The sequence below is a fragment of the Hoplias malabaricus genome, chromosome 3 (genome assembly GCF_029633855.1).
Source record: "Hoplias malabaricus isolate fHopMal1 chromosome 3, fHopMal1.hap1, whole genome shotgun sequence".
Lineage (NCBI taxonomy): Eukaryota > Metazoa > Chordata > Actinopteri > Characiformes > Erythrinidae > Hoplias > Hoplias malabaricus.
In genome coordinates, this window is record NC_089802.1 from 3,184,522 (window position 1) to 3,328,700 (window position 144,179).

Sequence of the window (144,179 nt, forward strand, 5' to 3'; positions counted from 1 at the left end):
GGATATATTCATTTCAAAAAGTTGATGCTGTAATTTGTGCAGCATGTGCAAGCTTTTATCCTTTATACAGTTAGAATTTGCCCTTGTGTCATGTGGAGTGTTTGATGGAATCTCACACAGTAATTAGCAAACTTACATGAGGTACTGTTGAAAATTATTCATGACCCTCCTGAATTCAGCGCCATAAAATGCATATAATGAGCAATGTAGGAAATATTAAGTGGAAAGGTGCCATTTCCAGCACAGCTTGAGTTTTTCATGTATTCTGAGCATTTTCCTTTTATTCACTACCTTTCACTGATGGCAGGGTGTGATTGTGTTGTGTGAAAGTCTTAGATTCTCACAATGGAAACATTAAGAATTAATTACAGGACAACATTTTACATAATGTTAAATGCTTTGAAATTTGAACAATAACAATGCTTAGGACTATTATCGCTAATGATTAAATGGAATATCTACAATTTGGAGAAACGCTGTTCACTTTGGTTTGTTACATTCAGATGTGAATTTTAAGGTGTAATGATATCTTTGAAGGGAAAAAATGATTGTTGTTTGTACGCTCCAGGTTGCATTTCTCTGCCTTGAAGAGAAAGTTAAGCCTAGCATACACCAAGACACTGTTTTGACCCATTTACAGATACTGGGGCTTCATAAAAAAAATTAGATTGGTTTCCAGCAGAAACCAACTGGAACAGCAAGTATGAGGAATGGTAATATGTAATAGGCCCTAGTATCAGTAAACAAGTAAAAAATAAAAAATAAAGGTTCAGTCAGCTCATATTATGCAGAGATCATCAACTTTCTGCAGTCAATCTCTACAGACTTCCCCTGCAAACAATCTCTACTAATTTCATGTGGCCGCCATTGGACTCTAGAGCAGTGGACATCTGTTCTTTGGAGTGACGAGTCACGCTTGTAAAGTTTGGTGGATGGGGTTGTTTTCAGGAGTGGAACTTGGCCCCAGTTAGTTCCAGTGAAAGGAACTCTTAATACTTCAGCATACCAAGAGATTTTGTACAATTTAATCCCAACTTTGTGGGAACAATTTGGAGAATGCCCCTTCCTGTTCCAACATGACTGTGCACCAGTGCACAAAGCAAGGTCCATGTAGACATGGATGAGTGAGTTTTGTGTGGAAGAACTAGACAGGCCTGAATGGGAACGAATTAGAGCCTGTGAGCCAGGCCTTGTCCAACATCAGTGTCTGACCTCACATATGCGCTTCTGGAGAATGGTCTGATTTCCCATAAACACACACCTAAACCATGTGGAAAGCGAGTTGAAGCTGTTATAGCTGTACATCGGGGGCAGCCTTGGCCTAATGGTTAGAGGACAGGGCTGGGTACGAGAGGTTGCTGGTTCGATCTGTTTCAAATTATTTAGGTTGAAACTGACTCCAAAATCCTGAAAGCGCTAACTTCATGAAAGTAAACAGAGAGCAACAGTGCTACAAAACTAAATAGTTTCAAATTAGTTTCTGTGGTAATTTAAACAATGAATGAAAACTTACAGACAAGTTGCACTTCTGAATACAAACAACAACCGTTATTTTACTCAAACACTCCGTTCCATCTTAAAACCACAGTGCTCTGGAATTTGAACGCGTTAAACAACAATCACAAATGTAGTGAGAGTTGTATGTAGTTGCTGAAACAACTGCAAATGTCAGTATATTTCTGAGTATTGTTTTACAAGCCTTTTTGAGCCATTGTTGTATTAGTAGCAATATTATCCTACACTCCTACACTGTGTGTGTGTGTGTGTGTGTGTGTGTGTGTACATACTGAGAGCAAGACCAAGAAGACAAAAGTCATGTAGGGCAAAATAAAGCATATAAACCTTTGTTATATTTCTGTTTTATTGTTTTTCATTATGTATATAATCTCCAGCAGATCCTACACAGACAAAAATGGTTATTGTCATCATATGCTTTCTTTTCATCTCAATGAACTGAAAACAAAGCTGTATCTTGTATAATACATATGTTTACATCCAGATATTAGTATTTTAAAACAGAACAATAAGTCAGGTGTTATCTTTTAATCATGTTTTAATGAGAATCACTCATTTAAAAAAAACAAAAAACCTTATGTACAAAATAAGGATCATCCATTGCTCACTTGATCATGTTTTAGGCCAAAAGTAATTCAGTGGTTAGTCCATGTTCATCTGAGGAGCCTGGAGAGAGACAAACATACAGTGGAACCTCTACTTACGAACTAGATCCGTTCCGTGACCCGGTTCGTAAGTGGAAATATATGTTTACAACACTCTCAAATTAGTAAAAAAAATACATGTATCGTTACTAAAAATAAAAAAGAAATACAGTGGTAACAGTAATAAAAAAGAAATAAAGTTGTAAGTGGTTACACATCGCTACCTTGAAGACGTGACGACTGGCTGGAGGAGTAACACAGGCACTGGCTGTATGACGGGAGGTGGGGGGTGGGGTGGAATAACGGAGAGTAGGCGGTGAATGTGGGGAGACGAAGCGTAGATACGGCTTAACTTAGCACGAATTTCAAGGTCTGCTATTTACACTAATGCTAAATTGCTAAAGCTACAATCTTAAAAGCTCACTCCAGTCTGGGCGCTGGGAGACTCGCCAATTGGTGTCAGTGGCCTTTTCCAGCCGCCGGAGGCTCGGGTTCGTTTCTAGAGTCATGGTTCGTTGGTGGAGGCAAAAAATATTCAAATGCCCGGTTCGTATCTTGGAAAGTTCGTTAGTATAGGCGTTCGCTAGTAGAGGTTCCACTGTATATCCCTCATTATCTCTCAGTCATTCTGAAACTGCACACATGCTCCAAAGCCTGGCGTACCTCACTGTTTCTGAAACCATAAGCCAGAGGGTTAACACACGGTGGGATCAAGAAGAGTACAACCATAAACATCTGGTAGTCCTCCTCTTTAAAGAAGATGAAGGTGACAAACTTAAAAACACCTGGAGTCATCTGCACAAAGAAGATGGCAATGTAGAAAGCCACAGTGCGCTGAGCTCGAACGTTGTCCTGCTGGAAGGGCTGCACAGCACGCCGGGCTTCACAGTACATACAGCAGTATGAGAAGGAGAAAACCAGAAGAGCAAACAACAGCATGGTTATTATTGTCACTTTTCTCACCGTCTCAAAATGTGTTGGAAATTCTATCCCCAGCTGTATGACCGCAGGCTCACATATCAATCCAGGCAGAGAGAGACCAAACCTGGGTCTTCCAGACATCACGAGAATAAGAAATGTGGTGGCCAGTGCCGCTGCAATCAGCCAGATGAATGACAGACAAACGCGTACACGCACACGGGTCATAACGGCCAGGTAATGAATGCTGTGGCATATGTAAACGTACCGCTCCAGAACCATGAAGAATAAGGTCAGAAGTGAAGTGATGACGGCCAAAGTGGCAGTGAAGTACTGGACTAAACACCAGCCTCCAAAGCTCAGAGTCTCTCGGTAGAAGAGACAATACAACACAGTGGGAGCCAAAAAAAGAGACTGAAGTAAATCACTCAACATTAGATTCTTCAAAAGTATGTAGCGTGGCTGCCAGGAGAGAGCTTCTGAGTGCTGCAGTCCCACCAGCAGAACAGTGTTGACCACCAGGGAGAACAAGAAGAAAATCAAAATCAGAACCTCAGAGATGTGCAGCACTACCTCATTATGGACAATACTCCAAAACTGACAGGATGACACATCTGGAAACCATGGCAACAGCAGCTGTGTCCCATTGAAAGAAGGTAGTGAGAAGTTAGCGCAGTCAGCTCGATCTCTTCGTGTAGTGTTCATGTTGCTTCTTGAGAGAACTGAAGAGCTGCGGCAACAAGTCTGAGAAGAAAAGCAGAGCAGTGCCTGTGCAATCAAGGTAAAACACTAGTGAGGCAGGGAGGCTGACTGATGTAATGATGTATACTACCGTCATTGCCTAGCAGTTTAGAGGTTCTTTGACAAACCCTGGCAATGTGATGTCAGTAACATATGTTAATATCTTCCTTGAATTTGTGCATGTTTCTGTTGAATTTTTACATAAAATCATTAAACAATAATAACTAATAATTACAGGCAGAGAACAAGTTTAGTTTTTATCATTTATACATTTTAAGGAGCAATCTGTAACACTGAACACAACTGTTTAAGATGGGAACTACAATACAGTAGATGGAGCCTTGATGAACACATATTTTCCATCCGGGAACTATGTTGTCCTCACATTTTTCGACACATTCACTACAGCATTCGTGGCAGACAGCCTCATATAAACTCGGTGCCCGATTAGTTTGGTCAGTTTCAAGCTGTTAGAAAATACCATACCATCCAAAGACTTCAAATGTCAAGCTACAAGAGTTTGAGCTACAATTAAAGAGGTTAAAGTGTGATGAGAACCTGTGAACGCTTATTAATGAGAAAATGTAATTACACAACACACTGATATGGATAATTTACTTTACTATTAATAATCACACGAAACATAGGTTTAGATACATTCACACACTCACTGTAATAGTGTTTGAGGTGGGGGGGGGGGGGGGGGGGGCTAATGAATGAGGAGTAGGGACTGAGGTAAGTGCAGGAGATCATATTATGCAGAGAGAACCACAGTGAGACGAACAGAGAGTAAACGGGAACTAAAACAGAGCTACAATGCTAAACACTGTGCTAAGGGCTAAACACACAGAGATAGGTTAATTATACATAGACCTTGAAAAACCACAGGACCACCAATAACAGACAAAACATGAAGATGTGAGTAACAATGGTGGACAACCAGGAAACACAGGAACAGGTATTATATAGACAGCTAATTAGATTAGATTAGATTCAACTTTATTGTCATTACACATGTACAAGTACAAGGCAACGGAATATAGTTATCATCTAACCAGAGTGCAGTAAGTGCAGAACGTACAAATATAGAAGATATAGGCATAAATCTGGACAAATATACATGTGAATGTATTATATACTATAAAATGAAAAAAATATATAGTTTGGCGAGAAAGACAGGATGTGCAGATGGAGTAGAAAAATGCTATAAACATGACATACAGATAACTAATTTACAGGTTGGGTTACCAAAGGAGGGTTGGATATGTTTACATTAATTGAATGTGCAGAATATGTGTAACCCAACATAATATACAATTATGTACAGTGCAAAAATAGTTTACAGAGAATGTAGTGCAATGATCAGATTACGGATGAGTATGTGTTATCGGTGGACGGAGTTCAGTAAGGAGAGGACGTTGAGGTCCCTGTAATTTATGTAGTGACTTATGGTCAGCAACAGTGCAGTTCCCAAACCAGACTGTGATACAGCTGGACAGGATATTCTCAATCACACAGTGATAGAAGTTCACCAGAATGGTTGGAGACAGATGTTGTTTCTTTAGCATCCTCAGAAAAAAGAGGCGCTGGTGAGCCTTCTTGACCAGGCTGGAAGTGTTGGAGGTCCAGGGCAGATCCTCGGATATGTGTGTTCCCAAGAACTTGAAGCTGGTGACACGTTCGACTGCCATCCCGCTGATATAGATGGAGTCGTGCATGCCACCTTTCTCCCTCCTGAAGTCTATGATAAGTTCCTTTGTTTTGTTGGTGTTAAGGAGCAGGTTATTGTCAGTACACCATGTTCTACATCCTCTCTGTAGGCTGTCTCATCATTGTTGCTGATGGGGCCAATCACTGTGGTGTCATCAGCAAACTAATACAAGACACCTGGGAGAAATCAAGACACACGACACAGGGTCACTGAAGGGTGATCACATCATGGGAGACAAGACCTGGGGAAACACAAGCAGGAACTAGGCACATGTCGCACTCACCCAGTCACTCACAATTGTAGACAATCTCACACACTCACACCTTTAGACAATTTCACAAACTCACGCCTGTGGACAGTTTACACACTCACCCAGTGGAAATTTTTCTTTTGTTTATTGTGAAACACTTTGGTTTTAAATGTGCTCTATAAATAAAATTTTACTTACTTACTTGCTCACACCTGTGGATATTATTACAGTCACCCCTTCACACCTGTGGACAATTTCACACACACACACTAGCACATGTGGACAGTTTCAGACACTTATCCACTCATACCTGTGGACAGTTTCACACACTCACCTAGTCACTCACACACTCACCCAGTCATTCACACCTGTGGACAGATTCACACACTCAATCTCACCTGTCGATAATATTACACGCTCACCCCCTCATATCTTTGGACAGTGTCACACACTCACCCAGTCAAACAAACACACACACCCACACATTATGATCAATCAAAGAATGCCATTGTGATTAACTGGATTACATTTATAAATCGATCAATGCCACTAATAACTAAAATAAACACAAAAACATAACCACAGTAAAAGGATAGTTTTCCTAAAAGTAGTATGAGTTGTGAGCGAGTGAAGAACACATTTTTTCCAGATGTATTCTTTGATTGTATGGATTTTTAAAATCAACAGCACAGTTGATTTAACATAATATAAGTATTTATTAGGGATTGGAGGATAACCTCAAAAAAAAAACAAAACAAACAAAAAAAAAAACTGAGGAGAAACATGGAAAGTATTAAACCAACCCAATATTTATATTGTTATTTTAATAGGGATTTTTCTTAGTTTTTGAACAACCCAACTCTTATTGCTCATTATAAATAATTAAATAAATAATAAATATTTTATTATAAATAAAAAATAGCTATTTAAGCCTTTTTCTTTTTTTACAGTTCCTCATATACATAATTCGGAATAAGATACGATCCATGTTTAAGCCACTGTCCACTTGTTTGTAAGTGTAGACAATTTTTTCGTAAGCATAAAGTTATTCCACCAATTGTTTACCTCAGTGTTTTCATGTGATTAACATAATTCCTGTTTCAAACCTTCTTGCTAGCGAAGGGTTTATCGCTAGTTTTTTTTTCCTGAGCAGTGAGCAGCAATTCCAGTCACAACCTACCACTGAGTGTATGAATAGTACAACCAAGAGTTCTCATTGGAGCACTATTCTTTACTCTAAATTTCATCCAATCATGATTGAGCATTCAGTTGTCCCGCCTCCACTTCTGGCGCAGCCTAATTGGGCATCGTTTTTTTTCCCTCTTTCTAGTTCTTTCTCCGTCCTGAGGAGAAGCAGTTGGAGCTTTGGGGGCGAAATGCTGCGTAATTCGAAAAATAACTTTCTAAACGTAATAAAAGTTAGTCATTTCCGCGTGAGGAGGGCAGAGACACGTCAAAACACGAGTAATTCATCTGAAACAAGCAAAGAACTAGCAGTTAGACGACGATAAACGGTGAGTGAGCCGATCCTTTGGTTAAGTATACTTAATCAGGCCAACGCGTGTTCATATACATTTCTGAAGTTATAATGCTTAAACCGAGCTAATTGTTCTGTAAATACTTAAGATAAATGAACGTATGTATACTTAATTTTGACACAGTCCATTTTATATATGCTTTAAGCCATAATGAGGTGTTAAGAGAGATAGTTGAATATGTTTTTCATTCTTTCCTCTTATCCATTATTATCAGGGTTCAGACAGGCGAGGTTCCAGTTCATTCCAGAGGTACATCTTCCTTTGTTCTAATGAAATTTACACTAGATGACATCTGAATATTTATCATATTACTATACTGAAATATTAATTACTGAATAATTAAAAGTATATAGTAAATGTTTCACGTGTTGATTAAATGGTCTGATTGAATTTTCATAATAGTTTTATAATATTAATATAGTTTTATAAAATTAATAATATTATAATAATTTATTAGTTCTTAAAAATATCAATAATAAGTAAACAAACCAAACAAAACAATTGGGCAAATAACAGCTTAAAAATCTGAAGCAGTGTACTTATGTACGCAAACAGTACTGCCACCAGAGTGTCCAAATCCCAAGAAATATATTAAAATACTTGCTTGTGCACTCCAAAAGAAGGTGAAGCGTATACAACTGGTGAGGAACTTTGTTTACCACTTGTCCAAGAGATGACAAGGCCACGGCCAAATACAAAATGGACACTGACTCAGAGCTGCATTTAAATTCTATTAATTTAGTAATTTAAACTGAACAGCTAGACTCTCCACTTAAATTTCAGATTTTTGAGACACTTCGAAAATAAAGAGATAATATCCGCGGAAGGAAGCTAAAAGTGTAGTTTTTCCATGGTATGAAAGTTGTGTTCGTATTTCGCCATCTAGCAGCGACAGAATGCAACTAGTGCACCATTTAAGGTGAAAAAGAAAATCCAAATGAATCGATTGCTCATCCTTGGTATCCTGGATGAGTACTCTGATTTTTTTTTGTAACTCGTTTTTTGCTATCTGAATTTCCTCTACCGAATTTGAGCAACTTCCAAATGTATTGTTTGAATTTTTTTGAGCTTGATTTTTTAAAATCTGAATTTACTAACCTTGAATAACAGTGAAAACATGTTCTTGAAAATTCACGAGTTCTCTTCAAGAGCAATTATATTCAGATGCGTAATTTCAGTGCAAAAAAATTCAGTGCTACAAATTCTTAAGTGGTAATATTTCAAAGTCTGATGAGACAGATTTGCTTCCATACGATTGTGTTGTGTGAAAGACTAAGGGTCCCACAATGGAAACCTTTAGAGTTAACTACAGGACAAGATTTTAAATCTTGTTAAATGCTTTGAAATTTGGACTGTAGCAATGCTTAGGACTAGTATCCCTAATGATTAAAGGGAATGTCTACAATCTGGGGAAGTGCTGTTCACTTTTGTTTGTTTACATTCAGAAGCTCCATGTATTATAAAGTGTAATGATATATTTGAGGGAAAAAATGACTGTTGTTTGTACGCTCCAGATTGCATTTCTCTGCTTTGAGCAGGGAGAGTGAAACCCTAGCATACCGGACCAAGACACGTTTTTTTACCCATGTAAAGACATTGGGGCTTCATAAACAAATTAGACTCGTTTCCAGCAGAAACCAACTGGAGCAGCAAATGATGAGGAATGGTAACTGTGCACCAGTGCACAAAGCAAGGTCCATGTAGACATTGATGAGTGAGTTTTGTGTGGAAGAATTAGACAGGCCCGCACACTTCTGACCTCAACTTAATAAAATATCTTGGGAATGAATTAGAGCCTGTGAGCCAGGCCTTGTCCAACATCAGGGTCTGACCTCACAAATGCGCCTCTGGAGAATTTTCTGATTTCCCATAAACACACATCTAAACCATGTGGAAAGCGAGTTGAAGCTGTTATAGCTGTACATTGGGGACAGGGCTGGGTACCAGGAGGTTGCTGTTTCAATCCCCAGGACTGGCAGGAACATCCATATGGCTGAAGTGCCCTTGAGCAATGCACCGAATCTCAAATTCTCCCGAGGTGCCGGGGAGAGCTGCCCACCACTCTGGGTGTGTGTGTTCATTTGCCACAGATGGGTTAAATGCAGAAGACACATTTTGTTGTAAATTGTACAATGACAAATAATTTCACATTACATTACATTATATGGGAGTAACTCAAGTATATACAGGTGCTGGTCATAAAACTAAAAATTGATTCATTTCAGTAATTCTTTTAATTTAATTATTATAACTGACAACTAATGAAAACCCCAAATTCAGTATCTCAGAAAATAAGAATATTGTGAAAAGGTTCAATATTGAAGACACCTGATGCCACACTCTAATCAGCTAATTAACCCCAAAACACCTACAAATGCCTTTAAATGGTCTCTCAGTCTAGTTCTGTAGGCTACACAATCATGGGGAAGAATGCTGACTTAACAGTTGTCCAAAAGACGACCATTGACACCTTACACAAGCAGAGCAAAAGGTCATTGCTAAAGAGGCTGGCTGTTCACAGAGCTCTGTGTCCAAGCTCATTAATAGAGAGGCGAAGGGAAGGAAAATATATGGTATAAGTGTAAAAGCAATAGGGATAACCACACCCTGGAGAGGATTCTGAAACAAAACCCATTCAAAAATGTGAGGGAGATTCACAAAGACTGGGCTGCAGCTGGAGTCAGTGCTTCAAGAACCACCACGAAGACGTATGCAAGACATAGGTTTCAGCTGTCGCGTTCCTTGTGTCAAGCCACTCTTGAACAAGAGAGTGTCAGAAGCGTCTCGCTTCCAAAAAGGACTGGACGGCTGCTGAGTGGTCCACAGTTATGTTCTCTGATGAAAGTAAATTTTGCATTTCCTTTAGAAATCAAGGTCCCAGAGTCTGGAGGAAGAGAGGAAAAGCACAGAATCCATGTTGCTTGAGGTCCAGTGTAAAGTTTCCACAGTCAGTGATGGTTTGGGGTGCCATGTCATCTGCTGGTGTTGGTCCACTGTGTTTTCTGACCTCCAAGGTCAACGCAACCGTCTACCAGGACGTTTTAGAGCACTTCATGCTTCTTGCTGCTGTCCAGCTTTATGGAGATGCAGATTTCAAATTTCAAAAGGACCAGTAAATCTACCAGTATCTGGTTTAAGGACCATGGTATCCCTGTTCTTAATTGGTCAGCGAACTCGCCTGACCTTAATCCCATAGAAAATCTATGGGGTATTGTGAAGAGGAAGATGCAATACACCAAACCCAACAATGCAGAAGAGCTGAAGGCCACTATCAGAGCAACCTGGGCTCTCATAACACCTGAGCAGTGCTACAGACAGTTCGACTCCATGCCATGCCGCATTACTGCAGTAATTCAGGCAAAAGGAGCCCCCTCAAAAGTATTGAGTGCTGTACATGATCATACTTTTCAGTTGACCAGCATTTCTAAAAATTCTTTTTTTGTAATGGTCTTAAGTAATAATCTAATTTTCTGAGATACTGAATCTGGGGTTTTCATTAGTTGTCAGTTGTAATAAACAAATTAAAAGAAATTGTCACGCACTTGTCCTGTTTGTTTTCCCCGCCATGTGCTCACGTATTTAAGTCCTCGTGTCACTTCCTGGTTGTCGGTCATTTGTTTAGTTTCGTTTCCTTGGTCCTCCATTCGTGTTCCACTGTCGTTGTGTTGTTTTCTTTGTCATCGTTTCCTTTGTTTTGTTTTCGACTCATGAACTGAGTGACTGCTCCTACGTGAGTCGAAGGAGCCGGCGGAAGAAATGTGCTGGTGTCTCCCCCTAGTTGGAAGAATACCCCCTCAGGTCCGGGGAAATTTTTTTTTGGGGGGGGGGGGGGGTGTTTAAGGGTCCCTCTGGACAAGGGAGGTGAGGCTAACGGGCGCACCTCTGGGGGATCCATGGTTGAAGAAATCCCTCAAGAGTGAACCAATCAGTCCCCCTAAACCCTCATCAGCTCCAGCACGTGCCCTGCGAGCAGCACAAGCCCCTGCCTCTGAGGACGATGTTACAGGACTGCTAACTGCTGCTGCTTCAGCGTCCGCAGAGCCTACAGCCGCTTCAGTTCCTGTGATAGCGGTGAACCTAGAGCAGAGCCTACAGCCGCTCCTGTCCCCGAAAAGGCGGCTTCCTCGGCCGCTCCTGTCCCTGTGAAGGCGGCTTCCTCGGCCGCTCCTGTCCACAAGAAGGCAGCTTCCACGGCCGCTCCTGTCCCTGTGTTGGTGGCAACCGCCGCTCTTGTCCCTGTGATGGCGGGTTCCTCAGCTGCTTCTGTTTCCGTGCCGGCGGTGTCCGCCACTGCTTCTGTTCCTGTGCAGGCGGCTTCCTCAGCCGCTCCTGTCCCTGAGAAGGCGGCTTCGACAGCTGCTCCTGTCCCTGTGTTGGCGGCAACCGCCGCTCCTGTCCTTGTGATGGTGGCTTCCTCAGCCGCATCTGTGACTGTGGCCCCGGCCACTTCAGTTCGTGTCCGTAGGTTGGCCCCAAGGACTTCGGGGCCGATCCCTAAAGCTGTGCCCAGGCTGGCTTCCTGGACAGTACCTCAGACTTTTGCCAGTCCTGGGCACCTCCCAGTGGTTTTGATTCCTCTGTCCCTCCCTGTCCTGGTTCCTGTCTCTGTCCACATCCCTGTGTCTTTATCTGCTTTTGTCTCTGTCCCAGTCCCTGTCACTGTGTTTGTGTTTGTCCCCATACATGTCCTAGTCCCAGTCCCCTTGCCAATCCTGTCCTGTCCCTGTCCCAATCTTGTCTCCCATTCCTAAACCTGTTCCGTCCCCAGTCTTGTCTCAAATTCTGTCCAATGTGCCACCTCAATGGCACAATCCTGTCAAGTCCTGTGTCACCACTCCCATCCGGTCTATTCCTCTCCAGTCCCTAGTCCTGTCTCCTGTTCCCTTTTATCAGTCACTTGTTCAGTCCCGTCTGCTCTCCTGTCACTCCCCTTTGTCAGTGTCCTGTCCTGTCCCGAATGCAGTCTCTTGTATCCAATCCTGTCGTGTCCCCAGCTCCTGTGTCTGTTCCTGTCTTGTCCTGAGTCCTGTCTCCTGTAGGTTAATTGTCTTGTCCTGTCTTGTGCCCTCTCCTGCGCCAGCTCTTGGAGGCTCTAGGTGTATGCGCCCCGGTAGTTGCGCGTTTAGGAGGGGGGATCTGTCACGCACTTGTCCTGTTGTCTGTTTTCCCCGCCATGTGCTCACGTAGCACATGGCTCTGTTTGTTATTGTTCGTGTCTCCGCCCTTGTCCTCATCAGTCTCATTTGTAATATGTCCCCCCTCGTTATCTCTTCCAGGTGTCCGTTGTCTGTGTTAGGTATTTAAGTCCTCATGTGTCACTTCCTGGTTGTCAGTCATTTGTTTAGTTTCGTTTCCAGTTGTTGTTTCCTTGGTCCTCCATTCGTGTTCCACTGTCATCGTGTTGTTTTCTTTGTCGTTTCCTTTGTTTTGTAACCCTAGTCAGTCTTTATTTTGCTATCTTTGTTATAAATAAAGTTTACTGTGTTTTAGCATGTGCGTCCGCCTCCATTAGTCTGCACCCTTGAGCCTGACAGAAATAAACACTTGAAATATACCAGTCTGTGTGTAATGCATGAGTATAATATACAAGTTTCACTTTTTGAATGGAATTACTGAAATAAATCAACTTTTTCATGATATTCTAATTTTATGACAAGCACCTATATATTTGCAAAGGCACATAAATAATTTTTGCAATATATTGTACATATTCTGTACATCATTCTGTACAAACAAGAGGCTTCCTGGTACATAAGTGTTTTGATGGAGTTTGAGTGTAGAGTGAGCGCAGAGAGAGGGCTCAAAATTAATAGACCCACAGACACTGGTGTCATTTTAGTTTTTCTCCAAAAGGCAGAGATGGAAAAAAAACAAAAAAACACATGAGCCATAGCATTTTGACCAAATGGTAATTGTTCCTACAATCCTACACTGTGTGTGTGTGTGTGTATGTATACATACTGAAAGCAAGACCAAGAGGACATGTTATGTAGGGCAAAATATAACATATAAATCTTTATTATATATTTTTTTAATGTTCCATTATGAATATAATCTCCAATAAACAGATAGACTGTTGAAAATAAAAAATCTGTTACATTTATGGTAAAAAATCTGGCAGCTGTTGCCAGAATTTCACCGTAAAACATACTGTCACATTTTTTTTGCAATCATGAATTTTACATTTAAGAACTGTTTTGTTTATAGTCGTTTTCTGTTAAAAAAACAAATGCACACTGTAAAAAAGCCACAGTATTTACATAAAAATAACAAAGAACCATGTTTTGACATAAAATTAACATGTAAATTGGAGACTGAGATATAACTATATTTAGATATAGAAAAACAGCATCCTATATTCAGCCCTTAAAAGGTGATATTGCTGAAAGGACCAAGAAATGTGCGGGATCTAGGTGTCATATGCCAGCATTTAGAACACAGGCTAATGGTGAACTTTCCAGACCAACACACATCTCGTCATAACATGCACAGAAACACAAGGACAGAAAAAAACAAACTCTGAAAGTCACAGAAATTAGAGAAGCAAGGCATGCTGGGAGCTCCATAATGAGTCTCAGCTCCTCCCAGTGCTTGGACACTTGACCACCCCCTAATGGTTTGTGTGTTTAACAGTGAAATAATGTATTTTTTACAGTAAAGGGATTTGTAAGTTTTGTATTTGTATTTATGGTATTTTACTGTTACAGAAACTGTTTTCAAGCTTTTTAGAGTTTACAGTCATTTACTGTCATGGTTTTACAGTTTTCCACCGTAAAATTCACAGACATTTTTTACAGTGTCCTACACATGTTTTTTGTCTCTCAATGAACTGAAAACACAGCTGTATCTTATTCAATACACATGTTTATATCCAAATATAAGTATTTTAAAACAAAACAATAATGTTCATCTGAGGCACCTGGAGAGAAACAAACATTTTCCCTCATCTCTCAGTCATTCTGAAACTGCAGACCTGCTCCAAAGCCTGGCGTACCTCTCTGTTTTTGTAACCATAAGCCAGAGGGTTAACACACGGTGGGATCAAGAAGAGTACAACCATAAGCATTTGGTAGTCCTCCTCTTTGAAGAAGGTGAAGGTGGCAAACTTAAAAACACTTGGTATCATCTGCACAAAGAAGATGGCAAGGTAGAAAGCCACAGTGCGCTGAGCTCGAATGTTGTCCTGCTGGAAGGGCTGCACAGCCTGCTGCGCTTCACAGTACATACAGCAGTATGAGAAAGAGAACAACACAAGGGCGAGGAACAGCATGGTTATCATTGTCACTTTTCTCACCGTCTCAAAATGCGTTGGAAATTCTATCCCCAGTTGTATGACCGCAGGCTCACATATCAATCCAGGCAGAGTCAGTCCGAACCTGGGTCTTCCAGACATCACGAGAATAAGAAATGTGGTAGCCAGTGCCACTGCAATCAGCCAGATGAATGACAGACAAAGGCGTACACGCACACAGGTCATAACGGCCAGGTAACGAATGCTGTGGCATATGTAAACGTACCGCTCCAGAACCATGAAGAACAAGGTCAGAAGTGAAGTGATGATGGCTAAAGTGGCAGTGAAGTACTGGACTAAACACCAGCCTCCAAAGCTCAGAGTCTCTCGGTAGAAGAGACAATACAACACAGTGGGAGCCAAAAAAAGAGACTGAAGTAAATCACTCAAAATTAGATTCTTCAAAAGTATGTAGCGTGGCTGCCAGGAGAGTGCTTCTGAGTGCTGCAGTCCCACCAGCAGATATGTGTTGACCACCAGGGAGAACAAGAAGAAAATCAAAATCAGAACCTCAGAGATGTGCAGCACTACCTCATTATGGACAATACTCCAAAACTGACAGGATGCCACATCTGGAAACCATGGCAACAGCAGCTGTGTCCCATTGAAAGAAGGTATTGAGAAGTTAGCGCAGTCAGCTCGGTCTCTTCGTGTAGTGTTCATGTTGCTCCTTGAGAGAACTGAAGAGCTGCGGCAACAAGTCTGAGAAGAAAAGCAGAGCAGGATTAGTGCACTCAAGGTAAAATCCTTACGTAGTGAGGCAGGGAGGCTCAGAGATTGGTCTATTGAAAATGATGGATACTACATTAATAGACTAGCAATTTTGTAGTTCTTCGACAGCCCCTAGCAACCTGATGTCAGAGACATAAGACACCATCTTGCTTGAATTTGTGCATATTTCTGATGCATGCTTAAAATGGGAACTCCAATACAGTAGATCCTTGGATCAACAAGCTTTTCCACCCAGGAACTGTGTGTCACCTTTTTTTGACACATATACTACATAATTTATGTCAGCGAGCCTCACACAAACTCAGTTCCAGATTAGTTTGGTCAGATTCACAATCTGTTAGAAAATATACCTACGAAGACAAATTCAATTTAGTGCAATTAGTAGAATTACAACCTGTAGAAAAAGTTGTATTATTTTAGGTTTTTAAAAGTAAATGTGTCCAAACATGTAAATACTGTTAATGTTATGAGCATAAAGGGAAAAATGTATTAGCATTATATGTATATATTATTTATTATACATTTATTACCAAAATAAAATGCTTATTAAAAGTGAAGCGAGAAATGCTAGAGTCACCTGGACTTGTGAAATGTTTACAGTACCTGTTTTGTCTAAACTGGTCAGGTTTTATTTTTTGAGGAATCAGAATCTGGAGATTCCAAGATTTGCGGATATTCTAAGTTGATGGGAGTCAGCCATGATTTGAACTGTTACTTTGAAATTCACCTTCACTATGCACTGGTGGAGTAGTAGAACTTAAAGAAACAAGATGGGTACATCTAAGGTGCATAGCGCTGCTCTTGGGTACACTTGTTAAAAAAAGATTTGGGACCCTATAGCGTTGCACACAGGTGGGCAAGGGCTACGGGCTTGAGTTTGGAAGTTATTATTGGGACACTAAACACTGATTTATAACGCAGTCCAGGAGTTAGACTTGTTATTGCTGAGAAGAGGTAGAAAATGCTTCATTACAGCCGTTTCACTGAGAAACTCCTCCACTGCCAGGACGGCTTAAGAGATGAGTGACATAACATTGTTATAAAATTTTTCACCCATTGTTGCTCTCCAGTCTGTTTGCCCTGGATATGCTTTCTGTCTCTCTGCTCTCGGCAGAAATATGTCAAAGAGAAATCCACATTATGAAAACGGATGAGGATATTGCTTAGTTCCTGCTCCCTAAGAGGGTAATATTTAGCGCTTTTCTACCACCATGAACCCGGAACAGTTGCAGTTCACAAACTAAATTTGGAACTTTTTGGCCCGTTTCCAACAACATAAACTAAAATTTAGTTCCCGGCTGGAACCAAAGAAGCGTTGGATCTTCAGCGTGAACCGGGGAAAGAGCTCAGAGCATCAAATACAGCGTTATAGCCCAGTGGAGCTTGACTGGTCGTTTACAATTTATATAAATAAATATTAGGAAATAAAACAGTAACATGCTATGCTATGTTTGTGTGTTTCTGGGGCTGGGTTTGGCTCAACACTATGCGTGTTGGTCAGAGCAGCGGCTCTGCGCAGGTTGACTAGGTTTCTTCGCTGTTCACAAGCTCAGCAGGATGCCTCTGAACTCTGCAACATTTACACAGTGTTATATATCACTCTGATCTGACTCCACAGTAAACACAGAATAAACAATGACCCTGCCATGATTCTGAGAGTTTATCTGTGGCTGGTGACGTATCCTCGATTCCCCTCTAAACTTGTAGAAACACGGGTCAGTTCACTGGAAGAACCAAGGTTCCAGGAATCAGAAACGGAACCGGTTTAAGAGCCAGAGTTCGTTTGGTGGAATTCACCTATTTTTATTGTTTTGGGTTGTTTAGGTAGGAACCCACTTTTTGTTCGGCAGAACATTAACCGTGTAAAAATAAACACAGTAAAAGCACTACAAAACTAAACAGCTCAAGTGACAAATTAGTTTCTGTGGGAATTTAAACAGTGAATAAACACTTACAGATGAGTTACACTTTAACCATCAACAAGCTACAGTCACTAACTTAAACACATCGTTCCACTTTAAAAGACGAGGAGCTTCTGAACGTAAACAAACCAGAGAACTGCCGTTTCCCATAATCATAGACATTGCTTTTAACTATATTTAACTTTTCTTAAAACCACAGTGCTCTGGAATTTGAACACGTTAAACAACAATCACAAATGTATTGAGAGTTGTATGTAGTTGCTGAAACAACTTCAAATGTCAGTATATTTCTGAGTATTGTTTTACAAGCCTTTTTGAGCCTTTATTGTGTTAATAGCATTATTAATTGTCAGCAAGGAGACAGGAACATACGAAACATGATCTGAGATCTGCTGCAGATGAAAGCAGAAGTGATATTAATACAAATAAATCTATTTTTCTGTTTATGAATTAGGGAGAATATAACCCTTTTAATTTACTCATACAGGCACCACACAAATTCCCAAGAACCTTGAAACCTGTTCATGATTCAGGTGGAGTGAATTTTTTTTATTTTTTATTTTATTTTTTTTTAAAATGGAGGCTAATAAAACATTCATAGTCCTGAATTGATAAAAGAGATCATCTGATAGCTTTTAGGTGAACATCCACAAACAAGAGGCTTCCTGGTACATGAGTGTTTTGATGGAGTTTGAGTGTAGAGTGAGTGCAGAGATAGGGCTCAAAATAAATAGACCCACAAAAATAAATAAATAAATAAAAAAATAAACAGATGTGCCATAGCATTTTGACAAAATGGTAATTGTTCCTACACTGTGTGTGTGTGTGTATGTGTGTGTGTGTGTATATATACATACTGAGAGCAAGAGGACAAAAGTCATGTAGGGCAAAATAAAGCATTTCAATCTTTATTATCGTAGACATCGCTTTTAACTATTTGTGCTCTTATTACCAAAAGGTTGTGGACACCTGCTTGAGTTGGTCCCACTTTCTCCCAGTGAGAGCCTCTGGAAAGTCTTCACACAATATGCAGAGACATTTCTGTGAGGGTTTTATGGCATTTAGCCACAAAAAATAATATTGACTGATTGGTTTTGTGTCACAAACTCCACTCAAAACTTATTCCAAAGATACTCCATCTCTTAGAGGAACACAAACTCATTTCTAGCTGCTCTAGATTCTTATTTAATTTTAGACCTCTTATGGAGAATATACAAGATGTGTGTGAAGCTGGGCACAGGTGCAAATTGAGGGCTTCACCAAGGATCCACATAGTTTATTAGTATACTTTCGGGCCATGTAATATGTTTAGCCCCAAATGATCTCAAGTTGCAAAACTTTAAAAAGATTTTTAATGATTTATTTCAAGTGGACTCCAGTGTAATATGTTAAAGCATATCACTGATAAAAATGTGAAGTGACCAGATGTGACTGTCGTTGACCAGCTGTGGTGGATAAAGTCATTGATGTTAGTGAACAGATGCCTGGATGTCAGTCAACATTCTTCATTTTGTCTCTACACAAGCATATCAACAAAAACAAAACACTCACTGATTTTATAATTGTGTAATGAAGGTGTCATTTTTGGATTGCAACATTTATTTTAATGAAGTAATTTGTTTAACATCTAATTAAAAATTTCCAATGTCAAGCAAAGCTATTCATTAACTAAAACGGACCTTTATTCGGTTTTTAATTTGTTTAATAAGAACATAAATATATAGTTACAGTGAATACACTGAAGTGGACATCTATGATTGTGATGAAGAGCCAATTTCTGCATCTTTTAAGGTGGAAGAGTGTGTTTGAGGGTAAAAATAAAACAACTGTTCTATGCGGCTGAAGTTTAACGTGTAAGTGTTTATTCACTGTTTGAATTCCCACAGAAACTCATGCGTAACTTGAGTTGTTTAGTTTTGTAGCACTTTCTATATTGCAGTTAACCAACTCCCGAGTTTGGAGACATGTCCACCTTAAGTGATCTGAAACATCAGAAATAATCAGTGTTAAACCACTGTTGCTGAGTGTTGGTTGAAAACTGATTAAAAATGGGACGTTCCAATGCAGTGATGGTTTATTTAAATCCACAGTGTGGAGTGCCATAGAAAAACCCAAATCTAATCAAGTAATAATCTTTGAACGGAAAGAAAGAACGAAAGAAAAAAGACAAGAAAAGCCTGAAATGGCTGATTTCTCTATAAATATATTTAGGTTATTGGCCTTTCCCAAATAGAAGTAATTTTGAAAGTTGTACATTCTAACCATAAACTTTCATTGTAATACAATTAAAATTAATTATTATATAAAACTAGTTATTATCTAATCAATGTATAATTAAATATATAAACCCTTAACATTAAAACACTATGAATTTTTATAAATAAAATGTCTTTTTGATTACAATCGAGAAATGTGGATTTTAGGCACCACAGAAAGGCTTTGAGTAAGAGCTGCAGAGTATTTTTAGAGTGTGCAGCTTTTATTAGGAGTTGTGAAAGCCTGTTTATGTCTCAGCTGGGTTACGGACCCTATAGGATTTGTGGCTAAAATAACGTTCATGTTCCTTAATGTGTGATTTGTTAGAGATAATCCAAAAGCTTTTGGATTTTTGGAGTGAGGTTTTTGAGCAGAGACAGTGTTCAATCTGAACTTATCAAATCCAGCAACAGAGGTAGATAAGATTAAATGTCTCTTTTAAAAAGCAGAGGACTTTTGGCCAAATGTAAGTGTAACCTGGAGCCTGAGCAGCCCACAGACCGACAGGCACTCAGTGAGTGTGAAGGACTGGAGAAAGTTTCATTTATGAAACACCACTGACACCTGGGACACCTCTGTTGATATAAAGGGCTTTGAATCCTGTATCCCTCACTCAGCAAAGACAGAATACTCACAAACCAACAGATTTTGACTTCACTTTAATGGTTTTTCTTTTGATTTTAGGAACACAGTGAAAAACAGTAAAACAATTCACAGGTTAAACACTTAGCTGATCATTTTCTGTGCTGTGTTTAGTGCACAAATTATATTTATCTCAGTTTGACATACAGGGCAATATATAACACATGCAAAATGAGCCACATTTTTATATTTAGTTGTTGTCCATTATGTTGTTTGCCAAATAAACAGTAAATGTGCACTAAATTACACAGAAGTGTATTCTCTGCAGAGGATGTGCACTAATATTCACTCAAATCCACAGATGCTGTACAGATGTTTAAATGTCATTAATATGTAAATGATAATGTATTATATTAATAATTTATACCAATATTAATATACAAGCGATTACAACAAACAAGTTATTTTATGTTTCCATCTTCACTGTGAACAGTCTTCTCCTTTTCCTCTTCTTCTCCTTGTAATTTTACAATGGCAGTAGTTATGTATTGAAGTCCTTCCCATCCCTCATAATCTCTCAGTCATTCTGAAACTGCAAACATTCTCGATGGCCTTGCGCACTTCCTCGTTTCTGAAACCGTACGCCAGGGGGTTGACACACGGTGGGATCAAGAAGAGAACAACAATAAGCAAGTGGTAGTCCTCCTCATTGTGGAACATTGTGACAAACATAAAAGCAGATGGAGTCATCTGCACAAAGAAGATGGCAAGGTAGAAAGCCACAGTGCGCTGAGCTCGAACGTTGTCCTGCTGGAAGGGCTGCACAGCCTGCTGCGCTTCACAGTACATACAGCAGTATGAGAAGGAGAACAACACAAGGGCGAGGAACAGCATGATCAACATGATCACTTTTTTCATCATTTCAAAATGTGTTGGAAATTCCATTCCCAGCTGTATGACTGCAGGCTCACATAACAATCCAGGCAGAGTCATACCTAACCTGGGTTTTCCTGACATCACGACAATAAGAAATGTGGTGGCCAGTGCCACTGCAATCAGCCAGATGAATGACAGACAAATGTGTACACGCACACGGGTCATAACGGCCAGGTAATGAATGCTGTGGCATATGTAAACGTACCGCTCCAGAACCATGAAGAACAGGGTCAGAAGTGAAGAGGCGATGGCCACAATGGCAGTGAAATACTGGACTAAACACCAACCTCCAAAGCTCAGAGTCTGTCGGTAGAAGAGACAATACAACACAGTGGGAGCCATAATAAGAGACTGAAGTAAATCACTCAACATTAGATTCTTCAAAAGTATGTAGCGTGGCTGCCAGGAGAGAGCTTCTGAGTGCTGCAGTCCCACCAGCAGAACAGTGTTGACCACCAGGGAGAACAAGAAGAAAATCAAAATCAGAACCTCAGAGATGTGCAGCACTACCTCATTATGGACAATACTCCAAAACTGACAGGATGCCACATCTGGAAACCATGGCAACAGCTGCAGTGTCCCATTGAAAGAAGGTAGTGAGAAGTTAGCGCAGTCAGCTCGGTCTCTTCGTGTAGTGTTCATGTTGCTTCTCGAGAGCACAGAAGAGCTGTGGCAACAAGTCTGAGAAGAAACCACACAAATGCCAGTGCGTTCAAGGTAAAACACTTGTGCAGCCAGGTAGGGAGGTTCAGAGATTGGTCTATTGAAGATGATGCATACCGGTTTCATTGCCTAGCATTTCAATATCCAGCAGCTCTTGGCAAAAATGATGGAATAACGACACAGGTATTCTTAAAGCTTTTTACTTCATAGAAAATAAATAAAGAAAAAGAAATCACAGGAAATCAAACAATTTTTAATATTCTGACAATCTAGATTTAATGAAACAAACCTCATACCCAGTGGGGACATTTTACATCTTGCAGGAATTGATGGTGTTTTTAATTGATGGTGTTTATTTAACAGGAAAAGCACAAAACATTCAAACAAACTTGGTTAGTTGTGAGCTCAGTCATCTTTCCTTTTAATGACACTGTTTACACACCTGTATCTGCAGAATAACATGCATTATTAGACAAGTGCTGTATTAGTTGTAGAAATGCGATTTGATAATTGTTTCCTTACACCCCCAGAATATATATCGAAATAAGTTTGTTTTTACTCCTAAAAGGAGGTCATAGTCCAGGGCCAGGCTTAATCTTTGTCTGGGAAACCACTCCGATGTTGTGTTTTTTGTCATATCTGAGATTTGTTTATTTGCTACCAAACCTGTGTGAACATCCTCTAAGAGCCCGGTGAGCCCATCATTCTTACCAGGAATTGTACTTCTGAGTTGAAGTGCAGAAATTAAATTTCGAATCTTACCTTACTTCGAAATTAAATTACGAAAAGGATGTTTTATTTGGATCCTGCATGGTTAACGTAATGGCATGTTGGCTCTTTTAAACATTTGAGCACATCAATTATCATGAAGGAAAGGCTTTCAGAACAGAACGGTGTTCTGAGAGTCCGCAATTGCATACAGAAGAGCACTGCTGTTCAGTAATTGCTCAAATTTATGCAACCGTGTGACTAACCCTTCTGTAGTTAACACAAAGAAGGGCACTTTTTCTTGCTACTGTATTTAACACTGGGTGAGTTACATTCATATTATTATAGCTTTTATACCATATATGGAAATGTATACACTTTGAATCTACATGTATCTGTTTGTGTTTGTGAAACTGAGACTGTTTATCTGGAGCCCACCAACCCACACGCTGTGAAACAATACCTGAGTCAGTTTTCTGTGCGCTGCCTAAGTCAGAAAACACGAGCAGTTCTGATTCAGTTCCACTTCTGACGTCAAGTGCAGAGACTTTAGAATGGCCCCACCCCCTCGTCTGAGTCTGTCCAATCACAGCACTGGACCGGCATTTATGTGAGGGCACAAAGACGAGGTTAAATGCAGCAAAACGCACAATGAACACAGAAAGAAGAGCACTGACTAAAAACTGAGAAAATGAGAACGGGATGAAAGAGAACCGAGCAAAAACTGCTAAATACCAAAGGTTCCCTTTTCACCGTCTTGGCGAGAAATGGGTTTTTTGTTGAAGATTTGTTGATGTGTATAACTTCCTCTTTAGTCGGTGCTTTGAGAATGGGAGTGTGCTGCTAAGGGGCTGCACAAAGAAACATCGAGCAACTATGGATAGGGATCAGAAAATAGGATTATGACAGTTTTATGAGATCTTCCAGATTTACAGCATGAACTGAGAACAACCCAGAAATTCCATTGTTCTGTGCGGCATTAGGTTGTTTAATTTGCTCTAATGTGGTACTTGTGTGTGTGTAGCTTGGTTTATGGCAATTGCATGGGCAGAACAGTATTTACAGTGAGGGACGTTTGAAACAGTGGATTAGAGCTCCACCGTGAGTCCAGTCATACACCAAGTCCAGACACTCTTTTAAACACCTGTTCTTGTTCACTGCTCATTTACACACTCTCTGTGAAGTCATAGTATTACTTTAGGCAGTTCCCTGCCAGTTCCAGGAGAGGACAGCATTAGATCAGAAGTTTAAAGCAGTCCCTGAGTGTGGAAGCGAGAGCAGGGGTAAAATACACCAATATTAACATTTGTATATATTATTTCATTATTTTTTTTTTTTAAAGCTTTATTACAGCTATGATTTCATTAGATGTATTTTACATCCTAATTTTTCCACAGTTAATTTGCCTTCTCTATTTTGGTGGTGTGTGTATGGTTATTTCTTTCATGTCCTTGACTCTTTGTTGATCACTACATGATAAAACCCATGTATCGCTCATAATACACACTGGACCGTGTTATAACAACCTAAAAACTCTCAAAAACCTGATTCTAACACTTTGTTGTCAACAAAACTAGGGTTACACCGAAACAAAGTGTAACTTTCGATTTTATCCACACAGTAACAGGAGAAAAGCACTTATTACCAGAATCAACTTCTAAAGTGAGCTAATCCGGCTAAAGTTAGCAGCCGCAAACCCTTTTTCACTGCTCAGCGACTCTAGGAACATGATTATAACACTTTTGTAAACAAAACTTAAACAAACTATCAATGCAAAACATGGCATTTTAAGTTACAAGTTACTTACTACTCCAGCTTGTGTCCTCATGACTGTTTCAGCTCACTGTAATGTGTGAATTCACTCCAGTATTAACTCATGTACAGGCCACCAGCAGAGGACCCAGCGTAGCAGCCACAGAGGCTCTATATCCCTGCCACAGCTCTGTAGAATATCACAGTATATAGAATAGAGCCTCTGTAGCTTCTGCGCTGGGCCCCGTATGTGAGTTAATATCCATACCTTTATGTGGGTATTTTGTGCTTTGATTCCTTGGAGGCACGAATGGTTTAGTACAGAAGTACCCTGACACTCCTTAAAGGGAACGTCTATGATTGTGGGGAAACGCAGGCTCTTTAAAAGTGGAATGGTGTGTTTGAGGAAATTAACACTCGTATGTATGTGTCTGAAGTGTAATTTGTCTGTAAGTGTTTATTCACTGTTTGAATTACCACAGAAACTCGTTTGTAACTTGAGCTGTTTACAGTTAGCAATCTCTAGAGTTTGGAGACATTTCCACCTTAAGTGATCTGAAACAGCAAAAACTATTGTTCAATATTTACCCACCTACGGAGCAGGAATAGAGCAACATCCTCATTTGGCTCCATGCAAAGCTTGGGGTTTCTCTGTTGTCTAAAAACCTCCAGATAGCATTTCTCTGCTGTGAGTAGAGAGAGAGAGAAAGCCCAGCATACCGGACCCAGACACTTTGTTTTTTTACTCTGGGGCTTTGTAAACACTGGTTTAGACTGGTTTCAAGCACCAATCGACTGGAGAGCAGTGAATAGTGAGGAAACAACATCTGAGTTTTTTAATAAAAAAGCCACTTTTTATAATCATGAATTATGCCTTAAAACTCTGGAGAAAAGTTGTGCAATTAATTGAATGTTGTGTGGTACATACAGAAGGTTGTGATGAAGTCTGATCTACTGCGGTGCAACAAAGTCTCAGCTCCAGTCCTGGTCTTTCAGATGAATTATTCGATATGGTGTTAAAAGTTTATAAAATGGAGAAACAGGAATAGATAAGGCATGGCACCCTAAAAGACATACTCTTGACATTCTGTTGAACATATACTGGATGTTTCAGACACATGTTGATGAAATGTGACTGCCAGCAACTTAGATTCTCACACACTCTGGGGCGGTCAGTGTGCACTCTCTCTCTCTCTCTCTCTCTCTCTCTCTCTCTCTCTCTCTCTCTATATATATATATATATATATATATATATATATATATATATATATATGAGAGAGAGAGAGAGCAATACCATTTTAAAGAAATTTTCCAAAAACTATTAACACGTTATAATTTACTGTCATTTACCATATAACATAATAGTCAGGGTTTATATCTACACCAAATAAGTAATTTTCTTACATAACTGATATTTTCTGTTGCTGAATGTGCTGTTAAACAACCTGGGAGGATCAGATGGCCTCACAGAGAATTAGAATTACTTTTTTGACCACTGTGCTTGTACACAGAGAAATTTGTTGTCCGCATGTAACCCAAACTGTGCACACATTTACACACACACACTAGTGTACATTAGGGGAGTGTAGCATGACCGGCCGACTCCGGGGATCGAACCGACAACCTTCTGGTTACACGCCCAGTTCCCTCACCACCAACACACAAAGAAATATAAAATTCTGTACAGGTACTTTTTGTTCACCAAGAAACAAAACCCAATGTAAATATTTTCTCAAATGTACAACAGTTTACTGATGGCAAACAAGGAACACGCAATGTCCAGTAAATGAATTTAATTTAGAGCGGGTGGCATGGTGACACAGCAGGTAGTCCAGAGACCTGGAGGTTGTGGGTTTGAGTGTCTGCGTGAGTGACTGTCTCTGGGTGACTGTCTGCGAGGAGTTTAGTGCTCCCGATTTCCTCCCACCTCCCACACGTTGATAGGTGGATTGGCAACTCACAATTGTCTGTAGGGGTGAGTGTGTGTCGCCCTGTGAAGAACTGGCGCCCCCTCCAGGGAGTGTTCCTGCCTTGCGCCCAGTGATTCCATGTAGGCTTAGAAAGAAACAGGCTCTTTTATGCCCCATCTACACATATCCATATATATATATATGCACACACAGAGAGGGTGTTTTGCATTGTTAAATACAAAAAGAAATATATAAAAAAAAAAAAAAAAATCCACACCAACAATTCATGAGAAAGTGAAACGACTTTTATTTTTATTGTTATTTCTTTTCTATTCTCTCTCTTGTTCTAACTGTCTTTATCTATGTATATATATATATCCTGTTCATCCTGTGTCTGCAATTTGTCCTTTATTAAACCTTCATTAGAACACTTAGGACCAGCTGCATACTGTAATGGTCTCTCTCGCTCTCACTCACACACTCTCACTCTCTCTCTCTCTCTCTCTCTCTCTCAATTTCTCACACACACACACACAGGCACACATTCATAGTCCTGAGGTAGAATGACAAGAGATCATGAACATACTCTTCTAATAACAATAGACAGAACTGTGCTACTCACAGTGACATCATCATTGTTAAAAGCTCTTTTGCCATAAACACCTTACCACTGACAACAGAATAATTTAAAAAATCCTACACTTTCAGTTACATTTCATGCTTTTTTTCATTTGGGTTGGAGGGCAATAAGCAGATGCAAAAATGGATTTAAAAATATCTAGATGGGGCCTGAATCACATTTGCATGGTGCCAAAATAACGAATGGATATGTGCTTTATCTCCACAACGAATGATTCTCAGCTGGCACAAATGATCCATAATGTTGATCTCGAACATGGGATGCAGGCACTCTCACTATCACAAAGCCATTTACAACAAGAACCACAGCAAAAACAATAGTGGTCCATGTAAAAACCAAACTTGATCCTCACAAAAAGTTAAAGACAAACTACAATTTAAACAATGTCCTTCAAACCTTTATTTCCAAATTAATGAATGCCCAAATCTAGACACATCATCGCTGGACTTTCCAACCAGTGGAAGCATGGGTCCATTCTTTAAAGATTCATTCATTCATTGGTGTCCCCACTTCTGAAATCTCAGTTTAACCCTAGACTGTACATCATAAAATCACCACTAGCTGCCTCTAAAGTCTGTAAAACAAGTACCTAAGCTTTCTTAATCCCCAAAAGACGTTTCAACGCCTGTCGTACCTCTATGTTTCTGATGCCATAAGCCAGTGGGTTGACACATGGTGGAACCAGTATTAACACCGACAGCATCAAGTGGGTGTCCACGTCTTTTCCAAACATGGCAATGAATTTAATCATATTCGGAAACAACTGCAAGAAAAATATACCAAGGTAGAACGCCACAGTGCCCCGAGCTCGAATGCTGTCCTGCTGGAAGGGCTCCTGCGCCTGCCTGGCCTGCTGATACATACGGCCGTAAGAAAACAAGAATACGAGCAGGCAGAAGAACAGCAAAGACCCAATGAGTGCTTTGTTAAAGCTTTCAAAATGCTGCGGCTGCTCTATTTGTGCTTGTATAACTTCTGGCTCGCACACAAACCCCGAGATGGCACGACCAAATTCGGTTTTTCCCTCTAGCACCAGAAGAATGGATATTCCTGGTCCTGTCAAAGCCAGTACCCAGATAAAAGTCAGAAAAATGTACATTCGTGTAAATGTCATAACAGTTAAATAATGTATTCCATAACATATGTACACAAAACGCTCTAAAGCCATAGAAGCTACGGTCAGAAGTGAAGAGATGATGGCCAGAGCGGCAGTGAAGTACTGGACTAAACACCAGCCTCCAAAGCTCAGAGTCTGTCGGTAGAAGAGACAGTACAACACAGTGGGAGCTATAGTAAGAGTCTGCAATAGATCACTCAGAATAAGATTCTTCAAAAGTATGTAGCGTGGCTGCCAGGAGAGAGCTTCGGAGTGCTCCAGTCCCACCAGCAGATATGTGTTGACCACCAGGGAGAACAAGAAGAAAATCAAAATCAGAACCTCAGAGACATGCAGCGCTACCTCATTATGGACAATACTCCAAAACTGACAGGATGCCACATCTGGAAACCATGGCAACAGCAGCTGTGTCCCATTGAAAGAAGGTAGTGAGAAGTTAGCGCAGTCAGCTTGGTTCCTTGGTAGTGCAGTGCTCATATTCAATTTCTTCGGGAGGCAAAAGACAAACTGGCAAATTCACCCAAACCAGAGGGCGTTGGAGCTGGAGAAGTGCTGATGAACTGCTGAGGTGTTAAAGAGCTGGAGGTCAACAGAAAACCTCAGATGTCCTGAGGAGCTGAGAAACTGGAGATGTGTTGAAGAACTCGAAATGAAGAAATGAGCCGATTTCTGCTGCAGAACAGGATTTTCTGAAGACGTCCTGACAAATAAGAGATGTGGCAAAAAGCTCCAGGTGTGCTGTAGAGCTGGAGATGGACTGAAGTTTCTGAGATGTGCTGATGAACTGGAGAAGTGCTGTAGAGCTAGGTGTTTTGTCTGGAGTGCTCGAGATCTGGAGATGAGCTGAAGAGCTTGGGAGTGCTGGAGATGAGCTTGTGCTTGAGCGAGTTCCACGTGGGCTTGAGAGCTGCAAATGTGCTACAAATGATGTTAACACCGAGTGCAAGACCCAGTTCTTTTTATTTCTTAACGGTCATCTCCTAGCAACTATGCCCCTGTAGACACCCACACCCCCTCCCCTCACCCGACCCCCTCAGATGGTAAAAGTAATTTTATTGAGTGGATTGTGAGGTTGACATGGTGAGCTCCTTTTCTGTGAAACCATGAAATCGAGATTATTAACCATCTGTGTTCTTCTGCACATCTCTGGAGTATGTCTCGGCTTCTCTTCCTCAGCTCTGACTCACTTCCTCAGGAGGTTAGAAGCATGTATCTTTAAGTACATGCATTTTCAATGGATTAGGTTTGTTACACTTTTTTTTTTTCCCCACAAAGGGATTAGTGTCTGATCCACTCTACACCAGCACAACACACACTAACACACCACCACCACGTCAGTGTCACTGCAGCGCTGAGAATGATCCACCACCACATCACACCTGCTCTGTGGGGGTCCTGAGCGCTGAAGAACAGGGGGAAAGGGGGTAATAAAGTACACTGAGCTTAATTGTTAATAATGGTAGAACTATGGCGTGATCGGTGTGGACAGTGAAGCCGAGGGGGTGGATAGTGAGCTGAGAAAGAAGCAGCTGGCTTTTATGTTACAATTGTATTGATTACCTGTGATCAGACGGTAGAGAATACGCCTAGGATTGGAAATGACTGCTCTCTAATTGTGTTCTCCTACCAGGTCGCAGTACGGAAGGTAAAACCGCTCAATATAATCGTGGTCTTGTTCCGGTCTGATCATTAGGAACCATTAGTCATGAAAAAATGTTCTGAGAAAAAGAAAGCACTGCTTATTGTAGTCATTGATCTCATTTCAGCTTGTTGTGTGGCTTGTGACAAATAATAACATCAGAGGGAAGTTACAGTTAATCACAGGGTTCAAAAACTGGAGGGGGGTCCATTGTGAGAGAGAATGGGAGATGGTGGAATTTGTGAATAAGAATAAACATGGAGTATGAACATAAAAGTCTGCACTCACTGTGGGTACTTTTAACATACCTGAGTTCAACCTCGGTCTGAAACATGCTCAGTATCATCACTGTTCACTCAGCGCCTTCCCACCTCTACATGAGCTCTCACTTACTGTTTTTCTCCCTTACCCTCCTTCCTCCTCGTACACATTTCAGCTGATTTATTTTTGATATGTCGCATACACCACAGTCTTTTTGCCTTAGAATAAATATAAAATTAAATATCGGTACACAGCTGTGTGAGTGTGGGGCTGGTATAAAGTTATAAATAATCACAGTAAACACAAACTAATAATAATATAAAACAAATAATAAATATAAGATAATGTTTCTCTATAAAGCAGTAGGTGAGAGTGAGTTTGAAGAAGTGTTTTGTTCAGATTCTCCTTGATTTGCATGAATTTGTTAAATCCATAGCACACATTATTTAAAATCATTATTTATTCACCACTAAAACTAGGGACTGGATGATCACCTCAAATAATACAGACTCCATGAATGAAGTTAAACACATTCACACACAGGATCACTCTGGAATAATGTTAATACTGTTCAAAATAATTAAATAAATTAATCAAAATTCTGTTTAAACAAAAAAAAATTGTCCTACGCTTATTTTAACTTTGAATTCATTCATTCATTATCTGTAACCCTTATCCAGTTCAGGGTCGCGGTGGGTCCAGAGCCTACCTGGAATCATTGGGCGCAAGGCGGGAATACACCCTGGAGGGGGCGCCAGTCCTTCACAGGGCAACATAGACACACACACACATTCACTCACACACTCACACCTACGGACACTTTTGAGTCGCCAATCCACCTACCAACGTGTGTTTTTGGACTGTGGGACGAAACCGGAGCACCCGGAGGAAACCCACGCAGACACAGGGAGAACACACCACACTCCTCACAGACAGTCACCCGGAGAAAACCCACGCAGACACAGAGAGAACACACCACACTCCTCACAGACAGTCACCCGGAGGAAACCCACGCAGACACAGAGAGAACACACCACACTCCTCACAGACAGTCACCCGGAGGAAACCCACGCAGACACGGAGAGAACACACCACACTCTTCACAGACAGTCACCCGGAGGAAACCCACGCAGACACAGGGAGAACACACCACACTCCTCACAGACAGTCACCCGGAGGAAACCCACGCAGACACAGGGAGAACACACCACACTCCTCACAGACAGTCACCCTGAGTGGGAATCGAACCCACAACCTCCAGGCCCCTGGAGCTGTGTGACTGCGATACCACCTGCTGCGCCACTGTGCCGCCCACTTTGAATTTATTGTCATATCTTTTAAAATTCACTCTCAAGATTTGAACTTTTTTTTTTTTTTTTAAATGAACAAAACTTGTGTCCCTAAATTAGCTCCACACACTAAAACCCTTGCTGAGAAAAATCAGAACAAGGCACTGGTCTGAACTGGACCTGTGTGAACCTCTGTGGCTCTGCAGAGAGAGATTATTTCTGCAACAGGTTTTGAAGGCGGCATGACTGTCCCCTCTTTGTATTTGCCCTATCAGTGGGTGTCCCTTTGACAGTCACGTGATGGGGCAGGTGAGTATTAAATGCCCGTGGCTCATGGGCTGGGGGCAGCTAGATTCGCGAGGGGGACGCACTCATTGCCCTGATTCTCTGACATGGAGCCGCACTACAACAACAGCTGGGTGCAGGAGGGCTACATGCTGCAGGATGAGTACATGACGCAGGAGGATGAGTGGGACCGAGACCTGCTGCTGGACCCAGCCTGGGAGAAACAGCAGAGGAAGGTGAGAGGAGGACGATACACACAGGAAATCAATGACTTTTAGATAATCCTCTCTGTGAACTGGGGAGTTTGGAGTTGTGGTATTTTATTTCTAGTTTATGACACACAGTGGTCAGGGTTTCAGCTGGAACTGGAACAAAATTTGTTATATTTTCACTGGTTAATGGGTAAAAAAATGGGTAATGGATCCGGTACGCTAGGCATTCTCTCTCTTTCTCTGTTCACGGCAGAGAAACACAATCTGGAGGTTTTAGACGACAAACTCCAAATGCTGAACAGCATGAACTGAGATGAGGATGTTGCTCTATTCCTGCTCCATAAGGGGGTAACACTAGGTGGTTTTCCATGGACAAAATAAAAAACACCCAAATACTGCAAATAAAAGACCCACTCAGATCTCTCCCTTGTTTTGATGCCATCCCCAATCACGGAGCCTACGTCATCTGAAGTTTATTTGCAAAAGTGCATTGGATGGAAACATGACTCATTTTTTTCTGCTGATATTTCTTTATTGCGCAAAATATATGCAAAAGTTTAAGATGAAAACCCACCTACTGTCTTACTTTCGCTGTTTCTGATCACTTATGGTGGAAATGTCTCCAAATTCAGGAGACGGCTAACTGCTTTAGCAAAGGTGCTACAAAACTAAACAACTGGAGTTACACATGAGTTTTTGTGGGTACTTCTGAAGATAAACCAGGGAGAGAGCAGTGATTCCCCTTTAAGAGTGTCATCATTGTTTACTTTAGAAATAAAGTACACACAAGCACACAAACCAGGCAACGTCCTGAACTGATAACCAGTTTAAAGCAAATTGTTCACAATGGATTAAGAGTATTCTCTTAATATGTGTTCATTTTTATTTCAGTTTTTAAAAAAATCAGTGTCTAAGCTTGTTTTTCTGCATAAAAATTGGACTTTTTTATTGTGGTGAACATTTCCTGCGAAGAGTCTCTGTGTTCCGAGTTTTGAGGTCAATCAGGAACTGAAATATGAAAAATGCTACATTCATGCTACAGAGAAGTTCATTTTGAAGTGAAAACCTACAACATATTAATTATAATAATGTAATACCGTACCTGACTATTCTGTGCATCACTAAGGTATTGATAAGGGCTGATATCTGATGCATCCTGTTGGTGACTGGTGATGGAATAAAAACCCTCAGCTAAGTGTTGTGCTGCTAACAATAGCGCAGTGGCAATGACAGACACCGTTCTCACTGTGTCATTCCTGCATTGGGCGGAGAATGATGAGGGAGAGCAGATGCATGTTCTATGGCACACTAGAAAGCAGAAAGGACTCTAGGACTAATATTAACCCTGGACCTCATAAAGCACGGGGCTCCACTAATCCACTGTCCTTGGTGGGGAACACATTCGTGGCACACACCTTTATCACCAGAGGTTTACACGGTTAAAGGGCAAATACTGTGTTTAAATTAGACCAGCGGTGTTAGTGTTTGTCGTATAGCAGGGGTCTTGTTCACCACAGTGTGATCAAATTAGGGGGACCCACGCAGAAACCAAATTAATGTGGATCAAACAGTGTCTCGCGTCTCAAAACTCATTTCTAAAGACGTGCTTTTAAAGTTTGGGTTAATGTTTTTAATGTTTGAGTGATAGCAAAGCTCACTTCTGCTGTTTAATGTATGACTTAGCTTTATTTATTTTATTTATTGAATTTATTTTTCTAACTTTTTCACTTTTATTACCTGTTCACTTTTGTTTCCTCTGATTATATATTATGTAAAGACATTTTGAATATCCTGAAAAATGCTAAATAATTAAAATATATGGTTATTATTATAATTATTATTATTAATAATAATATTATTATTAATTCTCCATATGTATAGGGTCCACATGGGCCCATAGTGTGTTGTCATTTTTAGAGAGATGTTGTGTTTTCATAAGAGCTCTCTATGTCTAGCTCGTGCTGGACCCATTTCTGACCCTGGAGGGGTTATTGCCCACATGCAGAAGTGACTGGGTGAAGTTGTGAGTGACTGGGTGAGTGTTTAAAATTGTCCATAGGTGTGAGTGACTGTGTGAGTGTGTGAGTAACTGGGTGAATGTGTGAGTGACTGGGTGAGTGTGGGAGTAACTGGGTGAATGTGTGAGTGACTAGGTGAGTGTGTGAGTGACTGGGTGAGTGTGTGAGTAACTGGGTGAGTGTGTGAGTAACTGGGTGAGTGTGTGAGTAACTGTGTGAATGTGTGAGTGACTGGGTGAGTGTGTGAGTAACTGGGTGAATGTGTGAGTGACTGAGTGAGTGTGTAAAATTGTCCATAGGTGTGAGTAACTGGGTGAGTGTGTGAGTGACTGGGTGTGTGTGAAAAGTTGTTCATAAGTGTGAGTGACTGGGTGTGTGTGTAAAGTTGTTCATAGGTGTGAGTGACTGGGTGAGTGTCTGAGTAACTGGGTGAGTGTGTGAGTGACTGGGTGAGTGTGTGAGTGACTGGGTGAGTGTGTGAGTGACTGGGTGAATGTGTGAGTGACTGGGTGAGTGTGTGAGTGACTGGGTGAATGTGTGAGTGACTGAGTGAGTGTGTAAAATTGTCCATAGGTGTGAGTAACTGGGTGAGTGTGTGAGTGACTAGGTGAATGTGTGAGTGACTGACTGAGTGTGTAAAATTGTCCATAGGTGTGAGTAACTGGGTGAGTGTGTGAGTGACTGGGTGAATGTGTGAGTGACTGAGTGAGTGTGTAAAATTGTCCATAGGTGTGAGTGACTGGGTGAGTGTGTGAGTAACTGGGTGAGTGTGTGGGTGACTGGGTGAATGTGTGAGTGACTGGGTGAGTGTGTGAGTAACTGGCTTAATGTGAGTGACTGGGTGAGTGTGTGAGTGACTGGGTGAATGTGTGAGTGACTGATTGAGTGTGTAAAATTGTCCATAGGTGTAAGTAACTGGGTGAGTGTGTGAGTGACTGGGTGAATGTGTGAGTGACTGGGTGAGTGTGTGAGTTACTGGGTGAGTGTGTGAGTGACTGGGTGAGTGTGTGAGTAACTGGCTTAATGTGAGTGACTGGGTGAGTGACTGGGTGAATGTGTGAGTGACTGATTGAGTGTGTAAAATTGTCCATAGGTGTAAGTAACTGGGTGAGTGTGTGAGTGACTGGGTGAATGTGTGAGTGACTGGGTGAGTGTGTGAGTGACTGGGTGAGTGTGTGAGTGACTGGGTGAGTGTGTGAGTTACTGGGTGAGTGTGTGAGTAACTGGGTGAGTGTGTGAGTAACTGGGTGAGTGTGTGAGTGACTGGGTGAGTGTGTGAGTAACTGGGTGAATGTGTGAGTGACTGGGTGAGTGTGTAAAGTTGTTCATAGGTGTGAGTGACTGGGTGAGTGTGTGAGTTACTGGGTGAGTGTGTGAGTAACTGGGTGAGTGTGTGAGTTACTGGGTGAGTGTGTAAGTAACTGGGTGAGTGTGTGAGTGACTGGTTGAGTGTGTAAAATTGTCCATAGGTGTGAGTGACTGGGTGAGTGTGTGGTGCTCTATGCAGGGTGTGTTCCTGCTTTGTTCCCAATGATTCCAGACCTGCCACGACCCTGACCAGGACTAGCCGCTTACAGAAGATGAATGAATGAATAAAACCAGTAGTAATCTGATATGTTCCATTCTCATCTGTGTGTGTGTGTGTGTGTGTCACTCACAGAGACACTGTGTCCATTTTTATTAATAAACCAAAGAGTAGCATTCCCTCAGTCGAACATATCCTCATGATCACAGCGGAGAAGTATGTTAAACAGGTCACTTTCAAGGCCGTGAGGGTGTTAACAGGGCAGCGCTGATGAAATGTAACACCTGGATGTTATTGTTGTGCCTGGTGTTGGCACTCTGTGACTCAGAGGGACCCTCCACATCACCACTATCTGTGTTTAAAAAAGGGTCAAACAGCTGCACAGCCACAGGAGCTTCAGCAAAGCCCATTGTTTCTCTTTGCAGTCTGTGGTGACCAGTGTCTGAACTTTAAACACAGAAGCACACCTCTCATTATCACTGATGTCTTATTGAAATAATAATCTACCATGGTTTTACTTTCTAAATGATTCTATGAAATGGTTAAAAGATCTGCACCCTGTCATAAAAAAAATAAAAATATGGTGGTATTTTTGTTTGATCACGTTTGTTTTTATCCGACTCACGACGGCAGCTCGTAAAATGACGCCGTGGTCTTTTGAAGAGGTTCAAACGCTCCTTGGATCGGTGGCCGACGAAAGAATCCAGCGAGAGATGGAGGCTGCAACAAGGAAGGAACAAACTCTACTGATCTGTCTGAACTGATGACGGAGCTGTGTTCAGTCACGAGTGAAGATTAGAGAAGTTGGCTTGGGACTGGAATGTTGCCACGTGGTCTCCTCCTTTGACATCCATGGCTAAACTATCCTTGAGCAAGGCACTGAACCCACAACTGCCCCCCCCCACCCACCACAAACTCTGCGTGTGCATTCACAGCCCCTAGTGCTAGAGAGTGTGTGTGTGTTCACTGCCACAGATGGGTAAAATGCAGTAGACACAATTCGTTGTACGTTGTACAATGACAAATAAATAAAGATTACACATTTCAATTAAAGATCTGAAGCAGTGCTTATCCACAATAAAGAAAACCATCACCAGAGATTCCAAATTCCAGGGAACATTTTATAATGCTCCAAAAGCAGGTGAGCTGCACAAAACTGGAGAAGATCTTTGTTTACCACTTGCCCAAGAGTTGACAAGACCACGGCTAAATACTGTAACCAAATGGATGCTGACCCCGGTCCGTGTTTAAAGCCCCTCCACTGCACGAATAGACTCAGCACTTTCACTAAAATGGTGAGCGGTAAATGCATAAGTATGTGTACTGTGTTCTGTGTGTGTGTGTGATTGGGGGGGGGGGGGTGATGAGCTCTTGCCCCCCTATTTCTTTTTTAATTCATCCGAGAACTTACATTTACGTTTACTCGAGATGAGGAGCTTTGCTTGACGTAAACAAGGACTACTGACGTGCAGACTGACCAATTAAATGTTTACAGAGAAGGTTATCGACCAATAACGGTAGCTCTACAGTCAGACCGTCCAATCAGAAAATTTTAGGCTACTTCACCACGCCCCCTTCTCACTCAAGTGAACCAATCAGAGTAGGGGAGGGCGGGACTAGTTTGTGAATGAAGCGCTTCTCGAAGTTCTATGTCAGCTCTAGAAAAACAACATCCCGGACGTTTGTGAAATTCCGCCCGGACATTTTTTTTAATCTAAAAAAGAGGATATGTCCCGGTAAAAGAGGACGTCTGGTCACTCTACAAGTGGTACATAGAGGCTTTGGTGTGATGATGAGTGGTACTTGGTCTAAACTTTTCGAGGCACTTTACCTTTCATAAGTTTTAGTTACGTGTTTAAATTTTTTATTCTAGCTCACTTTCTACACCTATGATTTCTAAATGTTCTCCTAGGCTTTATCAACTCCTTGGAGAATAAACTACTAGATAGCGCCGATATCCTAAGGATTGATTAACAGTTTAGAGGTTGGTTTTACTTTGAGGGAAGTTATTCAGTGACGTTCATGTGAAAGCAGTAACCTTTGGTGCTTCTCCTCACTCAAGGTGCAGGAACAGTCTCAGTAATCTGAGCAAAATCTTTCTTCTAGTTATAAATGTAATCTTTTTCATTGTAACTATCCAAGCGTGAGGTGCTCTTTTTATAATAGCATTAATAAAATGTACAAACCCTCGTTGTTCTTATTGCACGCTACGTGTTTTTAACTCTTTATCTCCTAATTGCCTTTAATGTTCCTTTTGCCTCTGTAAAGCATTTGAATTGCCATTATGAATAAAAGGTGCTCTAAAAATAAACTTGCGTTGCCTTGCCTTGCTTTTTACATCATGATCTTCAGGTCTCAAACCCCATGACCTCTCAGGAACTCATGAAAATGCATCAGAGAGGAAGATTAAGCATGGCATTATTCCAACATTATTATCGAGAACATGGCGTGAGGAAAACTGCGAATTTATTCAAGTAGCCAATTTATTCACAGCCATCCAGCTGTCACTGAGGAAACAGGTGTTCTTTAATCTGTGTGTGACTCTGATGACGAATCCACAGATTGAATATGTCACAGATGGAGGATACACTTCACACTCTTCAGCCTTTTAAAGTAACAGTAGGTTGTATTTTAACCTTAACCTTACCGCTCCAAAAACTTTGTGATGCTCCACTGAGCTGTAATCGGGAGAACTAAGCCTTGGTCAGCACTGTAGAAAGTGCAATATGTAACTTTAGGAGGCGATTAGGAAACTACTCACTCCTTCCCAATTTTGTAGAGGTCAGTTACATACTGCAACTGTAGCGGACACCGAGTAGCAAAACGTAATCCCAGAGTTGAGGGCTGTCCAGTAGGAATACCTCCCACCTGTTTTTATATTGGACACATTCAGCATGAGGCTATATGGTTTAAAAAAGTTGGATAACAACGTGTAGCATAGATCTTCACAAATAAACTCTTAGGGAAGTGTACAGTTTAAGGAGAGTGTCACTGCACTTTTGGCAAAATGTAGTTGTTGGATTTACTTTTGAAGCATTTTAAATCACCCAGGGCTCAGCAGCCCAAGAGTGATGTGGAACATTTACATTGTTTCCTAATGTTTGCAAATTGATTTCTCACAGGCTACAATAAGACTTTTATGTGAAGGAACATGTGTTACAAGGCTTTATAAAGACCTCACAGCCATTGAACCTTTATCTGTAAATTCACTATCTGTAACCCTGTTCAGGGTGGTGGTGGGTCCGGAGCCTACCTGGAATCACAGGGTGCAAGGCAGGAACACACTCTGGAGGGGGCGCCAGTCCTTCACAGGGCGACACACATTCACTCACACACACACACCTACAGAAACCTTTGAGTCGCCAATCCACCTACCAACGTGTGTTTTTGGAGCGTGGGAGGAAAGTGGAGCACCCAGAGGAAACCCACGCAGACACAGAGAGAACACACCACACTCCTCACAGACAGTCACCCGGAGGAAACCCACGCAGACACAGGGAGAACACACCACACTCCTCACAGACAGTCACCCGGAGGAAACCCACGCAGACACAGAGAGAACACACCACACTCCTCACAGACAGTCACCTGGAGGAAACCCACGCAGACACAGAGAGAACACACCACACTCCTCACAGACAGTCACCCGGAGGAAACCCACGCAGACACAGAGAGAACACACCACACTCCTCACAGACAGTCACCTGGAGGAAACCCACGCAGGCACAGAGAGAACACACCACACTCCTCACAGACAGTCACCTGGAGGAAACCCACGCAGACACAGAGAGAACACACCACACTCCTCACAGACAGTCACCCGGAGGAAACCCACGCAGACAGAGAGAGAACACAGCACACTCCTCACAGACAGTCACCCGGAGGAAACCCACGCAGACACAGAGAGAACACACCACACTCCTCACAGACAGTCACCCGGAGGAAACCCACGCAGACAGAGAGAGAACACAGCACACTCCTCACAGACAGTCACCCGGAGGAAACCCACGCAGACACAGAGAGAACACACCACACTCCTCACAGACAGTCACCCGGAGGAAACCCACGCAGACACAGGGAGAACACACCACACTCCTCACAGACAGTCACCTGGAGGAAACCCACACAGACACAGAGAGAACGCACCACACTCCTCACAGACAGTCACCTGGAGGAAACCCACGCAGACAAAGAGAGAACACACCACACTCCTCACAGACAGTCACACTTGGGCACCTACCTTCACGGGCTGATGGATATATGTTTACTTTAACATTGTGTAACAAGGTATTCTTTATGAACTGGTGCAGATTAAAATTAAAGGACAATGCCTCTCTCCGTCTCTCCCAGACGTTCACTGCGTGGTGTAACTCTCACCTGCGTAAAGCTGGGACTCAGATTGACAACATCGAGGAGGATTTTCGAAATGGACTGAAGCTCATGCTCCTCCTGGAAGTCATCTCTGGTATTCACCAACCATCTTAACTTTGTTAAAATTTCAAATTTATTTTCCCATGTCATTATCTATAACCCTTATCCAGTTCAGGGTCCAGAGCCTACCTGGAATCATTGGGCGTAAGGCGGGAATACACCCTGGAGGGGGCGCCAGTCCTTCACAGTATATTTCCATGTATCTTTACAAATATACTATGAACAGAGAACATTTAAGCCACTTCCTTGTTTCTACACTCACTGTCCCCTCTCTCAGCTCCACAGTCCACTGTGGTCACTCTGTACCTCTACACTTACTCACTGTAGTCCATAAGTTGCTCTGCATACCGCTTCCCCCCTGTTCCTCAGCGCTCAGGACCCCCACAGAGCAGGTGTGATGTGGTGGTGGATCATTCTCAGCGCTGCAGTGACACTGACGTGGTGGTGGTGTGTTAGTGTGTGTTGTGCTGGTGTAGAGTGGATCAGACACAGCAGTGCTGCTGGAGTTTTTAAATCCCTCAGTGTCACTGCTGGACTGAGAGTAGTCCACCAACATCCAGCCGACAGCGTCCTTTGGGCAGTGCCTTGTGTGCACTGTTTACGTTATAATAATCTGTTCATGGGTTGCAGTGATGTAATGTTTTTGGTGTGGATTTGTTAAATGTTTTTAATGATAAATTTGTAACAAGAACGATGTGTTTCCAGGTGAAAGACTCCCCAAACCAGATCGAGGAAAGATGAGGTTTCACAAAATAGCCAACGTGAATAAAGCCCTGGAGTACATCACCAGCAAAGGGGTCAAGCTTGTGTCCATTGGAGCTGAAGGTAACGAAGACCCACTGTTTGCTTTGCAGCTTGTCTATTAGGAGAGCACCAAGCACAATCTAACACAAGCTGTCCTTCATAAAGAGTTTAAAATTTAACAAGCAACCAGCGTCTTTTACCGTGAGCTGGTTTGATGTGACAAAAAGTTAAAGGCTTCAGGGATCACGAGAGGAAAGCAATGAGGTAGGTGTCGCAGTCACACAGCTCCAGGGTCCTGGAGGTTGTGGGTTTGATTCCCGCTCCGGGTGACTGTCTGTGAGGAGTGTGGTGTGTTCTCCCTCTGTCCGCGTGGGTTTCCTCCGGGTGACTGTTTGTGAGGAGTGTGGTGTGTTCTCTCTGTGTCTGCGTGGGTTTCCTCCGGGTGACTGTCTGTGAGGAGTGTGGTGTGTTCTCCCTGTGTCTGCGTGGGTTTCCTCCGGGTGACTGTCTGTGAGGAGTGTGGTGTGTTCTCCCTGTGTCTGTGTGGGTTTCCTCCGGGTGACTGTCTGTGAGGGGTGTGGTGTGTTCTTCCTGTGTCTGTGTGGGTTTCCTCCGGGTGACTGTCTGTGAGGGGTGTGGTGTGTTCTCCCTGTGTCTGCGTGGGTTTCCTCCGGGTGACTGTCTGTGAGGGGTGTGCTGTGTTCTCCCTGTGTCTGCGTGGGTTTCCTCCGCGTGACTGTCTGTGAGGGGTGTGCTGTGTTCTCCCTGTGTCTGTGTGGGTTTCCTCCGGGTGACTGTCTGTGAGGGGTGTGGTGTGTTCTCCCTGTGTCTGCGTGGGTTTCCTCCGGGTGACTGTCTGTGAGGGGTGTGCTGTGTTCTCCCTGTGTCTGCGTGGGTTTCCTCCGGGTGACTTGTCTGTGAGGAGTGTGGTGTGTTCTCTCTGTGTCTGCGTGGGTTTCCTCCGGGTGACTGTCTGTGAGGAGTGTGGTGTGTTCTCCCTGTGTCTGCGTGGGTTTCCTCCGGGTGACTGTCTGTGAGGAGTGTGGTGTGTTCTCCCTGTGTCTGTGTGGGTTTCCTCCGGGTGACTGTCTGTGAGGGGTTTGGTGTGTTCTCCCTGTGTCTGCGTGGGTTTCCTCCGGGTGACTGTCTGTGAGGGGTGTAGTGTGTTCTCCCTGTGTCTGTGTGGGTTTCCTCCAGGTGACTGTCTGTGAGGGGTGTGGTGTGTTCTCCCTGTGTCTGCGTGGGTTTCCTCCAGGTGACTGTCTGTGAGGGGTGTGGTGTGTTCTCCCTGTGTCTGCGTGGGTTTCCTCCGGGTGACTGCCTGTGAGGGGTGTGGTGTGTTCTCCCTGTGTCTGTGTGGGTTTCCTCCGGGTGACTGTCTGTGAGGAGTGTGGTGTGTTCTCCCTGTGTCTGTGTGGGTTTCCTCCGGGTGACTGTCTGTGAGGAGTGTGGTGTGTTCTCTCCGTGTCCGCGTGGGTTTCAAAAACAAAACACTGCGTGTCTAAAACAAAACAACAAAATGGGACACTAACCCTGAGGCATCCAAAATATTCACAGACGAATGTACAGTGTACTCCACAATACATTTTCTCCTCTTCAGTAAATACAAGCTGAAGAGTAGTTCAAGACAACAGTATCATAATTTAGCACCAGATATTCAGGGGTTGGGGGGGGGCACTGTTTACCTTCAGTGAAGTGTATTTTGTGCTTGGTTTTGATTTTTAGAGATTGTTGATGGGAATGTAAAGATGACTCTGGGAATGATTTGGACCATCATCCTCCGCTTCGCCATCCAGGACATCTCAGTGGAAGGTGAGAAGGGAAAGTCAGAGGTCCCTGCAGTGTTCTCACACACACACACACACACACACACACAGAGTGGTGTGTCTGTGGACATCCTCTGGGTCTTTAGGCCTTACCTCTCTGGGGTCTGAGGGATGTTCCGGTTGCTGCAGATCTTTTTAAATTCTCCAGTTTCTCCACCTGGTCTCCGTCTGTTTCTCTCCCACTGCTCAGAACACTCTCAGCTCTCTTTGAACTGAGCTGAGGTCATTGGCTGAAAAGCTGAAGCTTTTTCAAACGCCTCATCTCTCTGTGAACCACACAGTTGCTCCTGAGTGACCATCGCTCAGTTTCACACAGAACGGAGAGGGGCTCATTGCTCCACGGGTCTCACACAGTGAGAGACACATCTCAAATACATGCCTCAACCCCTCTTTACAGTCTCATGACTCCGGGTGTGAGGAGTGTAGGATCCTCCGCACCAGAATCCGAGTTCGGCTGGTCAGAATCATAAATCAACTGCGCCTCTGGACTAATGAGAGATGGAGATGGAAGTCCTCGGTGCAGCCATGAGATCCGTGTTTAAACATTAATGCAGGACTGAAGTGAATGAACATGCCACAGGACTTTTGTTTTATTCTTTAACTTAATGGATGAAGTGGTGTTCAGCTCATGTCTGCGCATTTGAACCATAATTACACATGGGTCTATGACACATTGTGGCTCTGTAGAGAGATCACTCACATTACTCAGCTTTAATAAACACACCCTCACTTAATGTGACTGAGGACACACTAATGCAGGTGTTAACACACACGTTATTAAAATACTAGTTATCGTCTCTGACGTTTTCCCAGAAACCTCGGCTAAAGAGGGTCTGCTGCTTTGGTGCCAGAGGAAGACTGCACCTTACAGGAACGTCAACGTCCAGAACTTCCGCTGCAGGTGAGCGCTAGCAGTAGGGAACTTGAAAAAAGTTTGAAATGGGACATATGATCAAAACTCTCTAGTTCAGTGTATGTACGCATTAATGTGTGTGTCAGGAGTCCACCAACGCACACACTGTGAAACAAGACCCTAAGTCAATTTTCTGTGTACTGCATAAGTCAGAGAACCCAGGATAAAACGAGGAGTTCTGATTCTGCTCCACTTCTGACATCAAGTGCAGAGACTTTAGAATGGCCCCGCCCACTCGTCTGAGTCTGTCCAATCACATCGCTGGACCCACGTTTATGTGAGAGCGCAAAGACGAGGTTAAACTCTGCAAAACAGACACGACGAGCGCGGAGAAATAAGAGCACTGAGTAAAAACGTAGAAGAAAGAGAACAGAGTGAAAACGGCTAAAAACCAGAGCTTCTGCTCCTCGCTCCTCACTGCTGTGCGCTCGGGGTCGGGGTGAACAGCGAGCGGCTCATTATCATTTAAAGGAACAGGTGCTGAAAGCGGGCGTTCTGAACAGGGGCTGTTTACACAGGGGGAGAACACTGCTGTGGGGCTCGTGGGGTTTGGACCAAAGCAGGTCACAGACGTTTCACTAAGAAACAGAACTGTGTTCCTCTGTGGAGAAGAGGGGGGATATAGCACAATTAAGAAACAGGTTCTAAACTTGAATGGACGTTAACGATTTACTCCCCAGCAGTAGCCCATTTCCATTAGTGCATTCTTCATTAAATGTGTACCAGGCAGTTTTCATGCAGCTTCACTAATGTGTCAGCGGTGGAGTATTTGATGGTGAGTAAACACTGTCAGATCTGTTATAGCGAGTGTGTGTTGTGTGTGTGCTGGTGTCTGTTGTTTTACTGTCGAGGCTGTTGTTACAGAGGATAACTCTCTCTCCTGCTCTTGTCCTGTTGGTCCTGGTGAAGCTGGAAGGATGGCCTGGCCTTCTGCGCTCTCATTCACAGACACAGACCAGACCTGATCGACTACTCCAAACTGAACAAGGTCTCAGCCGCCCTCTCACACACACAGCATTTACAGGGACACAGTTTTCCTCCGGGTGACTGTCTGTGAGGAGTGTGGTGTGTTCTCCCTGTGTCTGCGTGGGTTTCCTCCGGGTGACTGTCTGTGAGGAGTGTGGTGTGTTCTCCCTGTGTCTGTGTGGGTTTCCTCCAGGTGACTGTCTGTGAGGAGTGTGGTGTGTTCTCCCTGTGTCTGTGTGGGTTTCCTCCAGGTGACTGTCTGTGAGGAGTGTGGTGTTTTCTCCCTGTGTCTGCGTGGGTTTCCTCCGGGTGACTGTCTGTGAGGAGTGTGGTGTGTTCTCCCTGTGTCTGTGTGGGTTTCCTCCGGGTGACTGTCTGTGAGGAGTGTGGTGTGTTCTCCCTGTGTCTGCGTGGGTTTCCTCCGGGTGTCTGTCTGTGAGGAGTGTGGTGTGTTCTCCCTGTGTCTGCGTGGGTTTCCTCCGGGTGTCTGTCTGTGAGGAGTGTGCGACCCTGAACTGGATAAGGGTTACAGACAATGGATGGATGGATGGATGAATGTGAAATGAAGAACAAATGAACACCTAAGAATTTATTCTTGTTTTTTATGTTCTTTCTTAAAAAAATATGAAGAGAAAGTTTAAATCTCCTCACAATTTGCCAAAATTATCCTCATTAACTCTGAAGTTCTCATGGGGTTCACTGAAAATGTGAGAGAATTGCAGTATAATTACAGACCACCTGCAGAATTAATTGCACAATTACCAGACCTTAATTAAATGATTCAGAAACAACTCAAACAATACTGATCTACAACAAAAAAAAACCTTCATTCGCCACTGCTCCAGGAAACTGAGCATGGGTTTACATTGGTATATGCTTCATAGAACCATACTTTTGAACTCCATGGGACCACTCTGAGACCCTTGGGGGATCTTGCTCCACACCCTCTATGTCCCTGCACTCTCAGAAAAACTGTCTCTGTGGTGGTACCATCTAGAAACCATAGTCTGTACCTTTAATTAGGAACAGAACTGTACCTTACTCTGTATTAACTGTGGATGTTAAAAAGTTGTGTTGATGTCATTCGCCCCGTTTCATCTCCAGGACTTTTATTGTGTTCTTTTATTCTCCACAGTTGTATAATGAAAGATTACAGAGATCCCCCTCTCCTTCTGGAGAAGAGAATGTAATGAACCTTTAGGGAACACAACTGGGCTCTAACACCACTGTCTGTACCTTTAAAGATACACTCCACTGTTTGTACCTTTAAAGATACACTCCACTGTTTGTACCTTTAAAGATACACTACGCTGTTTGTACCTTTAAAGATACACTCCACTGTCTGTACCTTTAAAGATACACTACGCTGTTTGTACCTTTAAAGATACACTACGCTGTTTGTACCTTTAAAGATACACTCCACTGTTTGTACCTTTAAAGATACACTCCACTGTCTGTACCTTTAAAGATACACTCCACTGTTTGTACCTTTAAAGATACACTCCACTGTTTGTACCTTTAAAGATACACTCCGCTGTCTGTACCTTTAAAGATACACTCCACTGTTTGTACCTTTAAAGATACACTACGCTGTTTGTACCTTTAAAGATACACTACGCTGTTTGTACCTTTAAAGATACACTACGCTGTTTGTACCTTTAAAGATACACTCCACTGTCTGTACCTTTAAAGATACACTACGCTGTTTGTACCTTTAAAGATACACTCCACTGTCTGTACCTTTAAAGATACACTCCACTGTCTGTACCGTTAAAGATACATTCCACTGTCTGTACCTTTAAAGATACACTCCACTGTCTGTACCGTTAAAGATACACTCCACTGTTTGTACCTTTAAAGATACACTCCACTGTCTGTACCTTTAAAGATACATTCCACTGTTTGTACCTTTAAAGATACACTACACTGTCTGTACCTTTAAAGATACACTCCACTGTTTGTTACTTTAAAGATACACTCCACTGTCTGTACCTTTAAAGATACACTCCACTGTTTGTACCGTTAAAGATACACTCCACTGTCTGTACCTTTAAAGATACACTCCACTGTCTGTACCGTTAAAGATACACTCCACTGTCTGTACCTTTAAAGATACACTCCACTGTCTGTACCGTTAAAGATACACTCCACTGTCTGTACCTTTAAAGATACACTCCACTGTCTGTACCTTTAAAGATACACTCCACTGTTTGTACCTTTAAAGATACACTCCACTGTTTGTACCTTTAAAGATACACTCCACTGTTTGTACCTTTAAAGATACACTCCACTGTTTGTACCTTTAAAGATACACTCCACTGTCTGTACCGTTAAAGATACACTCCACTGTCTGTACCGTTAAAGATACACTCCACTGTCTGTACCGTTAAAGATACACTCCACTGTCTGTACCGTTAAAGATACACTCCACTGTTTGTACCTTTAAAGATACACTCCACTGTCTGTACCGTTAAAGATACACTCCACTGTTTGTACCTTTAAAGATACACTCCACTGTCTGTACCTTTAAAGATACACTCCACTGTTTGTACCTTTAAAGATACATTCCACTGTCTGTACCTTTAAAGATACACTCCACTGTTTGTACCTTTAAAGATACACTCCACTGTTTGTACCTTTAAAGATACACTCCACTGTCTGTACCTTTAAAGATACATTCCACTGTTTGTACCTTTAAAGATACACTACACTGTCTGTACCTTTAAAGATACACTCCACTGTTTGTACCTTTAAAGATACACTCCACTGTTTGTACCTTTAAAGATACACTCCACTGTTTGTACCTTTAAAGATACACTCCACTGTCTGTACCGTTAAAGATACACTCCACTGTCTGTACCGTTAAAGATACACTCCACTGTCTGTACCGTTAAAGATACACTCCACTGTCTGTACCGTTAAAGATACACTCCACTGTTTGTACCTTTAAAGATACACTCCACTGTCTGTACCGTTAAAGATACACTCCACTGTTTGTACCTTTAAAGATACACTCCACTGTCTGTACCTTTAAAGATACACTCCACTGTTTGTACCTTTAAAGATACATTCCACTGTCTGTATCTTTAAAGATACACTCCACTGTCTGTACCTTTAAAGATACACTCCACTGTTTGTACCTTTAAAGATACACTCCACTGTTTGTACCTTTAAAGATACACTCCACTGTCTGTACCTTTAAAGATACATTCCACTGTTTGTTACTTTAAAGATACACTCCACTGTCTGTACCTTTAAAGATACACTCCACTGTTTGTAATTTTAAAGATACACTCCACTGTCTGTACCGTTAAAGATACACTCCACTGTCTGTACCGTTAAAGATACACTCCACTGTCTGTACCGTTAAAGATACACTCCACTGTCTGTACCTTTAAAGATACACTCCACTGTTTGTACCTTTAAAGATACACTCCACTGTTTGTACCTTTAAAGATACACTCCACTGTCTGTACCTTTAAAGATACACTCCACTGTTTGTACCTTTAAAGATACACTCCACTGTTTGTACCTTTAAAGATACACTCCACTGTCTGTACCTTTAAAGATACACTCCACTGTTTGTACCTTTAAAGATACACTCCACTGTTTGTACCTTTAAAGATACACTCCACTGTTTGTACCTTTAAAGATACACTCCACTGTTTGTACCTTTAAAGATACACTCCACTGTTTGTACCTTTAAAGATACACTCCACTGTCTGTACCGTTAAAGATACACTCCACTGTCTGTACCGTTAAAGATACACTCCACTGTCTGTACCTTTAAAGATACACTCCACTGTTTGTACCTTTAAAGATACACTCCACTGTCTGTACCGTTAAAGATACACTCCACTGTTTGTACCTTTAAAGATACACTCCACTGTCTGTACCTTTAAAGATACACTCCACTGTTTGTACCTTTAAAGATACATTCCACTGTCTGTACCTTTAAAGATACACTCCACTGTCTGTACCTTTAAAGATACACTCCACTGTTTGTACCTTTAAAGATACACTCCACTGTTTGTACCTTTAAAGATACACTCCACTGTCTGTACCGTTAAAGATACACTCCACTGTCTGTACCTTTAAAGATACACTCCACTGTCTGTACCTTTAAAGATACACTCCACTGTTTGTACCTTTAAAGATACACTCCACTGTTTGTACCTTTAAAGATACACTCCACTGTCTGTACCTTTAAAGATACACTCCACTGTCTGTACCGTTAAAGATACACTCCACTGTCTGTACCTTTAAAGATACACTCCACTGTCTGTACCTTTAAAGATACATTCCACTGTTTGTACCTTTAAAGATACACTACACTGTCTGTACCTTTAAAGATACACTCCACTGTTTGTAACTTTAAAGATACACTCCACTGTCTGTACCTTTAAAGATACACTCCACTGTCTGTACCTTTAAAGATACACTCCACTGTCTGTACCTTTAAAGATACACTCCACTGTCTGTACCTTTAAAGATACACTCCACTGTCTGTACCTTTAAAGATACACTCCACTGTCTGTACCGTTAAAGATACACTCCGCTGTCTGTACCGTTAAAGATACACTCCGCTGTCTGTACCGTTAAAGATACACTCCGCTGTCTGTACCGTTAAAGATACACTCCGCTGTTTGTACCTTTAAAGATACACTACGCTGTTTGTACCTTTAAAGATACACTACGCTGTTTGTAACTTTAAAGATACACTACGCTGTTTGGAGTTTTACTGACAGTAATGTATGTGTACAGGGCCTTTTTTCTGAGAGTGTGCAAAAGAGTAAACATTAAATACATACAAATATTTAAATTAATATTTATATGAATGCAAACAAACAGGTATTGAGTCTCGTTCTCTTATCATTATGTTCTGCAGGATGATCCCGTCGGGAACCTGAGCCTGGCTCTGGAAGTTGCAGAGAAACACCTGGATATCCCTAAAATGCTGGACCCTGAAGGTGCTCTACACAGCACACTGCACAGAATCCACACATTGTCCTGAAAGGTCACACTTCCAATTATTCCAAAGACTCAAGAACAGCAGCCCAATGTATCACACAAAGTCATGCTGTTGTTTGTGCCGGGGGCCTCTTCTCATTATTATCATTCTCATTATTGCAATGAGAGCTGAGAGCTTTATTAGAACTGGAGTTCTGCAGGCTGAGTGTACTGAGGTCTTTATCCGTACCCCCTACATCCTTCAAATGAGCGCTACCTTTCTCCCTGTCGTCATCGGAGCCAGGCAGAGCTTAGAATAGACTCTAATACATGGCTGTGGAGCAGCTGGTGATGGAAAGTTGAAGCTCATTTGCGTTGTGAGTGAAAAGTGTGTGTAAGAAATGTTGAATCCATAGCAAAAGAATAAAGATAATAAATTTCCCTGGTCTTACACCCAGAGCACTTCAGTAACATCTTTGAATAATTGAATAGACATTGATCAGTCAACACGACTCCTCAGAAAGAGCGCGGGGATATGGGCCACTTCTGGCAGAGGTGCTCTGCTGCTGGGCCACTGTCGGTGCTGACAAACTGCATGAGAACCAAAAGTGGGCCACATAGAGAGGTGCTCGAAAATTGGAGAACACTTTAGAATTCTTATATTTCTAAATAAGATGGTACTGAATCAGATTTTCACACAAATCCTAAAGGTAGATAAAGAGAAATGAACCCAATCAAACAAATCAGACACACACACACACACACACATATATATGACTCACTTATTTATTAAGGAAAATGATCCAAAAATACACAAACATGCAAAAGTATGCGAACCTTTACTTTCAGTAACTGGTGTGACTCCATTATGGTTCACAGTTTCCTTTTTAGAAAATGTGTCCCAGTGTGGAGTTTTAGGTTAAATTCATGCAGAAATAAAGACGATTCTAAAGGGTTCACAAACGTTCATTCACCACTGATTTTAAAGCAACACAAGGTAGGATTTTTACTTTCAAATTACTGCTTCAAAATCATTGTGATGCTCCACTGAGGTGTAACATGGAGAATAGAGTCTCTGTCGTTGCTACTCTGGACTCAGCACTAAAGAAACATCACTATGTAATTTTGGAGGAGGGTAGGAAACCACCCCTCGACACCCCACTTTTCATCCCACACGTGATTTCAGGACTCTGCTGTGATAATGACTTACACTGTACTGTAGGGGGAGCCCAGGGGCAAAAAATATACCAGATCTTTCCTATTCCTTAAAAATTTCTGAGTTTCAGGGCTCAGAAAACTGCAGTCTCCCTTACTTTCCTGTCATTCTTAATTTAAATATTACGCTTTTTGAGCCCTGAGTTTCTTATGATTTCTAATGTTTTTTCCACTTGTTTCCTTTCCTCTGCCTCTCTCCCAGACATAGTGAACACGCCCAAGCCCGACGAGAGAGCGATAATGACCTACGTGTCCTGCTTCTACCACGCTTTCGCTGGAGCTGAACAGGTAGGTTTCTAGTATTGTTTTGACTTTCACAGACTGAGCTTATAATGGCCATGATATTGTTCTCAAGGTGGACATAACCCCCTCTTCCCCACAGAGGAACACAGTTCTGTTTCTTATTGAAACATCTGTGACCTGCTTTGCCCCACAGCAGTGTTCTCCCCCTGTGTAAACAGCCCCTGTTCAGAACGCCCGCTTTCAGCACCTGTTCCTTTAAATGATAATGAGCCGCTCGCTGTTCACCCCGACCCCGAGCGCACAGCAGTGAGGAGCGAGGAGCAGAAGCTGGTTTTTAGCCGTTTTCACTCTGTTCTCTTTCTTCTCTGTTTTTACTCAGTGCTATTATTTCTCTGCGCTCGTTGTGTCTGTTTTACTGAGTTTAACCTCGTCTTTGTGCTCTCGGCGCATTCCAGCGCTGTGATTGGACAGACTCAGACGAGGGGGCGGGGCCATTCTAAAGTCTCTGCACTTGACGTCAGAAGCGGAGCAGAATCAGAACAACTCGTTTTATCCTGTGTTTCTGACTCAGACAGTGCACAGAGAACTGACTGGGGTCTTGTTTCACAGTGTGTGGGTTGGTGGGCTCCAGGTCCATGCATTAATGTGAACATTAAATTCAGCGCTGCAGTGACACTGACGTGGTGGTGGTGTGTTAGTGTGTGTTGTGCTGGTGTAGAGTGGATCAGACACAGCAGTGCTGCTGAAGTTTTTAAACCCCTCAGTGTCACTGCTGCACTGAGAACAGTCCACCGACCAAAAACATCCAGCCGACAGCGTCCTGACCATTGAAGAACTGGGTGAAATGAGTTAACCAAGTATGCAGAGCAACATGTGGACGACAGTCTGTACCTGTAGAACTACAGAGTGCTCCTGTGTGGTCAGTGGAGCTGAGAGAATGGACAGAGAGTGTTGAAACAAGGAGGTGTCTTTAATGATTTGGCTGATGTATGTGAATGTATTTGGGCTCAGAGTCTGACTCTTCTCCTCTGTCTCTGAAGGCGGAAACAGCTGCAAACAGGATCTGTAAAGTCCTGGGGGTCAACCAGGAGAATGAGAAGCTCATGGAAGAGTACGAGAAACTGGTCAGTGAGGTAAGACCCACACACCTGAACGTTAAAGAGGATTCACAGCAGCTCCCTGGACTCTTCCACATTGTGGATTCCCCTGAGCGTCCGGGGAGAGCTCAGGACACAGAGGACCCCACAGAGAGGGTCTGCAGGGTCTCCAGAGTTTCTAAAAAGAGAGAGAAAGAGAGAGAAGGGTGAGAGAGAATGATACAGACAGATAAATGGTGCAGTGGAAGAGATGGTGAAGGTGAAAGAAAAAGAAGGGAAACAGAGAGAGAGATAGAGAAAGATAAAGAGAAAAAAGAGTGGATGATAAAAGAAAGATACAGACAGATGAAAAAGAGTTTAGAGGAAGAGAGGTAAATAGGTGAACATGAAAGAGAAAAGTAAGAGAGATGTATGGGTGAGAGAAAGAAAGAAAGAGTGAGGGAGCAGTGCAGAGGGAGGGAGAGAGAAATAGAGGAAGAAACTCAGATGTGTGTGTGTGTGTGAGTGGAGAAATAGAGATGAGGAAGTGACTGATAATTAATGTTTTATTGTTTTTTCATCACTGCATTTAAACTAATGTGAATGGGGGGTCTCCTTGTGAAGTGTCCAGGTACAGCTGTAGTTCTAGGGCTTTTAAAGTCTCCCTCTGTTCTCCTGACCCCTCCTCTTTCTCCTGCAGCTGCTGGAATGGATCCGGCGCACCACCCCGTGGCTGGAGAACCGCACTCCAGAGAACACCATGGCGGCTATGAGGAAGAAGCTGGAGGATTTCCGTGACTACCGCCGCATACACAAGCCCCACAAAGTGCAGGAGAAGTGTCAGCTAGAGACCAGCTTCAACACCCTTCAGACCAAACTGCGCATCAGCCACCGGCCTGCGTTCATGCCCTCGGAGGGCAAGATGGTGTCGGTGAGATTCGTGCCGTTACAGAGTGTTGTTATAGATCACTCCCTCTCTAATCACACAAATCTCACCATCAGTGACACTGTCACATTATACAATAATATGACTCTACTTTTGAAAACCATCGGCTCAGGAGCTGTTGAATGCTTTTCTCTTATTGGCTCATAGCTGTAATAAGGCAACACTAATTAGGATCATCTATTTTTTAGAAGCTCAACAGACCGCCAATGACCTGTCAGTCCACAGTCATGACATGGTCCAAAAAACATGGGATTTATTACGTTTGTGGAGAGTTAAGTTATATTTATCTACTGATAGTTGGTAGAAGTCACAACAACATTATACCACAGTTAGTTCCGACTTCGCAGTGTGATTGGCTGAGTGAGGTTCCAGGAGCCCCCAGCATTGCACAATATTGTCACTCAGGCCAAAGCTCTTCAGGTATCACTCCGCAGAATGTTCCCAAAATGTCCGTTCCCAGCTTGAGCCAAAGAATAGTAGATAATATTACTTCAGTGTAAACACAGGGGTCCCACAGCTCTGCTTGTGCTTCCACAGATCCGTCTCCACACACCCTGAGGAACTCTGAAACTCTGAAAGAGGGGCGGGACCACTGGTGAGAAACTGTAACCTGGACAGGGAGGCTTTGTCCTCCTCAAGACACAATGATCAACCTGTAAAAGGTGGGATATGAACTAAGTTTGCTGTGTTTATAGAGCATTGCTCTACGATGCTTTTGTATCCCACCTGGTGCACAGCAAATTCACCAGTGCTAAATCAACACTGAGTGTAAAAATATAACACTCGTTAACTGCTCTGCATCTTCTCGGTTAATGTCAAGGCCTTCCTGTTTTCCAGGATGAAGTTCCTCTCTATAGGAACGTCCCACTTCTAGAGTTCCTCAGGGTCTGGGGCTGAATCTGTGGTTGCACAAGTGCCCAGTGTTTCCTCTGTAAGAATTCTTTGGGGAAATTGATTCTTTAGGAGTGTTCTTTCAAAAACACATAGTTTAAGAGTGAATGATTAGCATGCAGCTGTTTTTCTGATAACTAAGCTTCTGGAGCAATGTTTCTTCTCTTTTTCTTTGTGGATACTGATGCAGGACATTGCGAGTGCTTGGCAGGGTCTGGAGCAGGCAGAGAAAGGCTATGAGGAGTGGCTCCTGACGGAGATCCGCAGACTGGAGCGCCTCCAACACCTGGCTGAGAAGTTTCAGCAGAGAGCCTCCAGCCATGAGGCCTGGGCTAAAGGTGAGAGTCTACAGCAGGTTCTTCCATACAGTGAATTCGTGTGTTTTTGGAGCGTGGAAACCCACGCAGACACAGAGAGAACACGCCACACTCCTCACAGACAGTCACCCGGAGTAAACCCACGCAGACACAGGATGAACACACCACCCTCCTCACAGACAGTCACCCTGAGTAAACCCACGCAGACACAGAGAGAACACACCACACTCCTCACAGACAGCCACCCGGAGGAAACCCACGCAGACACAGGGAGAACACACCACCCTCCTCACAGACAGTCACCTGGAGGAAACCCACGCAGACACAGAGAGAACACACCACACTCCTCACAGACAGTCACCCGGAGTAAACTCACGCACACACAGGATGAACACACCACCCTCCTCACAGACAGTCACCTGGAGGAAACCCACGCAGACACAGAGAGAACACACCACACTCCTCACAGACAGCCACCCGGAGGAAACCCACGCAGACACAGAGAGAACACACCACACTCCTCACAGACAGCCACCCGTAGGAAACCCACGCAGACACAGGGAGAACACACCACACTCCTTACAGACAGTCACCCGGAGGAAACCCACACAGACACAGGGAGAACACACCACACTCCTCACAGTCACCCGGAGTAAACCCACGCAAACACAGGGAGAACACACCACACTCCTCACAGACAGTCACCCGGAGTAAACCCACGCAGACACAGGGAGAACACACCACACTCCTCACAGACAGTCACCCGGAATAAACCCACGCAGACACAGGGAGAACACACCACACTCCTCACAGACAGTCACCCGGAGTAAACCCACGCAGACACAGGATGAACACACCACACTCCTCACAGACAGTCACCCGGAGGAAACCCACACAGACACAGAGAGAACACACCACACTCCTCACAGACAGTCACCCGGAGGAAACCCACGCAGACACAGGGAGAACACACCACACTCCTCACAGACAGTCACCCGGAGTAAACCCACGCAGACACAGGGAGAACACACCACCCTCCTCACAGACAGTCACTCGGAGGAAACCCACAAAGACACAGAGAGAACACACCACACTCCTCACAGACAGTCACCCTGAGTAAACCCACGCAGACACAGAGAGAACACACCACACTCCTCACAGACAGCCACCCGGAGGAAACCCACGCAGACACAGGGAGAACACACCACCCTCCTCACAGACAGTGACCTGGAGGAAACCCACGCAGACACAGAGAGAACACACCACACTCCTCACAGACAGTCACCCGGAGTAAACCCACGCACACACAGGATGAACACACCACCCTCCTCACAGACAGCCACCCGGAGGAAACCCACGCAGACACAGGGAGAACACACCACACTCTTTACAGACAGTCACCCGGAGGAAACCCACACAGACACAGGGAGAACACACCACACTCCTCACAGTCACCCGGAGTAAACCCACGCAAACACAGGGAGAACACACCACACTCCTCACAGACAGTCACCTGGAGTAAACCCACGCAGACACAGGGAGAACACACATTACACTCCTCACAGACAGTCACCTGGAGTAAACCCACGCAGACACAGGGAGAACACACCACACTCCTCACAGACAGTCACCCGGAATAAACCCACGCAGACACAGGGAGAACACACCACACTCCTCACAGACAGTCACCCGGAGTAAATCCACGCAGACACAGGATGAACACACCACACTCCTCACAGACAGTCACCCGGAGGAAACCCACACAGACACAGAGAGAACACACCACACTCCTCACAGACAGTCACCCGGAGGAAACCCACGCAGACACAGGGAGAACACATCACACTCCTCACAGACAGTCACCCGGAGGAAACCCACGCAGACACAGGGAGAACACACCACACTCCTCACAGACAGTCACCCGGAGTAAACCCACGCAGACACAGGGAGAACACACCACACTCCTCACAGACAGTCACCCGGAATAAACCCACGCAGACACAGGGAGAACACACCACACTCCTCACAGACAGTCACCCGGAGTAAACCCACGCAGACACAGGATGAACACACCACACTCCTCACAGACAGTCACCCGGAGGAAACCCACACAGACACAGAGAGAACACACCACACTCCTCACAGACAGTCACCCGGAGGAAACCCACGCAGACACAGGGAGAACACACCACACTCCTCACAGACAGTCACCCGGAGGAAACCCACGCAGACACAGGGAGAACACACCACACTCCTCACAGACAGTCACCCGGAGTAAACCCACGCAGACACAGGGAGAACACACCACACTCCTCACAGACAGTCAATTTGCTTATTAATGATGTTAATATATATATATATTAATGATTATTATTTTTAATGAAGGTTTAGGTTTAAAAAGATGTGAGATGTGTTTGTGTTTTACAGGTAAAGATGAGCTCCTGCTGCTGAAGGACTATGAGACTGCCTCTCTGACAGAGGTGCGAGCGTTGCTACGGAGACACGAGGCGTTTGAGAGTGACCTGGCAGCGCATCAGGACCGAGTGGAGCAAATAGTCGCCATTGCTCAGGAGCTCAAGTACGACTCCATTTCCTTTCACTTATCAAATCAAACTTCTATTCACACAGCAGCTTACAAACTGTAAGTTTATCCATGTGTTTACACTGATACGATCAACACAGAGGTTAGACAAGTCTCCAGAACAGAGTGTGCAAAAACGATATTTAAAAAATTAAAGGTGAAGTTCACCATTATAATCAAAAACACTTTTTATTAAATTCAGATGATGTCTCCTCTCCATGTGCTGCTCTGCAGTCGGTTTGCGCTGGAAACCGCTCTAATGTGTTTACGAAGCCCCAGTGTCTGTAAATGGGTAAAAAAACAAAGTGTCTGGGTCCGGTGCTAGGCTTTCTCTCTCTCTGCTCACGGCAGAGAAACGCCATCTGGAGGTTTTTAGACAACGGAGAGACTCCAAACGCTGAAAAGCACCAACCGAGATGAGGATGTTGCTCTATTCCTGCTCCATAGGGGGGTAACACTGACTTATTTTTGCTGTTTCTGATCACTTAAGGTGGAGATGTCTCCAAACTCAGTCCTCCAACTTCAGCTACAAATAAGTTTCTGTGGGAATTCAAACTAAATTAAAACACACTGTTCCACATAAAAATGCGGAACATTCCCCACAATCATAGATGGTCATTTTAAGAGCGATGGTCATTTAACAGTACTGTCCTCCTCCTCCATCCACAGCTGAGGGGCCCTTGTCTGACCGCCACTCTGGGTGTGTGTTCACAGCCCCTAGTGCACTAGTGTGTGTGTGTGTGTGTACTGCCACAATTGGGTTAGATGTGGAAGACACATTTCTCTGTATGTTGTATTATGACAAATAATTGCACATTTACATTTTTACGTCTAGAAGAAATGTTTTGCTTACTGAGTGAATGACTGACTGAGTGACTGTCTGACTGACTGACTTAGTGACTGACTGTGACTGTCTGACTGACTTAGTGACTTATTGACTGTCTGTCTGACTGAGTGACTGACTGACTGAGTGACTTAGTGACTGACTGACTGACTGATTGTCTGACTTAGTGACTGAGTGACTGTCTGACTGACTGACTGAGTGACTTAGTGACTGACTGACTGTATTAGTGACTGACTGTCTGACTGACTGATTGTCTGACTTAGTGACTGAGTGACTGTCTGACTGACTGACTGAGTGACTTAGTGACTGACTGACTGAGTGACTGACTGACTGTATTAGTGACTGACTGTCTGACTGAGTGACTTAGTGACTGACTGTCTGACTGACTGATTGTCTGACTTAGTGACTGAGTGACTGTCTGACTGACTTATTGACTGTCTGTCTGACTGAGTGACTGGCTGAGTGACTGACTGACTGAGTGACTGACTGACTGTATTAGTGACTGACTGTCTGACTGAGTGACTTAGTGACTGACTGTCTGACTGACTGATTGTCTGACTTAGTGACTGAGTGACTGTCTGACTGACTGATTGTCTGACTGAGTGACTGTCTGACTGACTGACTGAGTGACTTAGTGACTGATTGTCTGACTGATTGACTGAGTGTGTGATTGACTGACTGACTGAGTGACTTAGTGACTGTCTGACTGACTGAGTGACTTACTGACTGTCTTAGTGACTGACTGTCTGACTGACTGACTGAGTGTGTGATTGACTGACTGACTGTCTGATTGACTGACTGACTGACTGACTGAGTGAGTTAGTGACTGACTGTCTGACTCAGTGACTTAGTGACTGACTGTCTGACTGACTGACTTAGTGACTGACTGACTGTCTTGGTGACTGACTGTTTGACTGAGTGACTTAGTGACTGACTGTCTGACTGACTGATTGTCTGACTTAGTGACTGACTGAGGGTATGACTGACTGAGTGACTGTCTGACTGAGTGACTGACTGACTGACTGAGTGACTTAGTGACTGACTGACTGACTGTCTGATTGACTGACTGATTGTGTGACTGATTGTCTGATTGATGTCTGACTGACTGACTGACTGTCTGACTGAGTGACTGACTGACTGACTGTGTGACTGATTGTCTGACTGACTGACTGACTGACTGAGTGTGTGACTGTCTTAGTGACTGACTGAGTGTGTGACTGAGTCCTAATGTTGAAAGGCGCAACATTAGTTCAGCCGTATTTCACAGAGAGAACCTAAGGTGGCGCTATTTCACGTCTGTTGTTAGTTCAGCCTCAGCTTGGCATTGGTTAGTTCACAAGCTCACCAGGAACGCTCTGAACTCAGCAACTTTTATACAGTATCTGAAATATTGTGAAGGGAAGTGGTGGGGAGAAATTTTGTGGCGGTAGTGTGTTTATAAAACTTCATAGAGCTGGGCACAGCCTCCTTAAACTTCACATGCTTTAACCTGTTTACACTGAATTAATAAGTTATTGTAATTCTTAAAATCAACAAATGTCGGTGGTCTTTGTTCTTTGGTGGTAGATCATCTAATATTTATTTTTAAATTAAATGAACAAGAGAAACACTGATGCCAGTGTTGTTTATTATCAACAAATTTTTGTGCTTCTTTTTTCATTTCTGCATTTAATACCTGCCCCAAATGACGCAAATGCTGCAGAAACACAACAGAACCAATTAAATCAAGAAGTTAAATTTCCCTCATGAGTCAAACCTTGGTGCTCAGTTTTCCCAACGCCGGAGTGTGCAGAGATACATGCCCACATTTAATAATAGATATATTTACAATGGAGGAATTGAAACCTGCTTTTCCCTTGATCACATTGTTTTAAATAGTGAATGAACGCAGTCAGTGCATGTAGCGACTGAGGCCCACACTGAGAACAGTTCTGAACGCAGCTGCAGGCGGCTGCTACGTTAACAGAACAGTTAAAGTTGTAGGATTATTAACTCAACATGAAACACGCTGCAGTCATTTACAGACCCCAGGACATTAATTTAAACCCTTCTATACCATCTCCCTCTGCATCGCCCTGACAATGGGTCTTTTACCATCCGCAAATGGACGTTTCCTCTCTGAGCAAATGGACACGGCCCTGTGTTGAGCCTGAAAGAGCGCAGCCTGAAGCTCCTGCCGTCTGACGTCAAACCCAGAGCAGTCCTGAGCCAGACTCAGAGGGAGACACCACACAGTGCAGCTCCAGTGTGAACTGTCGGGATACTGCCACATTAGGGGAGAGTTTAGAAGAGGTTTGACTCCACACCTGTGGGCAGTTTCACACACACACACACACGCACACACACACACGCAGAGGAAGCAGATATTCTCACGTGTATATATTCTATTCGTGGCTGTGCTCTACGTCACATTTGTGTTTCACTGTGTTTCTCTGAACGCTGTGTTAATCTCTAGCTCTGAGCACAGTTTACTGTGAAGTCATTGCTGCAGCAGGTCACTGTCTGTGAGGAGTGTGCTGTGTTCACTCTGTCCACAGGTGTGTGTGTGTGTGTGTGTGTGTGTGTCTCAGAGTGACTGGGTAAGTGTGTGAAACTGTCCACTGGTGTGTGTGTGTGTGTGTGTGTGTGTGTGTGTGTGTGTATGTATGTGTATGTTTGTGTGTGTGTGAAATTGCCCACACTTTTGTGTGTGTGTGTGTGAGAGAGAGAAACTGCCCACACACGTGTGTGTGTATGTGTATGCGTTTGTATGTGTGTGTGTGTGTGTGTGTGTGTGTGTGTGTGTGTGTGAGAGAAACTGCCCACACACGTGTGAGTGTATGTGTATGCGTTTGTATGTGTGTTTGTGTGTGTGTGTGCGCGTTTGTGTGTGTGTTTTTGTGTGTGTGTATGTGTGTGTGTGTGTGTGAGTGGAAGTTGAAGAATAAGAAAGTTTCTGAACGCACTGAAGGCTATATTTTGAAAGTTTAGCACTGAATAAAAAGGTCCAGTGTTTTTCCTCCTCTGAGGTAATTGTCCTGAATGAATCCATCAGCTGCGCTCTGTAATGTTCCACCTTTGTTCCGGTCCGTACCGGACTGCAGGCGCTGTGTGGAGTCACGCTGTGGTAAGCGGCTGTCAGATTAGAATCCTCTCAGACTCAGGGCTTGAAATACATTAATCGGTCTTTGACAAATGATGTAAAACCACAGGGAGCTTTGTTTTCACTGTAATTTTAGACGTTCTCTGTGACCAGCGCTGTTCTATAGTTGGTCACTCACAGGGGCTTCTTCGCTGGGTGAATGGGTCCATGACGGAAAAGTTACAAAACCTTAATCACACTTAAATCACTTTTGCTGCATTCTGCTTCGTCCTCAGGGCCGTGAACATATTGTCGCTGTTCTAAAGCGTCTCCATTTTGTCAATTTTTAGTTGCATCTTTGAACACAGCAGCTGTCCTTCACTCTGTGTGTAAATTTAATGGTGAACGACCAATAGAAACGCTCCAAAATCACTCTAAATACAGTCTTTTTACATTGACTTCCATTGAAAGTTAAGAAGGTTAGTTTTGGAGATGTGTTTTTCATTGGAAAGTGATGATACACAATAATAAGATATTTTTGAAGAGTGTTTCTGGCTCAGGACAAAGAGGTGAGGCCCTGAGGAGTTACTGACTGCCACAGTCCTTCAGGCCAAATGTGAACAAACCCTGCCCCAGCCACTGGTGAGTGTTGTGGGCTTCAGGGGGTTTCTAGTTTGGGAACAGCTCACAGTTAAACACTCACACCATAAACAGGGCAGTGGGTAACATCCAGGTATGAGGCTGGAGGCAGAAATCCAGGGACAGGTCCTGTATCATTATTGTTAAAAAACGACGTTTATCCCAGTAACAGTCGCTGCTGTCCTCAATAAACAACGACCTAGGAACACTAAACACTATGAGAATGATCCACCACCACATCACACCTGCTCTGTGGGGTCCTGAGCGCTGAGGAACAGGGGGAAATGGGGCTAATGAAGTATGCAGAGCAATGGACTACAGTTTTTAAGTGTAAAGCTGAGAGAGTGGGCAGTGAGTGTAGAGACAAGGAGGTGGTTTTAATGTTAATTAAATAACTTAATTAACTAACTTCAGGAGTTCAAAGACTAACTAAATACATCAGGTGAAAATCTTCAATGGTCTTCATTCTTTCTCCACAACTCCGACCAGACACTGCCCTCTGGTGGAGCCTCAGTGTAGCACAGGCCGCGTCAGTTTCAGAATAATACATCGTTAAAAAGGTAATGAACACAAACAGAGGGGAGAGCAAGTTTCTGTGAACTTCGGGACGTTGATGGTACAACTCCCTAATCCACGACATCAGCAACTGTCTGAAGGTTTTGAGTGATTTCATTGTGTTTGAAAGTGACTCTGTGTGTGTGTGTGTGTGTGTGCGTGTGTGTGTGTGTGTGTGTGTGTGTGTGTGTGTGTGTGTGTGTGTAAAACTCTCCACCGGTGAGTGTGTGTGAGTGACTCTGTGAGGGTGCGAGTGACTGTGTGATTGTGTGTGAAGGGTTGAGTGTGTGTATTAAGGGGTGAGTGTGTGACTGGGTGCGTGTGTGTATTAAGGGGTGAGTGTGTGACTGGGTGAGTGTGTGTATTGAGGGGTGAGTGTGTGGCTGGGTGAGTGTGTTTATTAAAGGGTGAGTGTGTGACTGGGTGAGTGTGTGTATTAAGGGATGAGTGTGTGTATTAAAGGGTGAGTGTGTGACTGGGTGAGTGTGTATTAAGGGGTGAGTGTGTGACTGGGTGAGTGTGTGTATTAAGGGGTGAGTGTGTGACTGGCTGAGTGTATGTATTAAGGGGTGAGTGTGTGTATTAAGGGATGAGTGTGTGACTGGGTGAGTGTGTTTATTAAGGGGTGAGTGTGTGACTGGGTGAGTGTATGTATTAAGGGGTGAGTGTGTGTATTAAGGGATGAGTGTGTGACTGGGTGAGTGTGTTTATTAAGGGGTGAGTGTGTGACTGGGTGAGTGTATGTATTAAGGGGTGACTGTGTGTGACTGGGTGAGTGTTTGTATTAAGGGTTGAGTGTGTGTATTAAGGGATGAGTGTGTGACTGGGTGAGTGTGTGTATTAAGGGGTGAGTGTGTAACTGGGTGAGTGTGTGTATTAAGGGGTGAGTGTGTGACTGGGTGAGTGTGTGTATTAAGGGGTGAGTGTGTGTATTAAAGGGTGAGTGTGTGACTGGGTGAGTGTGTATTAAGGGGTGAGTGTGTGACTGGGTGTTTGTATTAAGGGTTGAGTGTGACTGGGTGAGTGTATGTATTAAGGGGTGAGTGTGTGACTGTGTGAATGTGTGTATTAAGGGGTGAGTGTGTGTCTGGGTGAGTATGTGTATTAAGGGGTGAGTGTGTGACTGGGTGAGTGTGTGGCTGGGTGAGTGTGTGTATTAAGGGGTGAGTGTTTGTATTAAGGGGTGAGTGTGTGACTGGGTGAGTGTTTGTATTAAGGGGTGTGTGTATTAAGGGGTGAGTGTGTATTAAGGGGTGTGTGTGTGACTGGGTGAGTGTGTGTATTAAGGGGTGAGTGTGTGACTGGGTGAGTGTGTGTATTAAGGGGTGAGTGTGTGACTGTGTGAATGTGTGTATTAAGGGGTGAGTGTGTGTCTGGGTGAGTGTGTGTATTAAGGGGTGAGTGTGTGACTGGGTGAGTGTGTGTATTAAGGGGTGAGTGTTTGTATTAAGGGGTGAGTGTGTGACTGAGTGAGTGTTTGTATTAAGGGGTGTGTGTATTAAGGGGTGATTGTGTGACTGGGTGAGTGTGTATTAAGGGGTGAGTGTGTGACTGGGTGAGTGTGTGTATTAAGGGGTGAGTGTGTGACTGAGTGAGTGTGTGGCTGGGTGAGTGTGTGTATTAAGAGGTGAGTGTTTGTATTAAGGGGTGTGTGTGTGACTGGGTGAGTGTTTGTATTAAGGGGTGAGTGTGTGACTGGGTGAGTGTGTATTAAGGGGTGAGTGTGTGACTGGGTGAGTTTGTGTATTAAGGGGTGAGTGTGTGACTGGGTGAAAAGATGGAGCAGTGTGAGTTACTGTAGTGCCTCCGTTGTAGCCACAAATGACTCACAGTAAGCCAGGTGCCCTTGAGATGTCCACACTGTGTCTGTGTGTGTATGTCTATGTGTGTGTGTGTGTGTGTGTGTGTGTGTGTGTGTGTGTGTGTGTGTGTGTGTGTGCGTGTGATCCTGGTCACCGTGCCCAGGGAGGGATGTGTTTGACAGAGACACATCTCTGGAGTTCAGGGGCAGTTTACTTTGTCGGGAAGATCCTGCACTAAATCAGTTACTGTTTTAAAGTGGAACACATTGTCAGTGCCTTGTTTAGAAAAAACTTTCCCACTTGTTTAAGACTGAAATAGAGTTGAAAATGCACTAAATCACATAGTGGAGATACTGTGAGAATACTGAAATCTCTTCAATTTTTACCAGCTGCTTTCACACCTCACAACAGAAGCCAACACTAACAATATGTTATTTTGGAACTATTAATGTGCACTAAATCACTACTAATAAGTATTTTAAATGATACACATTTATGCTTTATAAATACTGAGTGAACTAGGTGTGTTATTTTACCATTCTAATACAATGTAAATATGTTTATATTGTTAGTAGAATAAGTAATAGACAAATACTTCCAGTGTACATGTATACTGTCATTGTATTAGTGACTATTTTGACACGGTTTGCTCACTTGTATTATTCATTCATTCATTCAACCCTTATCCAGTTCAGGGCAGCGGTGGGTCCGGAGCCTACCCGGAATCACTGGGCGCAAGGCAGGAACACACCCTGGAGGGTCACAGGGCGACACACACTCACACCTACGGACACTTTTGAGTTTCCAATCCATCTACCAACGTGGTTTTTGGAGCGTGGGAGGAAACCGTCACCCGGGTTTCCTCCAGTCACTCGGAGGAAACCCACGCAGACACAGGGAGAACACACCACACTCCTCACAGACAGTCACTCGGAGGAAACCCACGCAGACACAGAGAGAACACACCACACTCCTCGCAGACAGTCACCCAGAGGAAACCCACGCAGACACAGAGAGAACACACCACACTCCTCACAGACAGTCACTCGGAGGGAACCCACGCAGACACAGGGAGAACACACCACACTCCTCACAGACAGTCACTCGGAGGAAACCCACGCAGACACAGGGAGAACACACCACACTCCTCACAGACAGTCACTCGGAGGAAACCCACGCAGACACAGGGAGAACACACCACACTCCTCACAGACAGTCACTCGGAGGGAACCCACGCAGACACAGGGAGAACACACCACACTCCTCACAGACAGTCACTCGGAGGAAACCCACGCAGACACAGGGAGAACACACCACACTCCTCACAGACAGTCACCCGGAGGAAACCCACGCAGACACAGGGAGAACACACCACACTCCTCACAGACAGTCATCCGGAGGAAACCCACGCAGACACAGGAAGAACACACCACACTCCTCACAGACAGTCACCCGGAGGAAACCCACGCAGACACAGGGAGAACACACCACACTCCTCACAGACAGTCACCCGGAGCGGGAATTGAACCCACAACTTCCAGGTCCCTGGGGCTGTGACAGAGACACTACCTACTGCTCCACCGTGCCGCATTTCATTTGTATTAGTGAAATTTCTTTTTATTTCATATTGTATAAGTATACTCTATAATTATATTGTGTTGGAGTTCAGTGCGACAGCTCAGAGAAATATAATTTAACTGTAGAAAAAGAGTGAGTGGTGAAAAATAATATGACCACTGCACTTAGTGTAACTTAATATCATTTAAATTACATGTTAGTAGTGATTTAGTACAAATCAGTGGTTGCTGAACAACATACACCAAGTACACTTTTAAGTGCACTTTTTCCCATAAGATACTTATTTTATTTAATATTTAAAACACAAAAGCAGTTTCTGACTGTAGAATGTAGAGTGGTGTATACGGTCTCCCTCAGTCTCCCTCCACACTTCCCCACTTTCTCTGTGCATCTCTCTCTCTTCCCCTCGCTCTGTGTGTGCTGAGATATCAGGGCTATCAGCGGTGTGTGTGAGAGTGTGAAGGTGAAGGGGTCATCGCTGAGCTGTTGGCAGCTGGACTTTGGCCATGAGGTGACCAGTGTATCAGGGGGTGTGTGATTTATAGTCTTTAGTTTATCTCAAACAGACACTCACACACACACACACACCAGGCTTAATTAGTGTGTGTGTGTGTGTGTGTGTGTGTGTGTGTGTGTGTGTGTGTGTGTGTGTGTGTGTGTGTGTGTGTGTGTGTGTGTGTGTGTGTGTGTGTGTGTGTGTGTGACAGCATGCCTGGTTGTTTTACAAGACAGTTTTATAGTAGAGCTGCAGATATAGTTTAGTATTTTGCTATTTGCCTTTGCAAAGCTAACCCCAGGACAGACTTCATTCGTTATCCCTTATATAAAGGATATAGGGTGCATTTTTACACTAATATGTGAATCTAGAGTCCACCAACCCACACACTGTGAAACAAGACCCCGGTCAGTGTTCTGTGCTCCGCCTGAGTTAGAAAACACAGGTTAAAATGAGTCGTTCTGATTCTGCTCCGCTTCTGACGTCAAGTGCAGAGACTTTAGAATGGCCCCGCCCCCTCGTCTGAGTCTGTCCAATCACAGCGCTGGACCCACGTTTATGTGAGAGCACAAAGACGAGGTTAAACTCAGCAAAACAGACACAACGAGTGCGGAGAAATAAGAGCACTGAGTAAAAACGGAGAAGAAAGAGAACAGAGCGAAAACGGCTAAAAACCAGAGCTTCTGCTCCTCGCTCCTCACTGCTGTGCGCTCGGGGTCGGGGTGAACAGCGAGTGGCTCATTATCATTTAAAGGAACAGGTGCTGAAAGCGGGCGTTCTGAACAGGGCTGTTTAGACAGACCCTGCATATCCACTGAAGCTCAGCAAGGCTGGGTCAGGACTCAGATGTGAGACCTCGTCATCCTGGGAAAGCTTGGGTGGTACTGGAGGTGGAGGTCCTGAGGTCAGTATAAAACCCGGGGAAGATCCTGGAACAGTGTCGGACTTGATGTTTGATAGATAGATATATAGATAGTTACTTTATTGATCCCAGAGGGATATGTCCTACATCTGTCCCTGTGATTACTCTCTGTCCTCCCGACTTCGATAAACCGTCTCTGTCCCACCCTCTTGTCTCCAGCTGGTGTGTGCTGAGGGGACCGGATCATCGTCCAGGAGGAGGCTGCACGTTGGTGGAGGTGTTTAAGGCGACCCTCTCATGTCCCGGAGATTATAAAATGCATTTAGTGTGTAGAAACGTGCTGTAGAACTGGAACAAACTTTCATTCTTCCTTCAGCGTAGGTGCGTTCAGTGGTAGACACGGGTCGGCACGGGCGCACTGACCGGTCTGAGGCTCCGCAGTAAGTCGTGAGCCAACATCAACATGTTTAGCAGTTGTTCTGGATTAAGTAGGACTTGCACCATTAATGTAGTCGGGTCTTTGCTACCATTCACACTTTATTTTATACATTTATTTGACCTTTATCTGTTTCCATTATCTTTATTAATGTGTACTTTTTATCTAGTTTCTTTGAAAAACTGAAAGGGAACCTCTTGATTTAGGCTTTGTGTATGTTCTTGGAAACCTGTGTGTGTGTGTGTGTGTGTGTGTGTGTGTGTGTGTTGTCCACAGTGAGCTGGATTATCACGCTTCAGCAGCCATTAACCAGCACTGTCAGAGGATCTGTGATCAGTGGGACCAGCTGGGAACTTTGACTCAGAAACGCAGGGAAGCACTGGAGGTAACACACACACTCACACACACAGGGCATGTTTCCATGCTTTTGAAGGACATTACCACTGCATAGACTCCCATTCATTTCTTGGAAACCTACCCTGAGAGCTACTCCTCTAACACTAACCTTAACACATCTTCACCTTAAAATTAAAGGATTTACAACATGATCGCAACATGATTTTTGTCCCCACCATGTGATGAATATCTCGACGACACACACACACACACACATATACAGTACACGAAAACAGATTGCTGTCACGGCTGTAGCCTTCATTAAAGCAATAATAAGTGATTCTGACTGTCTCTGTTTTGTTGATTGGGGGTGAATCTGAAAAAGCATCAGGCTGATTGCTCCTACCACTCCACACTGTGTCTGAGCCTGGAATCATTCATTCATTAACTCATTCGCTATTCATTACACAGCGTTCGCTCCGTCGTGATCTGACTGGAGAACAAGTGTGAAGCGGCCGACGCTGCATTAAACATGCACCAGATCTCTTTCTGTCACAGAAACTAGTGTAGTGTACAACCCCAGTGCCAATGATGTTGGGACATTGTGTAAAACATAAATAAAAACAGAATACGATGATGGAAACCCACACAGACACAGGGAGAACACACCACACTCCTCACAGACAGTCACCCGGAGGAAACCCACGCAGACACAGAGAGAACACACCACACTCCTCACAGACAGTCACCCGGAGGAAACCCACGCAGACACAGGGAGAACACACCACACTCCTCACAGACAGTCACCCGGAGGAAACCCACGCAGACACAGGGAGAACACACCACACTCCTCACAGACAGTCACCCGGAGGAAACCCACACAGACACAGGGAGAACACACCACACTCCTCACAGACAGTCACCCAGAGGAAACCCACACAGACACAGAGAGAACACACCACACTCCTCACGGACAGTCACCCGGAGGAAACCCACGCAGACACAGGGAGAACACACCACACTCCTCACAGACAGTCACCCGGAGCGGGAATCAAACCCACAACCTCCAGGCCCCTGGAGCTGTGTGACTGCAACACTACCTGCTGCACCACACAACGTCCCAGCTTCACTGGAATTGGGGTTATACGTTCTATGTACACTACAGTTTGCAGTGCATTGTGGGGTTTATTGTACCATATTCAATGAGTTAAATATTTCATATGTCCTTCTGAAATATCTATAAAAATAGAAGATACACTTTACTGCTGGTGTCCTGTTGTTATGATAAAGCTGTTCTGAACACAGCTGTTATGTTACTAAATAGTGCCCCCTTATGGAGCAGTCTCTAAATATGTGTGAGTGAGTATGTGACTGAGTGAGTTACAAACCAGTTCCATGAGGTGATTCCCACCTAAAACGTATGTGCTAAACAAGAAACATCCAGGAGACCTTAAAGAACGTACAGTGTGTGTGTGTGTGTGTTTTATAAGAGGACAGAGAAGCTGCTGGAGACCATTGATCAGCTGTTCCTGGAGTTTGCTAAAAGATCTGCTCCCTTTAACAACTGGATGGAGGGAGCCATGGAGGACCTGCAGGACATGTTCATAGTGCACAGTGTGGAGGAGATACAGGTACACACACACACACACACACACAAACACACACACATGATGCAGAGTTAGAGATTTCTATTTGCCCTGAGTATAGGTTGAAACCAAAAACTACCGTCAAAGACACTGGTGTGACCCTGGATGCTTCTTTAATATTATCTTTATCATTTGCGCCCCTTATAAGTAACAATGGGACAGATTTAAAACAAGGTTTTACTCTTGAAAAAACATTGGCAGAGTTCTACATAGAGCAGGGGTATTTCATTTCAATGTATAACCTGCATATGATCAGTGCCCTACTCTGTACATTACAGCCTTGTTGTTATAGCAACACTTTATGTTGTTCACAACTGAATTTCAAATCAAATTGCACTTTCAATTACATTTAAACAAGATTTATAAATATTATACATTAATAATAATCTTAATAAAATTTCAGATAACATTTACAAATAAAACAATGATTTTGGAACACAATGCTTATTTAAATAAACTACCTAATGATTGTAGTTGCAGTTGACTTTGCTGCTTTTCCATAAGCAGTGATCTGATTGGCTCTTACTGCAGGAGGGTGGGACTTTATCCGTAAACAGAATCCATGTTCAACCCGTTAATCATTCCCTTCGTATTAAAGGTTCTGGTTGTAACTCACACCACACCGTCGTCCTGAAAGTGTCCCAAAAGTGCTTTTATCTCATCCCTCGGGCTGTTTTTACTGGCCCCAGGACAGCGGCGTCTGGACCCTGCCCTGTGTGTGTCACTCAGTGGATTCACAGCGCTCATCATAAAGCACAGATCTGATTGGCTGAGGAGCCTCACGTGTGATATGCAGAAACACATGTGATTGGTCTGTGAGTTTCCTGGAGCGCTAAACCTGCATCATAACAACTAGAAGAGTCACACCGCTTCAAACACACACTCTGTTCAAAATTAAACATCTCCTAATAGTCACAGGTCCCCGTCCGGATCGGACATTGTCTGGATCTGGACTGGGACCGTGGGCCGCCTATTAGTGACCCCTGACATAGAGGATCTCTCAGACACATAATCCCATGTACACGATGCATGAATAAGTGGATCATGTGCCTCCAGACACTCGCAGGGCACAGACTGACCCACACTGTAGTCTCTTTTAAAAGCTCTTTTTATCTCCACTGATGTCTAATTTTCCTTCTCTGATTTTGTGAGCTCAAGCTGGAGTGCTTCATTTTCATCCCTGGACTATTTTCCTACCTGTGCATGTGCGCAGAATCTGATTTCAGCTCATGAGCAGTTCAAAGCCACGCTGCCAGAGGCAGATAATGAGAGACAGGCCATTATGAGCATCCATAACGAGGTGCAGAAAATCACCCAGAGCTACAGCATCGCACCCAACCTCACCAACCTCTACTGCACCATCACCCCCGCAGAGCTCAGCCTCAAGTGGGAAAAGGTATGTGTGTGTGTGTATGTACGTGCACCTGTAGCATCACCCTGTCAGCTTTAGTTGATTAAACTCTGTATATTAGGGTCTGATTTATACCCTGTTCGTATCTGGATTCACGTTGCCCGGATTCTGTTTACGCTTGTCATTAAACTGTGCCCCAGTCTGAGCAGATGAGTCTGAGTTACTTTTTCATCATTCATTCATTGTCTGTAACCCTTATCCAGCTCAGGGTCGCGGTGGTCTACCTGGAATCATTGGGCGCAAGGCAGGAACACAGCCTGGAGGGGGCGCCAGACCTTCACAGGGCAACACACACTCACACATTCACTCACACACTCACACCTACGGAGATATTTGAGTCACCAATCCACCTACCAACATGTGTTTTTGGAGCATGGGAGGAAACCGGAGCACCCGGAGGAAACCCACGCAGACACAGAGAGAACACACCACACTCCTCACAGTCACCTGGAGGAAACCCATGCAGACACAGGGAGAACACACCACACTCCTCACAGACAATCACCCGGAGGAAACCCAAGCAGACACAGAGAGAACACACCACACTCCTCACAGACAGTCACCCGGAGGAAACCCACGCAGACACAGAGAGAACACACCACACTCCTCACAGACAGTCACCCGGAGGAAACCCACGCAGACACAGGGAGAACATACCACACTCCTCACAGACAGTCACCCATTCCTCATTTCAGATTTCATTCCTTTAACTGACTGTAAACAGTCTCTCACCTGCTCCCAGTGTGTTACACAGTCTCAAACCTCAGGAATCAAGGAAGAGGCTGCGTCCTGCGGTCACTGGGATTTCTGCAGCGGTCAGAGACACAATGGAGAAGTTGTGACCGGTGAAAGAACCATGTCTGGTTTTACAGACACAGAATTCCTTACGTTCCTCTGTGACAGGATGACGACAAACATCCAAGTGAATCTGTGAAAAAGTCTGGCCAGTGGCCTCCAGAAAGACCGTTGCACCATCCCTCTTCTCAGCTGACGCATTTCTGCTTGTGTAACTTTATCTGGACATGGACAACACATTCAGTTCACATTTGTGTTAAATGTGGGTGACATCCATCTCTGAGCACCGCTGAATATAGCGTGAGTGATCCGATCCTTATCCGATCACAGTGTGTCGTGGGGGTGTTCACATCTGGCTTTCCATAAGGGACCGGTGGAATACAAACTCAATCTGACCACCTAATCCACATCTTAATGCAGGCCTTTAAAGTCATTATAGTCCTTCAAAACTTCCAGCAAACCGTGGTCTAATGAAGGACGACCAGCGAAACGTCAACAGAGCGTCCAAGACTCACAGGTACACCTTCTGACCCCTTTCTAACAAGTCCCTTTCTAATCAACAAGCCTCGGGGGTCCATGACCTGTCGCCGGTCACCAGTTTTCCTTTGTTGGACGGCATTCGGAAGGTACTGACCACTGCGCACCGGTAATACCCCACAAGGCACCGCCGTTCTGGGGACGCTTTCACCAAATTATAATCATCACTCTTTGAACCTTCTCAGATCGCCTCAGATCCTGGTCTTGCACCAGGTGAAGTTTGTAAGTGTGTGTGTGTGTGTGTGCAGGTGAGGAAGCTGGTGCCACAGAGGGACAGTCTCCTGCAGGAGAATTTGTCCAGACAGCAGACAAACGAGCGGCTCAGGAGGCAGTTTGCAGCCCAGGCCAACCTCATCGGACCCTGGATACAGACACGCATGGAGGTGTGACATCACACACACATCCTTATTTAGGTCTGAAATTTACAATATACGTTTAAAGGCATAGTTCACGAGTGTAATAAAAAGACACTTTTTATAAAATTTAGAAGATGTTTCTGCAGCCCTTTTTCCTGATGTAGTTCGTAACCAATAAAAAATAGTCATTTTTAATGCTACACAACAGCTACTGTAAGAGAAATGTGTAATAGACAGAAACAACATGCACCTTCAGTTCACAGTTATGTGCACAGACAGAGAGTGTGGGGCATTTGAGCACGGGCTCTGGTCCTGACATATATAGGTGTCTGGGCTAGAATTATAGTTCATTCATTCATTCATTCATTATCTGTAACCCTTATTCAGTTCAGGGTCGCGGTGGGTCCAGAGCCTACCTGGAATCATTGGGTGCAAGGCGAGAATACACCCTGGAGGGGGCGCCAGTCCTTCACAGGGCAACACAGACACACACACACACATTCACTCACACACTCACACCTATGGACACTTTTGAGTCGCTTATCCACCTACCAACATGTGTTTTTGGTGTTTCCTCCTGTGGGAGGAAACCGGAGCACCCGGAGGAAACCCACGCAGACACGGGGAGAACACATCACACTCCTCACAGACAGTCACCCGGAGGAAACCCACGCAGACACGGGGAGAACACACCACACTCCTCACAGACAGTCACCTGGAGGAAACCCACGCAGACACAGGGAGAACACACCACACTCCTCACAGACAGTCGCCCGGAGGAAACCCACGCAGACACAGGGAGAACACACCACACTCCTCACAGACAGTCGCCCGGAGGAAACCCATGCAGACACAGGGAGAACACACCACACTCCTCACAGACAGTCGCCCGGAGGAAACCCACGCAGACACAGGGAGAACACACCACACTCCTCACAGACAGTCACCCGGAGGAAACCCACGCAGACACAGAGAGAACACACCACACCCCTCACAGACAGTCACCCGGAGGAAACCCACGCAGACACAGAGAGAACACACCACACCCCTCACAGACAGTCACCCGGAGGAAACCCACGCAGACACAGAGAGAACACACCACACCCCTCACAGACAGTCAGCCAGAGCGGGAATCGAACCCACAACCTCCAGGACCCTGGAGCTGTGTGACTGCGACACCTACCTGCTGCTCCACCATATTCTTTTATTTATTTATTTATTATTGTAAACTCTTCTTAATCATTTTACTCTTTCTGTTTCTTTAAACACTTGAGGTGGTAGAGCCCTAAGAATGTTTTCATAACGCAAGACATGTGATAACATTTTTGGCCTCATCGCCCAGGTCCTACAAAGATAGAAATATAAAATCCAGGAACATTTTGGACAGGACAGGACTTTTCAGTAAGCGCAGCACTAGTGTTTGTTTACCTGTTGTCAGTGTGTGCGCAGTAGTTAACGGTGTCCTGCTCCGTGTGTGTGAGCTGTAGTTCTGGGTTGTGTTTGTAGGAAGTTGCGCGCAGCTCAGTGGATGCATGCAGTGCTCTGGAGGATCAGATGAATCAGCTGAAACAGTACGAGAGCACGATCGTCAACTACAAACCCAACATCGACAAGCTAGAGGGAGACCACCAGCTCATCCAGGAGTCGCTCATATTCGACAACAAACACACCAGCTACACCATGGAGGTACACACACACACACACACACACACACACACACACACACACACACACACTTCTCCAGGAAAGTGGGAATGTCAGTGTTGTGTTCTGCTCAGACATGAGGCCTGTCACCCCATCACCTCCATCACCCTCATCCTCACAGCGTCCGTAGTAACCTGTGTGTGTTGTCTCCATGGTAACGGCAGCATATCCGGGTGGGCTGGGAGCTCCTCCTGACCACCGTCGCTCGCACCATCAACGACATCGAGACTCAGATCCTCACCCGAGACGCCAAGGGCATCAGTCAGAAGCAGCTCAACGAGTTTCGCTCTTCTTTCAGCCACTTTGACAGGGTAACATACACACACACACACACACACATGAACACACACACAAACACACACACACACACATGAACACACACACACACTATCTGTTCATCTGTTCATCTTTCCTCATCCTCTCTCTCTGTCTCCATCCTACAGAAGAAGAAAGGAGGGATGGAGACGGATGATTTCCGAGCGTGCCTCATCTCCATGGGTTATGATCTGGTAAAGACAGCTATTAAAAGTGTTCTAACACAGTTTTGTCTCAGACTGCTTTGTTCACAGTGGTGTTGAATTTACATTTACATTTACATTTATGCATTTGGCAGATGCTTTTATCCAAAGCGAATTACAAACCAGACGTCTGTAGATTCTGAAGCTCTCGAAGCTCCTCGTGGATTGTTGTTACACGAAGAGCTTGTGAATACACCACCTGAGACCGTGTGCCACAGTAGATCTGAGACATGCAGGGGATGAGTGAATGAATGAGTCTGACCCTTGTAAAGGTGATTTTGTACATTGTTTCTTATGTGTGTGTGTGTGTGTGTGTGTAGGGTGAGGCTGAGTTTGCTCGGATCATGTTGTTGGTCGATCCTAACGGTACAGGCCTGGTGACCTTCCAGTCCTTCGTGGACTTTATGACCCGCGAGACGACCGAGACGGACACGGCTGAGCAGGTCACCGCCTCCTTCAGGATCCTCGCAGGGGATAAGGTGTGTTCGTGTGTGTGTGTGTGTGTGTGTTCGTTCATGTGTGTTTGTGTGTGTGTGTGTGTGTGTTCATGTGTGTGTGTGTGTGTGTTCGTGTGTGTGTGTGTTCATGTCTGTGTTTGTGTGTGTGTGTGTGTGTGTTCATGTGTGTGTGTGTGTGTTCGTGTGTGTGTGTGTGTTCATGTGTGTGTGAGGTTTACTCAGACACTTGGATCTGGAAACACCTTTTTACCTCTGAATATTTATCCAACAACAGCAAGTTCATCACATAAATCACCATTAATTTTTTTAATTGTTAAAATCCGTATGTATTTGTTTGTTGTATATATTTATCACAGGTTTTCTCCTTTAACTAATGCCTGTTTCCTGTGTTGTTGTTGTTGTTGTTGTTGTTGTGTGCGATGTCCTCAGCCGTATATCCTGAAAGAGGAGCTGATGCGTGAGCTGCCCCCCGAGCAGGCGGAGTACTGTATCTCCAGGATGCCCCTGTACTCCGGGTCTGACAGAGTCCCTGGAGCTCTGGATTACTCCGCCTTCTCCACCGCTCTGTACGGAGAGAGCGACCTCTAACGCCACACACAGCTCACGCCTGCAGAACCGCATCACACAGGACCTCTCGTTTTTTAGGATAAAACTTAAACGTACTTAAGAAATTAAACGTACTTATTGCATTTTAAACAATGTTTGACATCTATACACACACATGCGCACACACACACACACATATTTGCCAAAGTGTGTATTGATTAATAGAAGATCAAATAAACCTAGATGCCAACACGATTTTTGTGTGATTTTTTAATTTTTTATTTTTATTTGCACACGTTTAAAAACACCTGAATATCGTGGGAAAAAGAGACAGGAACCAGTGGGGGATGAAGGAACAGTGATTTCTCCTCCCTCAACATTCACAGATGATGTGCCCTTAAGCAAGGCACTCCTCACAGCTGCTCCCCAACGGCTGAGGTGGTTACCTGTCGCTCTGGATGTGTGTTCACTGACACTAAACCCCAGTGTCTGTGTGTGTGTTCAAGCAGAATCTATGTAAAAACATGTTTAAATGAGCGTCCCTAATGCAATTTAAATGTAAAAGCACGGTTTAAAACATTTCCTCTTGGCAGTGATGCAGTAAATAAGAACCCTGCGCTTCAGTGAGGCAGAGATAGTCTCAGTAAAATTTCTTCTTCTCCTTTCTGCTTAATTCATTTTGTGGCCTCGGTAAAGCATTACTCACAAAGATGTAAGTGCTCTGTTTATATTTCAGCTTGATTTCAAATCAACGGTTCACTCTCCATCCAAACCTCTCCGATGGAAACATCAAAGTGGTATTTCCTCTCATTCTGGGATCTCGTCTGCATCATGCTCTCACCTAAAGTCAAATAAGATGTAGTTTCAGTGTCTTGCAATAGGATGTCTGAGTAAAAAGTGGGGATATTTTTATTTAAAATGTAGTGTACAGTGTACATCCAAGACACTTTACACTGTTACAAATTGGGGGTTGTGGCAATGTACATGTAAGACACGTTAAAGGCATCAGGGGACGTTTATATTTGGATTAAAATGAAAGTTAAATGTAAGACGTGCTACTTTTGCTCCCGGGCTCCCTACAGTGGCAGAGTGTAATTTACTTGTACAGCATTGTCCTGAAATCAAGGGGGAAATCAAAAGTTACATAGTGGAGTGCTGAGTCCAGAGCAGCGATGATAGAGGCTCTGTTCTTCCTTCTACCCCTGAGAGCAAGGGAATGGCGGACCACTGTTGGTGACTGAGGGGAAAGTTGGAGGTCCACTAATGTTTTAAATGTACAGCGTTTTCTGGGCGGACCGCTGGTGATTAAACAGAATTTTAGAAAAAATGCCACATTTTAGCACTTTACATTTTATTCCTTCATTAGTTTCTTTTGTTATTCTTTATAAATAAGATTAGTAAATCATTTTAATCAGCACAGTGTCAACATTTTTATCATTTAATCATTTTATATCAGTCTTATACTCATTATATCTCTCAGAGTTGTTGGTAATATTTGTATTAGTGTGTTTTCCAGAATAAAAGTCTCTGTGAATGTAAAATCTGTTTGAGGAGATTATAAATGAGTTATATCCGGTACAGGACAGTGATCTGAGGGTTCTAATATCGGACCAGCAGTTTTTATGCTAGTGGTCCGTTATACGTTCGCTGTCTGGTTACAGCTCAGTGGAGACTCACAATGATTTTAAAGTTGTACTTTTCATTTAATTTCTACCTACTGTTGCTTTAATATACGATTTCAGTGCAAAATATCTGTTTGTGTGCAGAGTTTAAACATTGGAAACGAAATTTCTTTGTTGTGGAAATGAAAGACTCAAAAGAATCGGTTCGTTAGAAAGAGTCGAATCCCGTCACCGCTGCGGAAATGGTGCAACACTCGGGGGCTGTGCATGCGCCTGCGCAGTGGGCCATATGTCAAGCACGTTGGAGCGAGCAGGGTTCAGAAAGAGTGAAGTTCCTAAAGCGCCCTGGATTTACTGTGTTCACATCTGGAAACAGCTGGAGAGAGCGGAGAGGTGTTCGAATGGCGCCCACTATTCATTATCCGACGGAGGAAGGTGAGTTTGTGAGGGTTTTGTTCGTGTTCCGCAGAGCTGACAGAACCAGCCGGTAACATCCACTGAGTTAACGCTATTAACTCTTTAAACACCGACTCTGCTCTGAGTTCATGAACAGATTTAGTTTCAAACCCATCCACGAGCAGGTGGTGTTTCCTTCCTGCAGCAGTTTAAAGACACTGTTATGTCACTTGTCTTTGCCCCAGCTATGTTTCATTAAAGGATCCATATCTTGAAAAATCCTTCTTTTAAGTGAAATAAGCAAATTCCCAAAGTAACGTTATAGAAATGTAAGTCAGTTTTCTTCAGAGTCCACACAGTCCACGTATGGAGACCAACCTGCAAGAACAGCCCATGATGGACTCCCTGCTTTTATAACGTCATAAAAACCTGCATGTCAATGGACTATTCTCAATCCAGCAGTGACACTGAGGGGGTTAAAAACTCCAGCAGCACTGCTGTGTCTGATCCACTCTACACCAGCACAACACACACTAACACACCACCACCACGTCAGTGTCACTGCAGCGCTGAGAATGATCCACCACCACATCACACCTGCTCTGTGGGGGTCCTGAGCGCTGAAGAACAGGGGGAAAGAGGGCTAATAAAGTATGCAGAGCAACAGGTAGACTACAGTCTGTAATTGTAGAACTACAAAGTGCCCCTGTGTGATCAGTGTAGGAAATGTAGATAAAAGCTGGTGGCAGTACTGTTCTGTGGCCTTGCAGGGGCCGTGTGCACTGAATGTTTATTAGACTCCAGGGTTGTGGTTCTCTTTAATCTGGAGTATTGTATCTGGACTTGGGCCAGGCCTTGGAGCGAGACCCTGGGCCCGACAGAATCAGCCAGAGAGGATAACAATGGGCCTTACTTTACATACAGTATTACATAAGAGTACCATATATTTTACTGTGTCCTATCGCACTGTAACTGCTGTGTAGAGTGTCACACGGCCCTCCACATGGCAGACAGTAGGGTAGATACACACTACAACAATAAGAGTCAGTTGGGCATTGTTTTTCCTTGACATTACAACCGTAAAGAATCTTGTCACTGGCTAATAATTTTCACCAGGCGATTTATGAAGTGTGCATTCATTCATTTGTTGTCTGTAACCCTTATCCAGTTCAGGGCGGCGGTGGGTCCGGAGTCTACCCAGAAACACTGGGCACAAACATACCCTGGTGTGTCGCCAGTCCTTCACAGGGCGACACACACTCACACCTACGGACACATTTGAGTCTCCAATCCACCTACCAACATGTGTTTTTGGAAACTGGAGCACCCGGAGGAAACCCACGCAGACACAGGGAGAACACACCACACTCCTCACAGACAGTCACTCGGAGGAAACCCACGCAGACACAGGGAGAACACACCACACTCCTCACAGACAGTCACCCGGAGGAAACCCACGCAGACACAGGGAGAACACACCACACTCCTCACAGACAGTCACTCGGAGGAAACCCACGCAGACACAGGGAGAACACACCACACTCCTCACAGACAGTCACCCGGAGGAAACCCACGCAGACACAGGGAGAACACACCACACTCCTCACAGACAGTCACCCGGAGGAAACCCACGCAGACACGGAGAACACACCACACTCCTCACAGACAGTCACCCAGAGGAAACCCACGCAGACACAGGGAGAACACACCACACTCCTCACAGACAGTCACCCAGAGGAAACCCACACAGACACAGGGAGAACACACCACACTCCTCACAGACAGTCACCCGGAGGAAACCCACACAGACACAGGGAGAACACACCACACTCCTCACAGACAGTCACCCGGAGGAAACCCACGCAGACACAGGGAGAACACACCACACTCCTCACTGACAGTCACCCAGAGGAAACCCACGCATACACAGGGAGAACACACCACATTCCTCACAGACAGTCACCCGGAGGAAACCCACGCAGACACAGGGAGAACACACCACACTCCTCACAGACAGTCACCCGAAGGAAACCCACGCAGACACAGGGAGAACACACCTCACTCCTCACAGACAGTCACCCGGAGGAAACCCACGCAGACACAGGGAGAACACACCACACTCCTCACAGACAGTCACCCGAAGGAAACCCACGCAGACACAGGGAGAACACACCTCACTCCTCACAGACAGTCACCTGGAGGAAACCCACGCAGACACAGGGAGAACACACCACCTCGAGGAGAGCGCTGAGTGGGCGGAACAGGCTGAGCCTGTACCTGCATGGCTGTTTGTCTGGTGCCACTGAGCCACTTGACGGTGCAACAACAAAAGACGAGAGGGGGGAGGGTGCTGTGTGAGAGCGTTACTCTTACTTTGATGATTCCGCGTGCGGGAGAGAAAAAAAGCTTGAGTACCGATCAAGCCGTTAGTATCAAATACCGTTGGTATCAATGTTATCAATAAATGGATTGATTTGCCCACCTCTACAACACACAGTTACTGTAACGTGACAGAAGTTATGCATTAATGCATTTGTGGCCAGCTTCGTGGTGAGTGCACCAATGCTCAAGGTCCAAAATGAACTTCTAAGTTCTCATTCATTGAAACCTTCACCTTCTTCAGTGAAGTTACAGTTCTTTGGCAGATACAGGTCTTTGTTTGGACAGTGATGAAGTTGTGGCATTGTAGAGAATTAAGTGTGTATGTGTCTGGGTGTCTGACATGTAGTTCAGTCCCTGTATCAGTTATAGATCACAGTTCTCTCTCTTGGTGTCTGTGTGTGTTTATACAGGAGGAGGTAGAGTGTCCAGTCTGGAGGCTGAGCTCAGAGAGACGATCCAGAAGAGGATCATGGTTCTGGACGGAGGGATGGGGACGATGATCCAACAGAGGAAACTGGAGGAAGAGGACTTCAGGGGTCAGGAGTTTAAAGACCACCCAAAAAGCCTGAAGGGCAACAACGACCTGCTGAGCATCACCAAACCTGAGGTCATCTACAGCATCCACAAGGTGCGTGTTTGCGTTTTCTAGGAAGGCTTTACACAAGACGTTGGAGCATCCGCGACCCACGTCGCAGGTTGGTAACAGTAGCTGTGTCTGATCATGTTCAGCTGCTCCAGTTTTACATCATACAGACCTTGTACACTGTGTGAGTGCACTTCATCATCTGTGTCCTCAGTGGGGGAACCTTAAAGCTTTTGGACACATTCATTCATTCATTCATTCATTCATTATCTGTAACCACTTATCCAATTCAGGGTCGCGGTGGGTCCAGAGCCTACCTGGAATCATTGGGCGCAAGGCAGGAATACACCCTGGAGGGGGCGCCAGTCCTTCACAGGGCAACACAGACACACACACATTCACTCACACACTCACACCTACGGACACTTTTGAGTCGCCAATCCACCTACTAACGTGTGTTTTTGGACTGTGGGAGGAAACCGGAGCACCCGGAGGAAACCCATGCAGACACAGGGAGAACACACCACACTCCTCACAGACAGTCACCCGGAGGAAACCCACACAGACACAGGGAGAACACACCACACTCCTCACAGACAGTCACCCGGAGGAAACCCACGCAGACACAGGGAGAACACACCACACTCCTCACAGACAGTCACCCAGAGGAAACCCACGCAGACACAGGGAGAACACACCACACTCCACACAGACAGTCACCCAGAGGAATCCACAGAGGACTGTGGGAGGAAACCGGAGCACCCGGAGGAAACCCATGCAGACACAGGGAGAACACACCACACTCCTCACAGACAGTCACCCAGAGGAAACCCACGCAGACACAGGGAGAACACACCACACTCCACACAGACAGTCACCCGGAGCGGGAATCGAACCCACAACCTCCAGGTCCTTGGAGCTGTGTGACTGCGACACTACCTGCTGCGCCACCGTGCCGCCCCTTTTGGGCACAGTGTCGTTTTATTTTTCCTGTGAATCGTGTGATAATCACTGCCCTGTTTGTACCTGCTCTGTATTTGTTTGTTGGCCGACCGCCCGCTTACATAAGCAGTCTGTAATTGTCCAGTCCCACCCCAAACCGCACATCACGAAACTTGTCCACACAAGCCCCAACACCTGCTGCTGTTTACCTCCTGAATCCTGTCTGCAGTGATTTAGATGACGGTTCAATGCATCGTAAAACCTGAAATACCTCTTGTAAAATTCCAGGTTGAATCCCTCATAATATCTCAGACAGGGGCCTGCACGAGGCAGGCTGACCCCCATGAACCTGTCTAAGACTGTGATGCATTGATCCTACATTTAATCTATACAAGATCAACTGGAATGCTCCCAAGGGGAAGGCCAATGCCAAATGCTTTCTAAACGTGGTGCTGGATGCTGTGGAATTAAAAAAGGTGTGAGTTTCGAAGAGCTGGACTCATTCTAGGTCATTGACCGTCAAATCCACAGACTGGTGCAGTGAACTCGAGGACTCCATCCACACACGTAATCGCTGGGCTCTCAAACCAGAGGAAACACAGGTCTAAAATGTTTGCTCGTGCACAGGAACCGGCCCCAGCTCCTACTCGAACAGCAATTGTTTGGTCAAATGGCCCTTTCTCTCCCCAGTCTCTCAGCTCATGGTGCTAGACAACGTGGCTCTCTTTTGGCTGATGTGACAGATCTGGGCAGTGTGTGTTCTCCTCCGGCACATTAAGCTGTTCAATGTCGCAAATCTCAATAGGGCTGTCACAGTAACTGCAGATTGTTTCTTGTATCGTCTCGTGTCTGTCTGATGTCAGAGCGCACTGGTGTCCGTCTGGTGACCGCCGCTTCTATGTCGCTTGTTTTTTTTTTCTCCCCCCACCCCAGCCATTTTGTCTAATTTATGGATGTCTGTTTGCTATCTCTGATGCTTCCATCGTTACAGTTCGCCAGCTGCCTGCCTGTCTTTGCTGCTCTGTCTCCTAAGACTGTTGACCTGAAAGCCTGCTGTGGCTGCTGCTGGCTGTCCCTGTTGTCGACCAAGGGAGTGTGTGCTAACATCTTCGCTGGCTGCTGCTGATCCGGCCTAGGAGCATGTCCCCATGCTGGTGCTTTGCATTGGGATGGTTTTCAGGTGCTGCTCCTGGTGATGGCCAGGGGAAGCACATCCTCAGTATCCACTGACTGTGGCTAGTGACCTGCGGACTCTACTGCTGTGTCGAGGGTGGTCCATTTTTAGCTACCGGCCACTAAAACTGCTGCTAATGACTGTCGATCTTAGGGGTGTGCTTAAGGGTTTTCCCTCCAACTGTTGGCTTCTGAACTGTTTCAGCAAAATCTTGGGAATAAACAAATGTTTACTGCTGATTGAAGAATGTAAATACATTACATCTCTCTCTCTCTCTCTCTCTCTCTCTCTCCCTCTCTCCCTCCCTCCCTCCCCCCTCGCCCTATAGGAGTATCTTCTGGCCGGTGCTGATATCATTGAGACGAATACGTTCAGCAGTACGAGGATTGCTCAAGCTGATTATGGGCTGGAGGAGCTGGTGAGACTCACACCTTGGTGGCCCTTGTTTCTTGTGAATGCACCTGATGACACTGTATTTCCTCTGGAGACATTTCTGGAGTTAATGATTGTAAACTGCAGTGGACTTTCAGTTAAGACGCCTCTTTTAACAGAGCTCAGGGATCAGAGTTGTACGCTGTGAGTGATTAAATCATTCTCTGTTTGTGGATTTGGTGCAGGCCTATCGCTTAAACAAGGCGTCAGCAGAAATCGCCAGGAAAGCAGCCGAGGACGTCACTGCTCAGACGGGTATGAGTCTCACTCTCACAGCTCATACAACTCCAGTTAATTACAGTTAATAAAACTACTATTAATTACAGTTAATACAACTCCAGTAAATTACAGTTAATAAAACTACTGTTAATTACAGTTAATACAACTCCAGTAAATTACAGTTAATAAAACTACTGTTAATTACAGTTAATACAACTCCAGTTAATTACAGTTAATAAACTACTCTTAATTACAGTTAATAAAACTACTATTAATTACAGTTAATACAACTCCAGTTAATTACAGTTAATACAACTCCAGATAATTACAGTTAATAAAATTACTATTAATTACAGTTAATACAACTCCAGTTAATCCAACTCCAGTTAATTACAGCTCCAGTTAATTACAGTTAATAAAACTACTCTTAATTACAGTTAATACAACTCCAGTTATTAGAGTTAATACAACTCCAGATAATTACAGTTAATAAAACTACTATTAATTACAGTTAATACAACTCCAGTTAATTACAGTTAATACAACTCCAGATAATTACAGTTAATAAAATTACTATTAATTACAGTTAATACAACTCCAGTTAATTACAGCTCCAGTTAATTACAGTTAATAAAACTACTCTTAATTACAGTTAATACAACTTCAGTTATTAGAGTTAATACAAATCTAGTTAGTTATAGTTTAATTAGAATTAATACATTCATTATCTGTAACCCTTATCCAGTTCAGGGTTGCGGTGGGTCCAGAGCCTACCTGGAATCATTGGGCGCAAGGCGGGAATACACCCTGGAGGGGGCAGAATTAATACAACTCCAGTTAATTACAGTTAATACAACTACTATTAATTACAGTTAATACAGCTCCAGTTAATTAAAGTTAATAAAACTACTATTAATTACAGTTAATACAACTCCAGTTAATTACAGTTAATAAAACTACTCTTAATTACAGTTAATACAACTCCAGTTAATTACAGTTAATAAAACTACTATTAATTACAGTTAATACAACTCCAGTTAATTACAGTTAATAAAACTACTATTAATTACAATTAATACAACTCCAGTTAATTAAAGTTAATAAAACTACTCTTAATTACAGTTAATACAACTCCAGTTAATTACAGTTAATAAAACTACTATTAATTACAATTAATACAACTCCAGTTAATTAAAGTTAATAAAACTACTATTAATTACAGTTAATACAACTCCAGTTAATTACAGTTAATAAAACTACTCTTAATTACAGTTAATACAACTCCAGTTAATTACAGTTAATAAAACTACTATTAATTACAATTAATACAACTCCAGTTAATTAAAGTTAATAAAACTACTATTAATTACAGTTAATACAACTCCAGTTAATTACAGTTAATACAACTACTATTAATTACAGTTAATACAGCTCCAGTTAATTAAAGTTAATAAAACTACTATTAATTACAGTTAATACAACTCCAGTTAATTACAGTTAATAAAACTACTCTTAATTACAGTTAATACAACTCCAGTTAATTACAGTTAATAAAACTACTATTAATTACAGTTAATACAGCTCCAGTTAATTAAAGTTAATAAAACTACTATTAATTACAGTTAATACAACTCCAGTTAATTACAGTTAATAAAACTACTATTAATTACAATTAATACAACTCCAGTTAATTAAAGTTAATAAAACTACTCTTAATTACAGTTAATACAACTCCAGTTAATTACAGTTAATACAACTACTATTAATTACAGTTAATACAGCTCCAGTTAATTAAAGTTAATAAAACTACTATTAATTACAGTTAATACAACTCCAGTTAATTACAGTTAATAAAACTACTCTTAATTACAGTTAATACAACTCCAGTTAATTACAGTTAATAAAACTACTATTAATTACAATTAATACAACTCCAGTTAATTAAAGTTAATAAAACTACTATTAATTACAGTTAATACAACTCCAGTTAATTAAAGTTAATAAAACTACTATTAATTACAGTTAATACAACTCCAGTTAATTACAGTTAATAAAACTACTATTAATTACAATTAATACAACTCCAGTTAATTAAAGTTAATAAAACTACTCTTAATTACAGTTAATACAACTCCAGTTAATTACAGTTAATAAAACTACTATTAATTACAATTAATACAACTCCAGTTAATTAAAGTTAATAAAACTACTATTAATTACAGTTAATACAACTCCAGTTAATTAAAGTTAATAAAACTACTATTAATTACAATTAATACAACTCCAGTTAATTAAAGTTAATAAAACTAATATTAATTACAGTTAATAAAACTCCAGTTAATTACAGTTAATAAAACTACTATTAATTACAATTAATACAACTCCAGTTAATTAAAGTTAATAAAACTACTATTAATTACAGTTAATACAACTCCAGTTAATTACAGTTAATAAAACTCCAGTTAATTACAGTTAATAAAACTACTATTAATTACAATTAATACAACTCCAGTTAATTAAAGTTAATAAAACTACTATTAATTACAGTTAATACAACTCCAGTTAATTAAAGTTAATAAAACTACTATTAATTACAGTTAATACAACTCCAGTTAATTACAGTTAATAAAACTACTATTAATTACAATTAATACAACTCCAGTTAATTAAAGTTAATAAAACTACTCTTAATTACAGTTAATACAACTCCAGTTAATTACAGTTAATAAAACTACTATTAATTACAATTAATACAACTCCAGTTAATTAAAGTTAATAAAACTACTATTAATTACAGTTAATACAACTCCAGTTAATTACAGTTAATAAAACTACTATTAATTACAATTAATACAACTCCAGTTAATTAAAGTTAATAAAACTACTCTTAATTACAGTTAATACAACTCCAGTTAATTACAGTTAATAAAACTACTATTAATTACAATTAATACAACTCCAGTTAATTAAAGTTAATAAAACTAATATTAATTACAGTTAATACAACTCCAGTTAATTACAGTTAATACAACTCCAGTTAATTACAGTTAATAAAACTACTATTAATTGCAGTTAATACAACTCCAGTTAATTAAAGTTAATAAAACTACTCTTAATTACAGTTAATACGACTCCAGTTAATTACAGTTAATAAAACTACTATTAATTGCAGTTAATACAACTCCAGTTAATTAAAGTTAATAAAACTACTATTAATTACAGTTAATACAAGTACAGTTAATTACAGCTCCAGTTAATTACCAGTTAATACAGCTCCAGTTAATTACAGTTAATACAACTCCAGTTAATTACAGTTAATACAACTCCAGTTAATTACAGTTAATAAAACTACTATTAATTACAGTTAATACAGCCCCAGTTAATTACAGTTAATAAAACTACTATTAATTACAGTTAATACAACTCCAGTTAATTAAAGTTAATAAAACTACTATTAATTACAATTAATACAACTCCAGATAATTAAAGTTAATAAAACTAATATTAATTACAGTTAATACAACTCCAGTTAATTACAGTTAATACAACTCCAGTTAATTACAGTTAATAAAACTACTATTAATTGCAGTTAATACAACTCCAGTTAATTAAAGTTAATAAAACTACTCTTAATTACAGTTAATACGACTCCAGTTAATTACAGTTAATAAAACTACTATTAATTGCAGTTAATACAACTCCAGTTAATTAAAGTTAATAAAACTACTATTAATTACAGTTAATACAAGTACAGTTAATTACAGCTCCAGTTAATTACCAGTTAATACAACTCCAGTTAATTACAGTTAATACAGCTCCAGTTAATTACAGTTAATACAACTACTATTAATTACAGTTAATGCAGCTCCAGTTAATTACAGTTAATAAAACTACTATTAATTACTGTTAATACAACTCCAGTTATTAGAATTAATACAACTCCAGTTAATTACAGTTAATAAAACTACTGTTAATTACAGTTTGTAAAAATGTCCCTTTGTAAAAGACTGTTTTCCTTAATGAGCTCGACATGTGAAATCAGACGTGTCACAGTAACAGAGCTTTCTTTTCAGGACTAAAGCGCTATGTGGCTGGAGCTGTGGGTCCCACCAACAGAACCCTGTCTGTGTCTCCATCAGTGGAAAGACCCGACTTCAGAAACATCAGTACGGTACCACATTAACTCCATACAGCAAGTTTAAACTACATCTGACCTCTCTTCTCTTCGTGTTTTATTTTACTTCTTTATCTTTGAAATGATTTAAACAGAAAAAACAGGTTTTCTGGTTCTGGAGACCAGACACGACCAAGAGGCTGTTTGTTTTCAGACCCTTTTCTCAAACCCTTTTTTTAAACTAGGTGTCACAGCTCACTGGGGGGTCTTGTTGTGGTCCCAGGGTGTCACAAAACTGAATTTACAAAATGTATATCAGTGCAAACACCTCCATGAGCTGACAGTTGTCTTTTTTTTTTTGTCTCCACCCGTTTCTCCAGAAGTGAGAGACAGAGCTCACAGTGGAACTAAACTGTAGGGGGCACTGTTGCTTCCTGCTGCTGATTCCCTCTGACTGACCACTTGTAGAACTTTGTGCCAAAATATAACATTAGAATAAATGTGAATTAATATTAACTTTGTTTCATATCAGCACTGTCAGACCAAAACTCTAGGGCTTTTTTTTTGTTTTTATCTGTGTGTGTGTGTCTGTGTGTGTGTGTGTGTGTGTGTAGCATTTGATGAGCTGGCGGAGGCGTACTCGGAGCAGGTTCGAGGTCTGCTGGACGGAGGCTGTGACATCTTGCTGGTGGAGACCATCTTTGATACCGCAAATGCTAAAGTACACGTCTCTCTCTCTCTCTCTCTCTCTCTCTTTCTCTCACTCTCTGTCGCTCTCTCTCTTGCTCTCTAGCTCTGTCTCTCTCTCTCTTTCTCTCACTCTCTGTCGCTCTCTCTCTTGCTCTCTAGCTCTGTTTCTCTCTCTCTCTCTCTCTCTCTCTCTCACTCTCTGTCGCTCTCTCTCTTGCTCTCTAGCCCTGTCTCTCTCTCTCTCTCACTCTCTGTCGCTCTCTCTCTTGCTCTCTAGCTCTGTCTCTCTCTCTCTCTCACTCTCTGTCGCTCTCTCTCTTGCTCTCTAGCTCTGTCTCTCTCTCTCTCTCTCTCTCTCTCACTCTCTGTCGCTCTCTCTCTTGCTCTCTAGCTCTGTCGCTCTCTCTCTAGCTCTGTCTCTAGTCTCTGACTTTTTATGTCTTGCTCTCTCTCTCTCTCTCTCTCTCTCTCTCTCTCGCTCAGTCTCTCTCTCTTTGTATTTTTTCTGTCTGGTTCTTTCTGTCTCTGTCTCTTTCTTTCTGTATTTCCCTGTTTTGTCGGTCTCTCCCTGTTTCGCTCTCATTTTATGTAGAACATACTTATTTCTAAGTGCTCTTAATTATGTTGTAATTTTCCAAATGAACACACTCTCTCTCCCCCTCCCTCTCTCTGTTTTAAAGGCTGCTCTGTTTGCTATTGATGCTCTGTTTGAGGAGGCGTACGAGCCGAAGCCCATATTTGTGAGTAAGCCTTGAAGATAGTTATTTTGCAAAACAAATGAATAACTAAAAATTGGTTTCCAAAATCATCATCAGTTTAAACACATCTTCTTCGCTGGGTGTAGTTTTCGGCGCTGAATACAGAACAAAACCCTCCAGGTTTTGATTAGTTTTTAAAGGTTTCTGATTGGTTTCTAAAAAGGAAAATGCAAAACATTATTTGGGGACGGTTATCAGCTTAGAACAAAGCAACACAATCAGGAACAAACGTGCCCCATTAATACCCTCAGGGCAAGCACCCAGCAGCTGCTTTAGCCTCCACAACTGCCTTTTCATGAACGACAAGGGTGACAAAGTCATGATGAACTGTCTGCAGCAGCTGCGGGGGGTTTACAGTGGGATGCGGATTCTGCCGTTGAATGGAGTTAATTTGAAGTGTTTTCTATTAATTTAAAGCAGTTGAGCACTGTATTCAGAGAGACTCTGATGATAACAAACTGGTGAAAGTCTGTTTAGTTCAGTTCTGTTGTGTTGCAGATCTCAGGGACCATTGTGGATAAGAGTGGACGGACCCTCTCTGGACAAACAGGAGAGGCCTTCGTCATCAGCGTCTCTCACAGCAAACCGATGTGGTCAGACTTTCCTTTCCTTTTTCTCTTAAAGCTTTATTCACGTGGTGTGTTTAGATTAGAGACATGACTGAAATTTAAAGAGCCAATAGTCTTCGTTTTCCTAGGATTTGAACTCTTCCTCTACACATTTACTAAAAAACTTATCATATACATAAATATATTCCACTATTTTGACCAATCAGAATGAAACAGGATGTTTAAATTTCTGTTTCTTTGAGAGAGGTGCATGTAAAAGACCTCTTTCCTGATTGGCTGCTCTTCTCAGGGCTATAAATGAAGCAAACTTCTAAATTTGGATTGAAATCCTCAGAGAAAAACTTTGCATCTTTTTGGAAAACTGAGGATCCGCCTGCTTCACGACAGCAACAACACAACATTTACTCACCACCCCCCACCCCACACTCTCCGCTACAAACTGTACCCAGGCACAGCCCTCACTCCCCGCCTCAGAGGGAATGGGCTGGGTGACATTGTTATAGGCTGAATTGACCTGTGGAAATCTGTTCATGGTTGTGATATCACAACCACAATGAAATCAGGAAGAGTTTTTGCTTTTTTGTGGAGATTTTTACTTTTTTCTTATGTGGACCCTTTAAAGATGGGGGGGGGGGGGGGTGAAGGGAGAGGGAGTGAAGGAGCAGGGTTGGAGGGAGGAAGGAAGGAGTGATGAGGGAAGAGGGATAAGGACTATGGGGGGAGAAGGAGGAAAGGAGAAGGGACAGAGGGATGGATGGAGGGAGGCAGGCTGGAGGATGGAGGGAGGCAGGCTGGAGGATGGAGGGAGAGAGGTGGAGACCCTCATTAACCGTGTTAACCCTTTCCTGTTCTCCAGCATTGGACTGAACTGTGCTCTGGGAGCCACAGAAATGCGGCCGTTTATCGAAGCCATCGGGAAGAGCACCGGGGCCTTCATCATCTGTTACCCCAACGCAGGTACCCCAGCTCTGCTCGGACACCTCACCGTCCAGGTCACCCTCTCACAGCTCCGTTTACCTCCGTCCTCCTGTGCTTTCTTTCTCTCCAGGTCTCCCCAACACATTCGGAGGGTACGACGAAACGCCTGCGGTCACCGCCTCACACTTAAAGGTTTGTCTTTTACTTTCACTCCTTTCAGGCCTCTGGGTTTGGAAATACTGTTTGGAAGTGCTGGCTATAACTGTGTTCTCTGGATGGGGCTCCATTACGTATCTTTGGGAGAGGTTGGAGTGGTGCATTTGGTCCACATTTAATCCTTCAACATCAGTACATGACCTCACTAACGCTTTCCCACTGTAGGGTCCCCACTCGACTCGACTCGTCTGTTCCCCTCCTCCAGCAGGTGAATCGGGTCCTGGTTCTGGAAGCGGGTTCTTGTTTAGTGGCTGTTCTCTCGTGGTTCAGAGCGAGTCGAGTAGGGACTAAACCGTGGCGTGTAAACCTTGCAGAGCGCTGATCGTCCAGAGAGAGTCGTCACTCTACGCCACGCAACGCAGACGACCAGCACCAACTCTCCATCTGTAAAATCTCCAGCTGCAGCAGAGATCACGTTTGTTTTCATCCGACTCACGACGGCAGCTCGTAAAATGACGCCGTGGTCTTTTGAAGAGGTTCAAACGCTCCTTGGATCGGTGGCCGACGAAAGAATCCAGCGAGAGCTGGACGCTGCAACAAGGAAGGAACAAACTCTACTGATCTGTCTGAACTGATGACGGAGCTGTGTTCAGTCCCAAACAACAACAACACGCCGATACACCATGAGTACACACCGCTTAACGTTACCGCCGCCGTTGTTGTGGTTTCCAAAGACCACTGTTCCCCTTAGAGACGGGGTTAGAGACGACACCAGGTACATTTCAGGGCGGAACTGTGGGAGTGGAAAACCAACAAGGGACCAATCAGAGAGTAGAGTCCAGTAGAGTCTGTACAAAGCAGTGCATATTCACCTTAATGTTTATATTATGGCTATAGGCTATGAAATCCTCACAGCAATGTCCCAGCTAACTTCCTTCCTCCAAAAGTTACAGAGTGCGGATTCTGTGGTGCTGATCCCAGAGTAGCAACGACAGAGACACTATTTTCCCTGTTACAAGGTAGAAGAGTTACGTAATTTTCCTTTAAAAACTGTGTGTGTGTGTGTGTGTGTGTGTTCCTGTCTCTCAGGAGTTTGCAGTGGATGGTCTGGTGAACGTTGTCGGAGGCTGCTGTGGGACGACACCTGAGCACATACGGTAAAGTCAGACAGATGCTGTGAGGCTCAGGAAAAAAAACCCCTAGTTCAGTTCATGTGTAAATTAATGTGGGGGTCTGGAGCCCACCAACCCACACACGGACACACAAACCGACTCAACAAACCTACAATTACTCACACAGTTCAGCTTAAGTATCAGGCCACGGCAGTGCTTTACTCTACAGGAGGGTAATACGTGTGTAGTAACACAGTATTTATCCGTAAACGAAAGGCCAGTGTGTTAAATAATTACTGAGTAGGAGCAGCTGAAGTGATGTGGTGTTTCTGACCAATTCTGGCTCTAAACACTCAGCTACAGTGTGATGGACTGACCACCTGGTAACATTGGTTCTGTTGACATTGTGTGTGTGTGTGTTTAATTGCAGTGCGATATCTGAGAGTGTGAAAGACTGTCAGCCCAGAGTTCCTCAGAAGGATGTGTTCAGCGACTTCATGCTGCTCTCAGGTAAACAGCTGGTAGCTGAGGGTCTTTGACTTAAATATTTTGGGATTTTTTTAAAAATAAATGTTGCCATAAGGCAGTCCTCCACTCCACATGTGTTCAGCCTTGTCACCATTAACTGGGCGAGGCCTAAAACAACCCAACGCTACAGCAGCCTATTTACAACGAAGCATGGCAAAGCTACAGTTCCCTTTGTCAGCTCTAATTAGAAAATGGCGTCCAAATTGTAGCCTCAGTGCTCTGGAGTAAAGTGTCCGATGTGTCCTCAGGTCTGGAGCCTTTCCGGATCGGGCCCTACACCAACTTTGTGAACATCGGTGAACGCTGCAACGTGGCTGGGTCACGAAAGTTCGCCAAACTCATCATGTCTGGGAACTACGAGGTACATCTTCATGAAACCTTTACTGACTCAGTAAAGTCCACCAACACACACACTGTGAAACAAGACGCCTGTCAGTTTTCTGTGCGCTGCCTGAGTCAGAAACACGGGATAAAACGAGCCGCTCTGATTCTGCTCCGCTTCTGACGTCGCGGTGAACAGCGAGCGGCTCGTTATCGTTTAAATGAATGGGCGCTGAAACTGGACGCTCTGAACTGGGCTCTTTAGACGGGCTTTCTGCAGAACTGGAGCAGTAATCTAATCAATAAACACCAGGAAACTATAAATCCCCAGATCCACTTGAGAGTCTCCACTGTACGAACAATCACCAGACTTTCTAAATGAGAGAGAGAGAATTACACAGTCTTTAATGTAAAGTGTGTGTGTGTGTGTGTTTAGGAGGCGTTGACTATAGCAAAAACTCAGGTGGAGATGGGAGCCCAGGTGCTGGACATTAACATGGACGAGGGGATGCTGGAAGGACCCGTTGCCATGACGCGCTTCTGCAACTTCATCGCCTCTGAACCCGACATTGCCAGAGTAAGGACCTCCGTCTGTTTGTTTACGTTTGAGCAGAGACAGACGATGTTTACATGTTCTCAAACTTTACCTTTTACAACTTCAAATGACAGGAGAGCCTCTGGCTCTAGGAACTGGAACAGTGTGTATTTTGTATTTTCTGCTTTAGAGTGCGCGTGTGTGCGCGTGCGCGTGTGTGTGTGTGTGTGCGCATGTGTGTGTGTGTGTGCGCATGTGTGTGTGTGTGTGCGCATTTGTGTGTGTGTGTGTTGTGTGTTTATGCACATGTGTGCGTGTGTGCGTGTGTGCGCGTGTGTGTGCGTGTGTGTGTGTGCGTGTGTGTGTGTGTGTAAGTTGGGGGCTGTTCCGGTTCCTCGTTGGTGGAAAAGTGCTGTGTGTCGGACTGTGTGTGTAAGGGGTGTAAGGATGCATCATGACGCATGGCATGGTGTTGAACAATATGGTGGTACATTGTGCAAATGGACTATAAACACCATCTGGAGATGTGTGTGCTGTTGCACTGTGTGACCACTGGAGGCCGCTGTTTCCATTTAGCAGTGGGGTTCAGGGAAAGAGATTTGAGATTTGTGAATTAAACCCTGTCGGCCCTTTCCTACTCTGAGACTGAAGAGAAGACCAGGCCCTGGCTGTGTGTGTTTACTTTGTTTCGGAATCTAAAGTGTGTGTGTGTGTGTGTGTGTGTGTGTGTGTGTGTGTTTACAGGTTCCTCTGTGTATAGACTCCTCTAATTTCGCGGTGATCGAGGCGGGGCTGAAGTGCTGTCAGGGGAAGTGTATAGTGAACAGTATCAGTCTGAAGGAGGGGGAGGAAGAGTTTTCTGAGTCGAGCGAGACAGGTCCGTAATCTGATAGAGTGTGTGTCGTCATGGCCTTTGATGAAGAAGGACAGGTCAGTGTATGAATTACTGGTGTGTGTGTGTCTACTATACAGTGTGTATGTACACGTATGAAATGACAGTTAATGGCACCGATGATTGTTTGTCACTGTTTTCACAGGCGACTGAAATTGATGACAAGGTGCGGATCTGCACGAGAGCCTATCACCTGCTGACCAATAAGGTGGGCTTTAACCCCAATGACATCATCTTTGACCCCAACGTCCTGACCATCGGCACCGGGATGGAGGAGCACAACCTGTACGCCATCAACTTCATCAGAGCCACCAGGGTCATAAAGGTACAGAGCCCTCGGGCACCACAGTGGTTTCAGTTCCTTTACCCTGTAGTCGGCTGAAATCAGACTGTGGTTCGTTTTCACTCCGAGTGCTGCTTGTTTGGGCAGGTGTGAAAGCGCTAATTACAAAGGACACAGATCATGGTCGATCCGCGCAGTCTGAGATCATGAGGAGTAGGAGAACTGTGAGCGTGGTGTGAACTCTCATCTGGCTTTTTTAGATGGAATGACATTGACGTGAATCGGATATGGATCTGATTTTAGAGCTGCATATGAAAGTGGCTCAAAAAATCAGAACTGACAGTATTCGAGTCACAGTTTCTCTCTCACTCTCTCTGTCTCTCTCTCTCCCTTTCTCTCTCTCTCTCTCTCTCTCTCTCTCTCTCTCTCCCCTTCTCTCTCTCTCTCTCACTCTCTCTCCCCTTCTCTCTCTCACTCTCTCTCCCTTTCACTCTCTCTCTCTCTCTCTCTCACTCTCTCTCTCTGTCTCTGTCTCTCTCTCCCTTCTCTCTCTCACTCTCTCTCCCCTTCTCTCTCTCACTCTCTCTCTCTGTCTCTGTCTCTCTCCCCTTCTCTCTCTCACTCTCTCTCCTCTCTCTCTCTCTCTCTCTCTCTCCCCTTCTCTCTCTCTCTCTCTCTCTGAGTAGGAGACTCTACCTGGAGCCCGGGGTGAGTGGAGGTCTGTCTAATCTGTCGTTCTCGTTTCGAGGGATGGATGCGATCAGAGAGGCGATGCATGGAGCTTTTCTCTACCACGCCATAAAGGTACAGATACAGAATTGTAATCTTCCTCAGGATTTTACCGTTAAACAATTCATGTGTTTCCTGAGGATTCTACTTTAACTCTGAAGGCCGTGGCTTTGTCTCGTGTTCAAACGCATAGCTCCACTCCAGTTTACTCACCTACACTCACACACTCGCTCACCTATACTCACACACTCGCTCACCTACACGCACACACTCGCTCACCTATACTCACACACTCGCTCACCTACACTCACACACTCGCTCACCTACACTCACACACTCGCTCACCTACACGCACACACTCGCTCACCTACACGCACACACTTGCTCACCTACACTCACACACTCGCTCACCTACACTCACACACTCGCTCACCTACACTCACACACTCGCTCACCTACACGCACACACTCGCTCACCTATACTCACACACTCGCTCACCTACACTCACACACTCGCTCACCTACACTCACACACTCGCTCACCTACACTCACACACTCGCTCACCTACACGCACACACTCGCTCACCTACACGCACACACTCGCTCACCTACACTCACACACTCGCTCACCTACACTCACACACTCGCTCACCTACACTCACACACTCGCTCACCTACACTCACACACTCGCTCACCTACACTCACACACTCGCTCACCTACACGCACACACTCGCTCACCTACACTCACACACTCGCTCACCTACACTCACACACTCGCTCACCTACACGCACACACTCGCTCACCTACACTCACACACTCGCTCACCTACACTCACACACTCGCTCACCTACACTCACACACTCGCTCACCTACACTCACACACTCGCTCACCTACACGCACACACTCGCTCACCTACACGCACACACTCGCTCACCTACACGCACACACTCGCTCACCTACACTCACACACTCGCTCACCTACACTCACACACTCGCTCACCTACACGCACACACTCGCTCACCTACACTCACACACTCGCTCACCTACACGCACACACTCGCTCACCTACACTCACACACTCGCTCACCTACACGCACACACTCGCTCACCTACACGCACACACTCGCTCACCTACACGCACACACTCGCTCACCTACACGCACACACTCGCTCACCTACACGCACACACTCGCTCACCTACACTCACACACTCGCTCACCTACACTCACACACTCGCTCACCTACACGCACACACTCGCTCACCTACACGCACACACTCGCTCACCTACACGCACACACTCGCTCACCTACACTCACACACTCGCTCACCTACACTCACACACTCGCTCACCTACACTCACACACTCGCTCACCTACACGCACACACTCGCTCACCTACACGCACACACTCGCTCACCTACACGCACACACTCGCTCACCTACACGCACACACTCGCTCACCTACACGCACACACTCGCTCACCTACACGCACACACTCGCTCACCTACACGCACACACTCGCTCACCTACACGCACACACTCGCTCACCTACACTCACACACTCGCTCACCTACACTCACACACTCTCTCACCTACACGCACACACTCGCTCACCTACACGCACACACTCGCTCACCTACACTCACACACTCGCTCACCTTACACTCACACACTCGCTCACCTACACTCACACACTCGCTCACCTACACGCACACACTCGCTCACCTACACGCACACACTCGCTCACCTACACGCACACACTCGCTCACCTACACTCACACACTCGCTCACCTACACGCACACACTCGCTCACCTACACGCACACACTCGCTCACCTACACGCACACACTCGCTCACCTACACGCACACACTCGCTCACCTACACGCACACACTCGCTCACCTACACGCACACACTCGCTCACCTACACGCACACACTCGCTCACCTACACGCACACACTCGCTCACCTACACGCACACACTCGCTCACCTACACTCACACACTCGCTCACCTACACGCACACACTCGCTCACCTACACGCACACACTCGCTCACCTACACGCACACACTCGCTCACCTACACGCACACACTCGCTCACCTACACGCACACACTCGCTCACCTACACGCACACACTCGCTCACCTACACTCACACACTCGCTCACCTACACTCACACACTCACTCAGTCATGCAACGTCTAAAATTCTCCACCAGTTCAGGAACGGCTTTTATTCAGTGCTTTGCATTAATTGTCATTTAAGATGGATGTCCGTCCTTTCCTTTCCTGCCCTCAGTGAGCTCACTCCTGCGTCGTTACTATGACGACCAGCGCTGGCACAGTCTGACCACTCATATCTGACCACTGGGTATTTGAAGCGTGGACACAGCAAATCATTTTTTAATTCACAGCAGCCTAAGCCCATAGCGCTGGTCGCACCAGAGGGCGTTCAGGATTAGTGCAGAGTCTCGAATCAAACCAGGCCACCAGGGGGCAGTGTGAGGACTAATCCATTCCGCAAAGGAGACTCCCTGCAGTAAATGACTGACCGCTCCTTTAAGAACCAAGACTGTGGCATAACCCCCTCTGTGTCGCCCCCCGCAGGACGGGATGGATATGGGGATAGTGAACGCAGGAAATCTGCCGGTGTATGACGACATTGATAAAGAGCTGCTGGTTTTGTGCGAGAACCTGATCTGGAACCGAGAACCAGAGGCCACGGAGAAGCTGCTGCAGTTCGCTCAGGTACGCTCCACCTTTGTTTTATGGGGAGGAAAGGGTTAAATCTCCTACATAAACACTGCTATGGTGTTAGTTCGCCCACCTGAGCACATATTTGGAAACGGTGCTGGAAAAACACACCATTTTGAATGAGCCATGTTTGTGATGTCACATGTACGTTCCCCTAGTTTAGCTCCGCCCATTCAGGCAGTGTTTATCAGTGATAATTGTGAATATATTAATATTAATGTCTACTTTGACAGTAATTATAATTCCTTGGCTTTTAGACCAAGGCTAAAGGAGGGAAGAAGGTGATTCAGACGGATGAGTGGAGGAAGGGAAGTGTGGAGGAGAGACTGGAATACGCTCTTATAAAGGTATACACCAGAGTGTGTGTGTGTGTGTGTGTGTGTGTGTGCGCGCAATTTATTGTAATACACTATAGTATTGTAATGAATGACATTTTCCAATAAACTGTGAACAGCTCACGACTAAAATATAAACATTTATTAATTTGTTCATTTATTTATTTATATTCTTCTATTATTTATATAATCCACTCTGATCCATAATCATATATATATATGTGTGTGTGTGTGTGTGTGTGTGTAGGGTATAGAGAAGTATGTAGTAGAGGACACTGAAGAGGCTCGAGCTCAGACCGAACGTTATCCTCGTCCACTTCACGTTATTGAGGGTCCGCTCATGAATGGGATGAAGACTGTGGGGGATCTGTTTGGAGCTGGAAAAATGTTCTTGCCACAGGTAGATCACACACACACACACACAAACACACACACACACACAGCCATCTTCACTCTGAAGCTGAGCTTCTGTCGGCTGATGTGACAGATCTGTGTGTGTGAGTTAGCAGCTGTTTGAGAAGAAGCTGTGTGCTGGTCACTAAATCTAATCAATCATCAATCTCTATCTCTCTCTCTCTGTATCTCTCTCTGTCTCTCTCTCTCTGTATCTCTGTGTATATCTCTCTCTGTATCTCTCTCTCTCTCTCTGTCTCACTCTCTGTATCTCTCTCTCTCTGTCTCACTCTCTGTATCTCTCTCTCTCTGTCTCACTCTCTATCTCTCTCTCTCTGTATCTCTCTCTCTGTCTCACTCTCTGTATTTCTCTCTCTCTCTCTCTCTGTATCTCTCTCTCTCTCTCTCTCTCTGTCTCTGTCTCTGTATTTCTCTCTCTCTCTCTCTCTCTGTCTCTGTATTTCTCTCTTTGTCTCTCTGTATCTCTCTCTCTCTATCTCTCTCTGTATCTCTCTCTTTGTCTCTCTGTATCTCTCTCTCTCTCTCTCTCTCTCTGTATCTCTCTCTTTGTCTCTCTGTATCTCTCTCTTTGTCTCTCTGTATCTCTCTCTTTGTCTCTCTGTATCTCTCTCTCTCTCTATCTCTCTCTGTATCTCTCTCTTTGTCTCTCTGTATCTCTCTCTCTCTCTCTCTCTCTCTGTATCTCTCTCTTTGTCTCTCTGTATCTCTCTCTTTGTCTCTCTGTATCTCTCTCTTTGTCTCTCTGTATCTCTCTCTTTGTCTCTCTGTATCTCTCTCTCTCTCTATCTCTCTCTGTCTCTGTATTTCTCTCTCTCTCTCTCTCTCTGTCTCTGTATTTCTCTCTTTGTCTCTCTGTATCTCTCTCTCTCTCTATCTCTCTCTGTATCTCTCTCTTTGTCTCTCTGTATCTCTCTCTTTGTCTCTCTGTATCTCTCTCTTTGTCTCTCTGTATCTCTCTCTCTCTCTATCTCTCTCTGTCTCTGTATTTCTCTCTCTCTCTCTCTCTCTGTCTCTGTATTTCTCTCTTTGTCTCTCTGTATCTCTCTCTCTCTCTATCTCTCTCTGTATCTCTCTCTTTGTCTCTCTGTATCTCTCTCTCTCTCTCTCTCTCTCTGTATCTCTCTCTTTGTCTCTCTGTATCTCTCTCTTTGTCTCTCTGTATCTCTCTCTTTGTCTCTCTGTATCTCTCTCTTTGTCTCTCTGTATCTCTCTGTGCATCTCTCTGTCTCACTACGTATTTCTCTCTCTCTCTGTGTGTGTGTGTGTGTGTGTGTGTGTGTGTGTGTGCATGCGCATGCGCGTGCGTGGTCAGGTGATAAAGTCCGCTCGTGTGATGAAGAAAGCCGTGGGGTATCTGATTCCCTTCATGGAGAAAGAGAGGGAGGAGATGATGGCAGAGTCTGGAGCATTGGAAGACACTGTGAGTTCACACACAATCTCACACCATCTCTCTCTCTCTTTCTCACTCTCTGACACACACACACACACACACACACACAATTTTTCAGGGAGAGTTTGGTAAGTGATTCCTGACCATTTCCCCACAAACACATGGAGTGTATAACGACTCAGTCTCAGATTTCCTCTTCATTTTTAGTGGAACATCGGCTCTGTTCGTGAGTCACTGCAGTTTATCATCATCATCAACCTATTTACTCTCCACTTAACTCTTAAGCCCAGTTTATATTTCTGCATCAACCTTACGCCAGGTTTCAACGTGAACCCTGCACCATAGCCTAGGCCTCAGCCTGACGCTCACCTCAGAGACGTTACTACATGTTACGTGTACGCGGACCGCAGCCTGTGATTGGTCAGTAGACGGAGGGACATTGTTGAAGTTGAACTGAAGAAGTACAGGAACATGAGCTCCTCTCCTCCACACACAGAGACGCAGACAGCAGCACATTCACAGCCAGAGGTCTCCTCAGACACGCTGTGAATGTTAAGTATGAATAAATATGTTGAACAAATGAACAATATGGACGTCTCTGGGGGGGGGGGAAATAACTCAACAGGAAGCAGGACCACATGGGAAATACGTGTCCCCTGGCGCCTCATGTAATCTCCACTCAAACAGTGCCCTTCTGCCTACAGAGTGCACTTTAAAAATTTATAAATGTAGTATTACTCAATCACTGCAGTGTGTACTGGGGCGGCACGGTGGCGCAAGCGGTAGGTGTCGCAGTCACACAGCTCCAGGGACCCGGAGGTTGTGGGTTCGATTCCCGCTCCGGGTGACTGTCTGTGAGGAGTGTGGTGTGTTATCCCTGTGTCTGCGTGGGTTTCCTCCGGGTGACTGTCTGTGAGGAGTGTGGTGTGTTCTCCCTGTGTCTGCGTGGGTTTCCTCCGGGTAACTGTCTGTGAGGAGTGTGGTGTGTTCTCCCTGTGTCTGCGTGGGTTTCCTCTGGGTGACTGTCTGTGAGGAGTGTGGTGTGTTCTCTCTGTGTCTGCATGGGTTTCCTCCGGGTGACTGTCTGTAAGGAGCGTGGTGTGTTCTCCCTGTGGCCGCGTGGGTTTCCTCCGGGTGACTGTCTGTGAGGAGTGTGGTGTGTTCTCTCTGTGTCTGTGTGGGTTTCCTCTGGGTGAATGTCTGTGAGGAGTGTGGTGTGTTCTCTCTTTTTCCGCGTGGGTTTCCTCCGGGTGACTGTCTGTGAGGAGTGTGGTGTGTTCTCCCTGTGTCTGTGTGGGTTTCCTCTGGGTGAATGTCTGTGAAGAGTGTGGTGTGTTCTCTCTTTTTCCGCGTGGGTTTCCTCCGGGTGACTGTCTGTGAGGAGTGTGGTGTGTTCTCTCTTTTTCCGCGTGGGTTTCCTCCGGGTGACTGTCTGTGAGGAGTGTGGTGTGTTCTCTCTGTGTCTGTGTGGGTTTCCTCCGGGTGACTGTCTGTGAGGAGTGTGGTGTGTTCTCCCTGTGTCTGCGTGGGTTTCCTCCGGGTGAATGTCTGTGAGGAGTGTGGTGAGACCATCTTGTTTATGTTTGTCCCTCTGCAGGATCCATATCAGGGGACCATTGTCCTGGCCACAGTGAAGGGAGATGTCCACGATATCGGCAAGAACATTGTAGGCGTCGTCCTGGGATGCAACAACTTCCGGTACGTTGCCTAACGTTACTAAACCTTTCAGAGAAAAAAAACGAAGAAAACGAGAACGGAGAAGAAAGAGAACAGAGTGAAAACGGCTAAAAACCAGAGCTTCTGCTCCTCGCTCCTCACTGCTGTGCGCTCGGGGTCGGGGTGAACAGCGAGTGGCTCATTATCATTTAAAGGAACAGGTGCTGAAAGCGGGCGTTCTGAACAGGGCTGTTTACACAGGGGGAAAACACTGCTGTGGGGCTCGTGGGGTTTGGACCAAAGCAGGTCACAGACGTTTCATTAAGAAACAGAACTATGCTCCTCTGTGGAGACGAGGGGGGGCTATGTCAATTTTAAATTGCTGTTGTTGTTGTTGTGATAGACGCACAAAGCCCCATCATCAGTCTCAGTAACAGGGCCCATAACAGAGCGCTCACAGCTAATGTAATGTGGGGCTGCAGGGGTTGGCCACTAAGCACTTTCCTTTGATTTAGCGTGTGTGTGTGTGTGTATGTGTGTGTGTGTGTGTGTGTGTGTGTGTTGTAGGGTGATTGATCTTGGTGTGATGGTGCCGTCTGACAGGATCCTTAAGGAGGCTGTAGAGAAGAAAGCAGGTAGGCCGTGTTAATGGATGTTTAAACACACAACATTGTCTCCAAAATGAGCCAAAACATTATGGCCACCTGCCTAATCATCATCATCATCATCATCATCATCATACTGACTCAGCAAAAGGTCCCTGTGATCTCTGGCACCATGACAACATCAGCAGCAGATCCTTCTTCCTTCCTGTGATGACCCTGTTGTTATGCGCCGTCTGTAATTCCCCAGCACTGAAGTTACCTTCCAGTTTAACAGCCTCTCATTAGAATTAGCAATTAGTCTTTCCACCTTAAATCATATTCCAGATACTCTGTGCAAATTCAAAAAAGAAGTCTTATCGTAGAATCAGAATAAAGCCCAGGTGCTGACTCGTTACAACTCCACTCTGAGAGCAAAGAAGACACACACACAATACATTTGTTTGTTTTTGTTTGTGTGTTTGTGTAGATATAATAGGTTTGTCTGGTCTCATCACTCCGTCTCTGGATGAGATGATTCACGTGGCCAAGGAGATGGAGCGTTTGGGGATGAAGACTCCTCTTCTGATTGGAGGAGCTACAACTTCAAAGTTAGTCCAATTTTCCTGTCATTTAATATAATATACATATTTATAAACCCTGTATCAATTAAGGTTTCCACTGTACTGTGTGTGTGTGTGTGTTTGAACAGGACTCACACAGCAGTGAAGATTGCTCCACGGTACAGCTGCCCTGTTATTCACGTACTGGATGCGTCTCGCAGTGTTGTGGTGGTAAGATGAGTTTAACTTATGAGACTGGACACATTAACTTGGAGTGGACTCTCTCTCTCTCTTCTCTCTCTGTCTCTGTTTCTCTCTCTCTCTGTCTCTCTCTCCCTCTCTCTTTCTCTCCCTCTCTGTCTCTCTCTCCCTCTCTCTCTCTTTCCCTCTCTCTCCCTCTCCCTCTTTCTATCTCTCTTCTCTCTCTCCCTCTCTCTGTCTCTCTCTCTCTCTCTCTCTCTCTCTCTGTCTCCCTCTCTCTTTCTCTTTTTCTCTCTCTCTCTCTATCTCTCTCTCTGTTTCTCTCTTTCTCTGTCTCTCCCTCTCTGTCTCTCTCTGTCTGTTTCTCTCTCTCTTTCTCTCTCTCTCACACTCTATCGCTCTCTCTCTCGCTCTCTTCTCTCTCTCTCTCTTCTCTCTCACACTCACACACACACACACACACACACACAGAAAGAGAGAGCGAGTCAATCAGAGGAGTTCATTATAACAGCTTCACACAATTTGTTTTTGTTTTAATCCAATCTCAGCAAACTGCCCAGTGTCTAAAATGATAACAATCGTTATTGATCTTTAAGAGGAAGTGTTGGATGAGCAGACGTCTACAAACATTTGTCCACCTTTGCTTTCATGACATCACAAAAATTAAATGTTTAAACCTTGTGTCTGTAGGTAATTTTCAGTTCATGGACATTTTAGAACTTTGAATAAAATGAGCTGAACATTTTTGTTTCCCTGATGTAAATCTGGCTGATAGAGGAGTCCCGGCGTGTGCACGTTCACACTGCGCAGAGTGAAATTCTCTGTTTCCTATCACAGTAGAAATGATGCACAGGGCTTTCTGTCCTGTTGGAGGTGCTGTGTTTGTTTCTGAGTGTGTGAGAGAGTTTATTCAGAGTGGAGTTGTGTTTATTCAGAGGAAAATAAATATCGTCAATATGGTCATTCATTATTTTCCTGTTCATGTTCAGAATGACACCAGTTTCTGGCCCCAGCAAAATAAACATATAGGGAGGTCTGGCATGTTTCGACTGCTGCTAGTGCACATCACACACACACACACACACACACACACACAGACATCAGACACACGTCATTAACAGAAGACACTGGAGGGGACATTGCAAACAGGTTAAGGAGCTTCAAGCTTCAAGAGCCCATTCCTTGATTAAAAATAGCGCCTATAAAATGTCCATTATCCATATCGGGAACATTGGGAATGCTCCAGAATGTATTTGAACTATCCAAGGAATAAGCACCAATCAGACCACAGATGGCGTGACTCCAGGCGTGTGATTGGTTGGTTATTAGTAGCTGTACCTCTGGGGCACAGCGAGGTGGAGGAGATGAAGCTCTGTGTTGTAGTCATTAACGCTGCCTCTTTCCTGTTGAGTCAGTGTTGATAAAAATAGCTGACTCACTCCCAGAGTTCTCAGCAGTGGACAGAGTCCTCACAGTCAGCGTCTGAAGGACAGTGGACTCTGAGAGGACAGTGGAGCCTGGATTTCTAATGCATTTCTAATGATGGAAAAAGCTGAGATGTTAAAGAGGAGATTTTCTTCTAATTTTTCTCTTTCTCTCTCTCCCTCTTTCTCTCTCTCTCTCTCTCTCTCTCTCTCTCTCTCTCTCTCTCTCTCCCTCTCCCTCTCCCTCTCTCTCTCTCCCTCTCCCTCTCCCTCTCCCTCTCCCCCTCTCTCTCTCTCTCTCTCTCTCTCTCTCCCTCTCCCTCTCTCTCTCTCCCTCTCCCTCTCCCCCTCTCTCTCTCTCTCTCTCAGTGTTCCCAGCTGCTGGATGAAGGAGTGTGTGATGATTATTTTGAGGAGATAACGGAGGAGTATGAGGACATCAGACAGGAGCACTATGACTCTCTGAAGGTCTGTAAACACAAGGAAACTATTTATATTTCACAGCGTACGGATCGGTTCCATCTGTGACTCTCAGGAAAAGACGGAAACATAATTTCCACACGAGCTTTGTGTGCTACAGTGTCGAACAGTTAGTGGTAACATTTTGCTGCAGGATGGTTTTCATAAACGGGGGGCAGCTGTGGCCTGGTGGTTAGGGAACCCCTGTGTGCTCACTGCCCCCTAGTGTTCACTAGTGTGTGTGTGTGTGTGTGTGTGTGTGTGTGTGTGTGTGTGTGTGTAAATGTGTTTCGCTGCACGGATTGGGTTAAATGCAGAAGCCAATTTCCTCTTTGTTCAAGCACAGTGGCCAGTAAAGTGATTCTAATTCTAAACTCCTCATGAAAGCACTCTTCGAGACAGAGGAGCCAAAGAGGGGCGGGAAGTAGGGATGATTCTAAGGGCCTCTGACTGACAGGGGCCTTAAAAACCTTTGTGTTGGAAAAGTTCCACAGTTCCACTCTCTTACTTTAGGGAAAACGTGGGTTGGAGTCAGGGCTGTCGCGGTGAAAGAAATTCCCGTGCTGCGATGTTACCGCCCCCAAACGACTTCATTTATCCTGATTCTGATGTAATACTCTTAATTGTCAGCTGCAACCGGCCTCGACTTTTCACTTTGAGTTTGCTCCATGGCTCAGAACTCGATGAGATCTCACATCTTATGTGTTTTCCCCATTTCACAGCGCCCTTTCTGCCACAGATCTTGTCTCGTCTGATTTGGCTTTCCCTTTTCATTTGGTTGAGATTTGAAATGCTCCCAAATTGGTGAAGCTGCAGCTGGTTTGCTGCCACTTTATAAAAGAAGACAAACGCTCAGCCGTTCAGCTGCAGTTCAGACATCAACAGCTGGGAAAAGGGACTCTCAATTAGGGCTTGACAATAATCCAATATCAATAATTATCGCAATATAAAATGTTTCAATACCAATGATAATTATGAGTTTTAAACACATGGATTCAGTATTTCAATACATTTATTATTTACAGCATCTGTCACTGACACATGGTCATTAGGGGGCGCTGCCGTCAGTTCACTGCCCTCAATTTTAAAATGACTTTAAAAATATTAATATAGACAAAGCCAAGAGGTTAATGTTTGACGGTGATGTCATGTTCTGGACTGTTTTTCTGTTGCTCATCTCATTTTCGTAATTATATCATATCGATTGAAATTTAGAAATATATCGTGATATAAATTTAGAGCGTATCGTCCGGCCCTACTCTCAGCCAACATTCATTACACGCACTAAAATGTAAAAGTAGAAAGACCATGCAGTAAACGGGGAACACGTCTACGTTGCGGTTGCCTTCTCCTGCGGTCGAGCGGTCAGTACAGCGGTGTGACAGTAACACAGCCCTAGCCCAAGCTAATTTAATTTCATTCTTTATAATTAACAATACTTGTTTCCATATAGCCGTGTCCCAACCTCTGTCCCCCAGGGGGTCTGATGATGGACGGAGGCCCCATAGTGATATCCTTTCATGGGCCCAAAACCTCTGGGAGCGTCCCTGCGCAGAGAAAAGCTGCTTAGACTCGGACGTCTTTGTATGGACCTGTTGTCGACTCACAGCTTCAGAGGCCTGTTGTTCAGCTCTTAAACATTTGCCGGATGAGTTCATGCTTCTGTTGTGAAACAGCTGGTGCTCAGTGAAGGAATGGTGTGGTACATACGGTGTGTTTTGTTCCTTGTGTTTCAGGAGAGACGTTATTTGTCTCTAGCTCAGGCGCGGGAGAAAGGACTTCACGTGGACTGGGTCTCTCAGCCTCCACCAGGTAACGGCACCTGCCCAATGCTGCCGCTCTCTGCACTTCCACTTTTAGAGATTTAACTCTTGATGGGTTCATATTTAAAGAAACAGTATGTTATCCTCTATCCCAGGGGTTTGTATGTGATTTGGCAGATTCCAAATACAATACACTTAAATACACAAATACAGATGTAGTTACAAGCAGATGTTTTGGTGTGTGACCGTCCATTTTTCTGTAGTCCGTCCTCAGTTCCTGGGAACCCGTGTGTTTAAGGAGTACGACCTTCGGAGGCTGGTGGACTTCATCGACTGGAAGCCCTTCTTTGACGTGTGGCAGCTGAGGGGGAGGTACCCCAACAGAGGATACCCCAAGATCTTCAAAGACAAAACCGTGGGTAAGGGGACCTGTCCAACGAGGACCCTGCTTTAATACAGAGACAGTAGATTCACCTGATTCTAATGAAGCTGCTTGTGTTGAGCTCTGAAATGCTGTTGTTTTTGGAATGAGGGATTTGTCAATGGAAAGAGACATAATTTAAAGTAAATCCAGTGATGAATAACATTCATTCATTATCTGTAACACTTATCCAGTTCAGGGCGGCGGTGGGTTCAGAGCCTACCCGGAATCACTGGGCGCAAGGAGGGAACACACAGTCCTTCACAGGGCGACACACACTCACACACTCACACCTACAGACTTTTGAGTCTGTAATCCAAAAACGTGTGTTTTTGGAGCGTGGGAGAAAACCCACACAGACACAGGGAGAACACACCAGACTTCTCACAGACAGTCACCCGGAGGAAACCCACACAGTCACAGGGAGAACACACCACACTCCTCACAGACAGTCACCTGGAGGAAACCCACGCAGACACAGGGAGAACACACCACACTCCTCACAGACAGTCACCCGGAGGAAACCCACGCAGACACAGGGAGAACACACCACACTCCTCACAGACAGTCACCCGGAGGAAACCCACGCAGACACAGGGAGAACACACCACACTCCTCACAGACAGTCACCCGGAGGAAACCCACGCAGACACAGGGAGAACACACTACACTCCTCACAGACAGTCACCCGGAGGAAACCCACGCAGACACAGGGAGAACACACCACACTCCTCACAGACAGTCACCTGGAGGAAACCCACACAGACACAGAGAGAACACACCACACTCCTCACAGACAGTCACTCAGAGCGGGACTCAAACCCACAACCTCTAAGACCCTGGAGCTGTGACAGAGACATTACCTGCTGCTCCACTGTGACACCCATTTTGAAGATTTAAAGATGTTTGTTTTGATGTTGAATGAAATGACAGAAAAGCAGGAGAATGTTTGAATACTTAATAACAATTATACGTTACACTAAGACACTTTTAAACATATTTGTACACCTAATGAGCCGCTCTGACCTGCCTTTCTGTGTAACTGCTGTGGTGTTGCAGGTGAGGAGGCGAGGCGAGTGTATGATGATGCTCTGAGGCTGTTAAACCGTCTGATCGACAGTAAGGGTCTTCAGGGGAGGGGTCTGGTGGGCTTCTGGCCGGCACAAAGCGACGGAGACGACATCCTGCTGTTTGCTGAAGATGTCACTCCCACCACATCCAATCCCATCGCTGCTTTCTACGGCCTCAGACAGCAGGTGAGGGGCGTGGTCAAGCTTTTCATTAACAAAAATATTTACATATGAACCGTTTAGCTCCGCCCATTCCCTCTGGATTTGAGTATTAGAGCTTGGGCTTCCAATCAGAATGCAGCTCATTTGCATAGCCAAATTTTGACCAGGTAGATGATCAGTTCTGGATTGCAAACTCCACTCCAATTCGTCCCAGCAGTTCCACCACGCCACAGGCCAATGCTGGGGGTCTCTGTGCTGCTCTGTCCAGCGCTTGGCATGACATGGTGCCCTTAGGATCATGTGCGGCTGCTCCTAAGTTGATTATATGGGTGGGGGTTGTGGGTGGGGGTTGTGCATGTTACAGTTCCCTGCTGTCAGACGCCTGGACATCGTGTGTGTGTCTGCCCTCTGCAGGCGGAGAAGGACTCTGCGAGTTCAGAGCCGTACCTGTGTCTGTCGGACTTCGTGTCTCCGCTGGGCCGAGGTGTGTGTGACTACGTGGGGCTGTTCGCGGTGGCCGTGTTTGGAGCTGAAGAACTGAGCCGAGACTTTGAGCGCCAGGGAGACGTCTACAGCAGCATCATGGTGAAGGCCCTCGCAGACAGACTGGCCGAGGTACTGCTTTATTGACGCTTAAATATACGTTTATTTAAAAATCATAGACCACTCAAGCCACACTTAAAACATCACAGACCCAAATATTTAAAGAAATCATTTAGAAATTAATAAAAATAAAGCACCTCTCAGTGGACACACTGTTTGCGGGCAGCTGTGGCCCAGTGGTTAGAGAAGCAGCAGGTTAGGGGCTGGAAGGTCACTGGCTCTCCTCCATCAGTCCATGGCTGAGGTGCTCCCTGGGTGCTGGGGATGGCTGCCCACCGCTCCAGGTGTGTGCTCACTGCCCCTGGTGCACCAGTGTGTGTTTGTGTTCACTGCCAGGGATGGGTTAAATACTGCGCTCTAACATCGACAGTCCAGATATTAACCCATTAGAGCCCAGGCTCAGTTCACCACGACACCAAAGAAACAACATGGAACACAATTTTTCACATTTCTCTTGTATTCTGGGCGGCACGTTTGCGCAGCAGGTAGTGTCGCAGTCACACAGCTCCTGGAGGTTGTGGGTTCAATTCTCGCTCCAGGTGACTGTCTGTGAAGAGTGTGGTGTGTTCTCTCTGTGTCTGTGTGGGTTTCCTCCGGGTGACTGTCTGTGAGGAGTGTGGTGTGTTCTCCCTGTGTCTACGTGGGTTTCCTCCGGGTGACTGTCTGTGAGGAGTGTGGTGTGTTCTCCCTGTGTCTGCGTGGGTTTCCTCCGGGTGACTGTCTGTGAGGAGTGTGGTGTGTTCTCCCTGTGTCTGCGTGGGTTTCCTCCCGGTGACTGTCTGTGAGGAGTGTGGTGTGTTCTCCCTGTGTCTGCGTGGGTTTCCTTCGGGTGACTGTGAGTAGTGTGGTGTGTTCTCCCTGTGTCTGTGTGGGTTTCCTCCGGTTGCTTCAGTTTCCTCCCACAGTCCAAAAATCACACGTCGGTAGGTGGATTGGCGACTCAAAAGTGTCCGTAGGTGTGTGAGTGAATGTGTGAGAGTGTGTGTGTGTCTGTGTTGCCCTGTGAAGGACTGGTGCCCCCTCCAGGGTGTATTCCTGCCTTGCGCCCAATGATTCCAGGTAGGCTCTGGACCCACCGCGACCCAGAATTGGATAAGGGTTACAGATAATGAATGAATGAATGAATGAATGAATGATTTAAAGTGAAGAATAAAAGTGTGCAGGGAACATTCCAGACCTTTTAAAAGGTTTGTGACACGCGTCGTCATGGGTTCTTATGGGTTAAAGACATAGACCTCCACAAACCACTCTGGACAGTTCAGAAGGCAGTTAATACTCTCCCAGGATAACCTCCTCTGACTGAATAAAAGAGTATTAGAGTTTGTATTTTTCAGAGTTTGAAAGTCAGCAGTTAACATCTGTTTATTATTAGTTTATTTGCGAAATTCCAAATTTAAGCCAATGTTTTAAGGGCGTTGGACTTGAAGGGATAGTTCTGTCAAAAGTTTGGACCTGGCTAACAGTGGATGTGTTATCAGGCTGTGAAAGCTAGGGGTCCGTTGTTATCCACTAAAAAACAATCGAAGCCAACCCCTGCCACCAGTAAAACCATCACAAGCTATGTTCCGGATGCTGGGAGATCAGCTAAACCAGCACCAAACCCGTCTGCATCACAATAAACCAGTCTGCTGCTTCTCAGAGGGAGCTACAAGAGGAAACTAGAGGACTACTCTAGCCCCTGGTCAGCCCCTAGGTTAAGAATGGTGGTCTGATGTTGTGTGTGGTTTCTGGCAGGCGTTTGCTGAGGAGCTGCACGCCCGTGTGAGGAGGGATCTGTGGGGTTACAGTGACGAGGGAGATCTCCCGGCTAGTGACCTGCACAAGCTCCGCTACGCCGGTATCCGTCCTGCTGCGGGGTACCCCAGCCAGCCGGACCACACGGAGAAACACACCATGTGGAGCCTTGCCAACATACAGGAGGAAACCGGTATGAAACCACATCAAAGAGTAGAAAATAACTGGCGCTATTCCTTTGTTAATCCAGTTTATTACATCAAATGTGAACACTGTGATTCGGACCCTTTGGAAATAAACGAATCGATCCTGCTGAAGGGTTCACCCAAACCAACCCTGGTGCGGTTCAGTAGAAATGTAAACACAGACTGGTCAGTTTTAGAAACAGGCTGAAGTGCATTGGTCAGGTGACTCTCCAGGGAACAGTCTGCGTCAGAGTTGGAGAAGGTGGGTATCGTCTGTTATTGCGGCCAGATACATTTCCTAAAGTGTGTCCCCCGGTGTGACAGTCAGTGTGAACACTAAGTAAACCGAATGTAAAATAAACTGGATCATGTTCTGTTATGGAATGGGTCGGTGGAAGCCAACCACGAACATAAAACACCCTTTTTCTTTAATTAAACCTAGTGCTGTATATTTACAGCACACTCCGCGGGTTTAAGATACTAATGGGAGCAGGGTATTAAAAGGTTTGTCATTCCCATACATTAAATATCCAGTACTCGTGTTTTATTAAGCCGTTATTAACTTGTTCCCACTCATTAAATTACTAGTTTCCATACATTAAGTCAAGCCCACAGAGAGAAATAGAGAAATAGAGTATCATGTGTTATTTAGTTCTTCCCAAGCATTAATCCATTCACACATTACATTTCTAGTTCCCACCCTTAATTAAGTCTGTGAGTTGTTCCCAAACCTTAAGTTGTTCCCACCTATTAAATATCTAGTGGCCATGTCTTAAGGTGTTCCCAGCTATTAAGTGTTTTCCACACATTACATCTCTATATCTGACCCCTAATTAAGTCAATCACACACATTATTATTAAGTCGTTCCCGTGCGTTACTGTACTCCGTGTCACCAGCAGGGCTCTGTAATGTCATCCTCTCCCCTGAGTTTGAGTCTCAGTAAAAGCTCTGGGACTGACCCCTGAGTCCTGGAGGCTCTCTGTGAGTGTAAACACGTTGTGTCTGAAAGAGTCCTGACTGTCTTTGCTTTGTCTGAAGGAATCGTTTTGACCGAGTCCCTGGCGATGACTCCTGCTGCTGCCGTGTCCGGCCTCTACTTCTCCAACCCCAAGTCCACCTACTTCGCCGTGGGGAAGGTCACCAAGGAGCAGGTACCTCCTAACACCACACTGTGTGTGTGTGTGTGTGTGTGTGTGTGTATACAGTTACATGGAATAGTTTAGGTGCCCATGCCCCCCCCCCGACTACAGCTAGTGGCTCTTTTCCACGGCATGGAACCTTCACGACTCGACTCTTTTGCTTTTCCACCTGCCAAATCTGGTCCTGGTCCAGGAAACTGGTTCTTTTTTAGTTGCTGCTCTCTTATGGTTCCAGCCGAGTCGAGTAGGTACTGAATGTGAGGTGTAAAGCCTGCAGAGCTCTGATTGGCCAGAGACCTGTCGAACACCAGGAAACACAGAGCTCCAGCACAAACCACCGCTTGTAAAATCTCTGAAGTTACAGCAGCTTTCACATTAGTTTTTATCCGACACTCAGCAGCAGCTCGTAACAATCCCCCGAGGGGTTTCTGAAGAGGGTCAGACGCTCCTTGGGTCGGTGGCTGAGGAAAATCTCCAGCGAAAACTAAACGTGCGACAAGGAAAACTGCTCTGTGAGGAACTGGGGGCGGAGCCGTGTTCAGTCCAAACAACAACAACAACATGCCACACAACAAATAAACAGCGCTTGACTTTACCTCAGACGTTGTTATGGTTTTTAAAGTTCACGGTTCCCATTAGAGACGGGGTTTTGTGATGTCATCGACTTCATTTCGTGGGGGAGCTTTGGTAGTGGAAAAGTAAGGAAAAGATGAGTGGAAAATAAGGAAATGTCATTATGGAAATATAAACTGTCTTATAAATATTTATTTTTTGCAATCCCCCCCCTCACAGATGTAATACTCTGCTGTGGATGTTTCCAGTTGGAAAATCAGCGAGGCGTCTCATTGGAGCAGGGGAATCCACACTTTACAAAGACATAAATAATGACTTGTGCTGTGTCTGTAATGGCTTCCTGTGAACTTTTCTCACTACACAGGGCACTATTGAGGAGGGTAGTGAATGGTTTGGGTCTCAACCTCATGCAAATTTTCACCAGACAGCGCTGTGCATTGTGGGTATCTGTTATCCACTAGTGTCCATGGCGTTTTTCCAGTGCATTGTGGGATTGTATGAATGCACTGAAAATTGTCCACTGTTTCCGTACACTACTACAAAATGGCAGGACTCCAAAATAGTGCACTATGTAGTGAACAGGGCAGTTTTGGACACAGAGTTGGTGTTTTAACTTGAAGTGTGCGCTCCACAATAACACCAACAGCGCCTGAGTTTTTTATCTGTTTAACCGAGTGAAGTGGGAGTGACGGAGCTTGTTGTGTTCAGGTGGAGGACTACGCTCGGAGGAAGCAGATTCCTGTGAGCGAAGCTGAGCGATGGCTGGGACCAAACCTGGGCTACGACACCGACTGAGCACAAAGGTCCACTGACCCTCAGAGAGCCAGGGACGCAGCCAACACCAGAGACACAGACACTAACAGATAAACTACTGTCCAAAGATCCGTTTCAATCCATAGTGAGGTGCTACAGGAGGCCGGAGAGCGGAGCGCACAACTGCCGGGTTTGGACCCAGAACTTTTACTGTAGAGCGTGTATTTTAAACCTGCTGTTTAAACTGAAGCAGCGCACAGCTGTTTACACTACACCAAGTGCCTGACTACAGTTTAATGTCTGTATATTTACAGTGAGACCACTGTCTTTATGATTCTTGATTTAATTTAATTTTTAATCCATTTTTATGTGTAGAAACGTCTTTTATTTTGTGGTTTAAAAGCCCCGGACCTTTAGGGTTGTGGTTTAAACATTTCACAGATTCAATACTAATCTCTGAGATGGGATCTGGAGGAAGATGAAGTTTAAACTTTGTGATTGTTGTTTTAGAACGTATTATTAGAAATAAGAAACAAAACACCTTATGACTTGAAATTGCTTTTAGAGGCGCCCTAGGCCTTAAAACAAGTGAAGACTGAAAGTAAAACTCTTAAAGAGCTCTTTGCTGGGATTTTGCACGTGGTCCAATGTTGGGATTGAAACAGTTAAATGTGGCATTTGTGTCCTGATGGATTTCGCTTCTTTGACAAAAAAAATAAATAAATAAAAATTTCAAATACAATTTGATTTTGTTGTTGTTTCAAAGCCTATTCACGTCTGAACCAGCAGCTGCTCTTCACACGGTGAACACTTCCCTCGGAACTGAGCGGTGGAAGAGGTCCAGAGACATTTTCGTTTCCGTGTGGAAGGACTGAGGGTTTAAGGCAGTGGTGATGTGTTCATCTCTGTTCATGTTCAGAAGCTGCTTGCGATGCTAAAATACACCATTTTAAAGTGTTGTTGTCTAATTTTAAAAATAAAAGGACACTGTTCTCTGAACGTCTCCAAACGCAGCCTGTTTTTTACTGATGCTGTGGATGTCTCAGAGCAGAAGAGAAATGAGGAGCATGGCAAAATTATATTAGACATAAGCACCTAATGGAACTGACTTGTAACTGACTCACTCACTCACTCACTCAGTACTACATAAATACATAAACACACACTCACTCAGTACTACATAAATACATAAACACACACTCAGTACTACATAAATACATAAACACTCACTCAGTACTACATAAATACATAAACACTCACTCACTCAGTACTACATAAATACATAAACACACACTCACTCAGTCACTCACTCAGTACTACATAAATACATAAACACACACTCAGTACTACATAAATACATAAACACACACTCAGTACTACATAAATACATAAACACTCAGTACTACATAAATACATAAACACTCACTCACTCAGTACTACATAAATACATAAACACACTCAGTACTACATAAATACATAAACACTCACTCAGTACTACATAAATACATAAACACTCACTCAGTACTACATAAATGCATAAACACTCACTCACTCAGTACAACATAAATACATAAACACCCACTCAGTACTACATAAATACATAAACACCCACTCACTCAGTACTACATAAATACATAAACACTCACTCACTCAGTACTACATAAATACATAAACACACACTCACTCAGTACTACATAAACACTCACTCACTCACTCAGTACTACATAAATACATAAACACACACTCAGTACTACATAAATACATAAACACACACTCAGTACTACATAAATACATAAACACTCACTCACTCAGTACTACATAAATACATAAACACTCACTCAGTACTACATAAATACATAAACACACACTCAGTACTTCATAAATACATAAACACTCACTCAGTACTACATAAATACATAAACACTCACTCAGTACTACGTAAATACATAAACACTCACTCACTCAGTACAACATAAATACATAAACACTCATTCACTCAGTACTACATAAATACATAAACACTCACTCAGTACTACATAAACACTTACTCAGTACTACATAAACACTCACTCAGTACTACATAAATACATAAACACCCACTCACTCAGTACTACATAAACACTCACTCACTCAGTACTACATAAATACATAAACACTCACTCACTCAGTACTACATAAACACTCATTCAGTACTACATAAATACATAAACACTCATTCAGTTCTACATAAATACATAAACACTCAGTACTACATAAATACATAAACACACACTCAGTACTACATAAATACATAAACACTCACTCACTCAGTAAAACAAAAATACATAAACACTCAGTACTACATAAATACATAAACACTCATTCACTCAGTACTACATAAATACATAAACACTCACTCACTCAGTACTACATAAACACTCATTCAGTACTACATAAATATATAAACACTCACTCACTCAGTACTACATAAATACATAAACACTCACTCACTCAGTACTACATAAACACTCATTCAGTACTACATAAATATATAAACACTCACTCACTCAGTACTACATAAATACATAAACACACACTCACTCAGTACTACATAAATACATAAACACTCACTCACTCACTCAGTACTACATAAATACATAAACACACACTCAGTACTACATAAATACATAAACACTCACTCAGTACTACATAAATACATAAACACTCACTCACTCAGTACTACATAAATACATAAACACTCACTCAGTACTACATAAATACATAAACACACACTCACTCAGTACTACATAAATACATAAACACACACTCAGTACTACATAAATACATAAACACTCACTCAGTACTACATAAATACATAAACACTCACTCACTCAGTACTACATAAATACATAAACACACACTCACTCAGTACTACATAAACACTCACTCACTCACTCACTCAGTACTACATAAATACATAAACACACACTCAGTACTACATAAATACATAAACACACACTCAGTACTACATAAATACATAAACACTCAGTACTACATAAATACATAAACACTCACTCACTCAGTACTACATAAATACATAAACACACACTCAGTACTACATAAATACATAAACACTCACTCAGTACTACATAAATACACAAACACTCACTCAGTACTACATAAATACATAAACACTCACTCACTCAGTACAACATAAATACATAAACACTCATTCACTCAGTACTACATAAATACATAAACACTCACTCAGTACTACATAAACACTCACTCAGTACTACATAAACACTCACTCAGTACTACATAAATACATAAACACCCACTCAGTACTACATAAATACATAAACACCCACTCACTCAGTACTACATAAATACATAAACACTCACTCACTCAGTACTACATAAATACATAAACACACACTCAGTACTACATAAATATATAAACACTCAGTACTACATAAATACATAAACACTCACTCACTCAGTACTACATAAATACATAAACACACACTCACTCAGTCACTCACTCAGTACTACATAAATACATAAACACACACTCAGTACTACATAAATACATAAACACACACTCACTCAGTACTACATAAATACATAAACACTCACTCACTCACTCAGTACTACATAAATACATAAACACACACTCAGTACTACATAAATACATAAACACTCACTCAGTACTACATAAATACATAAACACTCACTCACTCACTCACTCAGTACAACATAAATACATAAACACTCATTCACTCAGTACTACATAAATACATAAACACTCACTCAGTACTACATAAATACATAAACACCCACTCAGTACTACATAAATACATAAACACCCACTCACTCAGTACTACATAAATACATAAACACACACTCACTCAGTACTACATAAATACATAAACACTCATTCACTCAGTACTACATAAATACATAAACACTCATTCACTCAGTACTACATAAATACATAAACACTCACTCACTCAGTACTACATAAACACACACTCACTCACTCAGTACTACATAAACACTCATTCAGTACTACATAAATATATAAACACTCACTCACTCAGTACTACATAAATACATAAACACTCACTCACTCACTCAGTACTACATAAATACATAAACACACACTCACTCAGTACTACATAAATACATAAACACACACTCAGTACTACATAAATACATAAACACTCACTCACTCACTCAGTACTACATAAATACATAAACACTCACTCAGTTCTACATAAATACATAAACACTCACTCAGTACTACATAAATACATAAACACACACTCACTCAGTACTACATAAATACATAAACACTCACTCACTCAGTACAACATAAATACATAAACACTCATTCACTCAGTACTACATAAATACATAAACACTCATTCACTCAGTACTACATAAATACATAAACACTCACTCACTCAGTACTACATAAACACTCATTCAGTACTACATAAATATATAAACACTCACTCACTCAGTACTACATAAATACATAAACACTCACTCACTCAGTACTACATAAATACATAAACACACACTCACTCAGTACTACATAAATACATAAACACACACTCAGTACTACATAAATACATAAACACTCACTCAGTACTACATAAATACATAAACACTCACTCACTCAGTACTACATAAATACATAAACACACACTCACTCAGTACTACATAAACACTCACTCACTCACTCACTCAGTACTACATAAATACATAAACACACACTCAGTACTACATAAATACATAAACACACACTCAGTACTACATAAATACATAAACACTCAGTACTACATAAATACATAAACACTCACTCACTCAGTACTACATAAATACATAAACACACTCAGTACTACATAAATACATAAACACTCACTCAGTACTACATAAATACATAAACACTCACTCAGTACTACATAAATGCATAAACACTCACTCACTCAGTACAACATAAATACATAAACACTCATTCACTCAGTACTACATAAATACATAAACACTCACTCAGTACTACATAAACACTCACTCAGTACTACATAAACACTCACTCAGTACTACATAAACACTCACTCAGTACTACATAAATACATAAACACCCACTCAGTACTACATAAATACATAAACACCCACTCACTCAGTACTACATAAATACATAAACACTCACTCACTCAGTACTACATAAATACATAAACACTCACTCAGTACTACATAAACACTTACTCAGTACTACATAAATACATAAACACTCACTCACTCAGTACTACATAAACACTCATTCAGTACTACATAAATATATAAACACTCACTCACTCAGTACTACATAAATACATAAACACTCACTCACTCAGTACTACATAAACACTCATTCAGTACTACATAAATATATAAACACTCACTCACTCAGTACTACATAAATACATAAACACACACTCACTCAGTACTACATAAATACATAAACACTCACTCAGTACTACATAAATACATAAACACTCACTCACTCAGTACTACATAAATACATAAACACTCACTCAGTACTACATAAATACATAAACACACACTCACTCAGTACTACATAAATACATAAACACACACTCAGTACTACATAAATACATAAACACTCACTCAGTACTACATAAATACATAAACACTCACTCACTCAGTACTACATAAATACATAAACACACACTCACTCAGTACTACATAAACACTCACTCACTCACTCACTCACTCAGTACTACATAAATACATAAACACACACTCAGTACTACATAAATACATAAACACACACTCAGTACTACATAAATACATAAACACTCAGTACTACATAAATACATAAACACTCACTCACTCAGTACTACATAAATACATAAACACACACTCAGTACTACATAAATACATAAACACTCACTCAGTACTACATAAATACACAAACACTCACTCAGTACTACATAAATACATAAACACTCACTCACTCAGTACAACATAAATACATAAACACTCATTCACTCAGTACTACATAAATACATAAACACTCACTCAGTACTACATAAACACTCACTCAGTACTACATAAACACTCACTCAGTACTACATAAATACATAAACACCCACTCAGTACTTCATAAATACATAAACACCCACTCACTCAGTACTACATAAATACATAAACACTCACTCACTCAGTACTACATAAATACAAAAACACACACTCACTCAGTACTACATAAACACTCACTCACTCAGTACTACATAAACACTCACTCAGTACTACATAAACACTCACTCAGTACTACATAAATACATAAACACCCACTCAGTACTACATAAATACATAAACACACACTCACTCAGTACAACATAAATACATAAACTCTGTAAAGCTGCTTTGTGACGACTTTTTGTTGTGAAAAGCGCTATATAAATAAAATTTGATTGATTGATTGATAAACACTCATTCACTCAGTACTACATAAATACATAAACACTCATTCACTCAGTACTACATAAATACATAAACACTCACTCACTCAGTACTACATAAACATTCACTCACTCAGTACTACATAAATACATAAACACTCACTCACTCAGTACTACATAAACACTCATTCAGTACTACATAAATATATAAACACTCACTCACTCAGTACTACATAAATACATAAACACTCACTCACTCACTCACTCAGTACTACATAAATACATAAACACTCATTCAGTTCTACATAAATACATAAACACTCACTCACTCACTCAGTACTACATAAATACATAAACACACACTCAGTACTACATAAATACATAAACACTCACTCAGTACTACATAAATACATAAACACTCACTCACTCAGTACTACATAAATACATAAACACTCACTCACTCAGTACTACATAAACATTCACTCACTCAGTACTACATAAATACATAAACACTCACTCACTCAGTACTACATAAACACTCATTCAGTACTACATAAATATATAAACACTCACTCACTCAGTACTACATAAATACATAAACACTCACTCACTCACTCAGTACTACATAAATACATAAACACTCATTCAGTTCTACATAAATACATAAACACTCAGTACTACATAAATACATAAACACACACTCACTCAGTACTACATAAATACATAAACACTCACTCACTCAGTACTACATAAACACTCATTCATCCATCCATCCATTATCTGTAACCGCTTATCCAATTTAGGGTCGCGGGGGGTCCAGAGCCTACCTGGAATCATCGGGCGCAAGGCGGGAAATACACCCTGGAGGGGACGCCAGTCCTTCACAGGGCAACACACACACACATTCACTCACACACTCACACCTACGGACACTTTCGAGTCGCCAATCCACCTGCAACGTGTGTTTTTGGACTGTGGGAGGAAACCGGAGCACCCGGAGGAAACCCACGCGGACACGGGGAGAACACACCAACTCCTCACAGACAGTCACCCGGAGCTGGAATCGAACCCACAACCTCCAGGCCCCTGGAGCTGTGTGACTGCGACACTACCTGCTGCGCCACCGTGCCGCCCCCAACACTCATTCAGTACTACATAAATATATAAACACTCACTCACTCAGTACTACATAAATACATAAACACTCACTCACTCAGTACTACATAAACACTCATTCAGTACTACATAAATATATAAACACTCACTCACTCAGTACTACATAAATACATAAACACACACTCACTCAGTACTACATAAATACATAAACACTCACTCACTCAGTACTACATAAATACATAAACACACACTCAGTACTACATAAATACATAAACACTCACTCAGTACTACATAAATACATAAACACTCACTCACTCAGTACTACATAAATACATAAACACTCACTCAGTACTACATAAATACATAAACACACACTCACTCAGTACTACATAAATACATAAACACACACTCAGTACTACATAAATACATAAACACTCACTCACTCACTCACTCAGTACAACATAAATACATAAACACTCATTCACTCAGTACTACATAAATACATAAACACTCACTCAGTACTACATAAATACATAAACACCCACTCAGTACTACATAAATACATAAACACCCACTCACTCAGTACTACATAAATACATAAACACACACTCACTCAGTACAACATAAATACATAAACACTCATTCACTCAGTACTACATAAATACATAAACACTCATTCACTCAGTACTACATAAATACATAAACACTCACTCACTCAGTACTACATAAACACACACTCACTCACTCAGTACTACATAAACACTCATTCAGTACTACATAAATATATAAACACTCACTCACTCAGTACTACATAAATACATAAACACTCACTCACTCACTCAGTACTACATAAATACATAAACACTCACTCAGTACTACATAAATACATAAACACACACTCACTCAGTACTACATAAATACATAAACACACACTCAGTACTACATAAATACATAAACACTCACTCACTCACTCAGTACTACATAAATACATAAACACTCACTCAGTTCTACATAAATACATAAACACTCACTCAGTACTACATAAATACATAAACACACACTCACTCAGTACTACATAAATACATAAACACTCACTCACTCAGTACAACATAAATACATAAACACTCATTCACTCAGTACTACATAAATACATAAACACTCATTCACTCAGTACTACATAAATACATAAACACTCACTCACTCAGTACTACATAAACACTCATTCAGTACTACATAAATATATAAACACTCACTCACTCAGTACTACATAAATACATAAACACTCACTCACTCAGTACTACATAAATACATAAACACTCACTCACTCACTCAGTTCTACATAAATACATAAACACTCACTCAGTACTACATAAATATATAAACACTCACTCACTCAGTACAACATAAATACATAAACACTCACTCACTCAGTACTACATAAATACATAAACACACACTCATTCACTACTACATACATCAACACTCACTCACTCCTGCATACATACATTCTAATACATTCTAATATATAGCACACGCCTCAGCTCAGGTGCATTCTGGTTCTGAGTTGGTGCCCTGATGAAGGACTAGAGGACGACCGACACACACTGTGCAGCGACCAACGAGGGAGAAGTGTCTCAGAGAGTGGACAGAGAGTGGACACAGGGTTTAAAAACTCCAGCAGCACTGCTGTGTCTGATCCACTCTACACCAGCACAACACACACTAACACACCACCACCACGTCAGTGTCACTGCAGCGCTGAGAATGATCCACCACCACATCACACCTGCTCTGTGGGGATCCTGAGCGCTGAAGAACAGGGGGAAATGGGGTAATGAAGTATGCAGAGCAACAGACAAACTACAGTCTGTAATTGTAGAACTACACAGTAAATAAATAAATGTGTATATAATATATATGTATTTTTTAACAGAGGAAAATAGTTGGTGTCAAATCATACTTGGCCTCAGCTTGCGACTCCCAATTAAAGTAGTAGTATTTCTGGCAACGGCCAGCAGAGGGCGCTCAGTTTCTCTCTCTCTCCTTCTCTCTCTCTCTCTCTCTCTCTCTCTCTCTCTTTCTCTCTCTCTCTCTCTCTCTCTCTCTCTCTCTCTCTCTCTCTCTCTCCCCGCGGTGCTGCAGGCTGCAGTTGTGCGGCTCCACGATGGCGGAAGGCGGTGATGAGGATGAGATCCAATTCTTACGCACCGTGAGTATGAAACCCGTCTGAAAACGCCGCACAGCCGCCGCGCTGTTTGATGTTTCTGCGCACGCCTTCATCTGCTCGTTCATTTGCGTTGTTGCCTCCGTCCTCACGCGCGGTGGATGCGGGGCGCGCGGTCCTCGGCTGCAGCGGGAGGACAATTAGAGCAGAGCGGGGTCTGCAGTGTGCAGCCGGAATATCTCTCTCTCTCTCTCTCTCTCTCACACACACACACACACACACACACTCTCTCTCTCACACACTGCGCCGTTTACGGCTCCCTCTCCTGCTTTGCCGCACCGCGGATCAGCGCGGGGAGGTCTGGTCTGCCAGGTGCGGTAAAGCAGGTGAGATGAAGATAAAGCAGGTTTCGTGAAGCTGATGTGGTGAGGCATAGGTGAAGAAATAGACATAGAAAAGGTACAACAGGTGTGGCAACCGTAAAACATGTTGTAAATGAACAGCAGATATGGTGAAGGCAAGAGAAGGTGTGGTGTAGGTGACACAGGTGTGATAAAGTGAGGGAGGGTGTGGTAATGGTAAGAGACGGTGTGGTGAAGATGACACAATTGAGTTAAAGGTAAGGGAAGGTGTGATAAAGTTGACAAAGGTGTGGTAAACGTGATGCATGTGTGGTAAAGGTGATGCAGGTGTGGTGAAGGTAAGGGAAGGTGTGGTAAACATGACTCGGGTGTGGTAAATGTAATGGAAGGTGTGGTAAAGGTGACGCAGGTGTGGTGAAGGTAACACAGGTGTGGTAAATGTAAGGTAAGGTGTGGTAAATGTGACACAGGTGAGGTAAACTTAAGGGAAGGTGAGATAAAGATGACACAGGTGTGGTAAAGGTGATGCATGTGAGGTAAAGGTGACGCAGGTGAGGTGAAGGTAAGGGAAGGTGTGGTAAAGGTGAGGCAGGTGTGATAAAGTAAGGGCGGGTGTGATAAAGTAAGGAAAGGTGTGGTAAAGTAAAGGAACGCGTGGTAAAGTAAGAGTAAGGGCAGGTGTGATAAAGTAAGGAAAGGTGTGGTAAAGTTAAGGGAAGTTGTGGTAAAGGTGACACAGGTGAGGTAAAGGTAAGGGAAGGTGTGGTAAAGGTGAGGCAGGTGTGATAAAGTAAGGGCAGGTGTGATAAAGTAAGGAAAGGTGTGATAAAGTAAAGGAAGGTGTGGTAAAGTAAGGTAAGGTGTTTTAAAGTAAGGGAAGGTGTGGTAAAGTAAGGGAAGGCGTGGTAAAGTAAAGGAAGGTGTGGTAAAGTAAAGGAAGGTGTGGTAAAGTAAGGGAAGGTGTTTTAAAGTAAGGGAAGGTGTGGTAAAGTAAGGGAAGGTGTGGTAAAGTAAAGGAAGGCGTGGTAAAGTAAAGGAAGGTGTGGTAAAGTAAGGGAAGGTGTTTTAAAGTAAGGGAAGGTGTGGTAAAGTAAAGGAAGGCGTGGTAAAGTAAAGGAAGGTGTGGTAAAGTAAAGGAAGGTGTGGTAAAGTAAGGGAAGGTGTGGTAAAGTAAGGGAAGGTGTTTTAAAGTAAGGGAAGGTGTGGTAAAGTAAAGGAAGGCGTGGTAAAGTAAAGGAAGGTGTGGTAAAGTAAGGGAAGGTGTGGTAAAGTAAAGGAAGGCGTGGTAAAGTAAAGGAAGGCGTGTTAAAGTAAAGGAAGGTGTTTTAAAGTAAGGGAAGGTGTGGTAAAGTAAGGGAAGGTGTGGTAAAGTAAAGGAAGGCGTGGTAAAGTAAAGGAAGGTGTGGTAAAGTAAGGGAAGGTGTTTTAAAGTAAGGGAAGGTGTGGTAAAGTAAGGGAAGGTGTGGTAAAGTAAAGGAAGGCGTGGTAAAGTAAAGGAAGGCGTGGTAAAGTAAAGGAAGGTGTGGTAAAGTAAGGGAAGGTGTTTTAAAATAAGGGAAGGTGTGGTAAAGTAAGGGAAGGCGTGGTAAAGTAAAGGAAGGTGTGGTAAAGTAAGGGAAGGCGTGGTAAAGTAAAGGAAGGCGTGGTAAAGTAAAGGAAGGCGTGGTAAAGTAAAGGAAGGCGTGATAAAGTAAAGGAAGGTGTGGTAAAGTAAGGGAAGGCGTGGTAAAGTAAAGGAAGGTGTGGTAAAGTAAAGGAAGGCGTGTTAAAGTAAAGGAAGGCGTGGTAAAGTAAGGGAAGGTGTGGTAAAGTAAAGGAAGGTGTGGTAAAGTAAGGGAAGGTGTGGTAAAGTAAAGGAAGGTGTGGTAAAGTAAGGGAAGGTGTGGTAAAGTAAAGGAAGGCGTGGTAAAGTAAAGGAAGGCGTGATAAAGTAAAGGAAGGTGTGGTAAAGTAAGGGAAGGCGTGGTAAAGTAAGGGAAGGCGTGGTAAAGTAAAGGAAGGTGTGGTAAAGTAAAGGAAGGCGTGGTAAAGTAAAGGAAGGCGTGATAAAGTAAAGGAAGGTGTGGTAAAGTAAGGGAAGGCGTGGTAAAGTAAGGGAAGGCGTGGTAAAGTAAAGGAAGGCGTGTTAAAGTAAAGGAAGGCGTGGTAAAGTAAAGGAAGGCGTGATAAAGTAAAGGAAGGTGTGGTAAAGTAAGGGAAGGCGTGGTAAATTAAGGGAAGGCGTGGTAAAGTAAGGGAAGGTGTGGTAAAGTAAAGGAAGGCGTGGTAAAGTAAAGGAAGGCGTGATAAAGTAAAGGAAGGTGTGGTAAAGTAAGGGAAGGCGTGGTAAAGTAAGGGAAGGCGTGGTAAAGTAAAGGAAGGCGTGTTAAAGTAAAGGAAGGCGTGGTAAAGTAAAGGAAGGTGTGGTAAAGTAAAGGAAGGCGTGGTAAAGTAAGGGAAGGCGTGGTAAAGTAAAAGTGGGGGTGGTAAAGTAAAGGAAGGTGTGGTAAAGTAAAGGAAGGCGTGGTAAAGTAAGGGAAGGTGTGGTAAAGTAAGGGAAGGCGTGGTAAAGTAAAGGAAGGTGTGGTAAAGTAAAGGAAGGCGTGGTAAAGTAAAGGAAGGTGTGGTAAAGTAAAGGAAGGCGTGGTAAAGTAAAGGAAGGTGTGGTAAAGTAAGGGAAGGCGTGGTAAAGTAAAAGTGGGGGTGGTAAAGTAAAGGAAGGTGTGATAAAGTAAGGGAAGGTGTGGTAAAAGTCTCCTGTCCTGTACCGTGTGCTGTGTCCTGACGCCTCTCAGTGACGAGCCTCAGATCAATAACCATCAACAGTGATTTATACCAGTGCCCTGCCACAGTCAGTTTGTGCACGTGTGTGTGTTATGAAGTGTGTGAGCTGAAACAGCTGTGTGTGTGTGTGTGTGTGTGTCTGTGAGAGAGAGAGAGAGAGAGAGAGAGAGAGAGAGAGACCACACAAGTCAAACCATTTCCCTGCAGCTGTCCCCTCCGAGGACTCTGTAATGATCCATAAGGATGTGTAAGAGTCACAGCGTGAAATGAATGAACGTTAATGGGACTTGGTTCCTTTGTAAGTTCCTCTATGGCTCCATCCATCATCAAAAGTTCACACACTGCTATGAGCTGTTAGTGAAAAACGATAATAATGGAGATACAGGGGTTTTGCACATCTAAAGAACATTACGTTGCGGTAAAGTAAAATATAATTTGGATGTCTTTTAATGACAAGCTCTGTGATCGATCTGTTGTGGTCAGCAATGATCAATATCAGACGTCGGCGAGTGATATGGGCCTGAGAGTTAGTGTGTGTGTGTGTGTGTCTGTCTGTCTGTCTAGAACCCATGCTTATCTATACTGATGTACAACACTGATGTCTCACTCTTCTAACTGCACTTTAAAGGGCCTATATTTTTCTAACAGGGTTATAATGAAACATCTGTGACCTGCTTTGGTTGGAGCCCCACAGCAGTGTTCTCCCCCTGTGTAAACAGCCCCTGTTCAGAACGCCCGCTTTCAGCACCTGTTCCTTTAAATGATAATGAGCCGCTCGCTGTTCACCCCGACCCCGAGCGCACAGCAATGAGGAGCGAGGAGCAGAAGCTCTGGTTTTTAGCCGTTTTTGCTAGGTTTTCTGTTTTGCTGCGTGAAAAAATGAGAGCAGCTGCACATAAGCCTAGGGTCCCTCTGTTCAATGCCAGCAGTTGATTAGAGGGGCATACAGCCACCAGCTTTACAGATGACAGTCAGTGATGTAAACATATGTGTTGCAGAGTATGTAAATCAAGGCTTGGCAACCTTAGCCAGTACAACTGCTTCAGTCCACAGAGCATACTTCTGAGTGAGGCTCTACAGTGGTCTATAAAGGTCTGTAGTGGTCATACAGTGGTATGTAGGGTTCTATAAAGGTCTGTAGTGGTGTAAAATGGTCGTCAGTGGTCTACAGTGGTCCTTAGTGATGTATAAATCTATGTAGGGGTCTATAATAGTGTTATATAAAGGTTTGTAGTGGTATATAAATCTGTAGTGGTCTACAGTGGTCTGTAGTGGTATAAAAAGCTATGTAGGGGCCTATAATAGTGGTATATAAATGTCTGTAGGGTTCTACAGTGGTCTGTAGTGGTATATTAAGCTATGTAAGGGTCTATAATAGTGTTATATAAAGGTCTGTAGTGGTATATAAATCAGTAGTGGTCTACAGTGGTCTGTAGTGGTATATAAAGCTATGTAGGGGTCTATAATAGTGTTATATAAAGGTCTTTAGTGGTATATAAATCATTAGTGGTCTACAGTGGTCTGTAGTGGTATATAAAGCTATGTAGGGGTCTATAATAGTGGTATATAAAGGTCTGTAGGGTTCTACAGTGGTCTGTAGTGGTATATAAAGCTATGTAGGGGTCTATATTAGTGGTATATAAAGGTCTGTAGTGGTATATAAAAGTCTGGCGTGGTATATAAAAGTCTGGAGTGGTATATACATCTGTAGTGGTCTACAGTGGTCTGTGGTGATATATAAAGGTCTGTAATGTTCTGTAATGATCTGTAGTGGTATATATAACGGTCTTTAGTGATCTAGAGTGGTTTTTAAATGTCTGTAGTGATGTATAAAGGTCTGTAGTGGTCTACAGTGGTCTTTAGGGGCCTATAATGGTCTGTAGTCATGTGCAATTGCCCTCTGCTAAAAGCAGCATGCTTTAAACTGCTTGTATTGTTGAGATTGACATTGATGTGTGTACATCTGTGTTCTCACGTATGTGTGTGCATCCACAAGTAGAATCAGGTGTCCAGGAACTTTGTGTGGGACACACACACACACACACACAAACAGGCTGGACATGAGCTGCATTACAAGACAGCGGAGGAACCGCTGAACGTGGGCAGCGGTGCTTAATCGCCTTCACCCGAGTTTGACCAGGTTTATTTCAGTTCCGAGGTGAAGACATGGAGAGCTGCAGAGTGTGTGTGTGTATGTGTGTGTAAGAGAGAGAGAGAGAGAGAGTTGAATTGCATCAGTCTACTGAGCTCTGGATCTCTGGCGCAGACAGCAGCTGCAGCAGCAGTCACTGGGAGAAATGATGTAATGCTGGATCTATACAGAGATGCACTCAGACAGTTACAACTACACCAGGTTGTTTACGGGAGAAACGTGAGAGCAGGGGTCAAGGCTCAGTGGGATTTGGGTGGGGTTTGTGTTGTTGGGATGGTACAGGATCTTGGGCTTTGATCAGAACCATATCATCAAATCAAATCAAATTTATTTATATAGCGCTTTTCACAACTGATGTTGTCACAAAGCAGCTTCACAGAATTCCAGTAAGACAAGATTTGACATGAAATGTAAAGACAAATGTAAAACCCTCAAGTGAGCAAGCCAGGGGCGACAGTGGCAAGGAAAAACTCCCCCAGCTGAGGAAGAAACCTTGGGAGGAACCAAGGCTCACAAGGGGTGACCCATCCTCCTCTGGTTCAATCTACTGGTGATGATAGTAAGTAGTCCATGAGAACTTCAGTGTAGGGACAGCTTCAAGGCACTTGATGGTTGCTGGAGCGTGGGCAGCTGGTCTGAAGCGTGGAGGAGGATCTCGACAGTCATCCATCAGTGTCCAGACAGACAGGTGGGCAGTCGTTTACTCGGAAAGATGTAAAGGGATGGAATTAGTTTTGAACTGTTTTGTGTTTGTAAAGTAGAAAATATGAAAATTTCCAGAGTGTGGCTAATGACTCCGGCAGATCTGACTATGACAGCATTAACTAAAAGGAGAGAACCAGGAGGACACACAGACACGGGAGCATCCTGAAACACTGGCATCCCTCCGCTTCACCGTCAACAAACCTGAGTGATCGCGAGAAGCGGCGGGACGACAGCACCAGCATCTCAGTATACTATAATTCCCTGTGTCCATGGACCCCCCGGATCTGCCGCCTTTATCTATGGGGGAGCATTAGCTACCAAATGATAAACTAAACAAATGAGTTTTAGCCTACATTTGAAGATTGCGACTGTGTCTGAGTCCCGAACATTTTTTGGAAGATCATTCCAGAGTTGGGGGGCTTTATAAGAAAAGGCTCTTCCCCCAGCTGAGGCCTTCTGAATTCTGGGAACATTTAAAAATCCAGTATTCTGTGATCTGAGTGAACGTGGAGGCTCATAATAGGAAATTGTATCTTGAAGATATTCAGGAGCAAGCCCATGTAGAGCTTTATATGTTAATAACAAAATTTTGTAGTCAATGCGGAATTTAACAGGCAGCCAATGAAGTGATGATAAAACTGGGCTGATATGTTCAAATTTTCTAGTTTTAGTGAGGACCCTAGCTGCAGCATTTTGAACTAGTTGAAGTTTTCTTAAATTGCTGCTGGTGCATCCTGACAGTAGTGCGTTACAGTAGTCAAGCCTTGAAGTAATAAAGGCATGTACTAATGTTTCTGCGTCCTGGAGGGATAAGGCATTTCTAATCTTAGCAATATTGCGAAGATGTAAAAAAGCTGTCCTAGTGATACTACCTATGTGTTGATCAAATGATAAATCCGGGTCAATTTTGACACCAAGATTTTTTGCTGCTGAACCAGGTTTAACTGGAAAGTTAGCTAGATTTAGAATTAAATCTGATAATTTATTTCTTGTCACTTTTGGACCCAAAAGCAGGACCTCTGTTTTGTTGCTGTTTAGAAGGAGGAAGTTACGCAACATCCAGCCTTTCACGTCTTTTACACAGTCCTCTATTTTCTTTAATCTGTGTTTGTCATCGGGCTTGGCTGAAATATACAATTGTGTGTCGTCTGCGTAACAGTAAAAGTTAATGTCATGGTTTCTTATAACTGTGCCTAGCGGTAACATGTATAATGTAAATAATAATGGTCCTAAAATAGAGCCTTGTGGAATTCCAAATCTTACTTTAGAATAATTTGATTTTAGATTGTTTACTTTTACGAATTGATAACGTTCCGTTAAGTAAGCTTTGAACCATAATAGGGCTGTCCCTGTGATTCCAACCATGTTTTCTAACCTTTCTATGAGAATATTGTGGTCTATTGTATCGAAGGCTGCGCTTAGGTCAAGAAGCACCAACAGGGATACGTGGCCTTGATCAGAGGCAAGAAGAAGATCATTTGTTATCTTGACTAGAGCTGTCTCTGTACTATGATGTTGCCTGAATCCAGATTGGAATTTTTCATATATATGATTCTTATGTAGATATGAACTAAGTTGTTGGGCCACAGCTCTTTCTAAGATCTTAGACAGAAATGGCAAATTAGAAATAGGCCTGTAATTAGACAGTGTACTAGCATCAAGATTTGGTTTCTTGATCATAGGTTTAATAACTGCTAGTTTAAAAGCTTTGGGTACATGGCCCAGACTAAGCGATGAGTTTACTATAGTTAAAAGAGGATCAATAATAGCTGGTAGTACTTCTTTGAGCAACTTTGTGGGAATTGCGTCAAGTGTGCAAGTTGTACAGTTTGCGGAGGTGATAATCTTCTCTAGTTCTAATTGTGGGAGTGGGTAAAAGGTTTCAAGTCTTTCTTTTACAGTTATATTATGTTTTATTTCATTCACATCAGGTGGCAGCCAGGATGGATTTGATCCTGTGGCTAGAGTTTGTTGTCTAATATTCTCAATTTTATTATTAAAAAAGTCCATAAAATCTTTACTGGTGAGAGTTGCTGGAATTAGTTGTTCAGAACCTGCTTGATTTTTTGTAATTCTAGAAAACACACTAAACAGTGCTCTCGGATTATTTTTATTATTGGAGATCAGCGAGGCCAGATATGCTGAGCGAGCTTTAGTGAGGGCATTTCTATACTCTATAAGGCTGTCCTTCCAGGCAGAATGAAACACTTCAAGCTTGGTTGATCGCCATTTCCGCTCTAGTTTTCGTAATGTTTGTTTTAAAGTACGGGTCTTATCGTTATACCATGGTGCGAGCTTTTTCTGTCTTATACTTTTATGTTTAAGTGGTGCTACCTTTTCTAAAGTAGATCGACAGGTATTTTCTAGGTAGTCAGTTAGTACATCTAGGTCCATTGGGTCTGATGGAGTTGGAACTGGGGTCGATAGTTCTGGTAGGTTTTCTATAAATTGTAGGGCGGTAGATGGTTTTATTATACGCCTTGTAGAATAGCGAGGGTTCTTACATATATTATGGATAAAACGTAGCTCATATGAAATTAAGTAATGATCGGAGATTGCTGAGGATTGCGGTAAGATATTAATTTTGTCAATGTTAAGACCTAGTGTCAGAACTAAGTCTAAAGTGTGGCTGCAGTAGTGTGTAGGCCCTGTTACATTTTGAGCAATACCAATAGAGTCTAAGATTGAGGTAAATGCCTTTTTTAGTGGGTCACTTTCCTTCTCGAAATGGATATTGAAATCTCCTACAATTATAACTTTATGATTGCACACCGCTAGGTTTGTAGCAAAATCGCTGAATTCTTTCAGAAATTCTAAGTAAGGCCCTGGTGGTCTGTAAATGTTGCATAATAAAAATGCGTCCTTTTTTGTGACCGGATTTGTAATAATAGTGGAGAGAACCTCAAAAGAAGAGAAGGCGTCACATTGTTTAAGACTAATTTCTAGGGTATTTTGGTAAATTACACATACTCCACCTCCTTTGCCTGATATTCTTGGGCTATGTGCATAATTATAGCCTAGGGGGGTGGCTTCATTTAGTGCTAAATATTCATTTGGTTTAACCCACGTTTCCGTGAGACAGAAAACATTGAATTTATGATCACTTATAATATCATTTACGATGAGTGCTTTTGAGTTTAGCGATCTTATGTTGAGTAACCCAAATTTTAGTTCTGAGGTGTTGCTGCTAGGTGTTGTGTATGATTTAATATTGATTAGGTTGCTGAAACAGGCTGATTTTGTTTTTCTACTTTTACATTTAGTTCGGGGGAAAGACACAGTCTCAATACAGTTGAACCTGGGTGACGCCTCAAGACAGTTCGCAGACGGTCGGTTTAGCCTGTCTGTCTGCGGCCTGGTCCCGGCTCTGGATTGTCAGCAGCTATCTACACTACTCTGCCGACTAACTAAAAGACTATGTGCTATACTGCAAGGAAGTAAGGCAGCACCCTCCCGCGTGGGGTGGATACCATCCCTACCTATAAGACCAGGCTTGCCCTCAAAACGTAACCAATTGTCTATAAAGCCCACTTGATTTTCGGAACACCACTTGGACATCCAGCAGTTTAACGCCCAAAGTCTGCTGTAAGCTTCGTCGCCACGCCGCATTGGTATGGGGCCAGAGCAGATTACGGCATCGGACATCGTCTGGGCCAGTTTAATCACCTCTGTAATATTACCCTTAGTTACCTCAGACTGCCGCAGAGGAATATCATTGGCCCCTACATGAATGACTACCCTCGAATATCTCCTATTAGCTAACAGTCTAAGGTTGCCACTAATATCCGGCGCTCTGGCTCCCGATAAACAGCTAACTGTTACTGCCGGCGCCCCTAAAGGAGTAGCTAATTTCACGTGCCGAACAATAGAGTCTCCTATAACCAGAGCACTCTTAACAGGCTCCTCAGCGGGTGCTTCGCTGAGCAGGGCAAACCTGTTTGACACGCGAATCGGAGGAGCGTGGTGTCCCGGTGGGCTAGCTTTGGCCTCAGCGTTAGCATCAGCCTTAGCTTTCCGGCTATGACGCCGAGACGTCACCCATTCACCCCGCTGTGAGGGCTCTAACGCCGGAGTCGTGGGGGTGCTAACTCTCCCTAAGGCACCCGGAGTTGCTAACACTGAATCTCGCTGTTTATCCCTCAACAATAATAAGCTCCGGATGCGCACTTCTAGCTGGTCCACTTTATCCACCAGAGAGCTAACTAGCTGACACTTACTACAAATACAACCACTATATTTATCGCTAGAGGTGGAAAAGGGCGTTAAACTAAACATGCCACACTCTGAGCAGGCAAAACAGCCAGTAGTAGCCATGGAATTGCAGGTACTTACCGCTTTTAGTGAATTTTAGTAACTTACACCAAGAACGTTACTCCAGGGTCCGGTGGCAGTTTTAGTGCCTCTGTAATGAATATTCCTGCGGAGACAATCTAAAAGATAGATCTATGGATGGTTAGTAGGTTATAAAAACAGATATAAATATAGAAATAACAATGGAAACGAGTAAACAGGAAAACCTGAGCGATCAAAACAGCTTCCAAACGGGTACAGAAACAGCCAAACGGGTTGCCAGATCTCCAGACCATAAAAACGGTGGTGTAAATATTTAATGAATGCTGTTTAAAGCACACTGCCCGACTGCTGCTGTGTAAGACCCAGCCTGTGTCTTATAGGACACAGCTGGTGGTGTATATGAAATATTAATCATTAATCACAGGGAGAACACACCACACTCCTCACAGACAGTCACCCGGAGGAAACCCACGCAGACACAGGGAGAACACACCACACTCCTTACAGACAGTCACCCAGAGGAAACCCACGCAGACACAGAGAGAACACACCACACTCCTCACAGACAGTCACCCGGAGGAAACCCACGCAGACACAGGGAGAACACACCACACTCCTCACAGACAGTCACCCAGAGGAAACCCACGCAGACACAGAGAGAACACACAACACTCCTCACAGACAGTCACCCAGAGGAAACTCACGCAGACACAGGGAGAACACACCACACTCCTCAGAGACAGTTACCCGGAGGAAACCCACGCAGACACAGGGGGAACACACCACACTCCTCACAGACAGTCACCCAGAGGAAACCCACGCAGACACAGAGAGAACACACAACACTCCTCACAGACAGTCACCCAGAGGAAACTCACGCAGACACAGGGATAACACACCACACTCCTCACAGACAGTCACCCGGAGCGGGACTCGAACCCACATCCTCCAGGACCCTGGAGCTGTGACAGAGACACTACCTGCTGCTCCACCACGCCGCCCTCGTATGATTTTGTGTACACCAAAGGTCCCAACTGGTAGAGTACGTGGCCAATCTGGTGGACTATGCTGCCAGCCTCGTGGTGTATCTTACCAGACGGCTGTTTTATCTGAGCAGCCTCGTTTGAATCCAGAGATCTGTGCATGAACACTGTCCTGCTTTTGTGCAGAGATTGTGCAGCCTTTGTCTTGGGGCTGCAGTCATACCTCAGTGCCTTTAGCCCGTGAAGGGCTCAGACTCTCCTTTGGCATCATGTTTCCCTTATTGACCCGCTGTGTGAGGTTTCCCTGCATGGCTGGGGGCGGGTGGAGTGTTTCTGAAATCCCAGCTGCCCCCTCCCTCCACTCTTCCTGCGCCATTACGGTTAATGCAGAGCTCCAGTGTAAAGAGAGAGGTCTGTGTTCCCCAGCGCTGCTCCTACAGCCCCCTGCCATCCACATTCTACTGTGGTACAGCTGTTCTCCTCAAACAGACCTCACCCGCCCATCTCTGAGCCCTTCAGGAGGACGGGGCCAGGGTCTGACAGCAGGAGAAGCTCTGAATCCACAGCTGACAGGCTTTTATTCTAGATGTTTTCCCTAACGAAATATTTCTAACCCTGCCCTGTGTAACGGAGGGTAGAGGAAAGTCCCCATGTAAAATAATTAATTAGATTATTAATGAATTAACAGCAGGTGAGCAGACTGATTTAAAAAAGCATGTCACTGGACAGGACTCTGATGAGTGTTTGATGGAAACGTTGAGGTCCTGGGCTCTAATGCTGTGTGACAGAGGTAATTGATGTATCTTTAATGTAGGTGTGTGTGTAGGTGTGTGTGTGTATGATGGGTCTTGGGTGTGTGTCTGATGTGCATTGTAATGAGGGGGGTAGTATGGCTGCTGTGTGTGTGTGTGTGTGTGTGTGTGTGTGTACATGCTGAAGGCTTTTAAAGCCATATTATCTGAGTGTGTCATTGTTGTGAGTACTGCAAACACACACAACCTTTTATTCATCTATAAACACACACACACACACACACACACACACACACAGGGCTGTAGTTGCAGTGATAATGTGTTGTGAATTTCAGGAACTGCAGCTAGGTTTAAGGTTTATATTCTCTCTCATATAAAAGGAGTCTGTAGTGATCCTTGATGTGATTATTTTACTTTGATGATATTTAGAGAGTCACTAAATATGTTTTTTAAATAAAATAAGCTCATCATTGAAGCCCATAAGCGTACTGCACACTTGTCATTTAATTTAGTGTAATTTCAGTGAACACAGGCAGTAACGCACAACGCTGAACACACCACGCTCAGTAGAAGAGTGTGTGACCTGTGTACGTTTCACCCCTTTTAAGGGTATCACTGTAAACTAGACACAGGTCACCTCCTGGTCTCTCCACTCTCTCCGCTCCACTGTCCACTCCAGTCACTCACAATTATACAGTTACACGCTGTAGTCCATCTGTGGCTCTGCATACTTTGTTCCCCCACTTTCCCCCTGTTCTTCAGCGCTCAGGACCCCCACAGAGCAGGTGTGATGTGGTGGTGGATCATTCTCAGCGCTGCAGTGACACTGACGTGGTGGTGGTGTGTTAGTGTGTGTTGTGCTGGTGTAGAGTGGATCAGACACAGCAGTGCTGCTGGAGTTTTTAAACCCTGTGTCCACTCTCTGTCCACTCTGTGAGACACTCCTCCCTCGTTGGTCCACCTTGTAGATGTAGAGTCAGAGACAGTAGCTCATCTGTCGCTGCACAGTGTGTGTCGCTCGTCCTCTAGTCCTTCATCAGTGACACAGGACCCCTGGGAGCTGGGAACCGAACCGAATACTACCAAGTGTTCCTTTAAACACAGATACTCAAGAGTCAGCTTCGTTCTCTACCATCAGGACTGGCTGCTAATCCACAGTAATCCATTCACTGACCCTGCAGTGTTCCTTGTTTGGGCTTGTTTCTGTTCTCTCCTGTGTGTCCTCTTTAAACATCTTCACAAGGTATTTTTGCCTCTGTATTTTAATGATGACAGGCCTCTCTGAGATGGTGAAAGCAGCTCTGTTCCTGCCTTTGAAAAAAAAACAGTGTTTGTAGATGTTACACAAGGCTGTCAGGATGGTACCGTGCTTTAAAAAAAGCTCCACACTGGAGACACCTACAAACTCTAACTGAAAGCTTTGGTTAGTGTCCGTTTACTTCACCTTGAGGGACCTCAGCATAAATGGAGTCCTGTAGCTTTAAGAAAAGGCTAGGGGCCTGTTTCCTAAAAACATTCACAGTATTAAGATGGTGTAAGCTGGGAGAGAGAGTGTTTAATATCATGCTCGCTCCACCATTTGACAACGAACTTAAGTCTAGTACCGGAGCAGGCTTAAAGCTGCACTCTGAAACTTATGCTGGGATTACACTACATCAATTTAGCCAGATTTTCACACGATTGTGTTGTACCTGACACATTCCCAGTGTCGGAACTGAAGATGAGTCTTGGGGACGAGGAGAGCGACCACCCAGGAACCGTCCACTATCGACCGTCCACCAGCATCACGCACAGCGCTTTTGGAGCCGTGATTGACAGGTTCCTGACCCGCCTCCTGATGACATCTGAACTCATACAACATTAATCACTCCGTGTCCAAGGTTTAGTGTCCCCTGTCCCCCGACCGAGACACGGCACGAGTTTATAGCACTAATTCAACACAGTGAACGTCAGGAAAGATAAAAATATCATGTAGTCTGGTGCTGGTATTATGTGGATATTGAGACCCCTCTGGTGGAAATGTGTAATTGCTTAAAATATGAATTTTGATTTTTTTAAACCTGCTTTTATTACTGTACACAGGAAAATTGGAATTTGCATTTAACCCATCGGTGACAGTGAAAACACACAAACACATTAGTGTCTCTGTCACACAGCTGACACTGTCTGTGAGGAGTGTGGTGTGTTCTCCCTGTGTCTGTGTGGGTTTCCTCCGGGTGACTGTCTGTGAGGAGTGTGGTGTGTTCTCCCTGTGTCTGCGTGGGTTTCCTCCGGGTGACTGTCTGTGAGGAGTGTGGTGTGTTCTCTCTGTGTCTGCGTGGGTTTCCTCTGGGTGACTGTCTGTGAGGAGTGTGATGTGTTCTCCCTGTGTCTGTGTGGGTTTCCTCCAGGTGAATGTCTGTGAGGAGTGTGGTGTGTTCTCCCTGTGTCTGTGTGGGTTTCCTCCAGGTGACTGTCTGTGAGGAGTGTGGTGTGTTCTCTCTGTGTCTGCGTGGGTTTTCTTCGGGTGACTGTCTGTGAGGAGTGTGGTGTGTTCTCCCTGTGTCTGCATGGGTTTTCTTCGGGTGACTGTCTGTGAGGAGTGTGGTGTGTTCTCTCTGTGTCTGCGTGGGTTTTCTTCGGGTGACTGTCTGTGAGGAGTGTGGTGTGTTCTCCCTGTGTCTGCGTGGGTTTCCTCCCACGCTCCAAAAAACACGTTGGTCGGTGGATTGGAGACTCAAAAGTGTCCATAGGTGTGAGTGAATGTGTGAGTGTGTGTCGCCCTGTGAAGGACTGATGCCCCCTCCAGGATGCGTTCCCACCTCGCACCCTGTGATTCTGGCAGGGCTCCGGACCCACCGCCGCCCTGAACTGGATAAGGACTACAGACAATGAATGAATGAATGAATGAATGAACATACACCCAGAACACACGTCAGCACCCAGGGAGCTGTGGATATTGATGGAGAAGAAAGCAAATATACTTTCCAAAGCCCACTTCTCTGACATTTAGGCCACAGCCCAGATATCTGTGAATGTTTGGCCTATATGACACACATCTGCAGTTCTCTCATGGCCCACATCTGGCTTTGCATGATGATATTGACTCAGAGTGAGTCTGGCCGCTTCAACTCAGTCACACGTCCACGTCTGGTCCAGAAAACATGCCATACCCCACATGCCATAAGTCAAGCCAGGCCCATGAGAGCTGACCCACATGTGTCTCCTGAAAGGGAACTATTCGTGAGTGATCAGCTACTGTCACTGTCTTTAATCGATATGATGTTGTGTGTTTGTGTCAGAGCTGTGTGCGACCGTACTACAGTGTGATGAACGATGGGGTGCAGAAAGCCAGCACTGATCCTTTAAATCGAGCATCGAGCCTCGTTTTTTTGCTTTAGTCATTTTTAATTTCAAATTACACCCCAAACACAAACAATCCCACTGAGACACAAATGAAAACAAATACATCATTCAGGGGTTTACATTCTCAGCGTTCGTATTCCAAAATGTATAGGACCCCTCTACAGATGTTTTAAAGACAGTATCTTATCTTCTCTACCTTCAGACACGTGTAACTTCTTTAATCCACTGAAAATAAGTGGCGGGGAAAAGGGTCATTTGATCTAATCAGTGTTAATCACCTGACTATCAAGGTGCAGAAGGCCACTGTACCGCATTTGTTATTGTTATTGATATGTAGGTGTAGGGATGTCCTGATCCGATCTCAAAGACTGGTATAGGGCCGATCTGCTTTATTGAGCTCCATCAAGGCTTGGGCAATAATGTAGATTTAGATAAATGATTATTACCTCAAGAATTATCCTGATAAATTATATTATCGCAGCACGGTGGTGCAGCAGGTTAGTGTCGCAGTCACACAGCTCCAGGGGTCTGGAGGTTGTGGGTTCGATTCCCGCTCCAGGTGACTGTCTTTGAGGAGTGTGGTGTGTTCTCTCTGTGTCTGTGTGGGTTTCCTCCGGGTGACTGTCTGTGAGGAGTGTGGTGTGTTCTCTCTGTGTCTGCGTTGGTTTCCTCCGGGTGACTGTCTGTGAGGAGTGTGGTGTGTTCTCTCTGTGTCTGCGTGGGTTTCCTCCGGGTGACTGTCTGTGAGGAGTGTGGTGTGTTCTCCCTGTGTCTGCGTGGGTTTCCTCCGGGTGACTGTGAGGAGTGTGGTGTGTTCTCTCGGTGTCTGCGTGGGTTTCCTCCGGGTGACTGTCTGTGAGGAGTGTGGTGTGTTCTCTCTGTGTCTGCGTGGGTTTCCTCCGGGTGACTGTCTGTGAGGAGTGTGGTGTGTTCTCCCTGTGTCTGCGTGGGTTTCCTCCGGGTGACTGTCTGTGAGGAGTGTGGTGTGTTCTCTCTGTGTCTGCGTTGGTTTCCTCCGGGTGACTGTCTGTGAGGAGTGTGGTGTGTTCTCTCTGTGTCTGCGTGGGTTTCCTCCGGGTGACTGTCTGTGAGGAGTGTGGTGTGTTCTCCCTGTGTCTGCGTGGGTTTCCTCCGGGTGACTGTCTGTGAGGAGTGTGGTGTGTTCTCTCTGTGTCTGCGTGGGTTTCCTCCGGGTGACTGTGAGGAGTGTGGTGTGTTCTCTCGGTGTCTGCGTGGGTTTCCTCCGGGTGACTGTCCGTGAGGAGTGTGGTGTGTTCTCCCTGTGCCTGCGTGGGTTTCCTCCGGGTGACTGTCTGTGAGGAGTGTGGTGTGTTCTCTCTGTGTCTATGTGGGTTTCCTCCGGGTGACTGTCTGTGTGGAGTGTGGTGTGTTCTCTCTGTGTCTGCGTGGGTTTCCTCCAGGTGACTGTCTATGAGGAGTGTGGTGTGTTCTCCCTGTGTCTGCGTGGGTTTCCTCCGGGTGACTGTCTGTGAGGAGTGTGGTGTGTTCTCTCTGTGTCTGCGTGGGTTTCCTCCGGGTGACTGTGAGGAGTGTGGTGTGTTCTCTCGGTGTCTGCGTGGGTTTCCTCCGGGTGACTGTCCGTGAGGAGTGTGGTGTGTTCTCCCTGTGCCTGCGTGGGTTTCCTCCGGGTGACTGTCTGTGAGGAGTGTGGTGTGTTCTCTCTGTGTCTATGTGGGTTTCCTCCGGGTGACTGTCTGTGAGGAGTGTGGTGTGTCCTCCCTGTGTCTGCGTGGGTTTCCTCCGGGTGACTGTCTGTGAGGAGTGTGGTGTGTCCTCCCTGTGTCTGTGTGGGTTTCCTCCGGGTGCTCCGGTTTTCTTCCCACAGTCCAAAAACACACGTTGGTAGGTGGATTGGTGACTCAAAAGTGTCCGTAGGTGTGAGTGTGTGAGTGAATGTGCGAGTGTGTGTGTGTGAGTGTGTGTGTGTGTGTGTGTGTGTGTGTGTGTGTGTGTGTGTGTGTTGCCCTGTGACTGGCGCCACCTCCAGGGTGTATTCCCACTTTGCACCCAATGATTCCAGGTAGGCTCTGGACCCACCGCGACCCTGAACTGGATAAGGGTTACAGATAATGAATGAATGAATTATATTATCGTGTTAACCATTCGTTTATGATGTACCACATGACACCAAAAGAAGAAGAAGAAATAATAATAATAATAATGATGATGATTTTGATGTATGTATCTTACCCCAGTAGTTATAGTAATTCTAGTTGTACATTTTGAAAAAGCAGTTACAATTGTTGACTGACTTGACAATAGCTTCATCATCACATCTCCACTTCCTGTCTCTGTCATTTCAAATTAAAAGCTTTCTGCAGAGTGTTCATAAAAGCCTGAAGCAGCAGCAGTAACTCTGGACTGAGCAGAAGTGTGGTGTTTATTTGTTGTGACTGTGAATATTAGTCTACTCGAGCACTGCAGAGCGATGTTGGGATTAAATTACTCATTTTGAGGTGGTCTATTTTTGCTGCCGCAGTGCTGCACTCTTTTTAAGCAGCAGTTGAACGCAGGCAATTTGTTTCTTACTGCACGGCGTTCAGTGTGGAGCAGATGCACTGGGCTGATTTTAATAACCGTACTGCGTTGCAGTGTGCACTGTGTAACAGCACTATCTAGGTAAATCTAAGTATCGGATCGGCACTCTGTATCGGCAGAGACCCAGTGATAAAAGCTTAATCAGGACATCACTGTGTATGTGACCACCCCACGGGTGAACACTGACTAATACAGTGTAAGGAGAACAGTCTATTGCTACTTCCAGAATTTAAGAAGGTGTAGAAACATAGGACATGTCCAGAACATGTGTAAAACATCTGTTTGCACCTGGTTTACTCTAGTGAAGTCCACGTTAAAAAGCTTAGTCTCTTATTCAGAGTAAAAACAACAAACATGCTTTCAGTATTCTAGCACAATGGAGCTGAGGGTTTCTCTGTGTGTGTGTATGTGTGTGTGTGTGTGTGTGGGTGGGTGTATATGCTCTCGTAAAAGAAATGCCGCTGCTTTGTCACAAGTGTTGCTAGTCACAGCAAGTCTGCTGACGTTTTCACTCCAGTGATAGTGGCTGCTGTTATGCAATGTCTGGTTTGGCATCTCCAGCCTTTCACAGGCTCAAAAAGAAAGTGTCTCTCCGGCTCTCTGTTGGAAACATGTCCTACTGAAGGGCACTATGTAGGGTAGAAGTGTGGTCCCTTAATCACTGTTCCCTACATCAGAGCACTATATACAGGAGCATTATAGAGATGTAAACAGTGTGTTACTGCAGTGGATTAGAGGCTGTGGCTCCACCCACTCTGTTTAAGGTGGAGATTGTGGGCGGAGTCTGTCGTATAAAATAAAAGCAGAGTTTAAAGTGTCTTTAACTTTCTTCCTGATCTCTGGCTTCTTTCCCTTTATTCTTTCTGTTTTTCTTCATCTCTCTCTCTCTCTCTCTCTCTCTCTCTCTCTCTCTCTCTCTCTCTCTCTCTTTCTCTCTATCTCCTCTCTCTCTCTCTCTCTCTCTCTTTCTCTCTCTTTCTCTTTCTCTCTCTCTCTCTCTCTCTCTCTCTCTCTCTCTCTTTCTCTCTATCTCCTCTCTCTCTCTCTCTCTCTCTCTTTCTCTCTCTTTCTCTTGCTCTCTCTCTCTCTCTCTCTCTCTCTCTCTCTCTCTCTCTCCTCCTCTCTCTCTCTCTCTCTCTGCTGAATGCAGTGCTGCCCTCACATGAAAATTTGATGAGATCCTCCCTTACATAAACAAGTGGAAGACAGGATTGCAGAGCGTGCACACACACACACACACACACACACACACACATACACCCTTGGTCAACAGCAGTGGACAGGGTCTCTCTGAATATTGTTGGTTTTGGAAAGCCAGGTTTCTGGCTTTCAGGGTTTAAAAACTCCAGCAGCACTGCTGTGTCTGATCCACTCTACACCAGCACAACACACACTAACACACCACCACCACGTCAGTGTCACTACAGCGCTGAGAATGATCCACCACCACATCACACCTGCTCAGTGGGGGTCCTGAGCACTGAGGAACAGGGGGAAAGGGGGGGTAACAAAGTATGCAGAGCAACAGACAGACTACAGTCTGTAACGGTAGAACTGCAGAGTGAAGTGTCTTGTCAGTGGAGGTGATAAAATAGTCATTCAGCAGGTAGAGCTGTGGGGTCTCATTCAACACTTTTGACTTTTGACCAACTCTAACTCAGTAACATTTCCATCATCCGATAAATTCACTCTCAGGAAGTGAACGCAGCACAACCCACGTAACAAAATGTTCTTCCACACGTTTCCTGCAATTACATATTTCCATCAGAGAGGTCGCCAACTCCCCATATGTCCATATGTGTATCTGAAATTACACACTGCAGCTTTAAGTAGATTCAGATGATGGTAATGTGGCTTACAGGCAATATCCCCTTCTCAGGACAGCGTTCATCAAAACCAATCTCAGAGTAAATCAATGGATAATGGTACATTTCCACTGCATGGTACCAACTCTGCTGGAATCTCCTGGACTCTCTGATTGGTCCCTGGTTGTTTTCCCACTCCCACAGCTCCCCCATGAAATGTATCGGGTGTCGTCTCTAACCCCGTCTCTAAGGGGAACAGTGGGCTTTGGAAACCACAACAACGGCGGCGGTAACGTTAAGCGGTGTTTACTCATGGTGTACTGGCGTGTTGTTGTTGTTTGGGACTGAACACAGCTCCATCATCAGTTCAGACAGATCAGTAGAGTTTGTTCCTTCCTTGTTGCAGCGTCCAGCTCTCGCTGGATTCTTTCGTTGGCCACCGATCCAAGGAGCGTTTGAACCTCTTCAAAAGACCACGGGCGTCATTTTACGAGCTGCCGTCGTGAGTCGGATGAAAACAAACGTGATCTCTGCTGCAGCTGGAGATTTTACAGATGGAGAGTTGGTGCTGGTCGTCTGCGTTGCGTGGCGTAGAGTGACGACTCTCTCTGGACTATCAGCGCTCTGCAAGGTTTAAACGCCACGGTTTAGTCCTTACTCGACTCGCTCTGAACCATGAGAGAACAGCCACTAAACAAGAACCCGCTTCCAGAACCAGGACCTGATTCACCTGGTGGAAGAAGGGAAAAGATGAGTCGAGTCGAGTAGGTATGAGTAGTTCGTTGGTTATTTAGTATGACCACATCTATCACAGCGCTCCTCATACTGTGTGGTGAACTCTTTATTTTCTGTAAGTGTGAGAGTGAACGGGTCAGTGGAAGTGTGCTGGGGATGTAGCCTCTTGGGTCTTAATGAAGTCACTGTGGCTTCACTGCAGTGGCTGGCTGATTTACTTCATAATTAAGGGAGAGAGAGAGAGAGAGAGAGAGAGAGAGAGAGAGAGAGAGAGTTAGAGCAGTCTCAGCGTTCTGCAGTGCCACTTTGATCTATCGATGTTGTAAGAACACAATTGTTATCTCTCTCTCTCTCCCTCTCTCTGTCTGTCTCTCTTTCTCCCTCTCTCTCTCTCTTCTAGTGTGTCTCTCGCCCATTGCTGCTGTGCTATATCTCTTTCAGATTGGGCTCTTTGTCTCAGTCTCAGAGGACTGTGTCTGCATACAGTAAAAGATCTGAGCGATAGAGATGCTGATATGATATGTACAGTGTGTGTGTGTGTGTGTGTTTAACAGGGAAACCCCATCTCTGCTGCAGTCAGTGTGCAGACCCGTCTGCTAACTCTGTGTACTCTTCTGCACTGAGAGAAAGAGAGAGAGAGAGAGGGAGGGCATCAGTAAAGCTTCCTACTGAAAATCCGAGTCAAACCCTCCTCTCCGGTGGTGATCATGTGATCAGGATTTACTGCTGTTTATTGGAAACTCTGCTCAGTGTATCTCTGATCTCTGCGTGTCTGATCTCATCCCTAGAATATAGGTCTCTCCACATCCCCTTCAACCCAGCGCTTAAACCACTGTCAGAAGATTATATACGAAAAAAAGTACACTGTCTGTTTACACTCAGAATCAACGTCTAATCACTGTGATCTGATGATGATTATTTCCCTTAAATCAGGGAATTACTTCTGTTTTTCTCAGTGGAACATGGTTCTGTTTCTTAATGAAACCCCACGAGCCCCACAGCAGTGTTCTCCCCCTGTGTAAACAGCTCTGTTCAGAACGCCCGCTTTCAGCACCCGTTCCTTTAAATGATAATGAGCCGCTCGCTGTTCACCCCGACCTCGAGCGCACAGCAGTGAGGAGCGAGGAGCAGAAGCTCTGGTTTTTAGCCGTTTTCACTCTGTTCTCTTTCTTCTCCGTTTTTACTCAGTGCTCTTATTTCTCCGCGCTCGTTGTGTCTGTTTTGCTGAATTTAACCTCATCTTTGTGCTCTCACATAAACACGGGTCCAGCGCTGTGATTGGACAGACTCAGACGAGGGGGCGGGGCCATCCTAAAGTCTCTGCACTTGACGTCAGAAGCGGAGCAGAATCAGAACTCCTCGTTTTATACTGTGTTTCTGACTCAGGCAGCGCACAGAAAACTGACTGGGGTCTTGTTTCACAGTGTGTGGGTTGGTGGACTCCAGATTCACACTTTAATGTGAACATGCACCGAACAATGGATTTCTTCATAACATGTCCCCTTTATAAAACTCCAATCTTACTTCAGATCTGAACACATTCAGTCTTCCACTGTGAGAAGAACCGCTCAGAACTGTGGGTCTGAAAGGATGTGGATTGGAGAAACACAAAAGCCATGAAAGCATTAGAGGCGTTAGATTTCTGGGCTCCTCCCATCGCTCAAACAAAGGTCTGTTTTGTTTTGCAACCTTTGTTTGCGCAGATGTTCAGCTGCG

General features: G+C 43.8%; 3 protein-coding genes across 3 annotated transcripts; 2 read left to right on the forward strand and 1 right to left on the reverse strand.

Moving 5' to 3' along the window:
• The first annotated feature begins 7,123 nt into the window (after positions 1-7,123).
• On the forward strand, positions 7,124-74,980 carry LOC136690938 (alpha-actinin-2). The gene is made up of 22 exons (XM_066663070.1): positions 7,124-7,293; positions 7,532-7,566; positions 39,407-39,521; positions 40,193-40,312; positions 41,957-42,043; positions 42,871-42,958; positions 43,880-43,958; positions 48,825-48,906; positions 50,304-50,389; positions 51,385-51,477; positions 52,121-52,351; positions 53,448-53,595; positions 56,002-56,152; positions 66,705-66,813; positions 68,255-68,395; positions 69,624-69,806; positions 71,402-71,536; positions 73,016-73,195; positions 73,378-73,524; positions 73,657-73,722; positions 74,052-74,210; positions 74,619-74,980. Exons 3-22 carry the CDS (start codon positions 39,497-39,499, stop codon positions 74,775-74,777), a joined length of 2,469 nt encoding a protein of 822 aa, XP_066519167.1. The 5' UTR covers positions 7,124-7,293; positions 7,532-7,566; positions 39,407-39,496; the 3' UTR covers positions 74,778-74,980.
• Positions 20,668-21,678, reverse strand: LOC136690872 (olfactory receptor 2AG1-like). The gene has a single exon (XM_066662926.1). It carries the CDS (start codon positions 21,676-21,678, stop codon positions 20,668-20,670), a length of 1,011 nt encoding a protein of 336 aa, XP_066519023.1.
• A 1,672-nt stretch (positions 74,981-76,652) lies between the features above and the next one.
• mtr (5-methyltetrahydrofolate-homocysteine methyltransferase) lies at positions 76,653-113,213 on the forward strand. Its single transcript, XM_066665747.1, is given in 34 exon segments — positions 76,653-76,792; positions 79,546-79,763; positions 82,163-82,252; positions 82,452-82,521; positions 86,559-86,651; positions 87,214-87,320; positions 87,970-88,029; positions 88,546-88,640; positions 89,473-89,573; positions 89,665-89,726; positions 90,780-90,847; positions 91,233-91,312; positions 91,579-91,691; positions 92,088-92,228; positions 92,931-93,116; positions 93,224-93,403; positions 94,048-94,068; positions 94,070-94,165; positions 96,701-96,841; positions 97,105-97,194; positions 97,430-97,582; positions 98,909-99,016; positions 100,584-100,684; positions 101,210-101,277; positions 101,714-101,834; positions 101,936-102,017; positions 103,781-103,879; positions 105,607-105,682; positions 105,897-106,052; positions 107,114-107,310; positions 107,701-107,901; positions 109,624-109,816; positions 110,848-110,960; positions 112,230-113,213. Coding segments are annotated over 34 exon segments (3,801 nt in total). The 5' UTR covers positions 76,653-76,758; the 3' UTR covers positions 112,317-113,213.
• Positions 113,214-144,179: the final 30,966 nt, after the last annotated feature.

Coding starts and splice junctions, on each gene's coding strand:
- LOC136690872 (XM_066662926.1), bottom strand. CDS start 21,678: ATGAACACTACACGAAGAGACCGAGCTGACTGCGCTAACTTCTCACTA.
- LOC136690938 (XM_066663070.1), top strand. CDS start 39,497: ATGCTCCTCCTGGAAGTCATCTCTG. Junction 42,044..42,870: donor CCAGGACATCTCAGTGGAAG/GTGAGAAGGGAA, acceptor ACGTTTTCCCAG/AAACCTCGGCTAAAGAGGGT. Junction 73,723..74,051: donor TCTCCATGGGTTATGATCTG/GTAAAGACAGCT, acceptor GTGTGTGTGTAG/GGTGAGGCTGAGTTTGCTCG.